This window comes from Amblyomma maculatum, chromosome 4 (assembly GCF_055883805.1).
Source record: "Amblyomma maculatum isolate TAMU_Amacu chromosome 4, ASM5588380v1, whole genome shotgun sequence".
NCBI lineage: Eukaryota > Metazoa > Arthropoda > Arachnida > Ixodida > Ixodidae > Amblyomma > Amblyomma maculatum.
Window position 1 is genome coordinate 57581254 of NC_139347.1, and position 124028 is coordinate 57705281.

The 124028-nt window shown below is 47.8% G+C and overlaps 1 protein-coding gene across 2 annotated transcripts; it reads right to left on the reverse strand.

The window, feature by feature from the left end:
• Positions 1 to 14243: 14243 nt before the first annotated feature.
• On the reverse strand, positions 14244 to 113624 carry Uch (Ubiquitin carboxyl-terminal hydrolase). 2 transcript variants are annotated; one of them, XM_084601610.1, is made up of 9 exons: positions 113344 to 113624; positions 112987 to 113115; positions 108504 to 108663; positions 101722 to 101804; positions 95984 to 96031; positions 93106 to 93181; positions 86855 to 86913; positions 24187 to 24297; positions 14244 to 14500 (listed from the first exon to the last, which is right to left on the reverse strand). In XM_084601610.1, the coding sequence occupies exons 1-8, from the start codon at positions 113467 to 113469 to the stop codon at positions 24208 to 24210; spliced, it is 771 nt and encodes a 256-aa protein (XP_084457736.1). In that variant the 5' UTR covers positions 113470 to 113624; the 3' UTR covers positions 14244 to 14500; positions 24187 to 24207. The 2 variants fall into 2 exon arrangements, with proteins under 2 accessions (XP_084457736.1, XP_084457737.1); XM_084601611.1 differs by lacking the exon at positions 113344 to 113624.
• Positions 113625 to 124028: the final 10404 nt, after the last annotated feature.

Sequence of the window (124028 nt, forward strand, 5' to 3'; positions counted from 1 at the left end):
AAAGCCTCTTCAGATAACCAGTTTGCTTTCTTGCATTTCTTTTGCTTTGGAACTACCTTAGTAGCAACTTCTTGTATTATATCACGAACATCAGTCCACATCTCTTCGGGCTCTTTGTCTTCTAGATCTAAAGGCCCGACCACATGGCAGCGCTTCTTCGGCGTCTCGTCAGCGTCTCGTCTATGAGCGTCGTCGCTCGGCGCGCGCTGGAGAGGGTGACCAAACACATGACGGCGTACGAACTGGCGTCTGCAAGCCAAGGCGTGGGAGAATCCTGGACGTTCGAACAATTGTCCCCCGTCCGTAGCTAAAATCGTCCTATTCAGCGACGGCGGGAACTTACTGGGGAGGGTGGGGGAGGCAAGGACATCAAAAGGCGCAGGCATGCACGCGGACAAAAGAGGAGCTGTTGCTTCCGCGGAAACGAGTTGAGCCTGTGGCGATTGGTGCCGCAGCTGCCCATGCGTGGCTTATCGTTGGTCCCCACCTGCGAATAATTTTCGGCGTCGACGCTGAGATCTGGCACCTCCAGATACCAGCGTCTTTCAGCGTCGCCTCGCTTCAAGGGCCAGAATTGCACCTCCGGCGACGCCGATATCCGCGACGCCGACGCGGCGCCGAAGAAACGCTGCCATGTGGTTCAGCCTTAATTCTTGAAATCGATTCCTCACTTCCACAGCATATTCTAATGGAACTTGATCCAGATTATACCTGAAAGGCCTTCTAGTTTTCTGCGTTTTCCTCAATCGAAGCTTAATCTTGGCAACAAGAAGCTGATGATCGGTGCCACAATCGGCCCCGGGCCTTGTTTTTACTGCTTGTATAGCGCTTCTCCATCTCTGTCGGCAAATAATATAATCGATCTGATTCGTGTACAGACCGTCCGGCGAAGTCCATGTGTACAGGCGCCTCTTGTGCTGTTGAAAATGAGTATTCGCTATGGTCAGGTTGTTTTCTTGACAAAACTCTACTAGCCTCTGCCCAGCTTCATTTGGCTCACCAAGACCGAACTTGCCTGTAATTCCGGATATTTCTTCACTCCCTACCTTAGCATTCCAGTCTCCTATGAGAAAAACGACGTCTGATGATGGGGTGCGGTCTAAAAGGCATTGTAGGTCCGCATAAAATCTCTCAACGTCAGCTTCTTCAGCAGTAGTGGTCGGTGCATAGACTTGGATAACTGTTATGTTGAAAGGGTGACCTTGGATCCGAAGTGAAATCATTTGGTCGTTTTTGGGGTTGTACCCTAGCACTGCTTTGCCCATTCTTCTGTTTACTATGAGAGCGACCCACCTCCACCTCCACCACTGCCAAATACATCCTTAGCGACTCTAAAGCCGCAATTCGAAATTTTGCAAAAGGGGGCCCACTCCGCAGCCATAAAAATCTTACAAAAAATCTCCCATACCCGCCTTATCACATTGATCTGGGTCCCTGCCCATTCGGACCATCCTGGGAACGAGGCAGCGCACCAATTTGCCCGAGGATTCGTAGTTAACCGGGAGGTGCGCTGCCCTGAGCTCAGGTCGGCCAGGGAGCGGATGACAACCTACAAAGAAATTACTACCCACTTCAAGAAAGAAAGACAAATCTTCCCAGAACCACATCGATCTCTAAGTAAAACACAACAAGTCACCTGGCGGCAGCTTCAAACAGACACTTTCTTTAATCCGTACGTGTACTCCATATGGTTCCCAGAGCAGTTTAGCCCTGTCTGTTCTCTCTGTGGACAACAAAAGGCAGACACATCACACATCCTATACTCATGTAATCAAGACAAGCCATCACAGAGTCTGCAGCTCTCTACCCAATCTCAGTGGGAGGCCGCGCTGCTCAGCTCCGACCCGGAGGTTCAACTCCGAGTCACGGAGCGGGCCGAAGAGGTCGCCGAACGACATCGTCGGTCGGCCACCTGGCGTCCGGCCTAGAAGAGGAGCCCACCGCAGGGACGGGAACGTCAACCCACCCCGCGCCTACGACCTCTTCTTTAAATAAAGTTTACCTCCTCCTCCTCCTTTGTCTTTTGTTGCCTTTTTGTGTGAAAACATTACAAGAGGTCAAGATGAGTCAGTGGTCAGTGATAGGCTAATAACTGGGAACTGGGAACGCTGAACATGAACTGCCGCAGAAAGCAACAGCCGAGTTTCCATTGTGGTAAGGAGACCATCTATCAGAGACCACAACGAACAAGCTGATCAAGCTACTTTTCTCTCCCGGACATTTAATCACCCAGCACAATCTTTTTTTCTTTTATTGTTAAGTGAGATCCGCATCGGAGAGTTGCCGCTTCGGAACCGCGTTGAAGCAGTCATGCGAGACGTTATGGATTGACCGGCCCGCGAAGGACGGTCATGGTGCTGGCCCTGTACACGGTATACACTCGATTTTCCTTCAACCGAACCCTCTCGTCGCCACAGCCAAACAAAACGTAGGCGCACCTCAGCATACAGCCGACATATGTTTACCTCCGTCATGCCCGATTGCACACGCGCCTTCTGGAATGCCTCCGCGCACGCGTGGAGACAAGTGGAGAGGAGGAGATCCTTGGAATGGACTGAAACACAGGATTGCCGTGCACGGACACTGTGTGCACAATAATTAGACATCACGAAGCACTGCTGTACAAAGTATTTGCGTGTTGTTCTTCAATAAAAAGGAAAAAAAAAGAGAAAGAGGAAGCCCTGTGCCTAACCACACGCTCCGTGTGCACCTTTCGCCATGACGGACTTCGATCGTGTGCGCGTGTGTACATTAGCTTTGCCGATCGCGTGCAGTGTCCCATTTCACGGTTATCACTAGACAACGTTACTCGAGCGCGATCTACGTCCTTGAAGGCGGCGGCGCGGTGTGCACGGTAGCTCACCACACCGCTGCTGCGCCTACATCGGCCACTCGTCATCCGCAAAGCGGCGGGCATGCAGACGCAGACGGCGGCTAGCTGGGGCCTCGCCTCTCCATTAATTCATTGCGCGAGCCTGATTGCAAACAAAACGGCAGCGGCCGATGCTGGAACAAAAGATGCAAAACAGAGAGGATCAGGAGCAGGGGGAAGGAGAAACCGGGCCAGATAAACAAGAAAGCCACCGCAACGCATGCAGCTCCGCACCGCGGACTGCTGCTGCTACTGCAGTCCACGACCTCTGGTGGCCATCGTGAAAGACGCAATGCCCCGCCCATGCCGTTTTCGGGGGCAACTCTTCCTTCTTGCCAGATCCATCTACCGGACATATGCGAGCGCACACACATACACGTGTACAGAGAAGAGGTACCCGCGTGCACTGACCGAGAGCGAATGAATAGCAAAGGAAGGGGGAGAGGGACAGAGAGAGAGGGGGGGGGGGGTAGAAACAAAACAGCTCGACGGCTGGCTTGCAAGTTGCTACATACTCTTTCCTCCCTTGTCCGAGTAGAGCGAGCGACCGAGTGGAACGAGCAATGTGCGGGGCTCTGTTAATCACGCCGGTGCATCGAGCAGCGCACGCCATCGAACTTCGCCGGCGGCCAAAAGAACGCGCGCACGCTCTCCTCTTCAGCGAGCGACGCTGCCACCGCAGATTAATCCGCAGACCACGTCGCCTCACCAGCGGCAGCAGAGGAAGAAGCCGGCCGCGCTTCGGTTATCCCTTCGCGCCCTGCCAAAGCCGCCCACTTCAATCAGGATCAGGCGCTGTGCCGAGGGCAGCAGCAGCAGCTATGGCTAAGCGCTGCGATCGGCTAATAACCTCGGGCCGCCGCCGTGGCGTGCTCGCACGGCCGGCAATCGCGGCGGCACACTATCATTACCAGTGCACGAGGGGGGAACCCCATGCGGAACGACTTCACGGCTCCCATTAACACGCTCCCCGATCGGTACGGCACGCAAGGGGTCCGTGGAACGCGGGCAGAGACCTCAGCCCTCGGGCGTTGCGCCGAATGACGATGGCCAGGTCGACGCACTGCGAGCACCGACATAGCCAGTGAACTTTGAAAAGCGCAACGGAACATTGGGTTGTTTTCCGGTGGAGCATGATCGAATTCGATCGCCACGCTCCCTCCGCGCGTGAGTCCGTTCTTGAGGAAGCCATCATGCCGCTCTAATGACTCGCGCTGCCTCAACGCAGGGCGGCAACAGTGCCGTTCCAAGGATTTCACTGGTTAGGCGCATACACAAACGGCCCTTTAGACGAGTTGACTGCTCCTCGTGCTTACGTGCGCAATAACCGTATACAAAGAAAAAATAAAACGCACATTAGGGCGATGAACAGAGCTCCGCTTGCACACATCGAGTGTTTTCAATATGCATAATGGTCTCGCTCTAGATTCGTTCTACCTGGTGGTCTCGCTCTAGCGACAGCGCGTAATTAAACTGGTGAAGATGGCCTGTCATCCTCCTCCCCCCATCATGGTCGTTGAAGCCATGCAGTGCTAGAGGCTATAGAGGTGAAAGACAAAGCGTCAATGCATGAAATATCGGTAGCTGAAGGTTACTGCGCGGTGCCGCTGTTGCAGACAACTACCACGCATGTTCACGCTTCGCTTGGGCATTACATTTTCACTCTAAAGGCTGACACTGCTATTGGCAATTTTCACGCATTTGACCACATGCTGCGGCGAACTGATCTAAGACGGTTTGGTTTGGTTTATCATCATCATCATCATCATCAGCCTGACTATACCCACTGCAGGGCGAAGGCCTCTCCCATATTTCTCCACTTAACCCGGTTCTGTGCTAGCTGCATCCACTTGACCTCTGCGAACTTCTTAACCTCATCCGCCCACCTAACTTTCTGCCGCCCCCTGCTACGCTTTCCTTCCCTTGGAATCCAGTTTGTTACCCTAAGCGACCATCGGTTATCCTCTCTTCGCACTACATGACCTGCCCATGCCCATTTCTTCTTCTTAATTTGCACTAGAATGTCGGTAACCTGAGTTATTTCTCTGACCCACTCTGCACGCTTCCTATCTCTTAATGTCACCCCTATACCATTTTTCGTTCCATAGCCCTCTGGGTTGTCCTCAACTTAAGTAGAACTCTCTTGGTTAGCCTCCACGTTTCAGCCCCATAGGTGAGTACAGGTAGGATGCAACTGTTGTATACTTTCCTCTTTAGCGATACCGGTAAGCTGCTAGTCATAATCTGTGAGTGCTTGCCAAATGCGCTCCATCCCATTCTTATTCTTCTTGATATTTCCTTTTCATGGTCCGGATCTGCGGTTACTACCTGTCCTAAGTAGACATATTCACCTACTACTTCCAGTACTTCGCTACCTTTCTACCTTTCCAGTCTAGGTCACCAATCATTATTTGCAGTTCATCCCCCGAGTTGCTTAGCAAGGCAATGTCATCAGCAAATCGCAGATTACTGAGGTATTCTCCATCTACCCTTATCCCTAACTGCTCCCATTCCAAGTCTCTGAATACTTCCTCTAAGCAAGCTGTGAATAGTACTGGGGAGATTGTGTCTCCTTGCCTAACACCTTTCTTTATGGGAATTTTGTTACTTTCTTTATGCAGAACTATGGTTGCTGTGCAGTCACTATATATATCTTCCAGCACTTTCACGTACGGCTCGTCTACCCCCTGATTTCGCAATGCCTGCATCACCACCGAGGTTTCAACCGAGTCAAATGCTTTTTCGTAATCAATGAATGCTATGTATAAGGGCTAGTTATATTCCGAGCATTTTTCTATTACCTGATTGATGGTATGGATATGATCGATAGTAAAGTACCGTTTCCGAAAACCTGCTTGATCCTTTGCTTGATTGCAGTCTAAGGTTGTCCTGATTCTATTAGCGATTACCTTAGTAAGTACCTTATAACAGACAGTAAGCTGATTGGTCTGTAATTTTTAAGGTCCTTAGAATCCCCTTTCTTATGAATGAGGATAATGTTTGCATTCTTCCACGGTTCCGGTACCGTCGATGACACCAGGCACTGCGTATACAGGGTGGCCAGCTTTTCTAACACGATATCACCCCCCCCCCCCCCTCCCTCCCCGTCCTTCAGCAAATCTGTAGTTATCTGATCCTCTCCAGCTGATTTCCCCCTTTTCATAGTTTCTAATGCTTTCTTGACCTCGTCCTTCGTAACTGGTGGAACGTCTTACTGCTTTTCCCTACCGTCAATCTCCTTACGGTCCTGACTACTTTGGCTACTGTAGAGATCTGCATAGAACTCCTCGGCTACTTTGACTATCTTGTCCATATTCGTGATGACGTTGCCCTCCTTGCCCCTTATCGCATACATCTGGTTTTTGCCCATGCCCAATTTCTTCTTTACCGCTTTAAGGCTTCCCCCGTTCTTTACAGTATGCTCAATTTTCTCCATGTTATACTTCCTTATATCGGCCACCTTGCGCTTATTGATTAGCTTTGATATCTCTTTGCTTTGCTTTGATTAGCTTTGATTTGGTTTGGTTTATAGGCTTATTTAAACGAAGGGGTGAAAACCAGCCCCCCCCCCCCCCCCCCCCCCCACCTCCGAAGTATCGAAGATACATGTATCTTCGATACTATCTTTAGATACACATTGTGTATCGGTATTAGGTACCGTGTGCTGAAAATGAAAGTATCGCAGTATCGGTATCGAAAATACATATTTAATGAATCGTGTATTTCGAAGATACTCGATACTAAAGAAAACTTCAAATATTGAAGCCGCTGTGAGACTTTGGGTTGGCGGCGCTCGCTCAGACGGTAGTACAGGCCCTGAGACAGCTCGGCTTGTATAGTACCGCGTGGGTCCCTTACAAATACCCTGGCCCCTCAGCGTCAATCACATTTCCAGGTTCCCTTTCTTTAAAACTGAAGAAGCAATCGTAAGTAGGTGCTCACGAGGTGCTTTACTTTTGAGCACACACAGAGAGATATGAACAAAACGGAAACGCAAGACAAACACGCAGAGGGGATCACGCACACTGCTGTACCCTCTCTTCCCACCCTTTGCCATCCGCCCCCCGTCTCTGCGGTGTTCGATTCTCGTCAAGCAGAGCCCTCAGTGTGCTGTCGGACGCAGTAACTTGCACAACCCAAAAACTCCGGGCTCCGCGTACCGGCTCTGCTTTGAGGGGAAAAAACAAGCTTCTAAGGCATCAGTCCATCACGATGAAATCGGCTAACCACGTTCTTTTAGTTACGGCGTTTGACTGAAAATAAATCCATCCTTTGTAACTGCACAGAGACAGGCTTCCACTAGATTTTTTTTAAGAAAAGATATTACGTCCAAAATTTTATGAAATGCACGACATGAAAGGTATGAATGCAATTTTCAAGCACAACTCGAATAAGAAATTATGCGTTGTCATTTTTTTTTTTCGAAAAATCATTTGAGAAAACCTTGAATAAAACTTGTTTATATATCTCTATCTTAAAAAAAATTAATTTTTGAAGCATGCGAATTGATTGACACCTTATTAGCCACTTTCTGTTAAAAAAAAAAAAAAAAAGATACTTCTATACTTTTGTCTACAAAGAGCCGTAGTTCTCCAGCGACGCTAGTGAACCTCGACTTTCCTAACTATCTCCAGGATGCGTCAGTCAACGCGGCTATGGTTCACTCTTACAAGCTGATAAAAGGCATCTTCACCTAATACAACACTGCGGTGTGCTCGTGTGAATATGTAAAGGCCTTTCTCATTTGTGTCGCTTTTAGCACGCCCACATCGCGCTTTCCGGACTAAATAACGTTCGGTCATTCTATTTTTCTTGTTTTCTTTCTAGTTATTAACAATATGCAGAGCTTCAAATGTTTGTTATCGCAATAATGGTAATATAACTGCTCGTTTCTCCAAACGCACGCAAATTGCACATTTGTATTTGTATGTATAGCCAAACGCGCAACGGTCGTTTCGCATGAAGAGCATTAGTTTAAAGAAATATTTTGCTAGGCTGGTTGTGGAAGCAATCGCTTAACTGTAACCATGGCTTTAATTCAATGTTGAGTTCTGACAAGGACAGCTGTCCAAACAATAACTCCGTGCTGGCGTAATCGTTAAGCCCTTTCAGAAAAACTACGCTATCGGAATGCTCTAAATATTCCAGAAAGCAGGATAAAATTTCCTAATGCCGCTAATCTTATTACCACCTTTATTATGTTAGGATTTCAATAATGTATCGAAGTATCGACGATACAGTACCGAGTACCTGTATCGAAACTCGATTTCGAGCCCGTGTCTTGTATCGGCATCGGAAATACAATTTTTCACGGTATCGGGTATCGGTATCCAAGGTACTTTTTCAAAGTATCTTGTCCAGCCCCGGCAAGAACACAAGAGAGAACTACGTTGAAAACGGTCTGGACTCAGTCCGTGTCAGTGCAGTTCTTCCTTCTGTTCTCGTCTCTTTTAGGCTGGTTTTGACCCATTCTGCAGATGATTCACTAACAGGCACATATCATTCAGCCTTGCATTATAGAGCTCTATGTCCCAAAGAGACTGACGCCGTAAAGTTGGCAGCATCAAAAATTTCGACCAACTGGGGCTCCTTAACGTGCACTGACATCGCACAGCACACGGTCACCGCAGCAGGAGTTTGATCCCATGACTTTGTGTTCAGCAAGCCAGCGCCCCATCCACGATACGGAGGATCAGCAGAGTGTGCGGAACCGCTTTTGCGCTCTTTAGGGAGTGCGTTGTCGGCGCATTGAGGCATTGTTTCGCGATTTTTCCTATAAAAATACTGGCAATTTTCACGCCATCGACGCCGCACTGCGGCCTCGCTGCTATCCAGACACACTCGGCTGATTCCCGCGTGCTGCTCTGTATAGTATAGCCGGCACTCATGAAGAAGAAAAAAAAAAAAAAAAAAAAAAAAAAAAAAAAAAAAAAAAAAAAACTCGGCAGCACTGCTGCGCCCCTTTTCGTACGGCAGCGAGATGGAATAGCCGAAAAGTATGATACCATTGCTTTCCAGCTGCCAGCAGCCCGAAAAGAAGGCAGTTTCGAGTGCAGAAAAGTAGGGAGACGACCTCTTTCTTCCAGATGACTCGTTTAATTTATAGCTCTGCTTCACTATAATCCAACATCCGAGGTGAAAACAGCGGCTTGTCGTTTTAATGCGAACGCTACGCAATCTTTACACTCCCGACGATTATATATCCCGTCAAAACCCAAGCTGCGGTTAGAGCACTGACTTCTCATTGTTTCCTCTCTACGATTTATATTTTCGCATTATAACGCGTTTTACGGTTCGCAAGGAAGAGAACAAATTGAAAAGACCGGAGCGACGATCAAGAAACCAGATCCTTTTAGAAAGCAGAAGCCGGTGGGCGAGAGGAAAAGTAAAGCGGTGAGGCAGGCTGAGTTAACTGGCCGGTAAGGTTTGCACGGTATATAGACCTGACCGGTACATTGCACTCAACCCGTTGGCTCTTACGGATTCGTGAGCAGGCTCGTTTGCTGTGCTGGCGCGGTGTACTGCGGAACAATTCATAGCGAAAAATGTTGTGTTAGATGCAGTGTTCTCGTATGCCTCGCGTTTATTTCTATGCGGCTTTGCGTCAGCGCAAGTACTGGCCAGGGTAAAATTCTGATTCATCTGCCCTGCGGAGTGTCGACAGCTCGAACGCTTCGAGACAAGCCTGCTGGCATGAGTATAGGCTGCGGCGTGAACTCGACAGCGCGGCGGCTTGTAGGCGCGGAATTGTGTTACTGCTTCCGTTCGCCGATAATATACCACGCGTTGCTTGTTCAACTGAGTATTTGTAAATGGTATCAGAGTATTTCAGTACTCATCGGTTCAGCTTGATGAATTGAAACCCAGGCAGACGACGGCTGAAAGCGAAAACACCGTGAACCATTTAAACTTTCAGCGTCGTGCACTGATTTCGCAAATAATTAACGTATTACTACTAACAATGCAGCGATAAGACCGAGACATGTCCGCATTTTTCTCACTTTCCCCACGTGGAGGAGCACTTATGGTTGGCAACGTTACTTACATCGCTAAAAACACCATACTAGCGGGCGACGATCATGTGTGATTTTTCTTGCACGGAATATACGTATGCATTCCCAGGATCTACTGTCTTTCATCAGTTCTTCGTTTCACATCGACTAAAATACAAAGAATTTGTGGGCGCTCACCAAGAAAGGAAACGATTCAGTTTAGTCGAGCAATCAAGGCAAATTATCACCACATTCACGCTGATTGTACGCGCAGTCCTTCTGCTCCTTCCTACGGTCGCCATCTTGGCTTGACTCCGGCGCCGCCTATAATTCGCGAAAATCGTCAAGGACGCGCCTTCTCTTTTTGAAGCGAAAGCTTCATTACACCATGTAAAGCTAAGGTGGGTCGCATGCTGCGCAAGCATGCGACCTACTTTTTTTTTTCTTCTTCCCCTCTTCTGTCCTCTGTTCTTGGTGTCTTCCGACTCTTCTTGCTTCCCGTCTTCTTCTTCGCTTCTTTTGTCTTCTTCTTCTTGTCATCTTCCGAATCTTCTTGCTTCTCGTCTCCTCCTTCTGCTTGCCTTCTTCCATCTGATCGGCCTCTTCTTCTGTGAACAAAAAGGTAACCATTGGTAATGAAGCTTTCGCTTACACACTAGGTTTAATCAAGCTAAACCATCAGCAAACTTTCAACATGCTTCAAAAATCTCTTTCTGGCGCTCATTAAAACGCATTTTAGGTCACGGCTGTTGCAAACAATAGCGCATCACGTAAAATTTGTGGAAACCGCTAGCCAAGATGTCGTGCTCCCTTTTAGCTGAGCAGGCCGTGCATCGCAGCCGATAGTGTGTGTCAATGCGAGCCACGCGACAATTTTAGGACAACAAAATAGAGGGTGGTGCGAGGCGCGCCACACCAGTGCACGCGAAGACCGCAAGCGTGTTTGCTTCGATATAGCGAAACGTGCACAGTCCCCACATGTAGCAAAATAAAGCTCCTATTCCAGAATGTTAGGCTTGTTCTGCGCAATCCAAGAGACAGCCAATTTCCCCATCTTGTACCTGTTTCGCTAACACTTGCAGAAATACGGGTACGACTACTGCAGGATGGTGTATACTATTCGCCTGTGCTGTTAGTCATTTTAAATAACCATGACACTGACGTCTCTACTCGCACCGATTTCCCCTTTCTTGCTCAGATGCATTGTTCAGCAAAGTGGGATACAAAAATAAAAACAAAAGTAAATTGTTCTTGTGGAAGAGTACAGTAAAAGAAGTGTCGCTGTACACCACAGTTTTAAATGTTTCTGAACTGTAAAGCTTTCGCCGTATACGACTATGGGCTGCGAGTACAGCCTGGGGTTAAGCTAGTACGCCCGAAGTCACTTCTATTTTCTTTTTTATCCAACTTGCGAAATACTTGTCTTCACGAACCATCATGCCAAAATTGCACAAGTTCCTAGGCAATATAGTTCTCAAGCGGTACTCAATAAGGGCTGTCCATTCGTGAACAACTCACTGCAGGCCAATTCCGCCAGGACGATAGGCCAATGTACGTATAATTTTTGATGCGATTCCTGATGTATGCGCTCCTTTTGTCTACAGAGTCACGAAACATTTTACACGTTTTATTACTCCCTTTTCTGTCGTCGTATCAGCTCATGCCCGACTCCATGAGGCAGCATCGCCCTCCGAATGTCTTTGGAACAAAATAGGACCTTTCATGAATGCACCGCAAAAAGGTTGCAAGCACAAGGCAACACCAAGGACTGACCATCTAACAGTAGAGTTGGGGCGCAAAAAAAGTTTAGCATCAGTGACCGACGATCTGCTCGACGAAAAAAATAAAATAAGGAATTATCCGCAAGCTTTAACTTTATGCTGAACATTCCTCAAGACTGAGGATTGGGGAAGGCATGCCATTCTCGTTATTGAAGTTTTCGCGTACCGAGCGCTGCGAGTTCAGATCATTTCGCTGCAGCCATCAACCACGTGCCCGTGCTCTACACACGAATTACCCTAAAAAGGAGTGAAAAGTGAGTAACAAGCTTTATATCGCACCAGGGCATGTTACTCAAGCTCTCAGTCACCAAACTTGTGAAATGAGATCCCGTGTCGAAGAAACGCATATTCTCATCTCGAATCTAATTTCTTTGATGCAATAAGCAACGGAATGAGAAATCTAAACGCGACACTAAATGTTCTGAGGTTAGCAATTATTTGAGCAGCCAGCATTAAATTCTCGACAACTGCAAGAAGTTCGCATGCCTTGAAGGGAGGACCTGCTTCACTTGCGACCATAGGTACTCCGCATATTTTTAGTGACGATTAGCCGCGGACTTGGGCAGAACACCATGTCCAAATAAGGGAGTGCACCGTTGCCTTTCTTTTTACTCCCTTATAGAATAATTTGTTTATATTGTGTCAACCCTTTCCCGTTGCAGCTGCAAGCCATTTCGAGCGGCTGTCCGAAGTCAAACTTCAGCAGCCGTGTGCTAAAGCGGAGCGCATGAATCGACCGAACAATGCAGACAAATAGACGTATTTTCATTAAGGCTAACGCCATGCACACAAGAAAAAAAAAACAGCAACAAACAAATGTGGCGGGAAGAGTTTCTTTGTATTTTTATTCATGAATTAAACTTTTTTCTTTTTAAATGAATAGTTGATCACCAAGGATATTAAAAAGCACCCGGCTCGGCTCAACTCGTAAAAAGCGATGCAAACATGAAATGCATGTCAGGAGAGCGCATTCTATAGGATGGCTCACAGATGGCGGTGGTCCACTCTAGTCTGGAACAGCCTCGGTCATCCGTCACTTTCCGCAACGAGCGGCAGAGCGCTTTCACAAGCCGCTTGCAGCATCACGAAGGGTAAGGGCGGAGTGGCCCAATCAGGCTGACGAGCGCAGGATTCTGCTCATAGCCCATTCTGACGACGTGGCAAACAGGTGCGTAGGCTAGCCTACCTAGCCGCGTCACCCTGATTCGCTCAGGCCTGCCTCCCTTAGCTTTTGTAGTGCTGCAAGCAGTTTGTGAAATGGAGTATATATAGACTGCTTTCGGCGCATATCCTCCCACCTCATTGGCATGACCAGGCGGTGGTCACGCGGGTCGCTGCGAAACAGCACTCAGCCGCTCTGTTTTCTATGCAGCGTTTCAAAGTCCCTATTTACACTTATGAGGCGAGGTTCTTGTCACAGTCTGAACTGCCGTAACGCTCGCTCGCCCTTTAGCGGTACCCGCCGCGATGGCTTAAAGCTAAAGAGCTCTCAGCTGCGGGCCCAAAATTTACCCTAGAAAGTGGCTTTATATGGCATATGGCTTTGGAAGAGACAGAGGACTCGGCGGCCACGCTTTTAAGGCGAAATGCAACCATCCATGGGCAGTCCGATGTCAGTAAAGAAACTACAGGACCACAGGTCCGAATTTTCCGCAACTACCTGCTAGCGGAATACTTATTTCACTACCTTACTCATCGCTTTCCGCACGGTACGTTTTAATCATACTACAAAAAAACGTATTTTGTGTTCTCTCTGAGCGGCCTTCGCTAACATACGCGGCGCAGTACAAACATCAAAAGCACGAAACGATGGTGACCTATTTGCGACGGTTCGAATCCCATTCGACGTTGAGCTCGTTTTTGTGATGAACACCATTCGGCCACAGTTCCGGAATATGTTGGGAATGTTCAGTTGCATGCCCAATAGTAGGTTCACGCTCCAGTTCGTCCGACTTTTGAGGGACCATCGCATTAAGCACTTATGCTTAACTTCACCGCACAGACTTGCCGCAATACCAGCGACGAATGTCGGCAGTGCTAGTACATATCTGCTTGCAGCAAACCAGCATACGAATGCTTGCAATTTACCAACTTGTGTCTACTAGCTTCTGAAAACCTTCGTTTATTTTTTAGCCACAAGGTCCCACTCCAGGTGCCGTACAAGGCGCGATCCGGCACCACAGCCGAATCAAGCATTACGCTGTACAATGCCAGTCGGCCACCCCTCCACACATTTGTCAAAATTACCGGCAGAGGAAGGATCTTTTTTTTTTTTTTTTTTTTTTTTTTTTTTTTTTTTTACGATCTTTGTGTGGGTATTTTTGATGCGCTGTTGTCCTGATTTTGCCACAATAAAGAAATCAGAGGCAGTGGGCTGGTCAAGCTGCCTGCGAGCAGCATTTTTCCCGCCGCCCTGCCATCATATTATATATATATATATATATATATAGCGGCAAATAAAACATTATGATAATGTTATTTTAAGCGTGTCACCTCGCTCTCATGGGTCACACAGCGATGGCCGTGAACACGAAATGCACAAACCGATTTCGATGTACGCAGGCAGAGTGCAGGAACTGGACGAATGAAATGGCACGATTGTTCTCCAAGAATACTTTATTCACGCTCAGTACATATGCACAAGCAGTAAGGCAAAAAGCGTCTCGCGCGCTTTTCTTTAAGTGATAGCTTAGTGGTGCTCCTGAGCTCAAGCGGCGTGGAGAAAGGCACGAACAAAACAGCTGCTGCTCTCACGCAATTCTCGGCAGAGAGCGAGAGAGAGTAGGCGAAATGAGAACACAAACAAAGGAACACGACGCTGGCTGCTGGGCGAGGCTCCCCCTGTCACAGCACACCTGCAAAATGAACAACGAGAAACAAAGTCAGCTGGCAGCAGTGACGACGCCGGACGGCTATGCGATACGCCCAGGTCCATCTAGACTGTGGGAACCTGACAGCAATGCAAAGGAACGCTCGGAAGAGCCCACAACGTTCGCTCACGTGGGCCTTTACTACGAAAAAACAAAATGCGGCGCTATATTTCCAGTCATTGCTGAACTGTTCTAAAGCTGTTGAAAAATTCAGCCTCTGCTTCAACCACACCTTTGGTCAGAGACACTGCTTTCATTGCAGGTATGATTCTCTCCGATCACCGGAATCGATCAATCGATTAGAAAAATATATCCCGTTCGCCCACCGAAAAGCAGTACACATTTAAAATGGGGACTTTCAATCTATGGAGTGGGATAGAGAGGAAGGGTCAGCACTCGTGTTTCGTTAATGAAAGATTCTGAGCGAAAGGTAATTGAAGTCACACTTTGTGTGGACACCTGAACCGAGCTGTCAGGGAACGGAAGAAGGTGGAAGTGAAAGTGGAAAGAAAGAGAAGCTGTAGTGGAGGGCTACGGAGTAATTTCGACCACTTGGGGACCTTTAACGTGTACTGACATCGGAATAAAATACAAAATACCCCGCACCTCCACCACTTTGGCGGCCATGGCTTTATTAGCACTACCAACAATGGCGTCGAAGAACGATTACCCAGCACGTTGGTAATTATTCACCAATGAGGAAGAAACTCAGTAAAATGAAGGGTGATGATGAGTAATCACAGATGTGGATGAAGTTTACGATCCACACTATTAAACTTAATTTTACATAACGCTCGACCGCAAAAATTAAAGGGGTCGTGAAACGTTTTCCGGAAATTTTGCACGGCTTGCCTAAATGGAATCCTTATCCTGCATCATATAATATACCTCGATTCGTTTCATCGCCCGCGTTGATTTAATAGCGACAAAAACAGAATTTCGGTTTCCTGGCGCGCGTCCTCCTCAACTCAACAGATACGTCATAGCGCTAAGCCAATGCGAAGCTCCCGTTGCCGGAGCCTGCTGAGCCAAAGTTGACCGAGCTCGGTGTATTTTAGAGGTTCTAATTGTGCCCTACTCTACGCTCACACAGGGTTTTTTAATATGGCCGACGTCCATGCCGACGTCCCAGGTTCCAGCGTCGCTGCTATGGCTATATAGTCGCTACTGTTAAAACATGGTTACATCGTGGGCTTTGAGCCTTACGTCGACGCAACTTTTCGGGTGCCAGGTCGGCGAGGATAGAGCCTGCGACCGGTACAGTAACACTTGTGTCGAGAGGCCGCAGTAACCGCGGCAGAACTCCGGCCTGCAGAAGCCCCGACCGCCAGCCTCCCGATCCCAGCCGTTTCAGAACTACGCATCGGTCTAGAGCACTATAGCATTGGTATGTATGTCCGAGTCTTGCAGCCTAGCCTACGTTCGACCGTTGCGAGAGTGCGCAATCGCTAACCGAAGCTTTCGAACAGGTGCAGCTGCGAGCGGTGCGTGCCGATGCCGACTGCTCTTGAGAGCATCTGGCGAGATCCCGGCGGCGACTACGTAGTTGAAGCAGCCGTCTGTGTGTTTTCTGTTTCCAGCTTTCCGTGCAGTGCCATAGTTCAGGTCATCGAGCCGAAATAAAGGAAGCGAAGCTCGACACGCTATTCTCAACGATGCAGCGCGGAGGCGAGCAATATGCCTATACGAGTACGCTCCGCAGCGCCCGCTCCTGAAACACTCCACCCACCACTCAGATTGAACACACTTGTCGATTTCTTCGACCTGAAACCGTATTTACATCGTATCTTTAATGACGACAAGAATAAAGAAAAAAAAATACAGCAGCGGCCGCACAACCAAGTTGTACCGGTGGTATGTGACTGCTCAAGACGTTGTTGTGCTCCATCATGAATGTTCACAAAAGAAAAAAAGAAAAAAAAGAAAACAACAACAAATAAGATTGGAACCGTGGTCATTTGGAGTACCCGGCGGATCGAGGTTAGTCGTCGTTACCGAAAATGAACTCGAGTGTCACCTCCCGCTCTGTTCCAGCGCGCAGCGAGAAGCAGACACCACCCGTCTTCCTCCGCCGCCGCCGACCGCGCGTCACGTGACAGCAACGAGAGACTGCCCGGGTACAGATTGTTAAAGAAATGCGTTTGCGTTAGCGAATAATTGATATACTATTTTTTTATTTGCTAACATTACCAGAAACCTATTATCTTGAGGGAAATAATGATTAATATCTGCGTTTTCAAACGGCTAAACATGACGTAGGCGAGTACTTCTAATTCCGGCCTACAGGGTCGCATGGTCGCTTCAGGAACGCAGAAATGCTGTGATTTCAGAATGGTTTTATTAAATGCAGAAGGAATATTTCGACGAGATATTTTGGAATCGGCATGCCTAATGTTTACCGAAGCAAGGAAAATTGCAACTGGGCAGCTACATTTTCGTTTCACGACCCCTTTAACTTTGAGCCGTAATTTCCGCAAAAAAAAGCCGCTGTTTTTACAGCCACATTTGTCAAAACTGGAGATTTCTTGCAAGCAAAGAAAAAAGAAAAAACGAAGGTGTACAAATGTGAAGCTGGACGATGACCTGAAGGTAGTGAACACAAGTCTTAGTGATTCCTATAATGTGCGCGGTCGTTTACAATGCAGCACAAACTTCCAGGAAAATGAATAAACGTGCTTTCATGCCCCGAAAAAATAGTTTCCCCGTGTATGAATGCAACTAAATTTGCCTGCCCACAGGGGAGCGTTACGCACGTTGAACGGGCAAAAGATAACTAAAATGAGTAACAACGAACTAGTTATATGCCACAACTGTGGAAACAACTGGAGCATCCTATCGTTCGCTGTTACTCAGCAGGCATATTGTTTCTGCGTCAGACAGCAGCGGTGAGTATAACCGCTTGCCTCGACTGACTAAGCTTCTCTCCTACAGTAAAGATCAAAAGTGGAGACGGATGCGCCGAAAAAGAAAAGAAAATACAAGTACCGGTCCTGGCTCCGCTCGCACGCGTATGCCGAACAGGGCTCTCTTCACAACCAGCCCGTTTCAGCGCCAGCGATTAGCTAACGGGCAGCCGGCGCATTCCGCCAAAAACGCCACGCGCCCGGGCGGAAAAGACAGCAACCCCCCCTCCCCTTTCACACCCCCCCCCCCCCCCCTCTTTTTCTCGGGATGATCAGGCAAAGTCACGACCCCGCCGAGGCGCGCATTCGCTCGGCACGGGCCCGCCGAAATCATGCCCGGGGGCCATCACGACTTTTTGGCGCGCGCTGCCCATCCGGAACTGGACGCGTGCCGGCCACGTGCGATGAGACGATGCCGCCACCTATTCAGACGGGTGTGTGTGTAGGTAGGGCACGGTTCGCATACCGGAAGTGACGCCCGTTTGCCCCGCGATTCATCCAGCGCCTGCCCCATCTCGCGTTATCTTTCCCTTTCGTTTGGGCCTGTTGCTGTTGCCGAAAAGAGCGGGAACCTTTCCACGGGCCGCCAAGGTGCGCACCTGACATCCGTAATAGGAAGGAATCATTCTTACAAGATACAGTCAGGCTCAGGGCGAGTCTGTTACGTGGAAAGAGAGCGAAGCCTCAACTTGTTATAGTGCAAGCTCACAACACATGCACAGTATCTAGCAGGGAGTAGTGGATTGCTATGGCACGTTACATACGCACCACTGGCAGCAGACAGCGACTATCGAGAATAAACTGTTTCAAAACGCGGGCTTCTGATTTAGAGCGAAAGCAGCGAACAGTACCGCCCACTGGACACCCATCAGGGAGCAGTTTATGTAATTGAACACACAAGAAAAGAAAAAAAGCCGTGCGTCCAGCTTCCGCGTTTCAAGCTGACGGCTGGACTCATACACGAAAGCGTGCACATCCATCTACGCCGATCGGAGAAAGCGAAACGTGCGCAAGAAACTAAAAAGAGAGAAACGGAGTCGGCGGCGGCGCGACTCGTCGCGCACAATGACACAATGACGGAGACGGAGACGAGCAGGTGACGACAACAACACAGCCGCGGCGATGACAAACAGGGCAACATGATATCGTCGTGCGCGAAGGCGGCGGCAGACGCCGCCCCCACATCGCGTTTTGCAAGGAGCCTCACCCAAGCGCGCGCAGATGGGGAAAGCCCGGTGTGTCCGGCGTCTGCTGCCGCCGAGTGACCCAGATTTGCGACCAGGCGTGCAATATGGCGCGGCAACGATGACGAGACACCGGCCAGCCGGGCACGTGTAGCTCGACAACACAGCGCGCAAACATCGCCGAAGCAACACGAAGCAAGGGCGAACCGGTGTTCGGGCCCTTTCGCAAAACTACATGGAAAGAAGGATCCTTAAGGAAAGCAAAGAAAGGTGGCGCGACCATCGAAGCCTTTACAGAAGGCAGGCGACGTTCTCGACCGGACGATACAACCAGAAGCAGCTATCTACGGCGCACATACACACGCACGCATACAAAAAAAAAAAAAGGGAAAAGCCTTGCGCTATAATAGGCTGTACAAAATGATAGACGGGAATCAGGGAAAGCAAGAAGGGAAAGTGCACAACGCTTCCCTTTCTCCCGGCCGCGCCGCCGCTATACACCGCCCATCCATTGTTAAGGCCGCTCGGAGATGGAAGAAAAAAAAAGCAGGTAGGCTTCTCCGCATGGACGAGCCGGCCTGTGCGGACACAACAAAGGGAAAAAAACCTGGGTTGGGCCGTTCGACGAATGAGTTCCGGGTTTCGGACGGCGAGCGCTGAACGAGAGAGAAAGAGAGGGGGAAAATAAAAGCGAAGTCTCGCGGCGAAATTCCAGCCACATGTCCTCCCCTCACCCCATTCCCCAGTGTCCCCTTAGCCTTATCCCTACTTACCCGGACATCTCTTCACGACTTCCTTTTCGCGACGGCAGAAGACCGGTGGACCGAGACCGCCGGACATTCGCCGCCGTGCCTTAGCACAGCCACGGCGGTTACTACATATCCCGCATAACAAAAGGGTTCAACAGAAAAGCAGGCGCCAAGTGCGTGGTGTCGTCGTTCGAACGGCCCCCGCTCCGTAGAAGGGTGCTTTTGTTTCCGCCGCCGCGGCGGCACGCGGAAGAGGAAGAATCCCGCGCGGGGGCATTCCAACGGCAGGGCGTGTCCTCGCCGCATGCAAACCGCCGCCGAGCGATCCTTGAGGAGAACAGGTGAGATTAAAAGGGTACACACACACACCGCAGGGGCGACATTTACAAAATGCCCCAGGCGACTGAGCCGTTTCTCAACAAGGGAAAGCTTTGTTTCGAGTGACCAGCAAGACACCCCACCCAAGTCCAGAGCGGCGCTAGTGTGGGAATGACAGCAGCCACTGGTATCATTTCCAGACGGAATAAAGGATGCGGAAAAAAAAAAAAAATCGAAAGCACGACGCGTTTGTCGGTCGGCCTCAGGGAACACACGCACAGAGAAGCAGTCGAGGACACTGAATTGATTACCTCGCGCGACTGCTTTGGGCGATAAAGAACGCGAGCGATCGTTCTGTCACCCTGTGGTTCGGAATTCGGTGCGAACGGAAGCTTTAACAAAGCGCACCCCGCTGGAAAGGTCTCGACAAGTTGATACCTAGCACGCATGTACAGACGCCGCATCTGGGATAGGGCAAGAACGTGCCCATTTTGTTAAAAAAAAAAAAAAAAAAAGAAAAAGTGTTCGAATCTGGTTGCAAATGAACCTTTCGAAGTAATTTTTGCACTTATACAGCGAGAGGCGCATTTAAATCTCAACGAAAGGGTCGTAACCGAAAGCGCCCCTCCACAAGCTACCGGGATACCTGGATAGGATAGCGGAGCCCAAGTACACACAATGCAGAGTAGTTACAGTACCGCAACCCTGCGTGCGGGAGGACTGGGAGGCGACCCTGCTTGGCTGTTCAAACCTACAGGCCCAAAAGGCCTTGGTCGAGCGAGCCCGGACAGCGGCTGACGCCACTGGGGTCCCGCACTAAGGACTCCACCTAGTGTTTGTTGCACGGACCAGCCTTGTAAGGTTCGGCCCAAGCATATATATATATATATATACCTCCATGTAATACTCTCTGAGTGCAATAAATGTTTTTCACCACCACCACCACCACCTTGCCCTTCATACTGTAATAAAGCCCATACGGCTTCGTTGCAGTTGGTCGACAGAAAAGATGTCGCACAAAGACCAGGGCACTTGTCAAGCCTGCGTTGGGCAACCCAAATTTGTCACCAACAATAAAGGTTGACCGGGTTCGATTCCGACCGCCGGCGGCTGCGTTTCGAGGGAGGCGAAACGAAAGTGGCGTCCGTGTGCTGTGTAATGTCAGTGCACGATAAAGATTCCCAGGGGATCGAAATTACTCCGAAGCCACTGCAGCAATCCTTTCTCTCTCTCCGCTTTCACTCTCCCCTTTCACCCTTCCCTTACGGCGCGGTTCAGGTGTCCACAGAACAAGTCACAGATACTACATATTCCCTGTCCCGTGAACCAATTGCTAATAATAATAATAATAATAATAATAATAATAATAATAATAATAATAATAATAATAATAATAATAATAATAATAATAATAATAATAATAATAACGGCTGGAATTATGACACAAAAAAGATGAAAGCTGCCGGTTCCAAAGATCAACGACTGGAGGTTAAACCTTGCCCTACACTTCTGACACCGGGAGCGAGCACGATGGTATCGGCTCAAAGCACAGGTCCTTTTAAACTGAAGCCTGCTTTTGAGGGAAAGTTGATGAGTACAGTTTGATGGCGCGAGGACTGCATGCTACTGACCGGCATCCCACCCCTTGAAAATTTGATAGCAGGAACCTATCAAAGAGGTTCAGATTTGTAATCCATGTAGCAGTCAAAAAGGAAAAAGAAAAGCACCAATAAAAAAATAACCAGAATTCTTGGTCCCCTGATGGCGATGCAGAGCAAATCTCTTAAAGTTCTAACCTTCGAGAAAGACCGCGGCTATTAAAGGCACACTCAAATCTAATTTAAAAAAAAATCAAATGTAAGCACTGACAATTACGGGCCGATTTCGAAAGTAGGGTGGAAGAAGGTTCAAGCATTTTGGAGTAGCTTAGGCAGCAGTAACAGTCATTTTGGAGAAGCTCCGGAGCAATAAAATGAAAGTTTTGGAACATGTCTCAAATGTCTTGGAGCACGTTTCTAGTCTTAAAGGCTTTTAATAGTGGGAATTTTCGCTTCCTGACTTGACTAGCAGCCAATGGAATGTTTGCATCTGCACTTCGTAACTGAAGATAATTTAACTAAAGCTTTCTTCTTTTTTCACTGTTTTGTACATTCAAAAGTGGAGTTTACCAGTTTGATGCGCTCAAGCACTTGATTGATTGATTGACTGACTGATTGATAAACTTTATTGTGGAAAATTGTGATTCGGGGTAGTGGGTTAGGAAAGAGCAGTAGTCGGCAGTCCTCTGTCCAGGAGTCCGCTGGCCTCAGCAGCGGCTCTGCTGGTGCAGCGGGTCCTGAGCAGTGGGAGGACTAGTTCGAAGTTCAATGAATGAACAGCACATTCCTGCTTTAAATCTTGTGCATATTGTTTTTGGTCCTATGACTGCGCTGATGAAAGTTTTGGGCACTGGTTCGTAACGCCTTCAGGGAGGATAGATGGCGGTGAAGTGTAGCCTTTTTCCCCCGCAGATTCATCACTTCACGGCCTTCTGCCAGTGGCTGCTCAAATATTATTGCTTGATCTACGCTGGGACTCCATTTGTTTCAACACGCTGGCCAATAGGCCCTGCATGCCTTTCCAGCACTCTTGAGAACACATTTAGTGATTGGAGTGACGTCCATAAGAATTCCAAGCATGCTTTTGCCTGGCGCAGGTATGACAGGCTTGATAGTGAAGTACCTGCTTGTTTTTACAGCAAAAATACTAGAAACAATTCCTGTATACTTTTTTTTTTTTCCAACTGGACAAGTTTTTTCAATGAATCGAAGTATTTTGCGGTATCTCCTTCACTCGCTGCTCTCGCTTCCCTCACAACTGGTGATTCAAAAGGCTGGGAGAAGGTTCTATATATATCAAGCGCACAGGACAATTTTTTTTTTTTTTTTGCAATCAATTTCCTCTAATGGCTTGAGGCACTTATTAAATTTACTTGTCAACAAACATTTATTATGCAGCAATGCTTTTCCGGTTTATGAAAATTTTATGCCTTAGGCTCAGCGTCAGATGCATTACACCTCTGCCACCGGTGCGCTGCCATCGTTTTGACTGCAGCAGCCCCCATACCACGTGTACTCAACTCACAACAGGCCGTCGCCCCGCTACGTTTCTCAGTCGCTTAACTGAACTGCATCGGATTGCTTTTCTTGCAGTCAATACCATTAACGGACCACGTGCGGCAAAACCGTGCTCCGCTAAATTTTATGGCAAATCAAGCGAGTTGGAGCAGTTTTAGAGCAATGTTGCGTTTTGGAGCAGGGAAAGCAGTTTGGAGCATACGGAGCAGCACTTGCCCCCCTGCGAAAGTAACTTTTGCAAGCAAGATGCGTGCGTCAACACTCATTTTAGGGCACGGATCATAGAGGCCAAGCCCACCCGCCATTCATTTGATTCATTGATTGATTGAAAAAACGTTTATTCAACCAAGTGCGAAACTAATGCAGCCACATCGAACCGAGTTTGACCACCAAAATTTCAGAGAAAATTTCCTGCAGCGCATTTACGGCAAAACAGCTTGCATTCCGTTGCTCTCCGCTAAACATGCCTATCATAAACTACACAAAAACTCCTTAGGCTGCGCTATTGGCAGGAAGGAAACCAGGCTGAAAAACGAATGTTTTTAGCATTTTAGCAACGCTGTTACGAGAGCAGCACGCCTGTGCAGCCGATCTAACATACTCATTTCATGGTGATTTGGCTTCACAGCATGTTACCGGCGTAGTTAGGAGAATAGGTATGTCAGAACCACCGCGAAGGGAACTGTATTGTGACCACTAGTGCCAGACGATGACGACAAACAAGCTTCAGTCGGATCATGTAAATATTTAGTTAGTTAAAAATGTTTTCCAAGGCCCCTCACAGCTGCCTCTTTTTTTTTTCTTTTTCTCAGTTTCCGAAAGAGTTAGTGCTAAAAACAAAAACACAGGCACGCGACAAAGATTTTACCCCGTCAAAATACGGTGAGAATGGCTAATATTATTTGAACGTCCGTTTTCTGACAACGTTGTTAAGGGTATACAAGGCATCAAAGCGAGACTCCAGTAAACGGAAAACCGGTAATTCACGACATCGATAAATCATGCATGGTTAACACCGTGTACGCAAACCATACTAGCGAACGCACATTCCAAAGTAGTGTGCACGAATAATAAACGCACCCGCATGCACATATGCTCCAACACCCAGCACCGCTATAGCACCCAACTGACGCAGCTTTCGATAAGTCGAGCATTTAACCCAGCAGAGCGTTTAACTAACTCCCATCTGCAAGCAGCATCTGCACGTTGCCCGTTCGATTTTTTCGAACAGAGAATGACACCAAGATTATGACGGGGAGGGTGACATTGCTAACATCGGCATACCCAAGCAGTTAGCTAGCAGATAACTTATACTAGCCTCGCTACCTTCTCTCGACGGCAACTACGGACACTTCTCGAGAGCCACATTCAAACAGGCGTCCCTCTATCGCGTATACGTACCAAGCAATAGGAAGGCAGCGTTCAGCCGTCGATCTTGGCCAGGGCCACCACGCTGAAGTTCAGGTTCTCCGGGTCGCGGGCCATGTAGTCCTTGCACACCTTGCTGGCATCCTGCGAAAACGAAGGGGAAAAAAGGAAGTGTAGGAGCGGCGAGATCAACGCACCTGCGAGCAAACCTTGCGCTGGACTTGGAATCTCAGATTTAGCCCATTTTACATGCTGCCCAAAAGACGACAACGAATCTATCCGCATTATTACACTCCCATTGGAAAATATGCAGCGCCCGGCGTCTGTCACGAAAATCAGTGACTGGTCGACGGGGTGTGACGTCATGGGAGTACGAGACATATGGCCGTGCGCAATGGCGGGATCTGCGTCAGCTGCGCTTGGTTGTGTGCAGGCGCGTCTGGACAGGTAAGTATCAGGTCGAAAGGAACCAGAGTCAACGAAGCGTGTGTCAACGCAGTAACAAAAGCGATAAAACTCAACGAAGTCCCATTAGGAGTTGCATGCTAGGCTCAGCACCAGGCAGACATCTCCTGCTATCCTTAAAATCTCTCTCTCTTAACCAGGTCCCTTTCACGATACTTATTGGTCATTTTACACCAAAAATATTGTACTCAGAAGTCACGGGATCGAAGGGACTTTTTCGAAGTTTAACCTTCACCGCAAACGGTGACAAAACTCACTGTTGTTTTTTGACGCGCGGCACATCTAATGAAACGGCTCTTAATTTTGCGATAGCGCTCAAAGCGTTGGCGTTTAAAAACGAAACTGTTCGCACTTCTACGCAGCAGCGAAACGCAAAGGCACGCGTCAAATGATAACAAAGCATCGCCCCTGCTTGGGATGCGCACAAGAGCAGTTCTAATCAGGCATCAAACGCACACAACAACAACAACAACAACAACAACAACAACAACAACAACAACAACAACAACAACAACAACAACAAAACTGCCTTCTCTTACTGCTGCCGCGCTGGTATACGTCGCTTTTATTCACTAAAGACAACATACGGAGGCAATGAGTTTGGATTCCATCAGCGTCATTGTTTTCTTTTACATTCGAATCGGTACACATAAAAAATGGTTGCAGTACAAATTTTTCATCGATCAATACCACAAATAAAAATCACGGGACTGCGATTAAGTCCGCCAAAGAGCAAAAATTGAGAAAACCACTTTACAGGACAGTTTTCCTTAACAGTTCGTCACTCTCATCGCTATCATCATCATCAAATAAAGGCACGGTTGTTGTCAGCACTGATGTCATCATTATCCCTAACTACATCGTCGCTGTCATCGCTGCTATCGTTATCACTATCGCTACTACTCTCATTATCAACTAAATGCACAACCACTCTCATCGCTACCATCGTAATTATCCCTAACTGCATCGTAATTGTCATCACTACTACCATCCAGACAAGGAGAATTGCAATCTGATTCGCATGAGCCCGGGGTGGAGTATATATACAATTGGGGATCGGAGGCATAGGTTCGATTCTTGGTAGCAAGGACGTTTTCTGACCAATTTTTGCCGACACTTTCTGTTCACGGCGCGCATGGGGCAAGGAAGGCTTACCTGACAAACTATCGTATTGCAAATTTCACGAGAGATTAAAATATGCAGAATATAGCTCAATAATAGAAATAGAATGCACATTCGAAGAAAAATTCTTTTAACAAATGCTCAGTGCGAATATCGAAAAAAATTCAGAAACAAAAAAAAAAATAGCTGAATGAATTTACAGGATAACAACCCTTGAAAAAAAAAATATCGAAACAAATTCTAAAACATACAAAATGATTTAAACATTTCTTGAAACTTTCAAACAAAATCTTAAAATTACAACGCAAATGCATTTTCAGGTAATTTTTCTTTTTTTACTCATACTACCTGAAACAGGTTTCAGCATTCAATTTGGAAATAATGTTTTTCATCAAGAAAAAATACGTATTCAAGGAACAAATTTTTACTGAAGTAAAGTTTAACGCTAGTCATTTAAACCACCCTCCGTTTAAACTGAGATCGCTTTTGTGAAAGCCGGAAAAATGATGGAAACAAAAAATATAGCCAGTTCTAACGTTTGTGACCAACTCTTGATATGAGAAGCAGGAAGAGGAGAAAGAAGAGGAGGAAAGGCAGGGAGGCTAACCGGTAAAAGAAAACGGTTTGCTACCCTGCACTGGGGGAAGGGGTGTGAATGAATATAAAGGTGATGGGTAAGAGAGGGATGGATGAAGTCAGTATAGTATGAAAATAAAATTAGAAACAAAACGCAATGAAGTAAAATAAAATACGCAGGGCTTTTCGTTTACCAAGGGCCTATTCAGAGAGCATTCAATGGCTCCACAGCCGTCGACACGACGCGGACGATCGCGCGAGCTTCGACGATGTACAGATGCGAAAGCGAGCCTGTGCGTGCCACTGCGAGTTCGCCAAGCCGCTGCGTTTTATGGATGCTTCACCTCATAGTCCTTACTAACGCTGCGGTGAAGCATCCCCAAATTGCGGCGGGGCGAATAAGGTTAAAAAAATCGAGCAATCAGTCCCAATGCATACAAAATTTCAGATGGCCATATACATTAGATCTATGAAGCCTATCGCGATGCAGCGAAAACGTCCGACTAATCGAGCGTATCCGAAAAACGAGAAGGAGAAGAAGAAGAAGATGAGCATGAAGAGGAAAAAGGAGGAGGAAAGGAAGAAGAATTGCTACGTCGGCTTTGCTTACGCAACCTACCGGGTATAAGTAAAGCTAAACCCCAGTTAATTTTTTTTTTTCGGTGACTGGAAATGCATACTTGTCGGTGTTCAGGCATGTGGAGTTTAGACCTACCACGGAGAAAAACACTTTGAAGAAGTCCGCTGCTTTGGCAAACCTTATACTGACGCACCGCAGCAACCAGAGGGCCCGCTACGGAGCGTCGCCCGGAGTTATACTAGGCCAAAACAAAACAGTTCTTTGTGATGGCGGAACGACGTCGCCCCACTCGTTGCCGAAGCATTACAGATGACAAAAATGTCCATCATGACATATTTTCACGGAGTGAACGAGCTCCAAGGAAAAAAGCAGATAGGCAGAAACCGAAACGCACGCGCGCACAGCCGCTAACGTTCTGTGCTCTTGTTCCCGATTTTTAATATTGGAATAAAATCCGAGAATGCAAAATTATCTTCTTGAATAGCATCCAACAACTCTGCTCCACAGGCCACAAATTCGCCTGGAACAGTTTCTTCGCGCGCCAGCGCTGTTCCCGAGTTTGATGCTTTGCTTGAAGCACGCCGCAACCTGAACTTCAAAGGCGTTTAAAAAATAGCCACCACCCGCAAAAAAAAAAAAAAAAAAAAAAAAAAAAAAAAAAAAAAAGCCGGAAATAAAAATATAGCGTCTGAAGTACAAAGTAAACGACGCTGGGGGGGCGCGAAGTTCGAACTTCGAGTTTTTCGATCACCGGTGATCGAATCATAGTGGCGTGGTAACGAAAGAGTTAACAAGCAAATCCCGTTGCGTCATTATTGGCGCCTTGCAATCAGCGCACGTGGTGCGATACTCGGCCTTTAACTTACTGAACAGCCAGGCTCCTTCATGGCATCTCTGTTTCATCACCGCTGTCAAGCGAAACATTTACACGCGCACAAAGAGCTTAAATCTTGAATAGTAAAAAGCTGGTGCACAAAGCTCGCTGGTTGGTTGGTTTGTGGCATTTAACGTCCCAAAGCGACTCAGGCTATGAGAGACGCCGTAGTGAAGAACTCCAGAAATTTCGACCACCTGGGGTTCTTTAACGTGCACTGACATCGCACAGCACACGGACGCCACTCCGTTTCGCCTCCATCGAAAAGCGGCCGCTGCGGCCGGGATTCTATTCCGCATACTCGGGCACAGTAGTCGAGCGCCGTGACCACTGCCCCACCACGGCGGGGTGCACAAAGGTCGGTGTGTTAATATTTTACTAGGAGTTTAATGATATGCGCGGTGACCGATTCAAACTGATTAACTTTAATGCCATTGTGTTCCCGTTTGCACGCGATGTAGAAGACGTCAACGCTCTGCCTTGATTAGTAAACTACGAACGCCAATTACACAAGGCCGAGTTAAATGAAAACATGCCCAAGAAAAAAAAGAAATGAGGGTCTATACCAGGACTGTCAAGCAAAGTCATGATTAATTATTCCCCATTTCTTTCGAACGGCAAGATAAGCAGATACGAACGAAACGAGAGAGAGAGATGAAAACGTCTGGTTCGACTTCAGAGTAGAAAAGGAGCGGTGCGCTCAAATACAGGCCACGCACACGACTACACACTGCTGCTCCCGCATCGGTAAACTTGCCTGTGTGGCGCGTATAAAAACAAAAACCGACTGAACAGCCATAACCAAGTAACGACATCTAGTGGACGGCTTTTTACGCAGCGCGAGCGATCATTCTACCTGTAGTAAGAGTGTTAACACGCTTTGGTACAGGCTCCGGGGAAACGTAAAGAAGCTGAGTTTGGAAAAAGAAAAAAAGAAAGCGAAATGAAACAACAAGAAAGGCGAGGAGGTCAACGAGCCCCGCCCCGTCAAGCAGCGGAGGCTATCAATTGCGAACTTTCATCCGAGTCCAGCCGACAAATCTTTAATTACGGCGACTGCCCAAAAAGGAAGCGAGCCGGACAGAAACCGCAATGACGGCAACGATGACGGCATCGCACCGGGCCAAGCACGCGCCGAAAACGCAGGTCGAAAGACGCGCAACGACGCGACGAGAGGAGGTCCGGCTGCTGCTGCGCGCGGTGTCATCAGTCAAGAGACGAAGCGCCGCGCGCCAAATTACCGCGCCGCGCCCGCGACAGCCAGCGGAGGAAGAAGGCGAACAGCAGAGCCGAAAAAATGCGCGCGGGCTGCGAAGAAAGAGCACTTTTCCGGTCCGCGCTCGCAATTTCGAAGCAAGCAGTGGCCCGCAAGGAACGCAGCAGCGGTGGCAAAGCCTGCCTGGCCAAGCGACGGCCGATCGAAGCGCCACGCGAGGCTTCTGTTGCGTACAGAGCAGCAGGAGCAAGGAGCTCGCTCTTTATGCGGCACACAGCAACATCGCACAAAGCAGCAGCAGCAGCATCCACAGAAGCTACTGATGCTGCTTCATACACAGCACACCAGAAAGGCACAGCAGGTGCCTTTGCATCCGGGTGCGTGCCGCGCATGCGCAATTACGAACCACCGATGAAGCTCCTCTAGACTTTACCTAATGCCCCCTCCCCATCCTTTCTCTCTCCCTGCCCTTTGTATTGGTGCATTTATTCGGGCAAGATGCTTTTTGCTGTTCGGACAGCAACAACAGCGTTCGGGCGAATACGGAGTGTGTGCATGCGCGAGCTCCGCTCACGTATTGCTCGGCCTGCCCCCCCTTTTCCATTTCAGAGGTTCGCACGCACACACTGCGACCATGCCCCTCCTCCTCCTCCTTCTCGGTATGTACTACGTGGTTGCGGAGCGTCCCTATGTATACGCGCTCGCATGGCGAGGTCCCAGAGTCAAAGCAATTATTTAAATGTCGTCAGGGATGATTGCGCCTCGTAGGAGAAGAAAATGAAGGATAGCTCTGCAGAGCACTGCGAACATTTGAATGCTGCGTTGCTTCGCGAAGACTCGAAAACGCCAGCCCGAGGGGAAGCCAAGAAAAAAATGTCCTGCGTTGACCCTCCTCGACGCGTTAGAGAAGGAAACAAAAGTACGTATGTGCGCTCCCGACTTGCCTCAAAACTCAATCGCCGAGCAAATAATGCCAGCCTGAGGCCAAACAGAGCGCGGGGAATATGCCGACGTACACGAGAACTATCGAGCGCACTGTAATTAGAGAAGATGGAGACGTATGCTTAACTGCAGCCTGGCTCCCGAGGCCCGGCCTAACCAGCAAAACGGTATACAGCGAGTCTATACCAGTCTGATGTGCACTATTTTTTTCGGCTCTAGGCACCACCTCCAAGGTGCTTAGGCGTCCAGGAAGCATACGATGGCCTATCGTTGTCCAGATATCAGGTGGTGCCCGGCCTATGAAACGATCTCTTATCGGTGACGGCGAGGCAACTTATGTGCGCAGGCAACGGCACATGGCAAATGGAAGCTGCTGCCTACCAGGAAATGCGGATGTGACGTACACCGAAAGCGTGACTTCCTCGCCCCTACCCCTCCTTCTTTTGAGTTTCGTTTGTTTCAAGAAAAGCAATGTGTCCAGCCGAACACTTTCACGTGACAAAGAAGCGGCAGGCGGCTGTGTACGGGGCAAAGGGAGCATAGGTACCGACTCCGCTTTCTCAATTTTAGGGATCATCTCCCCTAACTTCCTTTGATGCCTTCCCGCATGACATGGCTCAGATGCCCGCCTGTAGCGCGACAGTAACCGTGCCTTTCCTTTTGTTACGACGTAACCTGCCTACCAGGTTAAGCGTCAATACACCCGCGCAGTAACAACGGATGCCTGCATGCATACAGGCCTTTCATCCGCAGCAGCATGAGGAGGGGAGGACTAGAGCAGCGCAACCCTGCAGAAAGGTCTCATTACATTTCATTAGGCCGATACCAGTGGTATTCACGTAGGAGAGGGAAACGAAGAGAGGGAAAAAAATAGCGATGGCCATGGGCCCATGGCACGGCACGATCAGTGTCGGTCACTGCCGTCACGCACTGACGATGGGGAAGGCGAGCAGCTCCGCCTGGTGAAGCGAAGCAGTCGCGCTATCCCCGTCCCCCTCACCCTCAAGCAGCATCATCACCGATCGCCGCACGCACCACACATATAAGCGCACTTAACGCAGGCAGCACAAGAAGCAGGCTGGAAGCGCAAAGAACAAGATATGCAGGCACAAGAAAACAGAGCCGCGCAAGCAGTAGGAGAGATGAGCATAGAAGCAGGGAGAGAGCTTCATTCTTCGCCGGAGGAGGGAAGAACCACGAAGAGTGAGCAAGTCGTCGGTGCCCTATGCGTTGACCCTCGGCGGGAGGAGCAGCGCCGGTGGTGCCCGCGGCGATTCCTGGGCACTTTTGATACGCTCGCCGAAACTGCCGCCGGACGCTTCGTCTATCCCTGGCTTCATTATAAATACGGCGGCACTTATTGGCCGTCCCAGCACGGCAGGCAGGCAGGAGAGAGCCTCGCCCCCAGGGGGACGAGACGAGCTGCTGTTGCACCGGCTGCTACCATACACAACGAGACCTGTAGCAAGCTTGCTGTTGCTGCCAGATCCGGTTCAGATGACTACTCTCGTCGCCTCCCTCCCCCGTCTCCCTTCTTTCCGCCTTCCAGAAACAACACCGTCTCATCTCTCGGTTTCCTCCCCTTGCGTGTTTCGCTGGCGGGTGTACAACAAGGTCGCCACCAAAATGTACACCAAGTAGTCACGTGTCGGAAAAGGTCGTCGTTTTCGGATTTTGTCGACCTACTGACGACCTCCGCTAAAGGGGCACATGCTGTAGGATACACTACATTCTTTAATGATGACGTACAGTCGTGAGCAAAAGTGGTATACAACACGCAGTCGGTGGCGGAGCTCCGGAAAACTGCATTCCAAGTTCATCTAGCAACAACTATCAGAGATTGAGGCAATAGTGATGGTGCCCCATTTTATCCACATGCATGTGTCGCTATCGCTGTCCCTGACGCTGTCGCTAGATGGCATTTCAAGGCAGTTTTCATGAGCATTGTCAGCGGCTGAGTGTTGCATACCACTTTTGCTCACGACTGTACATACTTGAAGCGTGCAGCACCTTATAAGTTTCATTTCTCTTCACCGAGAAAGAACGGAAAAAGGTGTATGAAAGGCTTAACACCATCTAAAACACAACATCGTCAGCCTGGGTGCACACGCTCATGAAAAGAGAACGAAGCCTTTGACAAAGCGGGTTAATAAACTAACGGGGAAGCACTAGTAGCCCTGCATTAGACCTATTTAGCTTCATTTCGGCAGGTAGACTATCCACCCGCTATTTTTCTCCCATCTATTGTCCGAAGTCGTGGTGCGCCAATAAACAGACCGGCCATACAGTCACGATATGGCAGGGCAGTAAGCATAGCAGGTGCCGACTGAAATACATCCGCCATCGTTACGCGCGCATGGCGCCAAACACAGCTTTTGGTCTGATGTAAATACCGAAAGTGACGGACTGAAACGGCGAACCATTGCTTGCATGTGACGCTCCCGGCTCGCAGGCAGCGGAGGAACAAAAGTGACGAACAGAGATGTCCTGTGACGTTCCCGGCTCGCAGACAACGGATGAATTAAAATGTAGTTTGTGGGTCACAGACTGCACTGGTGTAGCCTGTGAGTCACAAACTACACCGATAATACAACCCACGCAGCTGTATACTAATGTGTAGACAAGAAAATTAAGTTGGAAATAAGCTAGAAGAAACTGTAAATTACTCTTCCTAATCCTCGATGGTGGCTTTTAACACTCTGCCGAACTCGGCCCAAAAATGATACGCGAATTTTTTTATTTATTTTTAGAGCTTGTTTTTTCACAAGATAGCCGTTCTTAGGAACCAGTCTTAAAACTCTAGTATCCTGTTCTCCCATAAAAGCTTGGATAGAAAAGAATGTGTTAGTTGCAAATCACTCTGAAATGCTGCTCTGCAAAGTATCCGAATTTTTCTAGAGGAAAATAAGTCTACTGTGACCAGTTCGCCACCTTTGACTTTCCTTGCTTCATGAGTATGAAGATACGCGTAAGGTTGAGTGTGCAGGATCTACACTTTACCAGTAGCAGGTTTTGTTGACTTCACCATCCCAAGTGGCCCGCCACTTTTTTTTTTAGTGTACTTTCGCCATCTTCAAGCAAGCCTTGCGTTGATTTTTTTTTTTTTTTTTGTAGTTTACCTGCCGGATAACTATACATTGGATGTCCTGTAAGCGACTGTTGCAGGATGCGGCTTGAAGCTGTTCACCGAGCCAGTTTCAAATATGAGGATCTATAGTCAATGGTGACTTTTATGTCCGACAGGAAAAAGAGTTTCTTGCCGAAAATGAGAGCAGGGAGATGTTTTTTTTACGATTTCGTGGTTAAGCAGCTTTCATTCACACTGGAAGTGTGATCTGCTTGTATTCCTCGCTTCGATATAGGTCGATGACATGATGTTCACGAGTGTTCATGTGTCCTCCTTTCTGCCTTTAGTATTTTGCTCTGGCTTCACATCATGCAACGCCAACTAGCCCGGCAGCTCGCTCTCCTGAGATCATCATAAGTTTCCAGGTTTTACGAGGTTTAACGTCCCAAAGCGACTCAATCTATGAGAGACGCCGTGATGGAGGGCTCCGGAAATTCGGACCACCTGGAGTTCTTTAACGTGCACCGACATCGCACACCACACGGGCGCCTCGCTTTTTGCCTCCATCGAAAAGTGGCCGCCGCGGCCGGGATTCGATCCCGCGTCCTTGGGAACACTAGTCGAGCGCCCTAATCACAGCGGCGGGGCTGAATCAATACAGTACAGCTACTGCCTTCTATGGTAAAAGTTTTAAGCCATTTTTGTTTTCAGCCGATAATTTATTTACTGCAATCAGTATTTGCCTTTCGTAAGCTGATGCACTCAGTCCTATAGCTACAATGCATCATACTTCCTCGTACAATGGTCAGGCCACAAATCCCAATTAGGAAATCAAACTCTTCTCAAGTCTTACCTAGCGAAAGTCAGCTAGCAACTGTGCACTTCACATATACATTATCACATATCAATGGTACGCTCACGTACCAAGAAATGTCATATATTCTCTATGGGTCACTTGAGAAATTTTAAAGTGCTGAAGCGCGCTCCATATCATAATTTCTTGAAAACATAGCGCAAATATAGACAAGGATGACACAGACGTAGAAGGGACAGGTGCCAACTTGCAACTTTATCAATAAGATGCAGGTTAGCACCTGTCCCGTCTACACCTGTGTCGTCCTTGTCTATAATTGCGCTATGCTCTCAAGAAATTGTCACCACTAGCCCAAACCAAACACCTGTCGTATCATAATTACCGCACCTGTACACGGCCTTTCGGATTATGAATAATATCGAGCAAACGTCGACTATACCTGTGGCGCTGGAAGACGAAGGACAGGAGAAAGCACTGCGGGATCAAGGGCATACCCACAATTCCCGCCATTGTTGGTAGCTTCATCTAGTATAGCTGTTATGATCAATGCGAAGAAGCAACCCCTGCTGATCATCGGCTGCTATGCAAGAAAGCCGCACGAAGATGCGGCTAAATATCTTTAGCAACATATATGGTGCGGGCGATAAAAAAAAAAAAATCGCAGACATTTGCGATAAACAGCCTAGCATGCCCAAGAATGCATTTGCAATCATCAAGAACTGAAGCCTCTCGGTATCGCTGGACTAATTGGTTACAAGGGTGTGATTATTAATTAGCATCAATAAAAGTCTACAGCCACATACAGCTACAAAGCAAGACTATAAGGCTGTTTTAAAAACTTCGTAGCGGAAAAACAATTCCTCGTGATTCAGGGCTCGAACCCAGAACCTTCGCATATCCGGGGCAGTCGCTCAACCAATTGAGCGTGAAGTTATTGGCCAAACACGCCGCAGAGTACCACGCAAAGGCTAAACTATAGGAACTCGGCCACGACAATGCGGATCGCTTCGCAGTAAAGAGAGCAGCCCATGCTCGTTCCCTTTCCCGATTTCTGCTCCTCTTCGGCGCCGCTGCATCGAGATATGGAAGCTAGCACGATATATTAAAAAGAAGAAAGGCCCTACACGTAATTTACATATACCATCTATATAGACTGAAAACATGTAGACATAGTAAAACGAGTTGATTAGGTTGGTTTGGTTTGGTTTGTGGGGTTTAACATCCCAAAGCAACTCAGGCTATGAGAGACGCCGTAGTGGAGGACTCCGGAAATTTAGACCACCTGGGGTTCTTTAACGTGCACTGACATCGCACAGCACATGGGCGCCTGGCTTTTCGCCTCCATCGAAAAGCGGCCGCCGAGGCCGGTATTCGATCCCGCGTCCTTGGGAACAGTAGGGAACGTTGTTCTCGCAACATATCACCTAGTTTCTTTTTATTGAATTTGTTATTTCACTGCTGTGTTGTATATGTTTGGTTTTGTTCCTAATTGTGCAGAAGAGCTTCAACTTGCACTGTAATTATTGTTTATTTTTGCCTGTTTTGTCAAACCGCTTAGTTTGTGTTCCCACCCTGCTAAAATCCCAACACTGGGATTGCAGTATCAATAAAATAAATAAATATATAACCACTGCGCCTCCCCGACGGGGTCGAGTTGATTAGAATTGGGTTCATTACTCTGCATCCGGTCTTCATCATTAATAGTTAGTCAAGCGCTCACGTAAAGAATTGCATCATGTGTCCCGAAAGTTTAAAAAAGTAATGAACCCAATTCTAAAAAAAAAGAAAAAAAAAGAAAAAAAAAAGTAATGAACCCGAGTTGATTAGAATTGGGTTCATTACGTTTTTAAACTTTCGGGACACATGAAACAATTCTTTAGGCGAGCGCTTGACTAACTGTTAATGTTTGAAGAGCGGATGCAGCGAGGTGGTTAGACGAATACGTGGGCGCGTCTATGCTGTGTATGAATAATATATGAGACATATTCAAGTGAAGTGTTGGGCGCCATTTTGTAGCACAGACCATAGCTTCGCCAATGTAAGCCAGAGCAGGCGACAGTGAGATACGCCAGCAGCTTCTTGCGTGCTACATGCACCACAAAATGGCGGTCGTTGTGGCAGTGAACATTTTTCTGAATAATTCCATGACACAGCCAGGCGTGGAAGCAGGCTCAAGCAGTTTGGAGCAGCTAAGGGAGAAGTAATAAAGCCATTTCGGAGCAGCTTTGGACCTATGAAACGAGAGTTTTGGAGCACTCGAATTATGTCTTGGAGCATGTTTCTAGGCTCAAACGCTTTAATTAATGGCAATTCTCGCTTCCTGACGTAAAACATCCAATCTGATTACTTGTTATTCAACGTTCAATGCTTTACTGAGTATGCACGCATCTCTGACAAGACAAGCAGCCAAAACATGCACAGATCCTTAAAATAACACAACATGAGTAGAACTTTGGAAAAGACTAGCAACAAATGAAATACTTGCTTTTACACTTCATAACTGAACATCAAGTTTAATTTAAACCAGCCAAAAGACAACACAGAGAAGAGAAGCGAACAAGACGAGGCTGGTACGACTACCAACTCGCCCAGTCGTCAACCTTGTTACTGCATCAAGTTTAACCAAAAGCTTTTCGCTATTCTGACTTGATAGATTCGCAGATGGAGTCCACTTTGATGTGCTCAAGCACCGCAGCTAGTTTGGACTTGACATCGATAAGCAGCACATTTCCACTCCCTATCTCGTTCACGTGCTTTTGATCCTATGCCTGTACTGATAAATTTCTGGGCACTGGTCAGTAGTGTCTTCAGGGAAGGTAGTCGGCACTCAAGGATAGCCTCTTTCCCCTTCAGATTCCTTACTTGACGGCCTTCTGACAGTGGCTTCTGGTACTGGCTTGACCTACGCTGGGGCTTCCTTAATTTCAACATGCTGGCAATAAGCCCTCTATGGCTTTCTAACACCTCTGAGAACACATTTAGTGATTGGCACCTAAGTGGCATCACTCCCACAGCCGTTCAAGTATGCTTTTGTCTAGCATAGGCAACAGCCTCAATGATGAAGTACCTGCTTATTTTCACCGCAGAACCATTTGAACAACTCGTGTAGTTCTTTGCAGCCAGACAACTTTCCTATAACGAGTCGCGGTAGCCGAGAGAAAGATGTTACATGCACAGAACATTTCTTTGGCAATCAATTCCCGCCAATCACTTCATTTGAAATTTACTCGTCAACAAACGTTTATTAGACTCCATGCTCTTCTAGTTTGTGAAAAATAAATAAACGCGCGCGAGGAAACAATGCAACGTTTGCGTGTTTTAACGCTTACCTTACGAATGTCGCACAGTCAGAAGTATTAAACGGTGCCGGTGAGAGCCTGAAGAAACGTTAAGAATAACTTATGCGTATAGGGCAAGAGCAACGTTTGCTTTATGTGCGTGTCACCTCTGCAAAACCGCAAATCTCCGAAGCTGACGTCCTCGCCGACGTCCAAGCGACGTCCATGATTAGAAACAATTACTACGAGACGCCGTAGACGAGCTGCAGAAAAGCGTTCCTACCCGAACGTGTTTAGTACGTCGGGCAAATTCAGAGGCGCCAAGGTGTCGGCGGCACAGTTTACCAACCGGCTACCCTCGCGCGATATCCTAAGCAGTCTCTAAACCTGCTGCTCCTCATACACGCTCACGGGGGGATCTTTTTCTTACGCGAGAAGGGGGAGGGAGGGCGAGCAATAATCTTTTGTTCAATCTCGCCGCAACCCGTCGAGAGGCAGGCGGAGGGGGACTCCACTCATTATTCTAAGATTCTTAGCTAAGCGCCGATAAGGGCGACCTCTCGTCTACAATGGAGGAGAGCGTGACACCAAGATGGGAGGGGAAAACGAAAAAAAAAAAAAATATCGCACTAACTGCGCATCTCAGAACCCATATTAAAAGCCAGAGTACGTTGCCGAAATTTCGCCCGACAGCTATCGCGGAGCTAAAGCCCAAACAACGGGAACATCACTCCCATCTCCCTTCACCTTCTCTGCTTTTTGAGAGCTGCGCCGCCTCAACTTTCACCCGTGGCGCAGGACACGACGGCAAAGCGAGCGTTTTCGTAACGCCCGCATTTTCTTAACGTTTCTCGTATGAAAATGATGCAGGAGGGCGGAATAAAATACGCGACGAGAGCGGAAAGGGAGGGGGAGTAGACGCTGGATGTTTCTGCTGCAGCCGCAACAGAACAGACGACGACGACGACGACGGCAGGAACGGGGACCCTTAGCACGTCACACGAACACAGGCCCTGGGGGGCTCGACTTCGGTCCACTGTGCCCTCCACTCTTTATTTTGTTGTTTTCTCACAGGTAAGGAAAGAAGGCATACGAGCGGGGGGGAGTGAACGTGTAATGCCCCAAAGCGCGTGCCTCGAGCAGCGGAGGCGTCCGTGGCACCTTCGCGCAAGGGTGGGCGTGGCTCGGGACTCGACCAGAGATGACCTTGCCCGCCAAATAACCACCCCGAAAACGGGGCGGCAAAGGCGAAGCAGCTACAAGGGGGACAGCGAGGTAGAGAGGGAACATACCCTTCCCCCCTCTCCTCCCCGCAAAAACAAAAGGAAGGAGAGCCCGAGGATAGACAGATAGATGGATAAGAGAGGCCGCAGAGCACCGGCCGCAGGTTGGCCGCTGGATCGGGCACCGGAAAGAAGATACAGGCACAAAGAAGAGAAAGAGAGCGGCGGAGAAGAGAGCATCGCGCCGACGGGCAGGCCGGTAGGAGGGCACCAAATTGGACGATGCGACCCCGGCGCATCCGGGTCGATACCGTTCCCGGGCACCAGAAGACGACGACGACCGGGCTCTGATTAGGAACCGACGCGGCGTCCCCTTTCTTTTGGAAGGGGGGGGGGGATACAGAGAGAGAAGAGGTGAAGAGTGCGAACGCGTATTCTGTACACGATGATGCACGCAGATCCCGCGCGGCCGCATACACAGAGGAGCACCACGAGGAACAGTGGGAGAGGACCGCGCGCGAGCGGGCGTCCTATCAGCGGCACATACGCAACGCCTGGATACACTTTTTTTTTTTTTTTGTTCTCGTCGTTGTCGATGATCCCCTTCTTGGATACCCCCCCGAGGTCTACTAGCCAGCACACACGCGTACAAAAACGGGTCGTAGCGCGCGATCTGCTCGTGAGGCCGCCCACCTGACGGCGGAGAGGTCCGTGGTAGACACACGCGAACTTGCACGTACAGACGCACCGGACACAGGGTCTGCGATGGTGAAAACCGTTCCGTAAGGTATGCGCACAACATTCCCTGGCACGTAAGTTCACGCGGAGAGGAGAGCAGTCATTTGTACCAGGCGCCTGGCCCCGTCACACGTCCTCTCTCCAGAGGCCCCGAAGTGCCGCGGTCAAAGGTCACACTGCATGCATGTGCGGTGAAGCTGCTCCGTTCGGATGCATGTCCATCATCATCACGCCTAGTGGGTCTTCGCGTACGCGGTATCACAAAATTATCATGCAGCGACGAGTTGTCAAGGTCTGCAATCGAGAATATGTGCCGAGTAGGCACGATACGGCTAGAAGTGCACAAGAGGCTGTTATACTCCACGGGGACATGGTCAGCTGTCCCTCCACACAGTGAGAAAGTAAGACCAGTGCACATCTTCCGTCGAAGGGTTTTTGCGTGTTCATAAAAAGACAGTGAGAATAACGAAGGCGGAGCTCGACACCTTAAAAACGATGCCATCCACGCGATTCTGGGGAATGAACAAACCATCACCAAAGGCAAGGCGTAAAGTTATCCCGCCTTCGTCGTGATACCTCAACGCCACTTCGAGAACATCCCCGACGGATTCATTTACAAACCTGAAGGCCAACTCGCAATACAATAAGGCTGTCGGCGCGGTGCACTCTGTAAGTCGATAAACGTATACCAAGTAGCACTTATCGCGCCCAGAAAAGAACGCGATACGTTGCGTACACGTACGCCGTCCACGAGGGCGCTAGCCGAGAACGCCCCAGAAGCCCTACTGGCAAGACGCAGTAGCGGAGGCTACTGTGAATGGCGGAATCCCGAGCGACGAGTATACGGGCGAAGGTTGATGAATGAAATCTCCTCGTATACTATCCGATCTGCCCCCCCCTCCCCACTACTCAAGATTGCCGTGAACGCGAAATGAAGCCACCGAAGAGCCGCCACACCACACGCACTCGGGCCGCGGCGAGCAGCCCTCGGAGAAATCGTGACCGTCGGCAGCGGGTCGGCCGACAACGAGGCTCCCGTGAATGGGCACTGGTCGCGTGGCGGCGGCTGCCAGGGCGTCAGGAGGGCTGGGAGGGCCCCGTCACGACGCACGTACACGCTCCACGCCGAGGGACCACCGGGCTCGCCCCAAGCAGCAGGGCGTGACGCGTCGTCGCGCTCGGAGGACACGCGCCCATTTGGCCGAGGCCTGCGCACCGCTGGGGCTTCCTCGACAAAGTAGAGGGGCAAGGCCATTGCGTAATGAGAGCCTCGCTACGACGAATGGCGACACGAGGCGACAAATCGTTGCCGCAAGTCTTTTTCATGCTTACTTGCCCACGCCAAAAGCTACCGGCACGCGGCCTTAACTCTGCGACGAGAGATGCTACCAGATTTGTCTGGAACGTCTCAAGCCACGTGAAAATGGTTCTACTTTGTTCCAGATTGTCGTAGGATATTACCGCGCATTGTCTCCAAAGTTCGTCAGCTTGAAATTGAACGCGACGGGGAATGCGCCCTTTGACGACCGCCGAGAACGTCTGTTGCTATCGCCACCGCAGAGTGAGCTGCTGCCGTCCTTTGTGGGCCCACGTCAACAGTAGAATTTCTTCTGGGAGTCGTTCTGATCTGGTGATGGCTTCTCATGGCCCTAGGCCAGGTGTGGCCTAGAAGGTAATTTTCGTTGCCCAAAGTGAGTTCAGAGGCCCATTTCCCAAACAATTCAATCCTTACAATCCGAGCACCAAGCCGTGGAAAAAGCTGGCAGCGTTTGTATAATCGGCGGGTACGTGACGCCTGATGCAGGCGCGGGTTAAACCCGAGATGCCCAGCTGTCGGCTCGTCGTGAGAAGCCTGCAGAATTTCTTTTAGAGGGCTGCTAGGAACGACGAGAAAGCACGCGTCTAGTTCGGGGCGAAATATTCACGAAAACGTCCCTTCTCACTTCTTGCTTCAGCGAAGAGACCACAAGGGCGCGTTAGGACCACCGCATCGGGATCACTGTCCTGATGCACGTTCTCTCTAAGCGCTATCGTTGCTTTCGGGAGGGGAGCATGATTTATGAAATTAACTATCCCTTCACATGGCCGTTCTAGCTCAGTGGCGACGGTGTTAGGGGTAGATAACTCCAGAAAGCTTCGGCTTCAACTACTTCGCAATGATGACTACACAACTGGTGTTCAAGAACGAACAATTCCTGCGTACACATGCGACCCTGCAGGCTGCGGCAGTAGCCGAATCGGTCGAGGCATTGGGAAATTAAGCCGCGCTGTATGGTGTGGTGGTGGTTCACATCCCATTCATTGTTTTTCTTTTTGTTTTTTTTAGAGCGCAGCTCTGTGGCGCCCGTTCCTGCGTTTCGCGTCGTCGTCGCCGTCGGCGTTGACGTCGTCCCTGTAACCTCCTCCGCAGCTGGGGCAGCGCGCGCTCCTTCCCCCACCCCCCTACCGCTCCTCCGTGGCGGCGACTGCGCGTTATCTAATCCCCCCTCCCCCTTCCTGCGTGGCGGCGGGGTGCTCTCCGGTTGCCGAAACGCCGGCTCGCTATCAGCGAATCACGGTGCGTGCATCCCAAGCCGAGACGCAGAGTCACGTTCTCTTCCCTCGCTAGCGGCGTCAGCGGCATCAGTCAGTCGCTGCTATCTGTTCGTCGCGCAACGTTCTTATGGGCTCACGCGCTGCCTCCCGCAACCTCCCGATAACTTAATTGTTCTCTTCCTTTCTCCGACCACAAAGCTTCTTTCATGACAGCCAAGAACTGTTAGTGGAGTGTTTCTTGAAAAAATACGCGTGAAAAATTAAAAAAAAAAGTCTGTAATTGTACATACGTGTCTTGCTCGAAATATTTACCTCAATTTATTGAAAAGGTGAAACAGCTGATGAACTGCGCTCAAATTTCGCATTAGGAAGTAACGTAATCGTCGGCATTTTTTTAAATTTATTTTTCTGCTCGACACCGCTGTCAAGACCTCGAAGCGAGAAGCTGGCGACAGCCTGTTGAATGGCTGAAAAATGGTACATGCATGCAGTAAGTTTCCTACCTACACAAAAATCAAATCAGCTTATTCAAGCATTCTACGGTGCTTAGGGGCACGGACAAAAAGCTTGACGGGTTCCGTGCCCCGTGCAAGGTGGAAAGCGTTCAATGTTACAATAACCCGAATACGCCAACAGAACGCAGCTGCTCATAAATAGAAAAGCGCACAGAAGGAGAAAGATGTGATGCGAATAATAACGAAGAAACATTTCTAGGTTACGGAGCATGAACATGAACAAAATATTCCCGAGACATCCCTTAACTCTACACTACAAGAAAATAAAAACGGTTCAAGTGAGGTCTACCGCCGATAGAGCTCTAAGCTTAGAGTGTCAATCAATCCGCTGGTTGGTATTAGCCACCGAAAGGTCTGGCGACCCGCCAAGACAGTCTCTGGTTGTTCGTCGCCGTCTGTGGAAAGCGAACGGCGACCTTGCTTGCTATCCCGCTCTCTTTTCTACAGCAACTGCATACACAGCGCATTCCGCAAAAAAGTGACCACCTGCGACACGCCATGGCGGGCTAAACAGACGGATTCAAATCTCCAACACCTCCTGCGCGACCGACTGCCGCCTTTGTCCGAACCGCAAGGTAAGTGCAACTTCTTCGCTCTTCGGCCAAGGCCCGGATGTGGCGGCCAAGGGATGAGTGCCGAAACGCTTTCGCAGCAGTGCAGCACTCTCGGCCGTCGCCATCAACGAGAGGCAAGCGGGCGAAGCAATAAATCCTTGCCTCGCAGGCCCCAAACGCCGCCGACAGCTTTGGTCAGCGAGGGATCCGTTTAAACCTTTCTCCCGCGCCAAGCCCCGAACTCACGGGTAGCGCTATCACCTTGCCTGTTGACAGTGAACAGCGCGATTCGATTGTTTTTAAAGCAAATTAATGCGCACATATGAAAATTCAAGCTGTTGCTTCAAATATCCCACCGTTTCGCGATTAGCCGCATGCTCACGAGATGGCGCTTCCAAGGTTCACTTTTAACCATAACAATTAACAATTAACCACATTATACTCGAACGTAAAGGATTTTATCCGGAAGCCGATGCAGGCGCAATCACTCTTCCTGAAGCTCTGTGGTTTAGAGATACCAGTGGCCGGGTGAATGAACCTGCGGTGGAAGCTAGCAAAAAACGATTGGAAGATTGGTGGCTTAAAACAAAGTGACGTATTGTTAGTAATGTTGAAAGAAAAATTCAATAAGTAGAATGATGGTATAGTTAATCAAGCTAAAATAGGGAAAAAAATGAGCATGATAGCAACTGCTACCACCCCGTTTCAAAGGGGATGCTCCTATATTCCATCCATCCATCCCATTTGTTGTCGTTCAATATTCACACTTGCGACTAGCAGCGGTCGCGCGACCGTTTTGGTCGAAAAGCCACAGTCGCAAATGGTCGCGTCGGTCGAAAAGCGACTGCCGCGGACCGTTCGGGCACTGCTCGATTTCCAGTCGCGCGACTGCTGGTCGCAAATCGTTAAACCAATCAGCGGCTCAGCTGACGTGAACCTAAGTTAGCTTTACTCTATGTGGTGAACAGTCAAGGTAGACACGATGTGGGAAGCAACCTGCAAGTCGCATTCGCAAGTGTGAACATCGGTTGCTCTCTGGCATACATGGCAAAATTACCCTTGAAAAGGAATTAAATTACATTACTCATTACTGCTCCGAAAAAGTAATGAAATTACATTTCAATTATAAATTACTTTCTAGTTTCCGTCCATGTAAAAACTAAGTAGTGAACAAAACAGCAACTTGTTCTCCAGACGAGAAGCACACATATTCTTTCGTTATCCCGACAAATTCCATCCAAGAAAGCTATTCCTTTCCTCTTTCCTACAGCACTTGCCATTACAAAAACAACACAAAAGCAAAAAAAAAAAAAAAGCAGAAGCATGGTCGAACGATCGTGAAATGACCGGCGAACCCACGTCTTGCTTGACCGGAGCTGTCTCCGCCATTTGAAGGGCTGATGAAGCTAGGTATTGCTTCCGTAGTCCCAAGAATCGACGTCGGCACCTTGTGCTCACTGTTCAGTAATGCTCAAGCCATGGTGGCTCACGCCATGGACCCTTCCGCCTATCTCGCCCTACCCCCATCCTCCCTTGCCCAGTGATGACGAGTGTAACCAAGCACCACTGTGCCCTAGCCGACGCAACAGAGGGACTGCCACTGGGCCGCGCTCCCAACTAGTTTTCAACTCCGGCCTCCTTGCACCATCTGTCCCTTCGGAATTCTCTAGTAGGCCGTGACTACAATACAATGGCCTAATGCAGGGGCTAGCAACACTGATCTGCTCGTTGGCCTAATGCAGGGGCTAGCAACACTGATCTGCTCGTGTCACTACGGGCTCAAATCCTGCTCCCGGCCCCGCAGAATGCAATTTAGAACGCGTTTAATGTGTTTCGTGCTCGTCACGTGGAGCGCGGTGACTGCGGCGGACGACGTGTTTCCACTCAAAAGAGCCTTCATGCTGTGCTCGCGCCTCTCGCCTTCTCACGTGCTATCCTTCTCATTCTGAACTGCCCTCGGAATCTCACGTTCACCCCAAGAGACCCTCTCCAAGCGGTACAGGCAAGGGCTAACGCAGAGAGAGAGAGAGAGAAAAAGAAAGAAAAAAAAAATTTACCCGCTCTATTTTGATCGGCCCATTTCGTTACCTACGCAGTTTCTTCCATCGTCATTCGTGACGGCGCATTCGATTAAGATTTAGCACCGGCGAAATATTCTTCGTTTGCGTTCCCGTCGACCGGCAAATGCTGTTTACCGTCATACACTCGAACAGTGGCCGCACTTCATCAAAGGGACGTGGATGGTTAAGTAAAACCTGTTATAAGTTACGAACCAGAATTGACCACCGGCAGCGCCACTGTACAGAAGGTGGGTCGTTCTCTATATTGCGCTTCCTTTACCAAGCGCCGGCTTAGAAGTCGGTCAATGAAATGAGTTTGGCGGCGCTCGCTGTGATCGAAGGTGCTGATGTTGCGGCATGCTGAGAAACACGATAATAATAATAATTGGTTCACAGGAAGGGAAAGGCGCAGTATCTGTCACACTTGTTTCTGTGGACACCTGAACCGCGCCGTAAGGGAAGGGAGGAGGGTGGGAGTGAAAGTGGAAATAGAGGAGTCGTAGTGGAGGGCTACGGAGTAATTTCGACCACCTGGCGATCTTTAACGTGCGCTGACATCGCACAGCCCACGGACGCCACTTCGTTCCGCCGCGGTCGGGATCGAACCCGGGTACTCCGACCCAGTAGTCGGGCGTCACGAACGAAATGCCCTGAAAGGCATTTCCGTGGTCCACTCGACATGCTGATACGCCGGCAAGACATCTCGATGGACGAAAAAATATTTTCGCATAACTATTCAGTGTCAAAGCTATCTCAGAAAACTATCCATCAAGCCACGTGCCTCGTATGCCTCATTTCGGTATGTGTGCGATCTAGTTATGGCGGCGGTGTTCAACCGTCACAAACTAGAAGAATAAGTTTGGTTTGGTTTGTGGGGTTCAACGTCCCAAAGCGACTCAGGCTATGAGAGACGCCGTAGTGGAGGACTCCGGAAATTTAGACCACCTGGGGTTCTTTAACGTGCACTGACATCGCACAGCACACGGGCGTCTTGCTTTTCGCCTCCACCGAAAAGCGGCCGCCGAGGCCGGGATTCGATCCCGCGTTCTTGGGCACAGTAGTCGAGCGCCGTAACCACTGCACCACGCCGGCGGGGCCTAGAAGAATAAGTGGAGACGTATTGAACTTTGCACGTCATTATACAATGGCTACCCGCAGCCGTCACATAATTTCTTACACTCCATGCAATTTACTGCTGTGCATTAGTGCTACTGAACAACCTATAGTCAGCATTACGATAAACATCAAACGACAGCGTTTGGTTGCGGCTGTAATGAAATGAAACGTTTGCGCTACATAGCACTCTGGAAACAAAGAACTATCCGCACATACGGTAACGCTATGCCATACAAGCCTTTACCTTTATGGAATATATAGATTCCATTCAATTGCGCCGAAAGCCTCTTCTAAACACTACATAAACCAACAAAGCGGAAAATGCAGAGAGCGCGGCACGGTTTTTTTCTACAGTCGTGGTCAGCTACATATCCACGTCAGCAGGCACGTATCCACGATATTTTTCAATACCGAAAGCTCTATTTCCTAAACAAAGCTGACGAAAACAGGCGATTTTTGAGGCCTGTTCACGAGTTAACGTTGTAAGCGTAGAACAGCAACAGCGTGTCTTAAAGTTAAGAAATGTAACATTTCCACCCAAGAAGCGACCACTATCCACCGTATATAGTGGACACGACCTCTGACGGCTGGCCCGGCTGACGGCTGGACCGTCTCTGGCGGTTACAGTAGCATGCGATCTCTTGCATCCCCACACCATATGTTGCAGGGTCGGTGAAATTTGACCAAAATTGATTGACCATATGGTTGCCTCCATATTCGGGCCGGGCTACCTTTAAAAACTTTTGGCTGAGTCAAGCGAAAACTGACCAACATAAATGCACTGAGCGCACTATGCTTTCGCTCGAGTTTATTGGTGTTATAAAGAAAACGATTGGGCGGGGGGTAGAGATCGATTTCAGGGGAGGTAGCATGTCTCTGCTATTCGCTACAATTCTAAAAGTAGAGGCGCCTATTTACGTATACATATAATGAACAACAAAGGAGCCCGGAAGAGCACTTCACAGACGGTTCCAAGCGGCCAGGTACACGGTTGAGCCAGTACCGCGCCTGCACATTAGGAAGGGTGGTTTCTGCCGTAACCTATAATGGTTAGCTTAACGCGAGCTCACAAGCGCCATACAACTGGCGTCTTCATTTGGCTACAACCAGCGCACCCGCTCTAAACAACCGTTCTCGGAGCTACGCATAAAGCGCATAGGGCTTTCCAGAGCCCATTTACATCTTGAAGCGTTCAACCTTTGAGTCGCGCTGCTCAGGGCAGTGCGAAGGGGGGCGGCCAGCTGCTAAGAAGGATATGACACGCGGTAAACCCGTCTCCTCACATCGATCGAGGCTTACATCACTCCTCCGGGTTAACAGCTCTCTCCAATAACGCAGCTGGTCACTGCACCGCGGACACCGGTAACGAGAATAGCTCGACGGGTGTTGCCGCAAAGCAGTGGCGACCTGCGCGCCACCACCGAAGATTAGATATGCGCCCGAGATAGCGAGTAAATATAGAGGAGGAGCACGCAGCGCGCAGTTTTCGTGCACCATGCGGGGAATGGGGCACCGCGCACCGTTCGATACGCGCGCAACGCCAGAGAGAGAGGAGATATATAACTCAAAAGAGCGGGAAGAGCACAAAGGAAACGCGTTTTATCTTCTCTCTGGCGCGAGCCTGACCCACTTCGAGCTGGTACACACGACGATAGACGAAACCCGCTTTCGAATGAAAGATCTTTAACGCGCCAATACGCGCCGGTACGGCCCGCTACACTTTGTTATTATTCGAAAACACACGCACGAGGCAGCGCGCCACCTGGCGAGCCACGCATATGTATACGCGTATACACGCGAGGAGAGAAAATAACCGCAATTTCGATAAGGGCGCGAACGAGCGAGAAAAGCCTAAACGCAATCAAGCGCGTTTTTCCTCGCGACAGAGAATGGAAACGAGTTGTTAAAAAAAAAAAAAAAAAAAAAAGTAAGGACGGATGTATACAGCGGCGATGCGGAACTAATGGGGAACTCTGCGCGATATAATTTGCGCTTCGGCGCACACTGCAGACAGTGCGCGGAGCTGCGCTGTTACAGGTCAGGGTATGTATATAAGCGCGCTAATTCGGATAACTGCCTCTCGGCGATGAAACGAGGTGGCAATTTTAAAGCGTGCTCTCCTCGATAGGCAGTCGGCGGCGATAAGAGGTCTGAGCTCAAGGTGTTGCGCTATGGCGATCCTTCTTGAAAAGAATTTAAAATGAGGTGTCCCGCGGGCCGCGCCACTTAAGTGTAACGGATTACAATCTACGCTCTAAAAAAAAAATAATAATAATAACCAATCTACAGACTGCGTACGCTATACAGCTCAAAGAACGTACAGCTGGCGCGCCGAAATCGCCACATCGGTACACTGCACATCGGTACACTGCACATCGGTACACTGCACATCGGTACACAGCACATCGGTACACAGCACATCTGTACACAGCACATCTGTACACAGCACATCTGTACACTGCACATCGGTACACTGCACATCGGCAGACTGAGGCCACTGTCATGCACAGGGAACGCCGAGTGGCGAATGTTGGAGAAATATTGACTTCGATGCCCGTTATGAAAACTAAGGTTGTGATTCGATGAAATGCGTCGACATGAGCGGCGAACGCGTAGATAACTAACGAAACTTTAGACTTCCTTTCGTATTTCGTCTGACGGAAATTTCCACCTTTTCCTCAGCGAATGCGTTTTAGGGGATATCCGCGGGGACAGAGCTGTGCCTGTTAGCGGGCGACTGCCGCTTCGTTATCGATATCTAGCCGGTTGGATAGTCAGTTCAGTTCAGTTCAGTCGTGTCCGACTCTTCGTGACCCTATGGACCATGTCACGCCACGCTTTGCGGTCTCTATCTTCCTAACATCACATAACTTCATCTGCAGTGCCTCGAGGATGCCATCTAACCATCGCGTTCGCTGCCCACCCCTTCTCCGGCGACCCTCAACCTTTCCCAACATCAAATCTTTCTCTAGCGACTCCTCTTTTCTCATCATATGATCAAAGTAGCTGAGCTTTAACTTTAGAATTTGACCCTCCAATGAGCAGTCAGGGTTTATGGTCGACAATATCGGCTGATTTGATCTTCTGGCAGTCCAAGGAACTCTCAAGAGTCTCCGCCAGCACCACAATTCAAACGCGTCAATTCTTCGGCGGTCAGCCTTCTTCACAGTCCAACTCTCGCATCCATACATCACAACTGGAAAGACCATAGCACGAGTTATACGGATTTTGGATAGTAAAAGCCGGCAAAGCTGCAAATTAAAGCAGCTGTACTTTACCGCCACTCAACATATGCACTGGAGGAGCCAACCCAAGGTCGCACGTAATACACGCGTAATACGCGTCAAGCACGGGCGGAAGGGACGATGCAAAAGGAAAAAAAAACTCCATATAAAAGCATAACAAAACCAAGACCCTCCACGAGGCAACGTCTTCTCGGTCATCGGCGTCGTATAGCTTGTGGCGTCTTCCCCGCACGTCAAGGGGGAGAAGACAGCGTGTCGCCCGATCAGGGCGTGTCGCTCGATCCGCGATGCAACACACGCCAGCCGTGCGGAGGCAGTGTCCGCACCGACCACGCGCGTACGCGCACACCATCAGACACGACGAAAGACGCGCAACGCAGTTGACGTCGGCGAGCGGTTGCTGCATCACACTGCAGCCTGCGTGCATGTGCGCGCGGGGCCCCATATAAAGCGCGTACGTCTGCGGGGAAGACCACAGCGGTGGGGGCGCACCGCGGCGCGACCGCCATTATAATTCCACGTTCTCTTTCGCGTGTTACGCTGCTGTTGCTGCTCGCCATTGGCAGCTTCCTGCGGGCGATGTTAACGCACCGGGGAGAGTGTAGATGTTCAAAGCAGAGGGAGGGATGAAAGTTTTGCTGCTGTCTCGGCAGCAGCAGCAGCGGCGAAGAAGAAGGGCCGCGGACTCATGCGGCGCGGCCAAATGGTTTCACCGCGGGAAGCCGCCTCCAAGGGCGGCCGCCGCTCCTGATGACTGCCAACCGCCACCGCGCTGTCCGGAGACAGAAATCCGCCACTTGGCAAGTACGAGAACACGCCGTCGACGCGACCGACGTATATACGCTCCGAGGGCTCATCAAAGCCGCCCCCATCACAGACATGATCGGGCAGCGTAGGTGCAGCGAATATACAAAGCGTTACTGCCCGACGCGCTACACAGACACTGCACTTGCTGACCACAGTAATGTACATACAGGCGCAGGATCAAGCCGAGCAACCACGCTTCAATTTTGCCCAACGCATTAAGTGGAACGACGGAGGGCTGCGCGCAAGCTCGAGCTTTCACGCACTTTCGCCTTTCCAAGGCAGCGCAACCTCCTGCGGGAAGCAATGTACGAGACAAAGGGGCGGCCCTCCTTAAGCACGAGTTGATCAACGCCGGTTAAGTCCAGCTTCTTGGGACACCTTTGGTTATGGGGTAACAATGAACATGTCGACGGGAATGGTCTAGCCGTGTAAAAATATACATTAAAAAGTTTTTTTTTCTTCTAAAATAGCGCCGCATAGTAAAAAGATAACCAAAGAGCTGCGTTAAAAAAGTAGCAAAAGGCTAGAAGCCTGCCGATGGAGTATTTGCGGTTATATGACTTGAAAATTATGTACAAAAATTTCCGGAATTCGCAAAAACTTTTGGGTATGCATGCGCCACTCACGTTCGTCACACGGGAACGTGCTGTGCTGTCAGCCGTAACTAACATACAGTGCAGGGCGAAGGGAACACCCAGTCATCGAATAGCGGTGGGGGTATATGCCACATAGCGCTGTCGTGGAGAGAGCGACGATCTGCAATATACTGCGGACTGGTCCTCGCCGGCGTGCTTACGCTTCTCGCAATTACTCCAAGCGCACTTATCAACAGGCATGCAGATCGTCGACAATCCCCCGCATAAGGGACCTTAATCCCTCTATCAACACAGTGCAGTCACTCTGACATGTGCCGAAAATGACCTGCGCACGCGACGGGCAGCCTTCGCCAGGAGATCAGCCTCGCCACACTGCATGCAATTAAGGCACACCGTGTGCCTCGTCCCATGCTGCAAGCTTCAAAGTTCCCGCCGCGAGGATGCGAGGGCTGGATAGCACAGCTCATACGACGGAACGGCAGCCAGTTACCAACGGCTGCAGAGACGTAGAGGGAACCCAAGCTCAAGTTTCGCCGCGCGATGGCAGCGCCGCATTCCTGGCATGGTGGCGAAATGTGAAACGATGGGACGTCGCCGGAGCAGACGCTCCGCGAGCACTATAGCTCCGCTAGCTTCCTGTGCACATGCGGCGATCGAGTAATCGAGTTGCGCCTGGCGGTTATTTGGCGATACAAAAACGCTTCCGCTGATGCGAAACGGAGGTACTAAGTAGCATTGTGTCATGGGTAGCCACAATAGTAGGCGAAGCGCCAAAAGACGAGGCTCACGTGTGGAACTTTGCAGATTTCATTGGAAGCGTTTCCACAAGACCTGTTTTCCAACCCCATGACAGCATTCTGAGAAGTCTCGCGTTCTTTGTGGAAACGAAAAGGGCCAATTTTCCCCTTCTCCATAAACTCAGAAATGTTCGACAGTTGACAAAGACGTCTTAGAGAGGCATCAAAAGAGTACAATGGTTTAACACCATCTATACGAAGTGAAGGGGGTAGAGGATTATCCTGCTCTTCGCTCCGCGCGTGTCTTGCTTTGCCGATTTTCTGTGCTCTCTCCCTGCTTTGCGAGTGCTCTGAAAGGAACCAAATCAACAGATATCCAGCGTGCGACGTCCGCGATCGATAATGATGTGTGAATGTGCCCTACGACCAAGAAAATATCTAGGAACGAGGCCTTTTTTTTTTTTTTTTTTGGGGGGGGGGGGGGGGGGGGACATGCTTGGCTGAGCCGCTTTTACAGATTTCCGCAAATTGGCCAATAAATGAACCAACATTATTATTATTCATAACCAAAATATGTTGGAAGTGCAATACAAAAGCGATCCTAGTTATGGCTCGATTGACACTACTCGCACGGAGCACCCTATTCGCGTCAGAGGTTTCGTAAATGCAAACCAAATATAAATGAAGCACAACCATTTAGTAAGAACCGAAATAAAGCACGATTGTAGTACAAGCTTGGATTTCACCTTCCTTCCGAGCCAGCGAGCCGGTTATGTCGCGTGCAGCGCGCGGAGCACGCATGTGCTTTTGAGACTGCTAGCGTTCGTGCCTTTGAAGAAACATCTCCTTCGGACTATACCTTATTCTTCTACTGCAAGATTTACTTTAGTAACATCGTAATAATAAAAACAAAACCGTATATAGATCTCATGCTACAGGCCAAAACAATAATCAACAAGCGAGCAACTTTATCTCAGAGTACTGATAATACTTCTGTAGTTTTTAAACATATTATATACGACAATATAGTTGCATAGCTGACTTACCTCGAGATAAACTTCCTACGTTTTCGCTAATGTGGGAACGCATTCACAATCAATATTTGCTCATCGCCGTCGTCTGCTCTACAGTGCTGACGTGAATAAAAACTTTCTCGCCTATAATTACGTTTTCTCCATGGAAATACGCGGCAGGTTGTCCAATAATCAAGACGGAATGCAGGCGGCATGTTGCAATGCGCCTGCGGGGGCGCGTCAGGGCGCGTGCTCGTTCGAGAGAAAGCGCGCTGCGCACGTCGCGAAGGCAGCGAGCCGAGCCGGCGGCGTCCCAGTGTGTGTTTTTCTGCCACAGATGGCGTTGCCCATCAGGAGCCGCAGCGCCGCCCAGCGATGCTTTAGAAGCCTAGAGAGTAGGGACGCGCCTCGCCTCCTTCTTGGCTCGCGTTCTCGTGACTGCACGGGTACGAAGTTGATCTGGCTAACGCTTCGTTGTCCAACATCGCAACTTCGAGGTCTGGGTCCGATTAATAGGCAAACTTTGAGGGGAAGCCGGCTCTATTTGCGCTATATCTTTCTAGAATTTTAGTAAAGAATAAAGTTGGCAGGTTCTTTTTTTTTTTTTTTTTTTTTTTTTTTTCACTTCAAGAAAAGTACCTCGATGAGCCTCCCACCAGTACGCCCTATACTGGGACGAGGATGGCGAAAGTACCGCGGGCACTAAGCGGGAGCCGAAAAAGCGCCCGCCGGGCGAGTGACAGAGCGCGCCGCCAAGTGCGCCCATACTACACGATCACGCCTAATGAACTGAAGCAAACGGAAACATCGTTCGCCGCGGCGCGGGCACGCTCGGACGACTTTTCAGCAACTGCAGGTGAATGGAAAAGAAGCGCTGGTCCCGTGAGCGAGCGAGCAAGCCAGGGACCGCCTCCTCCTATTTGGCTGGCGTTCACCACCGAGGAGGGGGTACCTTCTTTCAATTACGCGGTGGAAGAGCAGAGACAGTTGCGAGGCAAGTCGCCGTCGGCGCGAGACGAAATGGCCTGTCCGAGACGCGGGAAAACGAAGGAAACGAGAAGTGCGGGGAGAGTGGGAGACAAGCAGAGTCCCACCGCACTGCATGACACTGGCGCGCGGCCAGCGTAAAGCATGGCCTGTCGACAGCACGGAACTCATTTTTCACCCCGTTAAGGAGATGCGGCTTTCGAGGTGAAAATTGGCGAGGCCCCGCAGAGGGGCACCAGGAACAGCGGGGAAACAAACAACGACCGGACGCGCACGCGGCGGCTACTAAGGGGCCATTAGGTGACCGAATATGCTCGTTTCTTTTGCAAACGGAAGACGCTGTTGTAAATTCACACGAAAAAGAAAAAAAGAACGATATCAGACATTTATCTCTTCGGAGGTCAGGGCAACAAGAGGAATTCCCGCACCTTCTTCGGAGAACGCTCGAACCAGCCGCACAGGGCACACTTTCGGAAGTTCCATTTACTGGCCCGACACAACTCTGAGCATTTTTACACCTTTTAGGGTGCAAAAAGGGTGCCCGAGTGTCCCCGGGGGCTAAAACCCTACGCGAAAAACGGCAAGGTAGGGGTAGGGCGCACCGGTTAATAATCAGGGGTTTCCGGTTGCCTACCCTGTGTTGTGTAAAATGGGTGAAGGGCTATAAGAAAAAAAGGAAGAGTGAAAGACGGTCTCAAAGCCAAAAATCCCTGCAGCAATATCGTGAGCACTGTGAGGGCTGCCGCAGGCTACGGCCTCAACAGAACACAGCCTTCGATTTTCGACGCCAAATAAATGACATTTGTACTACGAAGGATGTTCCACAGTGAAGCAGTGCTGCTCTGCTCATGGAGTGTTACCCCGGGGATAGCGTTACACCTTAAAAAAAAAAAAAAAGTGCGAAAAGGTTTAGACTGTACTACAGTGTCCCGGTGCAGGCCAACAAATGAATGTGACAGCTTTCGTTATAAGACAAACGACGTGACGCCATTTAAGCTGTACAGAAAGGCCTGTAAGCACAGATGCCGCCGCAAAAATTGAAGTCCCGCATCCACTTTCCGTATGCATGATGCATGATGCATGACACAGTTGATGAGTATATTGCAACACAGATTGAAATTCTCGATAAACCAACGAGCGAGAAAAATGCAGCCAGGCGCCACCGGACGCGAAGTACGTGGTACAAGAGTGCATCGCTTTTCTCCACGGGAGATGGGCTTCAGCATATTTAAAAACGCACGAGTATTTCAAACGTTTACTTTCCGTGGCCAATTAATTACAATATTGTCGAAGACAGGGGTTTATGGGTACCGGCAACAGGGGCAGATACACACAGTCAAGAGAGAGGTTCCCGAGAAACGGTAGCACGAAGACACAAGCTCAAGAGTCCACAGGGGTTAACTAGCCGAAGCGCGCGAGAGTCTCCAACTTCTTTGTCGTTCAAGCGCTACCTCGAACCGTCAGGTGGCAATTATCCCCCCCCCCCCTCGAAAAAAAAAAACCGCAAGCTCACAGAAAAAAAAACTGCTCCGGATGGCAAATATGACTTTCAGCGGGTAAAATACGGCTTCATGCGAAGCACATGCACCAGGTCAGGCGAGCACTGACGATATAGACCAAGTAGGCCTACAACGATAGTAGCAGCGGCTATCAAAAGAGGATAACGAATAGCATGCAGGCCTGTCAACCAACTTTAAGACGGACCGCTCTTACTTCTTCCTGTACATGAATATGTTGGGAGGAGACGGAATGGGAGGGCGGGGGATACAGTGGGAGAAAGTTAACGCTGTTGCTTTATGGACCACCGCGACAACCATTCCACAACGAAAGGTTCAGGACAGTAAGACACTTTCGCCTCGCCTCCGCGCGCAATTTCCCGCCAACGTTATAGGGTAAACCAACTGCCCGCGCGCTCTGACCACATGCAGGGCTTGCATGTGGATGGGCACCCACACGTCACGTGCGCATGCGCACGTGGCAGGAGCGTAAGCGAGCGACGTTCTATAAGTGGACGCCCGCGGCCACTTCAGTAAACAAAACGTCGAGGCGTGCTGCCACACGCGATGACGAGACAAGCAAATGCGCGGCAAAAAGGCACGAGGACAGACAACGCGCGAAATGGTCCGATAGACAAGACATCTAACTGCCGCGCTTTTCAAACGCCCACTGGCCACCGTTAACCCTTCTCTTTTCCTTCCGCGGGACCTCTCTTCGCCTCCACATCACAGCAGCGGCGGCTGCTGCTGCTGCGTCGCTCGGACAAGCGTATATACAGTGTGGGCACGCACGGGAGCATTCGGTTGCATTCGGGCGCGTGGGCGATGAAATCAAACCCACGTCCGCCGCCGCTTTGCACGTGGCGGCGTACGGCACCGTACCGCACCGTAAGGCGAACCGAATACCTTCCCCGTCCATCCGACGAAGGGCGGCGACGACCACCGAGGCTACGGGGCCGCCGAATGGTGCGAGCGGGTTCCCTTCACGGGTGTCCGAAATCCCATTAGCCGGACGCCTTTTCCAATTACCCGGCGCCGAAGACGAGGCACTCAACGACGACGTCAACGAGGGAAGCAAAACACAAAGATGCGACACCGTTGTATCGAAGAACGCCCGACCAGAGGAATCCGGAACACGACCGTCTCTCGCGGTGCTATATTACACAGCGGGCTCCGGAACGTGGGCACAGATCACCCCCCCCCCCTACACACACACACACACACACACACACACACACACACACACACACACACACACACACACACACACACACACACACACACACACACACACACACACACACACACACACACACACACACACACACACACACACACACACACACACACACACACACACACACACACACACACACACACAGAGGAGAGAAAAGGAAAGACGGAAGACTATAAAAAATAAAAAAATCACTGGTTGGGGAAGGACAGTGTCACGCTTCTCAAGGAAAGGTCGGTAAAAGAGCATTAGGCCAGGGTACGTAAAGGCGAGTTAGCGAAACGAGGTTCTCGTCACAAGTGACAGAACAGCCTACCCCCCCCCCCCCCCCCCCCCCAACACACACCTTTAATTCATCGAAATAGTTCAAGCTCGTCTATATACACGGACGGCTCGTTAGAAACTATATATCTATAACTATATAAGTTATAATTCACTATTCGTGTCCAGTACCTCCCTAAGTAGTGGAACTTTTATTTCGTCGTGTGAATGAAGCAAGGACTGTCGCTCCTTAGTGATATAGCACCAAAGCCTCCCACGATCCATTCAGAAAAGAACCGACTTATTCTTTCTCACACTAACTCTTATGCGTACACATCCGCAGGCGCGCACGAACAAGCATACAAGCGTGCGGACACAAAAAGCGTGGCTCTCTCGTGAGCCTGTAAGTGACGGGCAACGAGCAAGGCACCATCCCGCGGACTCAAGTAGTGGAAGAAACCTTCCGCGGTCGTCTATAACGTGGCAAGTTCTCAAGGCAGAAGCGCATATATATAGTAGAAAGAGGAAGGCGATCCGATATGGCCGTGTACGTGCGCACTACCCGCGGCGCTTGCTTCCACATGGCTGGCCGACAATTAGCGTCAAGCGACCGGCCGCTCGCGGGGATCAGATAACGGGCGATCGGGCATTTAAGCGCTTGACAAAGCACCCCCCCCCCCCCCTCTCCTTTCGTTCGCGACGCTTTGCCACACAAAGCCACACAAACACACACACAAGCTACTTCATTTGGCGTTTAATCAACGCCACACGCGGGAGGAAATACACCAACGACCTGGTGGTGCTCATGATGGATGGCCTCCGCAACCATACACACGGCGCCGAGTGTGAGCAGGCTGAATTCAGTAGCGCGATATACGTCCACACAACATTCAAGCGAAAGAAAAAAAGAAAAAAATCTTGCACCTATACAGGCAACGGACGGTCTTCACGCTCTGTGCAGAGTAAAAAAAAAAAAAAAAAAAAAGAAAACATGAAAGTCCGCAAGCCAGAAAGAAAAAGGAAGGCTGCAAAGGACAACAGGCACGCGGTATAAACAGCGGGCGTTCGATCCAAGATCGAAGTTCTCGATCAAACACGAGTGTCCGAGAGTGCCGCAGAAGCAGTGATGAAAGTAAACAAATACGAAACTATAGCTTCAGAATTACAGCCACGCAGGCGGCTGCGTTAGCGCAAAGATATAAGCGCCAACTGCATGCTCAGGCACACAATACGGCCGAATAAGCGCACACCAACACACACACACTCGCTAGCAGGCACGCAGAAAATACGAGCGCGAGAAATGGGTGGCCCCTTCACCGGTGCTTCTCCTGTCGGGCGGTCAGAGCGACGTTATCAGCATGCGCGCACATGCAGCTCTCGGCGGCCGCGGGGCGGTTAGGCCGAGAGAACGAGATGGACGATGACGACGACCACCGCGCACACCGGAAAGCCAGCCACGGGTCCCTGCAATTAGCGCGGCGGCGCTTCATTTCGCCCTCGCCCACCACTCGGCCGGCGAGGAATCAAGTACACACACGGGCTGCGCCGATACTATACGAGTATACGTGCCATGCCGCGCGATCGCAGAAGCGCGGAGGAGAACTCCGTAGGATGTGCGCGCGCACCGCGCACGGCTGCTTCTCCTTCCCGCTTTGGGCTGCTTATCGCGACTCGGTCATCGCGAGAATTATGGCTGCCGCTTGACTAGCTCCCTAACCCCCGCATTCTCAGAGCTCCCCCCAGAACGCGCCGAAAGAACCATGCTGCTGCTGCTGCTGCTGCTGCTGTGGAGCTCCCGTACAACACGAATGCATACTCGGCGCACAAGCTACAACTATGAAGAAACTGCTCTACACTGCATGCCCGGACAGCCGCTCTCTCTCTCTATCGATACTAGTACTCATCGTCTCGGCGGCAGCACAACCAGGAAACGAGCGGAAAAGAAAACAAAACGGAAGAAGAAAAAAAAAAGACGAAAAGGGAAGAAGGCTTTCTTCCGCACTGGCTCAATCCGACCGGCCATCAGCAGCGACCGCGGGCTCAGCGCGTTCCGTTTTCCCGGTCCCCCTTTTTTGAGGTAGTCTTCGCGTAAAACCCGTACTACCATTTAACCCGTTGCCCGAAGCGCGTTTTCGAGAGCGCGCAGCAAGCGAGGGCTACCGGCATTATATAGACGAACAGCCTATGCTCCGGCATATGCTTCGTTCCTTATCGAAAACGCGCATCACGCAGCGGCCGCGCAAATCGTTAGGTAGGAATATATGGCCGTTATATATCGTCGCGACCAATATGTACACACCTCACCCGTAGTATAAGGACCGCCTGTGACGAATAGCTTCGGTGGCGGCCGCGTATTGCCGGTCTTTTATGTATACGAACAGAGAGAGATACAGGTGGGCGTGAACGAATCCGCGCGTGGTGCCGAGTAGCGAATTGGAAAACGCATATACGACGGTTAATTACCGGGTGTTTTTGCCGAAGAGGACTGCATGCCGCGAACGACAAGAAACTCAGCTCTATAGACTGTGGGCAGAATGCGCTGCGGTAGATAAGCGACATGCACTTCACTATGCGCCGGTAGACAAGGAGGCCTCCGGCAACGTTCCGGAGGAGAGCAAAGAAAGGCAAAGGACGGGCACGCATGTTTGGTTTGGTGAGCTGGGTTTAATGTCCCAAAGCGATAAGGCTATGAGAGACGCCGCAGTGTAGGGCTCCGGAAATTTCAATATGTGGTAGCTTGTGAACAAGATACACATGTTTGGTTTGGTGTGTTGGGTTTAATGTCCCAAAGCGATAAGGCTCTTAGAGACGCCGCAGTGGAGGGCTCCGGAAATTTAAATATGTGGTAATACACATGTTTGGTTTGGTGTGTTGGGTTTAAGGTCCCAAAGCGATAAGGCTATGAGAGACGCCGCAGTGGAGGGCTCCGGAAATTTAAATACGTGGTAGCTTGTGAACAAGATACACATGTTTGGTTTGGTGCGCTCGGTTTAATGTCCCAAAGCGATAAGGCTATGAGAGACGCCGCAGTGTAGGGCTCCGAAAATTTCAATATGTGGTAGCTTGTGAACAAGATACACATGTTTGGTTTGGTGCGCTGGGTTTAATGTCCCAAAGCGATAAGGCTATGAGAGACGCCGCAGTGTAGGGCTCCGGAAATTTTAATATGTGGTAGCTTGTGAACAAGATACACATGTTTGGTTTGGTGTGTTGGGTTTAATGTCCCAAAGCGATAAGGCTCTTAGAGACGCCGCAGTGGAGGGCTCCGGAAATTTAAATATGTGGTAATACACATGTTTGGTTTGGTGTGTTGGGTTTAAGGTCCCAAAGCGATAAGGCTATGAGAGACGCCGCAGTGGAGGGCTCCGGAAATTTAAATACGTGGTAGCTTGTGAACAAGATACACATGTTTGGTTTGGTGCGCTCGGTTTAATGTCCCAAAGCGATAAGGCTATGAGAGACGCCGCAGTGTAGGGCTCCGAAAATTTCAATATGTGGTAGCTTGTGAACAAGATACACATGTTTGGTTTGGTGTGTTGGGTTTAATGTCCCAAAGCGATAAGGCTATGAGAGACGCCGCAGTGGAGGGCTCCGGAAATTTAAATATGTGGTAATACACATGTTTGGTTTGGTGTGTTGGGTTTAAGGTCCCAAAGCGATAAGGCTGTGAGAGACGCCGCAGTGTAGGGCTCCGGAAATTTCAATATGTGGTAGCTTGTGAACAAGATACAGATGTTTGGTTTGGTGTGTTGGGTTTAATGTCCCAAAGCGATAAGGCTCTTAGAGACGCCGCAGTGGAGGGCTCCGGAAATTTAAATATGTGGTAATACACATGTTTGGTTTGGTGTGTTGGGTTTAAGGTCCCAAAGCGATAAGGTTATGAGAGACGCCGCAGTGGAGGGCTCCGGAAATTTAAATATGTGGTAGCTTGGGAACAAGATACACATGTTTGGTTTGGTGCGCTGGGTTTAATGTCCCAAAGCGATAAGGCTATGAGAGACGCCGCAGTGTAGGGCTCCGGAAATTTCAATATGTGGTAGCTTGTGAACAAGATACACATGTTTGGTTTGGTGCGCTGGGTTTAATGTCCCAAAGCGATAAGGCTATGAGAGACGCCGCAGTGGAGGGCTCCGGAAATTTAAATATGTGGTAATACACATGTTTGGTTTGGTGTGTTGGGTTTAAGGTCCCAAAGCGATAAGGCTATGAGAGACGCCGCAGTGGAGGGCTCCGGAAATTTAAATATGCGGTAGCTTGTGAACAAGATACACATGTTTGGTTTGGTGCGCTGGGTTTAATGTCCCAAAGCGATAAGGCTATGAGAGACGCCGCAGTGTAGGGCTCCGGAAATTTCAATATGTGGTAGCTTGTGAACAAGATACACATGTTTGGTTTGGTGCGCTGGGTTTAATGTCCCAAAGCGATAAGGCTATGAGAGACGCCGCAGTGGAGGGCTCCGGAAATTTAAATATGTGGTAATACACATGTTTGGTTTGGTGTGTTGGGATTAAGGTCCCAAAGCGATAAGGCTATGAGAGACGCCGCAGTGGAGGGCTCCGGAAATTTAAATATGTGGTAGCTTGTGAACAAGATACACATGTTTGGTTTGGTGCGCTGGGTTTAATGTCCCAAAGCGATAAGGCTATGAGAAACGCCGCAGTGTAGGGCTCCGGAAATTTAAATATGTGGTAGCTTGTGAACAAGATACACATGTTTGGTTTGGTGTGTTGGGTTTAATGTCCCAAAGCGATAAGGCTATGAGAGACGCCGCAGTGGAGGGCTCCGGAAATTTAAATATGTGGTAATACACATGTTTGGTTTGGTGTGTTGGGTTTAAGGTCTCAAAGCGATAAGGCTATGAGAGACGCCGCAGTGGAGGGCTCCGGAAATTTAAATATGTGGTAATACACATGTTTGGTTTGGTGTGTTGGGTTTAAGGTCCCAAAGCGATAAGGCTATGAGAGACGCCGCAGTGTAGGGCTCCGGAAATTTCAATATGTGGTAGCTTGTGAACAGGATACACATGTTTGGTTTGGTGCGCTGGGTTTAATGTCCCAAAGCGATAAGGCTATGAGAGACGCCGCAGTGCAGGGCTCCGGAAATTTAAATATGTGGTAGCTTGTGAACAAGATACACATGTTTGGTTTGGTGCGCTGGGTTTAATGTCCCAAAGCGATAAGGCTATGAGAGACGCCGCAGTGTAGGGCTCCGGAAATTTCAATATGTGGTAGCTTGTGAACAAGATACACATGTTTGGTTTGGTGTGTTGGGTTTAAGGTCCCAAAGCGATAAGGCTATGAGAGACGCCGCAGTGGAGGGCTCCGGAAATTTAAATATGTGGTAGCTTGTGAACAAGATACACATGTCTGGTTTGGTGTTTTGGGTTTAATGTTCCAAAGCGATAAGGCTACGAGAGACGCCGCAGTGGAGGGCTCCGGAAATTTAAATACGTGGTAGCTTGTGAACAAGATACACATGTTTGGTTTGGTGCGCTCGGTTTAATGTCCCAAAGCGATAAGGCTATGAGAGACGCCGCAGTGTAGGGCTCCGAAAATTTCAATATGTGGTAGCTTGTGAACAAGATACACATGTTTGGTTTGGTGTGTTGGGTTTAATGTCCCAAAGCGATAAGGCTATGAGAGACGCCGCAGTGGAGGGCTCCGGAAATTTAAATATGTGGTAATACACATGTTTGGTTTGGTGTGTTGGGTTTAAGGTCCCAAAGCGATAAGGCTGTGAGAGACGCCGCAGTGTAGGGCTCCGGAAATTTCAATATGTGGTAGCTTGTGAACAAGATACAGATGTTTGGTTTGGTGTGTTGGGTTTAATGTCCCAAAGCGATAAGGCTCTTAGAGACGCCGCAGTGGAGGGCTCCGGAAATTTAAATATGTGGTAATACACATGTTTGGTTTGGTGTGTTGGGTTTAAGGTCCCAAAGCGATAAGGTTATGAGAGACGCCGCAGTGGAGGGCTCCGGAAATTTAAATATGTGGTAGCTTGGGAACAAGATACACATGTTTGGTTTGGTGCGCTGGGTTTAATGTCCCAAAGCGATAAGGCTATGAGAGACGCCGCAGTGTAGGGCTCCGGAAATTTCAATATGTGGTAGCTTGTGAACAAGATACACATGTTTGGTTTGGTGCGCTGGGTTTAATGTCCCAAAGCGATAAGGCTATGAGAGACGCCGCAGTGGAGGGCTCCGGAAATTTAAATATGTGGTAATACACATGTTTGGTTTGGTGTGTTGGGTTTAAGGTCCCAAAGCGATAAGGCTATGAGAGACGCCGCAGTGGAGGGCTCCGGAAATTTAAATATGCGGTAGCTTGTGAACAAGATACACATGTTTGGTTTGGTGCGCTGGGTTTAATGTCCCAAAGCGATAAGGCTATGAGAGACGCCGCAGTGTAGGGCTCCGGAAATTTCAATATGTGGTAGCTTGTGAACAAGATACACATGTTTGGTTTGGTGCGCTGGGTTTAATGTCCCAAAGCGATAAGGCTATGAGAGACGCCGCAGTGGAGGGCTCCGGAAATTTAAATATGTGGTAATACACATGTTTGGTTTGGTGTGTTGGGATTAAGGTCCCAAAGCGATAAGGCTATGAGAGACGCCGCAGTGGAGGGCTCCGGAAATTTAAATATGTGGTAGCTTGTGAACAAGATACACATGTTTGGTTTGGTGCGCTGGGTTTAATGTCCCAAAGCGATAAGGCTATGAGAAACGCCGCAGTGTAGGGCTCCGGAAATTTAAATATGTGGTAGCTTGTGAACAAGATACACATGTTTGGTTTGGTGTGTTGGGTTTAATGTCCCAAAGCGATAAGGCTATGAGAGACGCCGCAGTGGAGGGCTCCGGAAATTTAAATATGTGGTAATACACATGTTTGGTTTGGTGTGTTGGGTTTAAGGTCTCAAAGCGATAAGGCTATGAGAGACGCCGCAGTGGAGGGCTCCGGAAATTTAAATATGTGGTAATACACATGTTTGGTTTGGTGTGTTGGGTTTAAGGTCCCAAAGCGATAAGGCTATGAGAGACGCCGCAGTGTAGGGCTCCGGAAATTTCAATATGTGGTAGCTTGTGAACAAGATACACATGTTTGGTTTGGTGCGCTGGGTTTAATGTCCCAAAGCGATAAGGCTATGAGAGACGCCGCAGTGCAGGGCTCCGGAAATTTAAATATGTGGTAGCTTGTGAACAAGATACACATGTTTGGTTTGGTGCGCTGGGTTTAATGTCCCAAAGCGATAAGGCTATGAGAGACGCCGCAGTGTAGGGCTCCGGAAATTTCAATATGTGGTAGCTTGTGAACAAGATACACATGTTTGGTTTGGTGTGTTGGGTTTAAGGTCCCAAAGCGATAAGGCTATGAGAGACGCCGCAGTGGAGGGCTCCGGAAATTTAAATATGTGGTAGCTTGTGAACAAGATACACATGTCTGGTTTGGTGTTTTGGGTTTAATGTTCCAAAGCGATAAGGCTACGAGAGACGCCGCAGTGGAGGGCTCCAGAAATTTAAATATCTGGTAGCTTGTGAACAAGATGGCTTGGGGATAATGAACAAGCAATCGCTACCATCCGCTAGCCGGCCGTATACCGTCCAAAGCGAACGCCTCGCCATTTTAATCTTTGTCCACAAATTCGAAATTCCCATGGATTCCATTCTCTGCAGAGGAAGGACAAGAGCGGGGGCAAAAATTGCGATTACAGAAAACAGGGGCTAGGCTGTGCAGGTAAGCGCAAATTTCAAGCGTAGCATTAATTGCGTGCACAGAAATATGAGATGAAGCTGGTGCCATCACGTAAAAGAGCTTTACATCGAGCTTTGTGTAGCGACGCAAGCAGAATACGAAAAAAAGACCGTGACCGGGGAATAGTGAAAACAGCGCTGACTTCCAACTGTTTATTTAGCTCAAGACGCCACGATTAAGTACAAAACGACGCGCTGGTAGGAAAGGGGAAAAAATTGGAAGGTAAAAATTAATACAAATGGCACAGGACGCATGATAGAAACCGGGTCCTAATCACCAACCATGTAAGGATCTACATGGTGTCCAAGATAGATTTTAGCGAAGGGTTAAAAATAAAACAATTGAGGTAGGCCAGGGAAACAACTTGCGTTCTTTTCACTGTGTATTTGTTGTCCTTTCCGTATACGCTTTTCGCGCCGCTACACAAGCTACCATAACCCAACCAGCCACCAAGCAACTATTCCCATTGCGATTACCGGAATTTCGATTTTTAAACATATTCCTGCATCGCCACACTAACAACGAAGCGCTACACCCTGTTGGCGTGACGCAGTTTTAAGCTCAGTTGTGAGAATGGTAAAATGAAAAAAAAAAAAATAAAGTTGTGACACGTGGTCTCCAAACAGCACCGAATTAATAAAAAAAAATTCAATGTCACGCTCGAGAATACAATCGTATAACGAAAGGGGTAATTAATATAAGTACCTATATACAAAAATGGAGGAAATAGGAAGAAACCAAGAATTAACGATTGGAAAAGAAGGAGTCGAGGAAAATGGAAGGGGGGGGGGCAACAAGGTGCGGGAAAGAATAGAGACGCCACCGAGGACCAACGATAGGCCGAGAAAGGCAGAAGGTGAGCACAATGGTGGAGTATAGCACAAATGAAGTGCGGATGAGCGACTTGTTTCGCTTCGAACAGGAGCCGCTATATTATGCGCGCCACAGAGGGCGCGCCCATGCGCGCACACACAGCGCGGCGGCGGAGCAATGGTGCTGTGCACACACGCGAGCTGGTTCCAACTCGTCTGCAGACGCTAATACGAGACCGCACTTTGAACACACACGCGATCCATATCACTTTGGCTCTGCGGCCCTTGTGCGCGGGTTGTATACGGCGGTTGCGGAACCGACCAACGCTGTCGTGCGCTTGCACACAGCACGGCGACATCGAAAATGAGGCCACGAATTGATCGATGACCAAGGCACGCACCGACCGTGTATCTCCTCCCCCTTGTATCGGACGGAAGGAGGCTATTTTTACAGGCAATGACCGATCGACCAGAGTCGGAAGAAACGGCGAAAGGAAAGGATGAGGAAAAAACATTATAAAGACTGCTTATGTGCTCGAGTGTCAAATCATTACCCGGTTCTGAAATGCTTTAGCGTGAGGTTTTAGACATGCATTAAAGTCCTTTCTTACTGGTATTCGGTGCGCATGCTTATTCGACACAGATTGCCCATTGATTGCCCATTCGCTGGAGCGCCCGTTTGAAAGGATGCGATTGGAGGTATACGTAAATGGGGTTGGTTCGAATCCATGTTCCGAGCTATCCTCCAAATTGGCCACTATATGAAATCACAACACCATCCCGAACGCTGTACGACATATATGGTTGCAGCACAATTTTGTGACTAAATTTGGGAAAGCAGCCGCTATACATGGAGGTCGGCCAGTGAATTAAGATGTCCTATGTCGCGGCGGCGTCTGTATGCGCACAGGTGACGTGCGCCGTGTAGTGTGATAGGACCCTTTGATGACATCTGTTTTTCTTGCTGTAGAGCTGCTGATGACTTGTTTTCCTAGAAATCTCGAGGACACGAACGTCGCCACTGTTCTTTAAAGAAAAAACCTTAACTGCGGCGCGGAACCGAATTTCCGAGACAGAAAATATGGGCACCAAAACTACACGGCTAAAACCCGGATATAGCGAACGCCGGAAATAACGAACTGCCGTAATATGTCACTAAAAGCCAGATACTATCCGTCCTGCCTCGCTACTCACTCGACATCCGTCGTACTTCACTCGCATCACATTTGCTATCATTTGCCCGCAAGACATCACGAACGGACCTCCACGTGGAGCTAAATTTCGCTTCATCAGTATCAAAACTGTGAAGTGACCGTTCTTCGCGCAGCGTTTCGGATTCTCTAGCCCACACCAATATGGACGTGTTATACACCCAACCAGAACGAAGTATCTCCTTTATCTGCACGCCACACAAATGGGGGTTTCTGACAATCGAAGGGAGTTAAATACTCACTCCCTATTTTTTTTTCTTTCTTAAATGAAGCATAAACGTGGCGCCACGTTTATGCAACATTCACGTCAGAGACGCAAAGGAAAGGTGCATGACTGCACTGCGGCGTGTTGACGTATGCGCTTCGGGTTTTCAACGTGAAAAGCGGCGACGCAAAGGCGGTTAGAGTCGACTGCCTGTGCTTTGAGAGCTTGTTTAGTTACATGTGATAGCAGTGAGGCCAGATGAGGAGTAAAAATCAAACTGTTTATTAATACTTAGAGATTCGGTTGATCTGCAGAGGGTCTCCTGGCTGGATGTGGTGCGCCTTCGTGCGCGTCTGTGCTTCGTCTCGTCTCGGCTCCGAATGTTTTCTTCCTGAGGCGTCGAGTCCTCGCGTTTCTTCTCCGAAGTTCGAGGGGAAACATAACTCAGGCGGGGTTCGCGGACCGCGAAGTCTCTGCTCGGTCGTAACGGAGGTGTGAATAGATAACAGACCGACCGAGCGAACGTGCTCTTCGCGGTATCATCGCGGTCGTAACGGAGGTGTGGATAGATGAACAGACCAACCGAGCGAATGTGCTCTTCGCTGGGTTCCGCGTGGCGTAAGCACGCCCTCTCGGGTCGCCGCGGTTACGGGAGAGTAGGGTCGTCTCGAGCGTGGTCTCAAGTGATGAACTGCGTGCTGACACACGGTAGATTAAATGATGTAATGACTCACAGGATCTACCAAAATTACAGACGCCCTGCTCCACTCCAACTCGGCAACAGCCAGCCTCAACAAACTGCTGATTTTGGAGAACGTTAAATCAACGCTGAAGCATTAGAAGCAACGTTGCTAGTACAAGTTTCCGTCATTACAGCCCAATGCGTGCTCGCGTTTAATTTTTATAACCTTCGTTTTCTTTCAGCAACTTAGCAGGGTGTGCATCCAAACGAGCGAATCTGGGTTGCTTTCCTACTATACGGTAGACATAGGCGACATTGATCCTATAGTCCCGTTTCAACTTGACACGCGAAGCTGTCTATACACACGTCTGCACACAACCAAGCGCCTCTGCCAACTGGCAGAACACTTGCGAACTCGGGTATGCCACGCGGTGTCCGACGACACGCGGCCTGGCGACAATCAGTGCTCACCCATACCACCTGCCAGGAAGAATACTTGCCAACTCGATCATGTCACGTGGTCTCGTGACCCCCTCCCCGCACTGACAAACCAGCGCATTTCACGTGAACCGTGACGTCATCAAAACCGCGACCAATCAGGTAATTGAAAGACACCACCGGGTTTTCGTGCTTGTGAAGACATTAATGCTATCGCATATTACTTCCGAGCAGTGACATTCTGGCAGTGGCGCGTCAAGAAAGCAGGGGGAGTAGAGCAAGTGGTAAAAGACGGGATGAAAAGCCTTGAACTCGGCGGACAGGCGCAGCTCGTACAGTTCTAGATCGTCCAACCTCGCATGAAGCACCGATCGAGGTTCTTTGCGAAGAGTCCCTTCAGGCCTTGAGTCACGCGATGCTAGGCCATCACTGTACAAGCCCATAGCTTGACCAACCAGCTCGCTCTCAATTTTGCAGGTAGCCGCGAAATGTGATCAGGGCCGACATGCCACTTTACGCCTTTTTTTCCCCTCTTTTTTCTATTTTTTTTTCTTTTTGCCGCAGACTCGAAAACGATAAAAACGAGATTCGTGCGCGCTTGGTTGTTGCCTCCGTGAGAAAAGTTGAAGCGAGTCAAAACACTGCAGCGTGTTCACCAGGCCAGGCTGAGCGCACATCTCCATGCCCTGGCAGCGAGAGAAGACGCGAGCAGATGCTAATGTTCCTTCCCCGACCCACGCGTAATGTTGCCAAACTCCACCGCGCTGCCGAAGGGCACATTTGTGCGGCTACACACACCGCTGCTCGCGGTGGTCGAGAAAAAGAAGTGTTACGCGTTAGCGGTCATAACGACGAGCAACTGCATTTGTTCGCATTCCTATTACAGGGAGAGAGAGAGAGACAGCTCTTACATAAACCGTAGCAGTCCCCGTATCGTTATAGACAACAACGGTCCGCGCAGTTTCACGTCGATTATAATTGCGGGATAATGAACCGAGCGTAGCAAGAGTTACGAGACGGTCGCGGCGGCTCGCGGGTATTTCGGGTTGCCATTACATTCAAGGGGCTGCAGCAGCACACGCGCACACTACATAGCGTACGCCCTCGCCATAAGGACCTCCTCGTCCCCCGCACAAACGCCAAGCAAAATGCGCACCCGGCACACGTAATGAACGGCCGCAACATCCATAAGTCGGCGGCAGGCACGAAGCGCAACGAGGCATCCCCCTACGCTTATCCCGGCGAGAAGTGCTCGAAAAGAGGATTCGTGACCCCGGCACACTCGCGAGCACCGCCGCGCACAAGCACATCCGAGCGCTGCCGGAGCGGCGTCCATTTTGACCCAGCCACGTTAATTTTCCTTTTCCTCCGCTACAACAATCCATCGACCCTACCGTCCCCCTCTCCTGGAACAAGCTGGCCGGCACTGCGCCCCCCTCTTCTTCAGAGGCGATTACGCCGATGCTGCCGTTTACGCCGCTGGCGTCAGCAACCTAGGACCCCGTGCAACAGAGGCGGAGGAGGAGGAGGGAGAGAGATGAGGGAGTTCGCGCTGGCGTGGGAGTTTCATCCGCACATACGTATCCGCGTGGTGCAGCGAGCTCAAAATCGAGCACGCTCTGTAAGTACACTGTAAGTACAGCAGCGGCCGCACAAGAGAGCGGTGGTGGGAGGGGAGAAAGCGGTATGCACGCCGACCATTGGTGGAAGCGGAGAACGCCTTCGATGCCAGCTCGACCAATGGGCAGCACTGCTTGCGAGGAAGCAAAAACAAAATGACAGAAGACCAGGCCTCGATCGATCGGGCCGCAAGATTTGATCTCCGACTCCTCCGGGGGCTCCCGCAGAGCAAGCCGGCTATAAAAACGCGCCAGCGAAAAGTAGCAACAACCGTTCTGTTCGCCCTCGCGCGCACACCCTCCCCTTTTCTACCGTCGGCGTGCACGATCCATGGTTTTTCTCGCTTTCTCTCTCCCCCGGATCGAATCGGTTCGGGGGAGGCGCACACACGCATCGCTCGGAACGCGCATCCCTCGCGCACGCAGAGAGAGAGCGGCGGACACCAATTTCCACCGCGGCCCGTTTCGTCTCCTTTCCATAAAATCGGACGCGGAATCAGCGCCGTCGACCCCCCTCCCTCTCCCCCCCATCCTCCAGACGCCTCCTTTCCTGTCTACCCACCTGCAGTGACCGCGGTGGTTTGCCGCACAGGGTACAGCCGCCAGCGTGGCTACGCGACGAACCGCTCGCCCAAACACGGTGGCAGACCGCTGGCCTACATGACCGCGTCTTTATATTGTAAAGCTTCGGCATATGCTGGCAACTCGAATAAGGGTTCAAAGGCGTTTGTCAAAGAGATACGGCAAAGAGTGTTCAACATAGAGGACAGGCTCATCGCTACAGGATCTAATTTCTTCGTTGCGGATAATATATTACAGCTGACAACAAATTGCAGCGGAAAAGCAAAAGCTCCACCAAATGATACAGCACCAAGATGCGTGTCATGGTATGCCGACTATAGTTGCAGTGCACGCCCTACCCAAGGGTACGGAAGGGCTCCGAAATAATTTGAGGAAGCGAAAAACAAAAACAAAATTTCTCGTATCTAAGTCTCGCTAAGGACGCTTTTTCAAAAACTATTATCTTGAAGGAGCGACGCCCACTACATCCTCCTATATAAAGGCAATCAGAAACTACTACATCGGGTAAATGAACATGCAACGAAACGGCTTTTACTATGTTACCTGCCCACTAGACAAAGCTGAGAAAGACAGTCGTAACCAGCCCAGGCGAAATCACTTAACGGCTGGGCGCTAAAGAGGACCTCTCTGTGAGACCACTTCGCCGCGTAACCGAGGAGAGCTGCGGGAAAGCAGCCTCAGCTACAGAATCAGTACGCTCGCTCAAAAACTGCGCCCACGTGACATCAACGTCATAACAGCGGCCATTATTGACCTGAATATGCTGCTGCAGAGAGCTCCCCTCATCCGGCTCACACCTTCCACTAGGCAATCGGGAGCGCGGCCGTTCTTCTCTGCCTCCGCGACGAGTCCCTACTCAGGTCATCACAAGAAAGGCTATTGCCACCATATCCCCGCAGACTGGAAGACGATATCTCGCTCAGCTGTTTGGCGACCACATCTGCAGCAATGTTTTGCTTAAAGGCACATAATATACCTATTTTTGCTATTTTATATGCAGTCGATCCCGGATATATCGAAGGAGATCTCGAAATAGTTCGATATATCAATAATTCGATATATGGAACATTCCAACATATGAGGTCTTCAGTAACCCAGAGGCATGATGATTGCGGTGACGCCATGTTAGCGGCACGCTTCTGCAGCGATGGGCTCTCCGCGACAGGAGTAAAAAAAAGTACCAGACTGCGGCGAAAGCCATTTTACAGGACTGTTCATTAACTGCGTCGTCACTGTCATCGCTATACTCTCATGATTATTATTACCAACCCTATCGCTGCCATCATTATAAACCAAATGCGCCGTCAATGTCATCGCTACTATCATTACTATTACTGCATCGTTATTGCCGGTCAAAAGAGGTGCAATTCTGTTGATGGGGCACAATAACCACAATAATAACTCGCGTTAAAATAGGGCGCAGCTGATTTCTTCATCTTTAAAAGCGAAGCACCCACACGAGGGCCGCCGCAATCTTCGGTCAGCACGGCTGGCTGCAACGCATTGTAAATTGCGCAGCCACAACACCAGCTTCCTCGCAGGACAGCAGTGTCACGTTAAAACAAGCGTGCAAGACCGAAGACCACTTTCAAGTGGACTCGACATTGATCGCCAAGCGGTGTTACAGCGTTAATGCTGCCGGCAGGTGCCCAAGACCAACTCGGCTCAGCACACGCAAAATGACCTTGGGGGCGTCTTACACCTTACAGGGGCACGGCGCGCAGTTCGACACATCGAATGATCCACGAACGCGAATACCAATCCTATGGCATTTTCAAAGGAATATCCTGGGAGTTCGGTGTAGGCAATAAAACGATATACCCGCGTTCGATATACGCAGGATCGACTGCACTATATGCAGCAAATGACACCTCTCCACCTGACTTCTGGTCCGGCGGAAAGATTAGACCAGTGAAGTTTTCTGGGATAACATAAGGCATCACAGTTGACAAGGTGCTGTTCAGAAATATTAAACCGATTTCGCAGCAATGCTTTCCCGCCGAAAAGTGGTGAACCGGGACACTTTTGAGACAATGAAATTCTGCCGTCTCGGATGTGTTTTACGACGTTCTATAGCGAGTTTACCACCTTAAAAGTAAACCACGCCAGGCCGCATGCGGGCTGCGGCGCAAGTATGCACCCAGCCAGCACAAACCATTGGGCAAATATTGCAGTTTGTTGGCAACCTACTGGCCCTACAGAAAAAAAAGGCCAGTGAATTGCCAACAAACGCCAATATTGGGCCAATGATTTGTGCTGCCTGGGCATGGTTCGGCACGTGCTGACAGGTGTTTCTTAGATTTGATCACGAGAGTGCAGGACGCACAGGTTCCACACCGACGGCAAGTATATACATTCTGCACTTCGTCCGCACTCGACTATATAATCTTGCGAAATGGTAAAGCCAAGTTCAGCTTCATGAGAGGCATTCGGTGGACGTGGTTCGGGTCGATGACAACTGCGCGCGAATTAAATGACTGAGCAATGAAGAACTTGTACCAAAAAGAGTTTACGACTGGCACTTTTTTTTTTTTTTTTTTTTTTTTACTTGAGCGCAGGGACTCGAACGCATGTGTTTTCGCCTCGAAGCTTCCTCACTGGCAACGACGTAATACCAGCGTACTGCCGATGTAATAGAAAAGGCTGCACGTAGCGCCGCGCAATATACCAGCACTTTTGTGGTTCTCCTTTATCAAAATTCCAGCGCCACTGTGGCGAGGTTCGATTCCGCGACCTTGCGCTCAGCAGTCAACTGAAAACCAATGCTATAGCTCCCTAGGGAACCTTATCAAAAAACAAACACAAGACACAAGGAATGAACAAACTGACGAGGAGGGTAAGTACGCACTCATAGAAACTCAGCAAAGCAACCCCCCCCCCCCCCCGACACATCCACACACCATTGCGAACCCATTTACACCACGACCGACTTCCCAACTGAAAAGCCAAGAAGCGCGAAAGCCCAGAAGCGGCCTCTTGTATACTGTGCCCCGGCAGTCAAAACAGGCAGGCATATGGGAAGTCCAATCAGACCTGCCGAAGAGCATGCGAAAGTAAAGGAACGCAGTAAATACAACAAACCCGAGCGAAAAACACGCGCGCTGTCATTTTGCGCTGCAGGCGAGCTGCAGCCCGGCGGAAAGCCGGAGGCGCCACGCGACCACGGCCGCGCCGTCTCGAACACGCGCGTCATAACTCAGCATCGCCAAATACGGGTGGCGCTGACAGCCCAAACGGTAGCGCACGCGGCAGCCAAAACGATCGGTTAGGCAGCCAGATAACAGATCAGCCGCGGTGACGGCGGCAGCAGCGCGAAAAGGCAAGGTCACGACACGTCGATAGGGGAGCCTGGCGGGAGACGTGACACGCCGTGGCAAATGTGGGGTCAGGACCCCCCGACCCCCGGGGGTCAGCGGAGGGCGCGAGCGAAGAAACGCGCTGCGCGAAAGACGGCGGCAGTCACGACTTGGCCGCCGCCGCCACGCGAGCTCGGCACTAACAGGTCGCGAGTCGTGATCGCGCGATCAACGACTACATCACCGCTGTGTAGCTCTACACTGATCAACCCCCCCCCCCCCCCCCCTCCGTGAATCTTTTCTTACGCGTAGCAATGTACCCCAACCAGTCTATATTTGGGTTGTTTAAACAAAGCACTGTCCCGCGAGTGAAAAAAAAAAAAAAAAGTATGAAGTACTGTCCGGCGCAGATTTCAACCGGCTAGGATAAAAGGTGAATTGAATTACCTCGGAGAAACAACCAGTAATCACACGTATCGTTTTAGGAGAGATGACAGCCCATTCTGGGCCTGCCCACCCGCAGCCCGCTTCCCCTATCCCCTTAACCGGCTGGGTACCCCTATTCTAAAGGTCCCTGTTAACTTTCAAAAACTGCATGTGCATGCCAACGCAGTTTAGACTCTTTATATGCCACCTCGCTATAGCAAATGCTTTCGCATCATGCCCTTAACGGGGGAGCTTAAGCGTACCCCAATTTTTAAGCGTTTCCGGGATGGACCATGACTTCCAAATTTCAATGAAAATCCCGAGTTCTGAGTCGTCCCCCAGATTTCATTTGTCCCCTTTGTGAATCCAAGTTCGTAAGGCTTCACTAAGTTTTCACACACACACACACACACACACACACACACACACACACACACACACACACACACACACACACACACACACACACACACACACACACACACACACACGCACACACGCACACACGCACACACACGCACGCACAGTGTTGCGTTACCTGACTAGAAAAAACAAAAAAGAAAGGTGAGGCGTTTTGTTTCTCCAACACTCTCCAGCCCGTCACACAAGACCGAAAGGTGTCTATTTCCGTTCTCATCTTTACTGCAGCGCCAGAAATCCATGTGCGATCATAATGCCGTCACTTAGATCCCCTGAGCACCGTTCGTTGCCCGAAAGCGGCAGGCTGTCGCAAACACGCTATACTCGGGGACACTTTTTCTTGGCAATGGGCGCAAAGGTAGGGAGGCGGGGCATGCTTAAACGTGTCACTCCGCCATGTAGTTCGACCGCGAGGCTTTCGGTCTGCATGAACGTTGCAGATCATTTCCTTCGTTTGCTTCGACAGCCAACGTCTCTTGAACTTGACTAATCTTGTCTGGTGAAAACGCTTCAAGTCGTAGCGGAGTACACGACCAGAACCACCGGAGTGACCTGAACAGGCGGCTGTCGCCATCTTGTTTGTAAAGTCGGGGAGTCTCGAAAACCCGGTGGGACCAAGAAAAGTGTTTTGGGCATAACAGCTTTATTTCAGAAAATTGGTTCCGTGATAAAAAATATACCGTAAATAACTAGCACTATGATTGCAATTTGTTTTTGCAGAAATTGCTCACGTAACTATAGGGACTATATTCAGCTGCGCAGGAAGATGTGTTTCGGCTCCGTAGCTATGGCTCCATTGGCAAGAAAATGTGTCCCCGAGTATAGTGTCGTTCCCGTGGTCCGAGTTGTAGAAGAAGAGGAGGCGGCTACGAGGAAACGAAAGGCGCGGTAGCTGTTTTACATTTAGTGCGCCCCGCGGACATCTACAGGACGTACACGCTGCGACGCTTTACTGTCGTTAAAAAGCTTACACGCTGATTACCGTTAGCCTTTGTGTAATTGCAAAATATGCACGACTCGGAATTCGTCAAGCATGGAAACGCTGCTGCTACTGCTGTTACGTTGCTATAACCTTTGCAAATGCCGAGTGTGGTCTCTGCAGCGACCCAGGCGCAAGTTAATTCTCTGGAATTCTCGAAATATGACGTCCCCGGATGGTTTCACAACATTGCTGTCTGTAACAAGAAATCGTACAGCGACCTTTCGGCAGAATGAAAACAGTAAGTATACTTAACACGTTGCTTGAACCTATAATAACCTCGCGGATTTTCGATACCCACGTGATGACAACACTTCAAAAAATCAAGGTGGAGGGCTGTGGTCTTTAAGACGCTGTGAGGGACGCCATATATATGGAAAGCTCCGGAAATATCGACCACTTGGTGTTCTATAACGTGCACTGATATCACACGGCCGGGCGCCTTGGTCTCCGCCTCCATCGACAAGTGAACTGGATGCCGCTGCCGGCATTGAACCTGCGTACTTGGGCTCAGCAGTCGGGCATCATACCACTGAGCCACAACGGCGGAGTCCACAGCAACATAGGCGAAGAGCAGTTGCAGTCCGTAGCAAAGGCATTACGCGAAAACTACGGACATCGAGCATCTACCCTCGACCCCCGTTGTCGAGCACATGTTTCTCAGTCTACCCGTGCATCCTGGTGTACGCTACTAGCCTACTGATGCTCCAGCACCGACCAGCGGCGGCCGCGCCAGGGAGGGAGGGAGGAGCGCGCGGTGTGAATGACACACGCCCCGCTCTCTAATTAAACGGCCGCCCCTACCCCGCCCATCATGCAGCTCTGTCCCACGGCGTCTCTATTTACACGGAGGCACGCGGTGGCGAGAGAAGCGTGCAGCGAGCCCGGAGAAACGGCAGCAGCAGCAACAAAAACAATAATAAAAGCCGTTCACACATGCGCACATTCACATACGCGGATCTACTAAAGAATGATATGTGCTAGAATGTGCAGAGCGCGTGAAAGCAAATAGAACATCCGAGATGTAAGTAATAAGTCCGAAAGCTCGTCGTAATTTAGAGAAGTACCACTCGCCTCGAGGTACGCGAGATAAGACGCTTACACCCCATTCTAAAGTTATTCGGGCCGCCTTGTTTGCGTACTCCATCAGAGCCGCTCGTGAATGAGTCGTTTCCTTTTCAAAGCTGATAGCGTCCGGGACACTCCAGGACTGCGCGTGTGGTTTTATTAAAATAATAACAAAAGGAAGATAAAAGTTGTGTGAGAGTGAAATTTGTGGGATGTGCCGCTTGTTGGGGCTAGCGAAGACGAAATAATTACATGGGCATAGCAAAAAAATGAGAGCGACGGCAGTTATAATATATGCAACCGTGAAACAAGGATTGCATTCGTAGAAACACGAAACCGGTGGCCGAGGCAACCATGGCGAAGGAACTTTTGAACAGACGGGTAACACTATCCTCAATCCCAAGCAGACCAAGACATAGACTCGGGCAATCCTGTAAGACAATCCGGTAAGGTACTTGCGGAGACAGCCGAAAACCACTAAAGACGCAAAGAAATGCAATAGCAAGACTGGTAAACGAGGGTAAATGCTCTGCAGGTTATTCGTACGGCGGTGGCGCCATCTATCATGAAGCAATGGACACATGGCTGCAAACTGTCGCGTTTCCTCCAGGCGCGGCTGGCTGCGAATATCAGACCCTCAGCGGGCTAGGACGAATATATAAAACTTCCAAGTTTCTGACAGCGAGGTCCCACCCGAAGTTAAAATGGCACACCTCGGGGAGCATATATAAAGTATAGGGACCCCGACTTCTTCCTTCGGCCATACGAGGTTCTTGAAGTCTGAACGTTAATTCTCGACACAGCAGTGTTTTCTAAATTGCGCACCCAACCCCCTCGCCACTTTGAAAATGCAGCGGCCATCACTGTCACGTATCACAACCGCTGACACGGTATCCGGCGTTCGTGTCCAGCTGGCAGAACGCCACAGCTCGGCACCCTACTCGGAGAATCACAGTTTTTGATACTCGACATACGCAAAGAAAAAGGAGGCTGTAAACATCGCACACCCGTCGTCGTGCGTGTTTCGGTAGACTGGGCTTGAAAGCGCACAAGCGACCAATGCGTCTAACGTTGGGTTACAAACATCTGACTGCTGTGGTAAGGTGCACAATGCCAATTTGTAACACTTATTTCGCTAACCGAACTCGCTACAAGTCTACAACTGTGCATTTTCCCCTCGCAATAACGTTCGTCGAAGAGCCCTCTGGTCGCAAGTGTCGACGCAGGACAGGTTTCTTGTCTCAACGAAGCGGCATGCAGGACCGAAGTCCTGAGGCCGCAGCGCACCTCCGTTCCGAAGCTGATGAAGCGGGGAGAGGAGGTGGTCAGGAGGAGGGGGGTCGGCATAAGGATCTGATTCTCCCGCGCACACAGCCAGCCCGCGAGCCAATTTCGTCCGGCTGGGGGAGCGAGGGGGGTCGCCCGGGGGCAACGCAAGCCATCCATCTCGGGGGCACCTGCGCGCGCTCCACTCTGCCCTCCACACGTAGGATACATGCGCATGCGGCACAGCGCGGGGCCGACGCGAAGAAGCTTGCGCAAATCGGTCCGGCCGCCTCGCACTCCCCCCTGCCGGCACTTTATTAATGGACGCCGGAGATGACCCCGCGGGTCTCCTCGCTGCAACCCCCCCTCCCCGGTCACTAGCTATAAAGAATCAAGCTGCGCAGCCAATGGGCCATGAGCAGGAGGACTCGCTGGCCGCGAACAAATTGGGGGCCCTCGGCGGCAGCGCATACGGGGTCGTCTCTGTCAGTTCGGCGGAATATTCAAAAACTGACGGCCCGCGAGAGGAAAAAAGAAAGAAGACGCACAGGGGGAGAGAGCATGGCTAGACATGCTCAAGACGGTCGAATCGAACGAGTCATAAGAGTGAATATGTGTCGAATCGAACGCCCTGGTATTAGGAGGGTTAAATCTGCACCTGGTTCCGGAACCTACGAGCCTCAAACCGCAGGCATGCATGACTAGCTACAGCCTTGCCTTCCAGGATGCCACCGTGATTACTGCCACATGAGCGAATGTGTCGGTGACGCAATGCAAGAAGAGAGCTTAAATCTACACCCGGATCCGAAACCTGTGCAACACGCACGGGCTTCAGTCTGGGGGCATGCGTGGCGCGCCATCTTGCAGCCTTGTCTTCCGGGATGTCAACGGGCGCTTCGAAACTCGAAAAGAATTAGCGTTAATTCAAAACGACGTTCAAAGTGAAATGATATCCAGTAAACGAGCTTTAACCTTTGGCCGGTACGACTGCCGAACTTAAATAAAAGGAAAGCTTGGCCTCAAACACAATACGAACGGATAAGTTAATCGAAGCGAAATGAACTTCGCGGCCGAAAGCAAACCTGCGTGCGATCGTCATAGCAGCCAAGTACATACAAATAATCCAGGTCTGCAACGGCAAGGCGAATCTCGATGTTATGCTTCTGCGCCTACTTCGTAAGCACGAAAAAAAAAATTACAAGGGTTCAACGCTGCTGAACCAAATATTAAGCAAAAGAATTAGCTGCGGGTGACCGAGCGTTCTTCTCTTTTGCTTCTTCCTCAGCCCACATATAAAGCCCCGCTTTAACCAACCCATATGAACGTGCCTTAGTGGCCTATAGGGGTAACGTGAATGCCAGGGTCCCAGCAGGCTGATTCTGACATAACCGTCCCGTGTGAAACGAGAGACCAAAGTTGGCAGCTCCTGCCAGCCCACATCACCTAATGCACAACGTCACGTGGGTAAGACGTGGCTACCAGCCGCGCTACGCTGAAGGCTCGAAACCTGGAGTAGTATTGTTTTCGCAATAATAAAAACAAGGCCTAACGTTATTGAATCAACGGCGGATTTATTAGGGGCAAACCCCCTTTTCCTGTGCAAGAAAAACTAAACCTGACAGGAAAACTACTCCCATATTTCCGAAGGAAAAAAAGAAGAAAAAGGAGATATACATATGGTTTAAAGGATAAACCCCCCCTTTCTTTCTCGCTAAGGGCGGCCCATAAATCCATCCTTGCTAAGAAGGTAAAAGCTACGTGTGCGGAAAAATACTCTTGATTGAACTGCTGCACACATGGTTTCAGGAACGCCATCCATGCTCTTTTCAAGCTGCCACTCAGAAATCGCTTGCGCGGTCGGCAGCCTTCAGTGTCTAATCGTAAGTAATGTACGATCAAAGTACATACAGCACCATCCTGGTGAGCTATAGATAGCATCGCACGATCCGCTACCGTAATCGGCTACCGCGCGCTGTCCAGAAAATAGCATAAAACAAAGCAAGAAAAAAAATGAATTTGGTACGACGCCGATTCGACGGCTCCCCTTGCGGCACCGTGCCACTCGCTTAATCACTAATCTCTTAATTTGTGCATCCCACACGAGATCATTAGCATACGGTCGTAGGCTACCGCATTATGTATCGGCAAGACCACCTGACGTAGACACAGAACCCACTTTGGGGTCCGATGGTCTAGGGTTCGACTCCCATTCCACCCGCCCACCTCTAGGGAACTACGCGAGTTAGCAGCTCCCGCCAATTCGGCCATGCCACGTGGTCTCGTGACGTCACACAACCCGCCAGCCAATCAGTGCCCGGCCATGTCACCTGCCAATCACCACCACCTGCCAGAATAATGCTCGCAATTTTTTGTCACTCATCGACGACGCCTGATTTTGTGGAGAACAGAGTCTTTTAAAGTTGCCGCGTTAAATAAATACGATCTCCCGACAGAGCAGAAAACGAAGCCCGGAGGTGTCTCTCGTACAGCGACCGTCGGGCAGCTGTCGGCGGACGCAGAGAACGTTGGGGTGCTTGCTTCCTTCCCTGCCCGCGCGAAAGTGAGCGTCGAACAAGGCGACGAAGCAGTAGCAACAGCACCAGCAGAGTGGCGGCACAAGACAAGCAAGCCAGCACACCACGGGGCGGCGGAGACAGAGAACCGCAGCAGGGCGCTGAAACAAATGGCGTTCGGCGCGGCAGGCGACTACCGGTCTGGTAGCGCCGAAAAGCGCGCGCGCACCCAGACGCCGCCATAGCAGCGCCACGCCTTCGTCCAAGAAAGGCGCAGCTCTGGGCGCTGCTCAGCTCTACGCAAGGTGGTGGCAGAGAAAGCGGCGGGCGCGTGGGCACTACGCTACAACGTGGGGAAACGCCGACGACGAGCGGCAAACAGATGACGTGACGGATGCCGTCGAACAGTGCCCCTTTCAACCGTGCAGCGTAGTCTCCGGGCCACCCTCAGGTGTCTCGACAGGAACCGGGGCAAAAAATAATGGGGAGGGGGGCTGAAGAGGGAGAGAAGCGCTAGCACAGTCGGCGTTCGCTGGTCAGCTCTGAGGGTCCCGTGACGGAACTAGACTAATGCGCGCATGGACCACATGAATGATGCGCAGCTTAGCATCATTCGCACCTCTGCCACCCTCCGCCATAATTGCCAATCTCCGCATATATAGGTCGTCCTCGGCAGCCTGACTTGCTTGTAATAAAAGAGAGCTGGCTTGAACTACTGACTGTTTCAGCAGAATTCCTCTCTAGTAGCAATAAATAAATAAATAAATAAATAAATAAATAAATAAATAAATAAATAAATAAATAAATAAATAAATAAATAAATAAATAGTCGAACGGAAAGAAAACAACCGCTTGGATGCTTCCAGAGTTCTGGTTTTTTTTTTTTTTTTTTCAGCAATGAGCCAGAACGTACCGCTACTCAACCTGCCGGCGTCACTGCCCTAAAATGTCACCGACTGTACTACAGCTTTGAACGTCACCAAAGCCGGCGCCGAGTGACTATAGGTGCAGCTGGCAGGACCGGGTCGCATTAGAGGAAGCAGTCGAGCAAGGAACTTTACAATGTCGTAATTATCTTAAGCTATTAAAATTATAATTAAAGGCGATGAGGGTAAGTTCGAGTGCGTTTTCAGCTACAGCTATTGCGTAAAGGTCGCTCACTGTTAAAAAAAAAAAAACATCCGCGTATAACCGTTCAAGAAGAGAACGGCAAGGTTGGCTGGTTTATGGATGTTTAAAGACTCAAAACGACTCAGCCTATGAGAGACGCCGTAGTAGAGGGCTCCGGAAACTTCCGACCACCTGGGGTTCTTTAACGTGCACCGACAACGCACAGCTTACGGGCGCCTTGCTTTTCGACTCCGTCCAAAAGCTGCCGCCGCGGCCGGGATTCGAACCCGCATCCTTGGGCACAGCAGTCGAGCGCTCTAACCACTGCTGGGGACGTTCGACCATGTTCGACTCGCCGCAGTGGTCCGCGGCGGATGAACGACAAAGAGAATGCGGACCGTTGAACCTTACACGGCATTTTATTTACGCTTGTTTATGTGCAAGCTTAAAGTCTTCAGCTTCAATCGATCGATGCATTCGATGTTTTTACCAGCCCGGGAAAACCGCGACAAAGAAAACGAAGATGAAAGGACACCAACTGCCTGTTGTCGCTCTTGCAGAAGCATCTATAGGTTCCTCGTGATAGCACGCTTAAAATCTGTGCCGCGCAGATCAGAGGCAATAAGTGCAGCTACTGGCGTGGCTGGTTCGACGGCTGACTCACAGCTTGAACCTAACTTGTTTTGCCAACAAGTTCAAGTGGGCGCCGTGAACCAGAGTGAAGCACGAGTGTGGGGTGGCGGCGGGTAGGCGAACGCTCAACGATAAAACGTTAATTACAGCTCTTACGAGATTGCATGTACCTGCTTTACCGAACCCATGCGCTACCTCCAAACCCCGAGGCCCACTAGAATAAATAAAATTTTACATAAAAGAAATTTACTATAGAAAAACCGAGTTAAGTCGGCCCTCATTAATTCGCAAAATTCGTATAATTCTATCAACAGTGTTGCCCCCGCCGACGCCCATGTAAGCCTATGACGGCAGATGCTCGTTAATTCGGACATATGGGCCGGCTCGGACCGGTTGATTCGGACGGGGGACAGCGTCGAGGCACGACCCGCGCAGCCCGCGATCACCAAAATAGACCCCGAAATTGAACTGCGTGAAACAGCGCGCATTTCGAGCGCAGTACGTCAGACACGATCGCGACGATGAGAAGTTCGCTATTCCTGCAATAGCGCAAAGTCGCATAGTTTCGGTTTGGCCTTCCCAAACTTTCTGCCATCCCGCGGCGGCGATCGGGCACGAGCAATGGTCAGTCGCGTAGTTTTAGATGTTGCTTGACGCGTCCTTTGTTTTATTTTTATTCTGGGATGGAGTGACGCCGTTTTAACGCCTGTGCATGTGTCCCTCGCATGCATCCACATGCTGCTTCCAGTACGCATAATTAAACTGTGTTATTCACACACATCGTGCCTTCAGCTCATGCCACCACTGCCTCGTGCTGCACAGTGCTGCAAATGCTTGGCCGTTTCTTCCCTTCCCTATTTCTCGCTACACCTTTATTCTCCAACTTCTGAACGGACCGCGCCGCCTTCTTTCCATGCTTGTAGAGAGCTTTATATTTTTTTTTTTTTCCTGCGCGCAGCATACTTTCCCTCACGGCTTCAAGGCATACGTAAAGTTGGCTTCTCCTGCAGCTGCTAAGCCCAGTGGTAAAGCCACATAAAGAAACGGTTTGTGCCGTTTTCTTCCTAAAAATAAAAAAAGAAATTGCCTCGCGATCCTATGTAGCACACATGCGGCAATGTAATTTCGTGAAAAGTCATTGCCGCAGCCAGACGCACTTTACTATAGCTGATTTTTACCAAAAATGTCTTTATAGTACTATAAAAGGGGAAAAATGTAGAGTAGTCTATGGAAGATGAATTGGGACTTCATTTTCACTTGAGCAGGGTTCTACTGTACATGGACCCGTAGAAAGCCTCATATTAAGAGTAAGGAGAGATGAGGAAAACAAGACACAGCAGCTGAAAGTCTATTTTCACACGTCTCCAGAGTTATTCAGGGATCATTCAGCAAGAATTATGCCGTGGCACTAAGCGCTAAATTTGATCGATCCAAGCAGCAAGGCTCCGTGAAAGCCCCCATGGCTTTTCTGTAGCTTAGTCACGTGGCCTATCTCAGGAATGATGACTTCCTTGCGCAAATGTATGACAGCCGTAATTGTCCAGACGGTGAGCAGAAGGTTTGAGTAGAATGTATTGTTCGTGGCATTTTACTACATGGACCCACAGGCAGTCTCATATTTAGAGTCAAGCATTCTGACAATGGTAGAAAATGGAGCATATAGGGCAAATGTTCTTTCATGCGACTTCTGCGTCCTACTTCCCTTTTGTGCCATGTTCAAAATATGCTTTCACATATATATTCTGCATCACAGGTAGGTTGCAGTGCAAAAGCTAAGGCTGGCATCCAATTAGGGTTACAGGAACACAACAAATTTACAGTGTCTCAAATATCTGAACTGCGCAAAATTGTATTACAGCAATAGCTGTTAAGTGACCTTTTCCTGTGCGTTGCGTTCGTGTAGTGGTAACAGCAGCAGTGATATCTGATGAAACTTGAGGGTGGCTGCCACAAGAACGATCCGGACAGTTACCATTATAAACAGGAAGAGGAGGGCTACCATGGAATGAGGAAGGCATGGCGAATGCAGAGGAACGCACAGTCAAAGGGTAGTAGAAGTCTATACCATTTTATGGTGCCACCTCTAGATGCCTGCTCCCTGGGCTCCATTGCAGAATAAGTAGTAGTGAAGTTTAGTGCTCTTTGTCGTTTCACACTCAAAGTAATTGGCAAGCGACTATCACTTTGTGGCACCACAAAAGACAACCAGAGTAAGCTCTAATGGTCTCAGCCGTGTGAAAGTGCTTCCACATTGTTCCAGATTGTGATAGTAGTTCTTTATGGCATACACTTCCTTCCAAGCTTTAAATCGTGCACAGGAGAGAGTGGCAGGCATTATTTTGACTGCCAAGCATGCTTGTTGTAGCACTTTGAAAAGAACAGTGTGCTGGGGTTGCCGACGTCCACACTTTTACCATCCATGGTGAACCAGAAGGTTGAGCATGTAGTCTTTGTAAAAAAATTAGAGCTTAGGGGGTCTGCTTCTAAGCTATGTAGTGGCACTGTTTTAGCATTCATGGAAGTCCTTCCTGTTGGCAAGGGCAGGACGAAAAATTGCATCAACTTCAGGAAATTTGGAACACTGGAAATGCATTACAAGGCATATGGTACACATCAGGAGTAAACCCCCTGGGCTCTAAACTTTTGGCAAAGACTGTACTTCATTTAGTGCATGCATAAATGCACACAGAAAATTGTAAATGAACCTCACACGATCACGTGCAAAATTCAGCTCTCGTGTGGCGCCCCTTTTGGGATACCAACGTTTTCTTAATATCCAGCCTATCCTTTCTCTAATAAATTCTATTTTTTGTTATGTTAGTTGAGCACCAGAAACTTTTTAGACCAAAAGTAAGTTCTGATGTCCACATTTGTATCATTCATGCTAACCAGCAGATTGAGCATGCCCAGACTATACAGTCAAACCTCGATATAATGAACACGCATATAACGAATTATTGAACTCTTCCGAAATATTTTTGTCAAACACATGTATTTTTAACTTCCCATAGCGAACGCGGTTCGGCATAAAACAGATATTACGAACTCAAGAGGAGGCTGACTGACACCCTTCTCATGAAGCTTTTTATGAAGCAAGACTTGAAGATCGACTTGCTGGGAGCATTAAAGCGGCAGGGACAGCGTGATAGGTGAAACGATTGCCAACTGCTTTTGGCACGCAGATTTTGTTCCAGCAGAGGCCCGTGCATCAAGTGACGATGGGGACGATCCCGACGAAGCACAAGCAGACCTCCGCAAGCTCGATGAGCCTGGAACGATTTTTCGCGTTTTGTTGGTGACATGCCCGCCAACAATGACTGTAGAGGACTTTGTAAGCGGCGACGACATTGCGGCGAAATCGCTGTGGAAGTTTGACGAAGCTCCGGTTGACCGTGAAGACGATGAGAACATTCAGACTTCACAAGAAGCGCTTGCTGCATTGGATTTATTGCGCCGCCGCTGCAGTGCTATTGAGAGCAGTCGGTTTGCCTTGTTGAGTGTTTGCAAACTGTGGAACAGGGCGTGATACGGAACGCAATCAACACAAAAAAAAAGCACGCCGAGATAACGCAGTCCTTTGCGCGTAAATAAATGGACGTGACCCAAGTAGGCACCCTCCGAGTTGCTGTGCCTTCTCTGATTGAATTTTGCTGCTCTTGCATGCATTTTCTACGAAATTTTATATATGAATTATGGATAAAGCGAACTATTTTCAGATTTTTTCACTGTTTGTTACAACGAGGTTTCACTGTATCACAGTCAGACGGAAACTAGAAGAACATGGCCGCAGCACTTTGCGAAGTGCTCCCGCCGAAAGCCAACGAGATTGGGTTAAAATGGACGAGCATTCAGAAACAGCTGCCAGTTGCGCTTAGACTGCATGTGTCTCTACTCCCGAAAAATAACTTATTGCAACTGTTCACGATTAAAAGGCAGCACTAGAGAGGCATAGTCCAGTTGATACTGTTTTTCTTGATTTCGAGAAGGTGTTCGACCGTGTGTCCCACCCCAAATTATTGCAGAAGTTAAAACCTATACTAAAGCATGAGTGCCTACTCTTATAAATCGAAGCCTATCTTTCACACAGACATCAAAGTGTGGTTGTTGATGGTGTCCTTTCCAATGCTGTCCCAGCAGAATCTGGTATTCCACAGGGCTGTCTTGGGTCCCCTTTTCTTTATGGTATTTATCAATGACATAGTTCAAAACATACCGAACTATTCACAGACGAATGTATAATTTACCATGAAATTTCTAGCCCTGAAGATCAACTCATCTTACACGATTCTCTATCTACAATAGAAAAATTGTGCTCGACGTGGCAAATGACTGAATTCCAATAAGACCATAGCAATGACTGTAACACGTAAAAAGAATCCTTCAAGTTTCACATATCACACAGCCAACAAACCTCTCTTGGTTGTCAATGCTTTTAAATATCTAGGAATTCATATAACCTCTGACCTTCGATGGAACGAGCACATAGCATACATAGAAAAGAAAGCCCTAAGACAATTGCACTATTTCAGAAGAATGCTGCCACAATCCACACAAAAATAAAGCTTTTGGGTTGCAAAACATTTGTTCGGCCAATATTGGAATATGCTGCGGTAGTGTGAAATCCCTGGACCGAAACTAAAAACTTAACGTGGAAAATGTTCAACGCAAAGCAGCCAGATTTATCTTATTATAGTTGAAATGCTTCCCCAACTTCTCTACCGCAAACTGCAAGACTTGAACAGCTGGCCATTTGTCGTCTTTGCGAAAGGTTAAAGCTATTACATTCATTTTATCACAACAAAATTAAAATTTCAGTTCAGTCCATATCTCGTCGCCTTACACGCTTCTACCATTCTAAAAAAGTTGCCGCGTTTTCATGCAAACTAATGTCTTTAAATACTCGTTCTTTCCCCATACTATTGCCGAGTCAAATGGTCTACCCGCACATGTTGTCAAGCGAGAATCAGTGAATTCATTTTTGCAAGCTCTTCGTGAAGCATAGGGCTCACACGCATCTCTGTTTTGGGCCAAGTTCAATGCCTTTGTTCGACCTTGTTGTCAATTCTCTGCCTTTGTACTCGATATTGTGTTGAGTTTTGTGTTCTGGTTTTGACTCTGCCACTTGCTAGTGCTGCAATGTACTTGTCGTTTTGTCATTATGTCTGTACCTCCCTCTTGCCTAAGTGACACAGGCCGGCAGTATTTGCTAAATAAGTAAACATTGTCCCTGGTTGTCAGCAGCAACGCTGGTTCACATACTCCCAGTTTTCCTTCAAATGTGAAACAGCATGTACTTCATTTTGATGGGGCATACATGCACGCCAAACATTGTGGATGAAACTCGCACAATGATTGTGCGAAGTTAGGCTCTTGTGTGGCACCCCTTTAGAACCACCAATGTTCTTTTCATATACAGTCCACCTTTTCTCTAATGAACTGTATTCGCAGTTACGTTAGTTCAGCACCACAAGCTTTTCAGATTTGAAAAAAAAAAAAAAAAAATCTGTGCAACCTATTCCTTAGGTAAATAAAACTGAAGGGTTGTAGGCCACTCCCCCCCTACCTTTTTATTGTGTTTTAGCAATGCACTGGCATTGCAACAGTCATATTTTTCACGACACACAGCAGCAAAGTAGCACTCACCTTCAAGAAAGAATCCCCGGTAGTAGCCCCACAATTGAAAGGGAATGGCTTGCGCCCATCTAGTCATAAAAGAAGACATGAAGAAAAAGCAAGAAACATATAAGTGCAATTCAAAAAAACACTGAAATTTGTCTCTCAAAGAAAAAAGAGCAAACAAGCAAGAACACAAACAGAATGGAACTGGCTTTAAAAATCTAATAATATTCAAGTAACATCATTTTCATGGCAAAAAGCCCTAAAGTTTTCACCAAAAGAGTCAGTGTTTGAAGAATTTACTACTGCGATTGGTAAAGCATTTCAAGTTTCAGTTACCTTCAGGGGAAAAAAAAAAAAATAATGCATCAGAATGTGCCCAGTATGGCCTACTGCATTTGTTGGGATTACCTCGGGTGCACTGACGGTGGGTGGGGTGTTTAGAAATAAACCTAGCTCATATATTTATAATCTCGTACAATATAAGCTGAATATCAATTGCATTGTACATGCTTTTCAACGACAAAACAAGGTAGGATTCTGTGCCTTCAGGTGCACGGCTGTTACAATATTTTGTTCAGAGTACTTTGAATAAATAAACTACAATGTTCTGGAATGAATATTCCTTATTTTTTCGATCAAATGCGACTGAAGTGAGATAAAAACAATGCTGAAAGTGAATAATCTATTCCACTAACTAATGATTAATTTTCTCTTCATGCATAAAGACTTGTGAATGATCTGCTATAATGGCGTCAATAATCGCGGAGTCGAAACTGCATGAATAAAATAAGTTCTATTCCACGAACTCACTGGCACGAAGAATAAAGCGGAACGCATTCTTAAGTGAGAAGAAATAATAGGGACAGTGTGAAGAAATGTTGAAATCACTTGAATACCAAAACCAGGGGAATACCAGGGGAATATCAAAAGCATGTACAGGTGTGAAAGCAAGTAAAACGAAGCATGCTTTTCCATTCAAATTAAAATCACACCCTCTGCACTGGAGATAAGAAAACAATACTTGCCCAAGTGAAAGGGTACAGGCAACTACTACCGGTTCGCACATACCTCAACTGCCAGTTTCAATTATGCAAAGCATAAAAAGTTTTAGGAGATTGCGTGCTCCGTTTACTTTTGTCCATTTCATCCAGGACGAGGAATGCAAAAGTCTAAAAGGAGGCTTTGGACTACATCAATATGTTATAAGAAATTTAAAGTACATGGAGGGCCAGTTTCCAAGCCAACAGATGCTGCCACACAAAAGAATGTGGAAAAAAGGTTAAGCCTAAACAACCTTGACTTGAAGAGAGTGCTGGAACAGACTACTAAGAATCTTTTCCAAGTGGACCTCATGAGATTCCAATAGGGTTCATTACAAAGCTGGTGTCACAAAGTAAAGAGGCACTGTTTAAAGCTATAAATCAATTCTTTCAGAGCAAGAAGGCACCAGATAGATTGGATGCACAGCAGGCTTTGTTAAATTTAAAGGGTAACAGAGCAAAAAGCAGAACTAGCCCATAAAGACCAATCAAGATAAAGGCTATCAAAATTTGTTGCAAACATGGCTAGAGAGAAATTAATAATGGGAGAAATAAAAATAATTTTTTGTCGGGACAGATGTTTGGAGTATAATCGTTTGTGGTAAAACAATATACTGAAATAGCTCCGGCGCAAGGGAGTGTAATGGTTGGCCTTTTCTAAATATAAAGGTATATGACAATGTCAGCCAGGGAATACTCTGGGCCTTTCTAAGAGAAGCATCTTATGAGGATGGTACACAAGGATAACACAGGGCAAATAAACTGGCAAGGACTGTATGGAGAAGGTGAACATAGAAAAAGGTTTACAATGGGGAGTGCTCCTTGCAGCCACCGTGGTTCATGATTTACATAGCAAGGGTGGAATACATGCAAAAGATAAACAACTAACCACTGTAATTTGCTAAGCAAGGTGACAGTCACCAATGCCTCACTACAAAGGGCATGGATTGCAAAACAGTTTAGCCTGGATATACCAAATTCAAAGGAGACCACAGTTCAATATATCGAATTACTGATGTATAAAACGTGCCAGTAGATGAGCTCCTTTGTAATCCAGAAGCATGAATGTGATGTACCCATGCTAGGGAATCGCCTTCTGCAGTGACATGTTGCCGATCAACATACTGGCAACAATGCACTCACTACGAGTGCACTGACCCGGAAGGTGCACCCACGCACAGAAAGGGGAGTGCTCAGGGTGCACCCTCACGTGTGTCGTTCTGTGTGTAAGATCAGAACGTCGCAGCTCGTGCTGCTTGCATGACACGCTGCGCGGCAGAAGTGTGGTTCAAGTTGGGGCTCAGATCAGAGCTGCAGCGGTGCTTTGGGAAAAGCCATAGACGGTTATAAAAGGTAGTTTAACAAAACTTGAAGTTGGGCTAGATGGTGCATTGTAACTTGACTGAAGATAAAGCGCACGGGAAGACACACACAAGAGAAGAAGACACAGAGAAGAAGATACAGTAGAAGATAGCGCGTGTCCTGTGTCTTCTTCTCTTGTGTGTGTCTTCCCGTGCGCTTTATCTTCAGTCAAGTTACGGTTATAAAAGGTGTAGTTTTGTTACTGGTACAATGTAAACAAAATAACTATACTAAAATTGGTTCCAGCACAGTAGTTGGCCATCTTGGTAGAGTTGATTCCATTGACGTCTTCCGAAGTGAAGCAAGCCTTCTGCCAGCGAGGCTGGCTTCACCGCACGACGACTGGAGCAGTGAGCGCTGGCTTCCCCGCACGACGTCATATTCAATACAAGCACTCCAGGCCGAAAACCGCTTTCAAGCAGACTGGGTGTTTACCCTATCACGAGGTTTTACAGTGCGAGTGCTGCCAGCAGGTACCCAAGGACGCTCAGCCAACTTGGCTACGTGCGCGCAGTTATCGCAGGAACCCCGATACGATAGCCCCCCCTTGGTGGGGGGTACGGCGCGCAGTTTGATATACTGAGTGTCCGTACACAGGAGTTAGATAAGTTTGAAGAAAATGGCTATACGCCCTGTGCACCGTCCATAGGGGCACCACTGAAAGCTGCCTAGCGGTCGTTTCCAGAAGTCCTTCCGGGATACGAGTCGCGGCTGCTTATGTATCGCTGTGAGAATTGCAAACGTGCGTGGCAACAATTTGTTTTTTCAGCTCCTGCCAATTTTTCTGCATTATCCCGAAGCATAAAACTGAGGTACCCCTTAATGTAGAAGCGAACACGCTGATGATGCTGCAGCCATCTGGGAGAAACTAACGTGTTCCCAAGCCCAGTGCCTATTACAAACAAGCGCCAAATGAGCAGCTGCAATGTTGAGTCCTGCATTACTATGGGTATGCTGCATCAACTGATAAATAACTTCCACAGAATATTCGCTGTTTTCTGCTTTTTTTCTCTATCCTGCCTTTGCTTTGCAATCTATTTTCCTATTTGCCTATGGTGAAGCACCTCCACCCAATATAAGAGACATTCTGCGCCACGCGCCATTACATCGTGCCAGCACTGCTCTCTCATAGGTAGTACATCGCTTCATCAGCTGAATTTACAAAACTAATGTGATGTCGCTAAGGGTCCCATGTCGTAGAAAATCCGGTGTCATCGTCATTGGCCATGAACGAAAAATCCCAACAGAAAATTAAGTAGTGTTTTGAAATGTTCAGATTAACGCTAAATTTCTCTGGGAAGCTCTGCAACGAAAGGATGAGAATTGAGCGGAAATGAAAACTGAGTCAACTTGGAGTGGGGGTGGAAGCTGAGTCCAGGACTTCAGTGTTGCGAGGCAGACATGCTTACAGGTCACGAACGCTCCGCTGGTTCAAGCTATATAAGGGTGGACCTACTGAATTCGTGAAGCGAATGGGGTCCGACAAAGCAATTGTATTGTGGTCTTAATAGGTGATGCTTAATTAAGTACTGGATCTTGATCGCGGGCGATGAGAATCGGAAATGGGTGAAACGCGATAAAGTGAGCACTTGCAACCTTCGACAAATTTGACGCTTCGTAAAGCTCATGCACGTAAAGGGACAAAATATTTAGACGTGTGGCTCCTAACAAGCAGCACTTACAAGGAATTAAATGCATGTACCATGCGCTTCAAGCACCATAGTTTATTCATTGAATCTTGCACCCGACGCTCATCATATCCGTCTTTACTTTGCACCCAGGTCCAATGAAATGCAGTGGAAAATGAAGTGCCACAAAAATATACAGCACTGCACTAAATAAATGATCTATTACAAGTTTACACAGTAACAAACATATTTTGTTTCCTGTACCTTAAACAAACAGTAGCAATTGTCAGAAAATTCATGATGACACTCCAATATTCTTTCAAGCGCTTTCATATCGAATTATAAGATAGGAATCACAAGCTTAACACGAAGTGAATTCAAACAGTACGCTCTCGGTTATATTACTTGCCGAGCTTGGACGCGTAAATACGCTCTTTAGTGTGTTTATAGCTTTCGAACATTTGCCCAAGCAAAAACTATTGCTGGAGATTCCCTGTAGTTTGTGTCACAGTGCATTGGCAGCGGATGCTGTTTATGACGCAATGCAAATGCCAAGGCAAAACAAATTGATGATGCGACGACTGCATAGAAACACACGGCTAGCAGATGACATGGCTGGCTCCGCTTCCAGATTTACTTATCTCCACCACCAGCGACGTGGCTGTCGTTTTGCACAAGGTGTATACTTTTGCAAGGGATTTCTAAGCGGATATCCGAACCTTTCATTCCGCGTAATTATCTGACACTTAATTAACATATGATGACTGCATTACTATCAGTACACATCAACATACACTGCTACACCACACACATCTCATCGCGTTCACAAGGTCCCTCAGTATCAAGCTGGAACCAACGAGCCTTCGTGGTCGTGGCCTACGCATAGCGTGCCCACCTGCATGCAGAGGGCCTGGGTCCGACATCTCCCAATACCGGTATAATAAAACCAACTTATTTTAAAGAAATATTCCTATATCGCGAGTTAATCTACTTACAACAACCTCTTTAGCAATTATGGGTTAGTCTGGACCCTAATTTGTTGTCACTATTTTCAGATTCCTCCGATTATTTTTCACTGCCAGACAACAGACGCGGGACGTCTATGCCAGCCTCCTGAGCTCCGCTATCATGTTAAACTGCAATGGCCTTCCTTCCAAATATATTTCTTTGAAGCGTACACCTTTAATTCTACTTGCACAAAATATAAACCACCTAATGATTTGCTCACCCCAGCTTTTTCTTTTTCATTACCCCTCTCTCTACAGAAAGCTGCATCAGTCAAAGGATACATGTTCCAAATACAGTAGAACCCTTCTTTAGTGAAGTCACTGGGACCAGCAAAAATCTTTACTATATCAGTTGTTGGTGATGACATGGTCCTGAAGATGCTGTCTAGTAGTTAAATGGGCACTTACCTAACATGTCTTGTTGCTTAATGAAAGAAAACTCTGAAATACCATCCATCTCTTTCTTATCTCTTCGTGCAATCTTTTTCAGTTACAAAAATTTTACATCTTGTGGAAGTACCTCTTAAGAATGGGGACACTGTGGCTATGAATACAACCAAGTTAAATTTCATGTGAAAACCAAAGCCTTGCATGAATACGGTGTTACCTTTTGCCGTTTCATTCTTTTAAAAGCGAATAAATAAATGCACCTGGCAGTCAAGTGCTGCAAGACCGCACATGCTGCACCTCCACTTCTTGCCTCCGCTGCCTCGTGCTGCACAGTGCTGTGAATGTCCTCCCGTTTCTTCCCCTTTCCTATTTCTTGCTGCACTTTTACTCTCCTTTACTTTCTGAAAGGACCGCGCTGTCTCCTTTCCATGTTTGTAGTTTGTTTTTTGTTTTCCTACGCGCTGCTTGCTTTCCCTCACGGGTCCAAGGCCTCCGTAAAGTAGGCTTCTCCTGAAAGCTGCTAAGCCTGGTGGTAAAGCCACTTAAAAGGAAGTTCGATGTTATTTTTGTGTTTTCAAATAAAAAAAATATTTTCCTGGCTATTCTAGGTAGTGTGCGGGCGGCGTTGTCGCTGCAGCCAGGCGCACTTTACTATAACCGATTTTTACCGAAAATGTCTTTACTATAAAAGGGGAGAAATGTACAGTTGTCTATGGAAGATGAACTGGGACTTCAGTTTCACTTTGCTATATGCGAGTTTACTATAGCGAGGTTCTACTGTGTTTAAAAAAACTTCAGTACCACATGAAGTGAAAAATGCACGAGTAACAAAAAATATTGCTGCTCACCCAAGTCATAGATGTGGCCATCAACATTTGCCAAGCAAATGAAGTGCAGGTCCACATTTTCATTTGCGCTCGGTGCCTGAAGGAAGTAAAACAAGCGTGGCAACCACAGTGCATTATCATCATGGTATGTGCTTAACAAAGACGAAAACTATACATAACAATGTGCACTGTGTAACAATGTCCTTTCATGTCTCAACTCTTTGTTTCCACGTTTCCAATAGCACTTTACCATGCTAGAGACATAATGAAACAAAGGTCTGCAGTGCATTTTAAACAAGGCTCAATGTAAGGGCTTTGAAAGCAGTTCATATTGCTAAGCATCATACTTCCTTAACAGCTGCATGGATCCCTGCCCTCAACCAGTTTCCATATTTCTGTCAAAATTTCTCTAGGCTTCCGCTTAAGTCTGCTGACCTCTAACCCCTGATTTAATAACTTAGTGACCATTTTGTACTGTTAACATGCCAATGTGCCATACAGCAGTGAAACAATGGATTAAAGCAATGACAGAGATGTGGGCCTTAGCTTCTTGAAGCAGCATTGCTGCTGAAAATTTCGTGCTTTGCAGCACATAACCTCGGCTTTCAAGTATGGTGCTGTGTAAATTTCAGATCGACATTTATCTTTTAACACATGCAAGGAGAAAAAATAAGCTAGGGCCTTTATATACTGACACTCAGTTCACTTCTTTCTGACAACTGCTATACACCTAAAGTGTTAAAAGAATCAATAGCTCACGATTTGGAAATGGTAAGTAGCATTGAGACACTTTCACCCAGTCATGGCCTCGGAGGATGAAGTGAACAAAAGTAAACCACATCAAGAGGCTCATGAATGCAGAATGATGTTTTGGCTAATTTCTAGTACAGCCTGCACACTCTAGCAGTCACAATTTATCAAAAAGCTCAATTTCCTTAAGACGCTGGCAAGCAGCCTCTAATCAGTAGTTGTAAAGTATGCAAATGAATTCACGAATTTTATGTCCCAGAAGTGTGTTAAGAAATAAATACTTCAGTCTGCTGCAATGCCCACATTCAGGACCACCACGCACCATTCCTCCACGACTCCTTTCTAAAAGGACCTGTTTTGCAAAAGCCCTTCTTGTTGCCTAAGCATAAAGCTAATCGCAAGACAAAATTTTGAGCCCCTGACTTGACAGTGAAGCATGAAGATGTCGATTTCATTCACTGTTGTGATTTCTTTGCAGATCAATAAAATGCAGTGAGTAGCTGCCAACTGCCACATTTTCAGATTTTATCAAACTATAACAAATGCAACCTGCAGGTTGCCATCCTGTAAGGATTATTGCAATTGACGTTGGCAGTAGTGAGAAGACAGATGCGAAAAAAGCATGCCTCTTCGGAGCCACCTGCGGCTTGTTCAGTGGCATTGTGGCTTGAATCAAAGGGGTCTGTGACTTACTTTTTAACTAAGACTGTCAAACAACCACCAGAACCAACCAGGTGAGCATGCCTTAGATGTGCACGTTGGGACAAAAACTGGTGATTGACTGTCATGAACTAAAGAGCTTGTTAGTTGGGTATTTGCATCAAATGTGCCCCGGCTCAGGAGTTAGTTATTCAAGAGCACCCCGTGAACCATTGGCTTTTTCTGAATCAGTGCAAATGGTTTTCCGAAGAAAAAGGTTTCGCCACGTGAGCTCAACTGCAAGGTCGTTATGCATACCTGGAAAAAACTTAGATGTGTGCATGGAACATCTATGCAGCCAAGCCAAGTCGGCATAGTACTGCTGCCCTTAATCTAGCTCCAGACCAACACTAAGAGCTAGAGAAACTCCATTTTCTCGGTGGATTCGAAGTCACTTAATGAATACAGCTGGGAAACCTGCTCTCTTTCCTTGTCGTATGCCGCCAGTGCCATTCAGCTTTCCTCTCCTTTTTCAAAGTTAAGCCTATAGTGAAAGCTCTTAAAACCCTTTTGCCCTTTCCCAATAGATCATAGCTATATATACTCAACAGTGAGAAGGCTGCCAAAAGTAAAAAAGTAGTGCCCCCACTGCTGAACTGCTTAATAACAAAATTCTTCAGCAAACACTAGTGTTCAAGCAATACAATCCATTAATCAATGGTCACATTACCTTGACTGGCTTTTTCGAAGATACCCATAGCATGTCGCCACACCGACTGTTAGAATATCATCTTCAGGCTGTCTTTTGAGTCAGGGCTGTCAACGCACTTAAATCACGGCACTTGAATGCTTCACATATTATTTTAAAATCAACCACTAGGTGGAGTTGTATAGCCATTTCACCCAGCTTAAGCCAACCAAATACAAGGCCTTGACACCAACGTTCTGGGCTTATTCTCAGGTGTTTTGTTGCTGTCCAAACTATAATAGAAGGAAGAAGCTGCATAGTCAGAGTCATTGCCACCCAGGTTGTTGACAAAATCAACCATCGGCACAGCTGAATCACAAAGTTTGCCATGTTTAAGAGTGCGTGCCACGCTGGCAAGAGCAAGCACTGTCAACTTCAAAGCTGAGCAATTTGAGAACCACCACCAAGAAAAAAAAAAAAAAAATGAAGAAAAATTAAACTTCAGCTATTAAACTTCAAGGCAGATGCTGAAACATGTTCAATAGTGGCACAAAAGCATTTGAAACTGGTGTTTGCATCCCCCGTTAGCAGGCCAATGCTGATCTGTCACTAATAAGTATAATGTCAAGCCAATATGCACTTCCTTCTTTCCTAACATGCACTACGTACTTGTTTTTTTTTAATCTTGACATACTGCTTGAAGCACAGATAGCACAGATAGCCCCTATGAACTGTACAAACCTGCACAGCTCCAGTAAAGTTTTGTACTCATTTGATGCAACATGAAAAATATGGTCTAACAAGACTGCGTTAGTCACTTACCTGTGTTTGTCCCTGTCTGGCATACTCCTCATGGACTTGGGCAATTTCCTGAAGAACAATAACATGAAAAATTACTTGCAAGTTATAAATATAAATCTAACAAATCTTCAAATGAAAAAAGAATGAAGTAATTATGAAGCTCAATATAGTGGAGAGTTCTGGAGAAATTCTGGGCCAAGTGAGATTCCTTAACATGCACTATTAGAAGGTGGCTATTTTTGCAATCCGCCTGCACTGAATTCAACTTCGGTCCCATCACACTTCTGTCTAGCTCAGTAAAACTGCAAGCCATCAGAACAAGTAGACAAACGCTAGTATAAGCACCCCCCCAAATTCCTGTAACTACTGTTAAAATGAATGGCACAGGTTATGATAAATATAGAAGCAGTTATTCTAAACGCATTGCTTAAAGGACTGATAAACTAAACCTGCTTCACCATTCCAGGCGGTAGCGTGACTTCAGTTCAGGACGAGTTTGGCTAATGCCTGTTAGAAACAAGCCTGGACAACTCTCCTTATGGCTTACAGACATTTTTGTATTAGGCCCACCCCAAGTTAGGTTATATGCAGACACAAACGCTTTCTTTCAGATGGCAGCCCCAACACTGACAGACTGCCTTCTCATTATGAGTACATGCAAACTCCCAGATGGAATGGTATGATCACAAAAATTTGACAGATGTAGATCGTAATGTGTGTGAAGAGGCAAAGGAAAGGAATTAGGAAAAAATATATAAAACAAGTGTACTGTTATTACAACCTATACAGCTGATCTCTGATATTCGAACTCAAAGGGCGCCACGAAAAAAAAGGTTTCATAGCTCGGTATATAAAACAAGATGGCAGATGAGCTTATTAGCAACCCGGAAGTGCCCCACACTAGTGGCACACTTTCTGCAGTGACATGCTGCCTGCAGAAACAATGATGAGAACACACCACACTGGGCACCGTTAGTCCTAGCTCATCTTACATGAAAGCCGCAGCAGACTGTGCTTTATGAGAGGCCCCCGCTGGTCATAAAAGGTCTATTTCTGTTACTGGTACACAAAGAAATGCGATACACAGTAACACCTCCAATAAAAATTTGGGCAAAGTTAATTTACGACTCCTTCTGCAGCGAAGCCCGCTAGGCAAGAGTTTCTGCAGGCCTTCAGTAAGCTAGCAAGTCTGTACCACCTGTTGGAATCAGGCTAGTGATTTTTTCGCTCCCGACATCAATGCCAGATTTTCTGAAGAACAGGGCCTCTAACGTTATGTTTGTAATTCAATGCAATCTGTAATGGATACAAGGACTGACTGTATAACAAAGCTCACCTATGAGGATTAACTCAATTTTATAACTTACAAAAATAAAAGTTTTTTTTTTTTTTTTTTTTTTTTTTTCAGCTAATAAAAAATAACTCAGAAAAGACCTCAACTGAGCACACAAAATTCCATTTCTTAGCTTTTCTAAACTATGCTTAGCATAAAAATATCATAGTCGCTTAGTCACTGCAGCAGTTCAGAGCAGAGAGAAATGTCTCCAAGATAACAAAATGGCGGCTTTAGCAAGGAAGGCAGGTAGGTATCCATTAACCCTTTGCGGTCCGAAACTTTTACCCACTTTCCGGCTGTCCTGGTCCGAAACTATTTTGGCAGTTTGTGACGCCGCGAAGAAAAACACGAACTGCGGACGAAAAACTCATAGGATGTTTATTTTTTCTCTTGCATTCTGCACGCAACTCCTTTACCGATATTTGGGCAGCGTGTGATAGCGCTCAAAACATTCTCCAGGGTGCAGGCCAGGGTTATTACTGCAGGTCTTGCAGAAAAACACAGTTTCCCTCCTGCCTCCTTTTGTTTTTCTATCACTACAAACAGCACAGTCCTTGCTGCTTCGGCCTGAAAGCTTGTAGATAAAATGGCACTTCCCGTCTAGCCTTTCCTCGCACTCCTTCCGTGCAGACGGGCCGCGCTTTCTGGCTCTAGCCCTCACGTCCCCCACCAGCTGTTGGATGAGGTTGCGGCGGTACTGCAGGTGCCGCTGTTCCTTCTCACCATCAATCTGCAGCTGTGTGCGCTTCAAAATAAAGCTATTGACGATGGCAACCTCTAAAAGCCAGAAAAAAAGCTTTCGCCACCATTTCATAGTCTTCCTACAAAATGCGTAGCTCGCACAGTAATGGTCTGCACGGTCAACAGCCCCCATGTGCTCTGTGTAGTCACATATGACCACTGGTTTCTTCATCGTCACCTTCTTTCCTCCTGCTTGCGTCCTTGTCACTTCTTTCACAGATATATTGTGGGCAGAGCTCAGCATTGTGACTTGACGCTTGTCTCGCCAAGCAAGCACCATGTAGCAGTCTCCTTTTCTGTACGCCGCTACTTCGCCCTTCTTCAGCTTTTTCTTTACCTGTTGTGGCATTTGCTTGCGACTTGGCATCACGGTACCAGTCAGTTGCACTCTTTGTAGAAGTAATTCTTCGGCAAGCATCGGCGAAGTGTAATATCTATCTGTGTAGAGGTGGTATCCACTTCCCGGTGTAGCTTGCTGCACTTTCTGGAGAAGGTGGAGAACTATCCGGCAGGTGAAGGGGAGCTCGGGGCGAATGAGGCTGTCAGTTGTTGTGCTGCCGTAGTAGGGCTCAATTGCCGTAATATATCCCGTTTGACAATCGGCAAGTGCATAGACACGCATGCCCCATTTGGTAGGCTTTTGCGGATTGTAGCATTTGAATGAGACACGGCCCTTGAAACCAACGGTGCTCTCATCGATGCAAATTTTGGGGCCGGCTCTGAAATGCTCTCTGCATTTCGTGTCGATGTAGTTGACAACGTCCCTGATTTTGCTTCCACGGGTTGCCGGCCGACCTGAAGAGGCATCATGGCACGGGGCAACGTGTAACATCCAAAAGATTTGCAAAAATCTTTTGCGGCAGAAAACATGCGGGAAAAAAGGCATGTTATTTACAATTTCTTGACTAAAATATTCTTTTAGTTCTGGTTTTGGATTCAAGGCCATGTTTACAATTACGCCGAGGAAAGCTTTGAATTCTGTCAAATTCACGTCTTGCCAGTCCTTCCAGATTGAGTCCTTTGGCAGCTCACCGGCACTCGAAATCTTTTCGCGCGCATACCTGTTCGTTTCGCTCACAATATTGTTCATCAGCTCGTCTGTAAAAAACAGCTGAAAATAATCCAGCTCACAGTTCAGATTCTGAGCGCTTACTTGTGATCCTGCATTTCTGACAGTGAAGGGAAACTTGGAGAAATCAGGCACGTTATCCGCATACTCCTTCCAGACCGCAGCCCGTGGTCGCGCACTGTTCCCTCGTGTGTCAACAGACGGACTGTCTCCACTGCCGCCGTCGTCTTCATCACTCTCTTCTGTCGAATCGCTGTCATCACTATCTGATGGAGGCACATAGTTCTCTTCTTCGCTGAAATCATCGTCACTGTCACTAAATGCACCACCGTAAAACGCACGCGGTGAAAACGTGGCCATGCTTCTCAGCGAACCGACCGAACATGCGGTGTCGCGCGGAGGAAAGCTCTGGTATCCAGGAGCAGTGCTGAACATTGTGCTGCACCCTGGTGCAAACAAAAGTAAACTTCAAAAAACGTAGTTTTGTTGACACTCAAGAGATGGCGCATCATGTAGAAAAAAATTCAGATGGATCGCAGTAAGAAAAGCCGCGAAATTTAAACCACGAACACCCTTGTCGGACGGTGCCCGACAGCGGACCGCTACGGCCGTATTCCGATGTCGGGCCCTGCCCGACAACGGACCGCAAAGGGTTAAAAACTCACTGCTATCATTTCAAAATGAAATGACAGCAGTGAGGTTTGCGGAAACATGCAGATGTTCCACAGTGAAGAGCAAGTGACCAGGAAATGAAACTAGAGCAGAAGCAGCTAGCTTTCAGTAGCAACCCGGGAAGAAAAGAAGGAAAAGTCTTCTATGGCAGTTTCATAAGCACAGAGAGATTTGGTTTCTGGGGTTTAATGTCTCAAAGAGACTCAGGCTATGAGAGATGCCACAGTGGAGGGCTGTGGAAATTGCAACCACCTGGGGTTCTTTAACGTGCACTGACATCGCACAGCAAATGGGCGCCTAGCTTTTCACCTCAATCGAAAAGGGGCCGCTGCGGCCGGGATTCGATGCCGCATCCTTGGGAACAAAGAAAAGTCAAAAGCTATAAATTGTAAAGGTTCCAGCAAAGGCAGAACAAAATAGTTACACAAATGATCCCTATCCTGCATTTACTACAGAAAATAGAAAAGAACAGAAAGGTGGGTATTTAACACTGCAGAATCTTTTTGTGTACAATCAGCACGGATATGAAATATGAAGCTGTAAGTCTCCTTTCAAAAGAAAGACTAGGCTGGAGTAATGAAACTGCAGATAGCAAGGACACTGTCAACAAATGGGCACAGCAAGCACGAGATTCCTCTGGAAAAATCACTCAGGATTTGTGTTAACATTTCGGACCAAGGCAACCAAGATGTAAACAAGTCAGATGGTCCTGCAAATGAATGTAGACTGCATACACCAAGACAGGCCTAGAATCAACTGTAGCGGTACACACGCTGCCACATAGAGTTTTCGCGTGCAGCTTCTCGTCAAGGGATGTGGCCACAATTTAAACATGGAGGAACTGCAGTAACCTGACTGCCTGCCTAGTAACCACACCGAGCCAAATCAGAAGAAAACATGGCACAGCAACCCATCCATTAACTACATCTGTGCATGAACGCACCAGCAGGTATGGGCCGCAGGTCAGAATATGAAGACAGCGGGAAAAAGAGTGACAGAAACCCTGCTGCTTAAGCAGCCCCAACATAAGAGCAGCCTTAAGAAATATGTTAAAACCAAGAGCAGATAAAATTCAAGAGTTGCATGAAATGACAATTAGCTAAACAATTTTAGACTGAGATGCAGTCTGAAGTGGAGAAATATGGGAGAGGCCTTTGCCCTGCAGTGGGTATAGTCAGGCTGATGATGATGATGATGATGCAGTCATTTAATGGTAACTACGAGCAAATTAAGACATTTAAGCTCCGCCTTTAAGGGTATGATGCGATAGTGTTAATGACTCCTGCTCACAGCACCCCTTGTGGTTCATTTCAGTAACTCGTTTAATTAGTGATTCCTTACTATGAGCCTTTATCATCTTGCACATTCTCAATAGCATAAAGCCCTAAGCTTACGCCACATTATTCTGATAACAGCCGTAAGGGCTCATACCGAACACAGATATTAATGCTTTAATTAGGATGTACGAATGTGCTTGCGTGGCCTAAAAGTAGTGTGCCTGACTTTGCACCCAAGAGCCCTGGAAGGTTAATTGCTACCCCACCTCCCCAAACTAAACGAGCAAACCGAGTTGACAGTTCCTCTTAACTTTTGTGATATAATGTGGACTCATTACGTTACGCAACCCATTAATGAATTAGTGCTCGGTCATGTCACCTGCCAACTGTAATGGAGCCTTTAACGGTGTCGCATTATTAAAAAGGAAGTGAAATTAGCAGTGAAACATGAATTCCGTCAATCCCAGAGCTTGTAGGAGCTGTACCAGAAAAGTGCCCCCTACTGTTAATACTCCCCTAACAAAATGCGGAGTGGTCGCACGGTCAGACCATACAAAACAGAATGAATGCATGTTATTGACAGTCCCACGGGCGGCACTGTCGGGCCGTTCCCTGCAAAATCACTGGAAGATATAAGGCACTGCTAAATGCCGAGGACACTCACCTTGCACTGCTCCAAGTAGGTTCCTCTCTCATCAGGGTTCATAGCTTTAGTAGCAGCCAGGAACTTGTTGAGCAGACCATCATCTACAAATACAAGAAAAGTGTACATACAACATACACCTGTGGCAGTGATATGGCTAATCTCATTGACACTTTTCACAACAATTTAAGTACAGTAGAACCCTGCATATTAAAGTCACCCGCACCAGCGAAAATCTTTTAATACATCAGTAGGTGATGACATGGCCCTGAAGATGCCTGTCTGGTAATTATATGGCCAGTTAAGTAACATGCCTCATAGCTTTATGAAAACAACACTAAGATACCTTCAATCCCTCTGCTCGTCTCTGTGCAATTTTCTTTTTCAGTTAGAAGATTTTTTTGTTTACATCTTATGGAAGTACCACTTTAGCATGAATGCATCATGGCTACGAATACAACTGAGTTTGATGCTAAAAACAAATGGAGTCATCTTCCACTATTTGTCATTTAAGAGGCAGTAGATAAGAAAAATGTGCGCGACAGTCAAGCGCAGTAAAGCAGCCTCCCCTTCTTGCCACCGCTGCCCTGTGCTTCGCGCTGCCCTGTGCTATGAATGTTCAGCTGTGTTTTTCCTTCCATATATCTCGCTGTACTTTCATTCTCTTTTGCTTTCTGAATGAACTGCACCGCCTTTTTTCCATGCTCATAGCCAGGTTTACTGTTCTCTCTCGGTTTTATTTTTTTATTTTTTAAAAAAGAAAAATCCACCTTGCAGTCTTAGGTATCATACATGCTGCGATGTCATTTCATGAGAAGTACATCAACGCGGCCGGACGCACTTTACTTCAACTAATTATTATCAATACTGTTTAATATAAAGGGGACACAAGGTATAGTTGTCTATGGAAGAGGAACAGGGATGCGTTTAACTTTACTGTAACCAAGTTTTTACTTTATCAGTGGCTCAGTAAATGAAGTGACTGGTAGTTAAATGCGAGCATGATTTCCAATCACAGCAATCACACTTCGGGGAGAAAATGCACCACCAACTGTGCATTATGCGATGCTAGGTAGTCAAAATTAACCATAGGCCCTCCATCATGGTATTTTTCATAGCCCACATGAATGGTTAAGCTCATATGCTGCACTATGACCGCTTTTACCTTGTTACAATAATTACGCATGTTTATACGTTATAACTATGCACAGCTAATAAGAAGTTAGGCTACCTCAAGGGAAAACTAAAATTTGTTTCAAGTGAAACAAAACTAACTACATATAAAATGTTGGCGCGCCCATTGCTGGAGTACGCATGTGAGGTGTGGGGCCCGAAAAGCAAAGTGTTAGCACAGGAGACGGAGCATGTTCAGAAACGCGTATTGCATTACATTTTATCTTTTCCCACTTCAGGAAGAAAAATTCCGTACCTCCATTAGACAGTAGAGTCAATTTATCATTAATTTCTAGAAGCATAAATCATGAAACTGCTGGGATTGATGAGCAATGTTACAGCAAGGAATGCACATCTCGCATAACTCATAATAAACCCATTCTACATGTCAAAGAATTCAGCGCTGCGCTGCTTTATATATTCCTCCTTTCCGCTGACCACCAACAACTGGAATCGGCTACCTGCTGACGTGGTGTCTGCAGTGTCTCACGATGAATTTTCATCTCTGCTTTATGAACATTTGTGGAGCATCTAGCAATATTGTTTGCATGTTAGATTATAATGCACTTTGCGAAGCTATTGCTTCCCTTTGAATGTTTTCATGCTTGTAACTATGTGAATATTCCCCTTCCACATTCCAAAAACGAAACGAAATAAAAAGGATTTTATCGACAAAAAATTTGTAATTAATGACTGCTTTTGTACATAACGGTGGGCACTGGACTCAAAATCTGACAGAACACCGGCAATTTTGAGTGCATTATCCTTGTCATTGTTCTCCTCGAAAAATTGTAGTGCAGTTTGAAGCAACTCGCGCACCATGACACGCATGATGGTGGGCTTTCTGTTGGTCGAACGTTCGAGCACAAACTCCTCACTGGCCGATGAATCAGTGTCCGATTCTCTAATCACTGTGGCGTCGTCACTGAGCTAAGTAGCTGTTAAGTAGCTGCTTGAGATTCTCCGGAGACGAGGAAACAGCCGAGTGGTCGATACTATGCCCTTCCCATGAATCCGTCGACTCGAGGTGCCATGTTTGTTCTTAAACCTTGTCAGCCACCCTCTTGAGTAGTCACGCCTAGACAGAGCGTATAAAAATTTTTCTGAGTAAACATCACCCTGAACTACTGAACAAAGCATACCGTAAGTCATCACAGCTAAAACCTGTCAAGACAGAGGAGAAGGAACGGTACATATCTATAATTGTTGCCCAGGCAGCGAGCCTTCTCTTGAAGCATTTCGTTGCTCCCGACAGCACCATTTGCGCGCACATTTCCAAACCACATTAACAAGGCTGACTCCATTTCTTCGAACTGTGCTGGGCGCTGTGGGACTGTGGCTGATGCTGCGGCGCCAACGTTGAGCCATTTATCAGAGTCCTGTAATTCCGATGCTACCGTCGACCTGTCGAGACTGAGGCCTAGTTTAACTTGGGCCAAGTCCCTCACGGCTTGAATTGACTGAGATGGCTTTTGTTGCTTGTAATCACAGATTTCTTGCTACGCGTATAAGTTCAGCATCGTTCTTTTGCATTTAACTCTCGCCATGCCAAAAGCCAGACTCAAGTTGAGGGTCACAGGCTCCTGATGCTTTGCACATTTTTGCCTAATTAACCTTTCTGCCATTCCGTTCTTCTAATTCTCTCTTTTTGCCTTGTACTTGAACTTTTTCCGTAGGGAAGTGAGGGAGTCATGTTGGCAAGCTGCTATGCAGAGAGCTATCGAGCATCCCATCTTCCTGGCACCGTTTGTATGTGTTCCTATGAAACAAACACTTCAAGCTGAAGTACAGTTTATAACGACGGCTAGCCGACTAAGAAGAGCTCAGACCTTGTCAAGGCCGCATCGTTGACTCAAAGCGAAGCCGACATGCGAACCGCCTGGGTGCAAAATGTGGCAGTTCACAGCGCAACAGGGACGAAAACCAGGAGCATGAGAGAGAAGCGCATCCAGGACAAGATGCCCGGTCCCAGTTGCGTGTTCGTCGCCTTTCTTTTGTCGCTCTACTTCATGTGTTTTAACTGACCGAAAAGCGTTAATGGCTTCGCGGAACACACATTGTGATTTGGGAAAGAAAAACTTCAGTTCCCGCTGCCACTCTAGGCACTTGTCTTTCTTCCTGTCATTTCTTTCTTGCGCGTTTACTGGTCTCTGTTCACGTTCAGCAGAATTTATTGCAACCACATGTTGCTGTTTTTCCGACTGCGGCCTCTCGTTGCGGCACTTCCGCTGCGCCCAGAAATCTCCCGGTTCCCCCCTTTCGGGGTCTTTCTTACTAAGATGACCTTTGGTTCGCTGTGTACGTTCCTCTCCGCACTTGCGCTTCCCCCCCTCCTCCCTTAAAACAGTGACATTCCTGCTTTGGTTCATTCCAACCCCACAGCACTCGTTCAGGCATCCGGCCGTACCGGCTGTCGCATAGGTTCGCGGGCAGCGTGCCCTTCTTTAACTTGCGTTCGGACTCCCTGTTTTTTTCAACTACTATCCATATTAACGAGACAAAAATACAGGGGCCCAAGTGGGCCGTGTGCATTCTTCCCCTGTTCATTGTCCAGACAGTGAATTTCCATATTAACGAGGCATAAATACATTGAAAAAGTTTCGTCCCCAGAAAAACTGTCCATAATTCGGGTTGTCCATATTAACGGGGGTGATATTAACGGGGCACGACTGTACTTCTATTTTTTTTTCTCTGTCACAGTTGTGTATTTTATGCTTTTATGCACCTCCATTTCCCTCTATAATGCCCTCGGGCCCTGAGGGTAAAGTAAATAAACAATAATTTGGTTATGGGTTTGTTTGCCTCTGCTTCGCTTGGTATTTTGTCACTATGCATGGATTGACTCCACTCCTAAGTCTTATAAATCGCAATCCTTTATTCCTCCCTTTCCTTCACAATCTTTTACAATGAATTGACTGCATTGCATCTAGAAGGAAATTTCAATTCAAATACATGTTTTCTCACATGTCAAAAAGAGAGCTAGGAATATCTACCACATATGAAGTCACGCTCTTAAGGCTAATGGGTGTTCTCCTGGGAAAAACATTGCTGTACTGAGGCAATGAAGCTAGCATGGCATCTGCTATTGCGCCTTACAGAGTTATGAGCATGCGCAGCAGTATAGTGAATGCACAGAATGAAAGATAGCGCACTGGAATTTCTGGTATGAACCCATGAGGCAGCAAAACCGTTATGGCATCATTACAGCGCGACATCACGCACGGCATGAAGACCACATAATAACTATAAGACATGACAGATAAAAGCATGTGGCCGTGAACATGGTTCGAATCCATGGTGAAGCTCGCAGCTCAGCTTCCCTGGCTGCTTCGTTAAGCAACTAGGTCAATGCTAGAGCCTGACATGATCCATTTTAAACAGCCCCAATCTCATGCTTCGCGTCCTCTTCCCCATCAACTTCGATTCAAGCGCAAGGCAGTCTCAAAGCAAGACCAGACAGGCACTTGCACATTCAAGCCAAAGTTAGAATGTGTGGCTGCATGAAAAAAAAAAAAAGAAAAAAAAAAAAAAAAAAAAAAAAAAAAAAAAAGTGCTTTTGGAAGCACTCTCTTGTCAAATGTTTTATTAGGGGAATCTCCAATGTGGAGTAGATTTGTTATAAAGTAGAACTCACTCATCGCCATTTACAGCAACTGCAGCTACACGACTATGAAGGAAAGCTGTATGACGGTGCTCGAACGGTTTTTAATGCCTAGTTACTGCCTCATTTCAACTGCCTTGTAGATAAGAGGGGATAGTGCAGCTGGTAGCCCTGGTGGCTTCTATTTGTCGAGCCCTTAATTCGATCAGCTTGGGCAGCTGTGACATGCTACAGGCGCTAACAAGTTTTCCAAATGCTCTAATACACTGCGGTGGGAAGAGCAGGTATAGAGCACTGCTGTATTCCCAGCGTATGCTGGGAGTGCAGCAGTGCTCAATACCTGCTCTTCCGTACACTGGGAGCCTTCTACCATGCCACACCTCTCAGTGGCAAATGCCAATGAGCTTACCCTGATTGATGTGCTAAGCCACTAACCTTAGCTCTACCACATTTTACAAAAAGTCAGTGCAAATGTGTCCTTTTCTTTAAAAAACAAAACAAAAAAACAAGTGGTCGAAACAGCTTAAAGTGATGCGTGATGCCACTCTATTGCTAGTCATGTTAGTGCAATTTCACCATTCTCATGCAAGACAAGTTCCTCCCTAAAATAAAAATATAAAAATATGTGTGAAGGTGAGAGGTAAGATCCTTTGCTATACATCTTTGGATCTGTGACTGCACACTAAACCTCGCTACTAGTAATGCTGCTATCAAAAATATAAGAACCATGCCATGTGCAGAATCGCATACAATATAAGAGATTTAATTTTTTTTTTATTTATTTACAAATATTGCAGGCCTTTCTCAGGCCCATGCATGAGTGGATACAAAGGAGACAATACAGGGGAACAAGTTTGGGTACATATACGATACGCAATAACTCTTCATCACCATAGCGGCATCGTGGTGGTAATGATACCAATTCAAAGAAATATGCAGTTTCAGCACGGAAACAAATATAGTTACAAAAAATACAAAATGGAAGTCAGCATCATAGTTTTATCGCGGTGGCATTACTGATGATTCAATGCGATTTGACATGCTCTACAAGTGATTCAACTGAGTTGCAGTTTACAGCAGCCGAGGGTAGCTTATTCCAGCAAAAAATAGCTGATGCAAACAAAGAATATACAGTATGCAACATTTAATGCCGCACGTGTATTGGGTATGAGGGATGCCGCAGTAAAGAGCTCTGGAATAATTTTGTTCACCTGCAGTTCCTTAACACGAACAGACATTGCACAGTACTACACAGAGGTCTTGCATTTCACCTCCTTCAAATTGCTGGGATCAAACGCTTGTTCTCGAGCTGATCAGTAGAGCATCCTAACCCATCAGCCACTGTGGCAGGGCATACGAGACTGTGGAACCAAAGAACTGCCAAGTTCTTGCCCGCCATTTCGTCCCTGTATTCCTTGTGAAATCTGGCATGTACCTCTGCCCCGTACTAATTATGAGCTACAGATGCTGCAGTCTAGGCTTCTGCGTGCACTTAATAAGGTTAACCTTACATGAGAACACCTATTATCGAAGAATGTTTCCCATGCAATGTTTAGTTGAGGAAAATGTCTGTTCCCCTTTCTTTGTTTCTAGCTTTCATAATGATAATATGTCCTGAACGTACATGCAACCTTTTATGTTCTTGAGCTGTTTTTTGCTGTCCTGCTTGCCAACTTTAAGGGGAGGCAGGGCCAGTCAAGCTGCATCGCACACAGCTTTTTTCCCACTTTCCTCGCCACATGTAGCTTTTAAATCTTCTGTACATGCGTGGTGAAAATAAAGTCAAACTGAAACTAAAGTGACACAACTGAAACTAAAGTGACACAACTGAAACTTCATTCTTAGAATGGTGCTAACATACTTTTTCCAGAGCAAATGCAGCTTGCTGCGCTCCCCCCCCCCCCCCCCCCCCCCCCCCCGGGGTAGCTAAAATGATCAGCTGCACTCACCCCGCTTGCTAGGTGAAAGTGTAATGGCAGTACTCAGTGATAATCAGAGTACCCAGTGAAATGTTTTTGCAAAGGCTTACCTCCAAACTTAACCTGATCCATGCTGTTAGCCAGTGCGTGGAGCAGTGCCATTGCACCACAGGCATTCTTGATGGTCTGCTTCATGAAGTAGACCTTGTCGCTAACCGCTTGGCCATCACTTTCAATCTCATGGCTTCTCTGCTTAACAAAGTTTTCATACTGTAAGGAAACAAAAAAAAAAAAAAAAAAGTGCACTTTAATTGTCCTGCAACAATACTCACACTGTAGCTTTTCTTTTGTTGCCGCAATGTGAGCTGCATCTCAAAATGACAATTTCTAACAGTGCACGAACAGGCACTGAGGCAGAATGTTTTCGTTAAATAGTAGTATTTAAATACAGAATGAGATTTTTCTTCCAGTGCGTAGAAAACCAACACATATCTACACTTGTGAATTATTCTTGCAAAGCTGATTGCTATAGAGAAAAAAGCATCATTGCCATTTTATAACCAGCACGAATAAAATAGATGTTAAGGCTATATTCGAAGTATTCATGACCTAGATCTTGCATGCTAGTCATGAATAAGTTGTCTGTTAATGACAAATGCACCTCCGTTTATCAGTTTCTAATTTTCAATGGCACCTCGGTCTAACTAAAAGTATCGAACAAATATCTTGCGCATCTCAGGCATCGCATTCCAGCAACACTGTCACAATCCTACACTGTCACAATGCCAGTGTAGAATTTTGAACATCAAGGAAGAAAAAAATAGGCCTGGAAGTTAAACCACAAATAAGTGCACTTGGATATCAAAGCATGCAAGGTAATTGCAGAACCAATGTTACAGAAGCCCATACTACCGGCTGGTGTTTCAGGCATTTAGAAAGGCAATTGAATTCAACTCTATTACAAAGACGTCAGATTGCAGTAATCACTTTCTTTATGCTATGAAAGCTACTGCAATGTTTTCTTGCTCAATTAGTTCAGGCACATTGATGTGTCGAATAAAGTTTTTTTTTTTCAAGTGAGCACAAGAAACATGAAATTAACTCAAAAATGAAAAGAGTTTAGACTGTGGCAACTCAAAAATCGCACAAGTGAGACTGCAAAAGGAAAGCTGCATGTGCTGCGCAAGTGCTCAAATGCAAGAGATAGATTTACATGGGTGCCATCAGTTTGCTTTGTAAATACAGCATTTTGTGCTTCTCTGATCATTCGAGGTGAGATGCCAACGGCAAAATTATGCATGATTACAGATTGTTTTCATTATACTGGGCTTCCAGCTTCCTTTTAAGTATTTCTTCCTTTTTTTGGCACCAAAGGATGCCCCTCTACTTCTGTTTTTAATGCAACCATTATACACATGGCACAATTTATAGAGCACAAGCGTGATCTGCTGTCCGCTGCCGTGATCTGGATCTGCGCGGCGTCACTGCACATGCTTACTGCTCGTGCTTAGTGGACTCACTTGGTGCTTAGTGCACCAGTTAATGCCACATTCTGCACCGACGACAGCAGCGGGCATGCCGCACATGTTGGCCGTGTCGGGACCAGTCAGCACGCATGCACCGCGGTGTGCGATACCCTGAAGCATCTCTTAAGATCTCTAACGCAGCTGTTGGCTTGAATTGAGGAACTGGCTGGAGAAAGCAACTGAATCAATCAGGCAAGGCTCTTGGAAACCATTTCTGGTTAACTGTAGACAAACTCTGCAACTGCTAATTTGCTCGAATCAGATGTGAAGAGCACTATGACAAATTTCTGCGCAAATCATGAAATACTACATTGTTTATGCACATACACATTAAAACTAGACTTCCGCAAAAAAATTCCTCTACAGTAAGCACCAAAGATAAAAAGGCAAGAAAAGTCGCTTATTGTGCTTATTTACCTGTATTATATGTATATACTTTTTGTTGGTGCATGACTATATCTTTTGCCAGTACTGCACATAACACTTTCTCAGTTTGCATTCATACATGTTTTACATCACACTGTATAATAAGTAATTGTATTCACATCTGCTTTTGCAATACCACGACTGCTACATTTTCTTGCCTTGCATACATTTCTGAAGGTGTTAATATATTGAAGCATGCATGTTTGTCACATATTTACAAACGTTTATATGAATATTTGAATAAAAGAACTACTGAGTCCCTTAAGCCTCCTTACGTGCTGTGAATGCGCAGCCATTAATTAACTGCTCCTGTCACGCTCCTGTTGTATGTTTTTGGCCACTAGCTTGGTTAGCACTCAATTTACACAGTTTCTGAGTGTTTTAGCATTTGATTTTGGATTCTACTCATCAAGACCTTTTCAGCTATATAAATGACTTGGCGTTGTATCCTGAAGCTCAATTGGTAATCACAATTAACAATTTAGCAATTATCTAGGACCTGAAATTAATGTAGTGCATCCTACTTGACTCTACACAATCTATCCAAAGATATTTGACCTGATGTAGCATAATGTCTGCATTTAATCACAATTAACCTGTTATGAGAATCGATAAAGAGATGAAATTAGTTCAGCGCAATTATATTTGTCATAAGCTATCCAACAATATATGACTTGATGCTGCAGCATGATGTTCAATATAATCACAATTAATTAATTAATGACAACGAAATAAGGCCTGCAGTAGTTCAGTGCAAGTATACTTTACATAAGCTATCCAACAATATATGATTTCATGATGTAGTGCAAAGTTCAATATAATCACAATTAACTAATTAAAGTCCAGTGCAATCATACTTGATATAAGCTACACAGCCACTGCGGATACATTCTGTACACACAATGGGTAAGAAACAATGTACAATAGGTAAGAAGAAATGTACAGTGGGTAAGAAACAGGTAATGCTATGCATTGAAACTGCCTCTCGATCGATATACATGCATGCTGATTTCATTTCAGATTACTTAAAGATAGCCAAAAACTGAGAGTAGCTACTATTAATTCTGCCAAAGTCCATGACTGGCAGTTCCTCATGCCGGTTTTATATACTTCAATATTACTATTGCCAACTGTAGCAATTGCAAAGCCTGCTCTCGAAGGTTTTGAACACATAAACAATTTGTTGAATTAAAACGTGTGCACACCACCGGTTTCTCAACAGCAGCCGTCTAGCATTTGACTGCTCGCACAAATCGCGCAAAATATACCCAAAAAGTATCATTTTTAATTCCTAACCGCTTTGCAACTACCAAGGTCACAGCTACTGAAAAATAAAACTCAACGCTCGCATTATAGCTTCAGACCAACTAATGCCTAAGAAATGCTGCCTTTCACCCATCCTGCCACTCCATGGCGTCAGTCAGGAGCCTGTTTCGACCGTCGTGCTACCTACCTCGGAAAGCAGCCTGGTGCCACCCACAATGTACAACGGAGGCAGACAGTTTTCAAACTGAAGCTGTTTCTAGTAATGTTGGCTTTTAGCTCCCAACTTTACACTAGTGATCAAGCATTACACTAGAGCACTGACATTTGGCATTGGCATTTATATTGCATAGTCTTTCATCAAATCAGATGTCTAGCATCTTTCATACGTTACTATTTGCTTGAGCAAGCAAACCTGCAAATCAATCAGAGTGTGAGTGCATTGCTATGCAGTGTGGTTAAAATCCAAGGATGACATTTTGGCATTGCCATGTGAAAGGAATCCCTACTCCAGGAAAGTAATTCTCCAAGAAGATGTGTCAGCATCTAAACAAAATCATTGGATTTGACATAAAAGACATAACATAGTATGTTCAGGCTAAAAGTCTGCAACACTTATTTGTCAAGCAACACATGAGTGTCCAATATGAGGACTGGAAAGGAAGCATTGCAATAAGTATGAATTGCAATAGAGTCACACAAACTTAGCAGGAACATGCAAAGCACCTTTTGTGACGCATATTCGAATACACAATGACACCAGGTGGCAATAATTTGCTCGCTAGTTGTTACACTTTGGTATTAATTGACAATACAATACGTCAATACAAGCAGTGGATATTTCCAGTAATGACACGTTAACAGGCAAATGCACCCTCAAGCCATACAAAAAAGGAGAGGCTAGTGTACAAGCACACTGCCATTCAGCCCCAAATTTGTGCTCTGGTTTACTAGATGGAAAAGAGCTAAAACCTTGTGCGCTCAAAGCAGACATCAGAGACAACTTGTAAAGCCCGAACGGCGGTTGAGCCCCTTTGCTTTCCAGATCAGAGCTGGTTGCTCAAAACGTGGGCTACACAGCTGCCCGCTAGAGTGGCTTCAAAAAACGAGTAATAATTTAAAACTATTTAAGCGAATTCGTAACGGATCTTAGTCATGCTAAAAAACGCGGCGTATGGCTCTCTACGAGCGCAAAAGCTTGGGGCACCTATGCGATGCACGTAGCGTCGCAAAAACGCTGTTTGTTCTGCTCGAAATTATATATTTCTCCCACTCGCTAGGCTACATCTTGCGGCACTGCTGCCGGCAATGGACAGCCGCCCGTGAGTGTAGAAAGTCAGTTCGCGTTGCAGTACATGGTAAGAGTGGTGACCCTTACGTTGCCGCTGATAGGGAAAAGGAGCAACACGGCAGCCACCGGCGACGGCACCATGCCCAGCAACTCCGGGTCAAGCCCCACAACGTCCACGAAAGACCAGTTGGCCGGCAGCCCCAGCTTGTGAGCGAACTGCATACGAGCGAGACAGCATGCCAACAAGTTACTGCAAATCAATAGCCAGTGCAGTGACCAAGGTGGTTACCGCCCAAACTTCAACGAATCGATTAGAGTTAGCGAGGCCTTTGCAACTTCGGTGTAAAAAGAAAGGGGAAAAAATTACAAGTAGCTGAAATTTCTAAACCTCCTGGATCCCAATAATCGACCCTCGATACCAAAGCCGTGCTTCATTCTTCGTACCTTCGTTATCACCTGAAATGAAAGAAATGGGACGCTCAAGAACCACTTCGACAAGAAGCATGAAATACACTTTAGAAAGGAAAGTATGCGTTTCATACTTCGGGATTGCTTTCCAAAGGAACCCATTTGTTCTCTCCAGCCATGGTACAGTGTGAATTAGACCGTTGGTGTCTTTAACCACCCAGTAACTGCGAACAAGAGATTCGGCAGACGACCGTTCTAACTCGATTGAAAGCTGACACAATAGAGACGCCGGGAAAAGCCGGTGAACAAAAGTTGGATTGGATTGGATTGGATTGGATCGACCGAGAGCGAGCCTGCTCGGCTTTGTGGCGCTGTCATGGTAGTAGCAGTAGTAGAGGGAAACAACGGCGTGCGGGAAACAAAACAAAAAGCTTCAGGGAAATTTACATTAGTGAAAGTGCAGGGAACTAGAGAGAGGCCGTTACGTCACATTTTTAAAACCGGAAGTGTCCCCCCATCGACCACTCTGTGGCGTTTCAGCCTTTCAGCATGTTTGCGCATACGCCATCGCATATGCGCCGCTAGCAGCGCGAACATGAGGTAGCGCAAAGATGAGCGCGAGCAAACGATGTCGCGCTGCGCCAGGGTGCGTTGAGACGGGCTACAGTGCTCTAGAATATATATTCCAGAACCGGGCCGCCGCCAGCTGTCACGGTCTTCCAAAACACCTTACGGCGGCATGTTGATTGGACTAAACGAGCAAGAATGAATACTAACACTTACTGTAGGTTTCCAGCTTCTATACTGTAGGCCTCCAAAATCTTGCGCCATCCGTGAAACACAAAGATTGCATAATAATGCGAATTACCCATTCTACCCGACCGGTTCTGTCAACAACACAGCCTATATGGGGTAACACGGGGGATGCCGAGAAATCCCAGTAGCCCTCGCGAAACCCAGCAAACCTATCAAAAAAAAAAAAAAAAAAAAAAAAAAAAAAAAAAAAAAAAAAAAGAAAAGAAAAGAAAAGAAAAAAAGAAAAAAAAAAACAGAACAAAAACTATCAAAGTGGTACAATATCTGGTCCCAAAAAATTCAAGACAACTCATGCATCGCATGCAGAGAAGTCTCTGAACTCCTCCAAATGATATGAAATTGAAACGAACAATTAGAGAAAAATATAGCTCGAGCACTCAGCCAAACGGAGTAGGAGACGGAGATGGCTCGCACGGGTCTGATGACATTACCACTTATAATGACGGGGCATTCAGTTGATAACGGTAATGAGAGCAAACGTGATGCACCTTGTGCACCAGCAACGTCTCAGGCTTTCGCATTTCTGCACTGTTGATTCCCCAGTGCTTTCGGAATTTTTAATATTTGGGAAGGGGGACTCCGCGAATTTTGAGTTCGATGGCCGGCGATGGCTGCTCAAGAAAATTGATTTTGCGGAACACGATGAATTCAGACTTAGCCATTATTAATTATGTAGCCCCTGGGAGGCATTTCTACCCGAGAGAAACTCCCGGATATAGTTTTAGGTGCGGTTCCGACCCCCAGTTCGTGAAGGTTTTCTAAGATCGCATCATATGTCTGACGTTATCAAAATCCTTCTCTGTGTGGAGTCCGAAAATGATTCTGATGTCTCGCGTTTTCGCCTCAATAATTTTATGTTGGAGCTGAAGCATTACGTTCCGTGTAGAAAGTTTTCGCCGGAATCTAATAACCGGGGGAGGGGGGGGGGGGGGGGGGGGCGAGTACAGCTTCTGCTCTTCCATAAATCTGTTGAGGTGGGTCTGAACTACATGTTCCATCAGCTTACCTGCCAAAGGGGTGGGCAAAATTGGCCTAAGGTTCCCAAGGCTGATGGGTTTGCCTAGTTTTAGATCTCGGCCTTTTTCATGTTTGTGAGATTGAGCCATATCCGACCAGAATTTCTGTGTATACTGTGTAGAGACTCTTCATCTAGGTTATGATAGATCTTGTTAGTAACCGCATCTGGGCCAGAGGCGGATTTGCAGTTTAGCCTGGCAATTCCTGCCCTAACCACAGCCACAGTAATGGGGGAGTTTACCTGCGTGTTTTCTGGACCGGCATAATCTGAGAAGGCCTGGCTAGGAGCATTGCCAATATATGTTCACGAAAAAGGTCCTCTGATGTGCCTGCGTCTGCATGTAGGCTTTTTGTAGGCCTTGCCTCTGAGGAGTCCTGCTACCTGCAGGGTCAAGTAGATGACGGAGAAAATTCCAGGTTTTATAGACTCCAACATCGTAATCCATGTGGCTGCATATGTCGTTTCAGTTTTTCTGCGCAAGTTTAGCTGTATGATCATCAATCTCCTTGTTTAATCCAGCTATTCTTCTGCGCAGATTGCAGTTCCAGCGTTGTCGCTTGAGTCGTTTCTTGAGCCCTTTCTTTGCCTCCCATAGATGAATGCGGCTGTCCGCAACGGTCAGCAGATGGTCAGCCTGCTCTAACGTGCGAGTGGCGTCTTGACGTCCTGGCATAGATCCTGTGTCCAGACATCTATGCCTAGAATTTCGGGGATGTCTGTTTCTTTTGCGGCTCTTTCAGTGCGGAATGTGTCCCATTCTACTAGGGTGGGGCACGTGATCTACGGTGTTCGGGGCTGGTGGAGGCCACTATCTTCAATATGTAATGGCCGCTGCCGAAATTTTTTGAGCTTTAATCCATGCTGGATTTTAGTGCCCAACGCGCGGCTTGGCATTAGCATTGGCATGAGGGCATTAACGGTGTTAAACTGTGGCTCAATACACAGAATTGTGGGTTGACCCTTCTTACAGATCCAGTAGTGCACCCACTCGCTGCGGTAACGGTGTATACAGGACACATCTCCCGATCTGTCATTTGCCAAAAATGCGGGAACTCTAATATGGACTTGGCTAGGACTTTTTATTGTCCACCCGCTGGGAAAGCTTCACAATCTGACCAATCCGTCCAGAGATTACGCATCTTCAGAAGGTTAAAGACCTCTAAAAAAAGAGCCTTTCTTTGCGCTTTGGTCGCTTTCGTCGTGGCCCCTAAACGGCATGTAAACAATTTGACGGCGAAACAAATGCACCGCATAACCTCCTTATTTCGTTTGCATTTTCCTCTTCGAGAGTAGCATGGTCTGTGGTACTCATAAAGAACGCGAGCAACCGGCTTGGATGTTCTGCGTGCGTTTTAAGATTCAGTACTGTTTCCATAGCTTTGAGACTTTTCTTGCTTCTTGAACTTCTCTGTTGCCTTGTTTTACATTCCGCAGATTGTGAATACTAAAAATAAATCGGATTGTCCTTTCCATATGGTACTTCGTGCCGGTAAAGCTCTACGGGTAAAGCAAAATTAAGCATCTTTGATGCTGTATTCCGATAGAAAGGAAACCCCTGATACCAGCCTGAGGAAATTTCGCATGCTATTTCCGACTGAGACGGTGGGTTGACATCGAGGCAAAGTTTGAATGACCTTCGCATAGCTTTAGCATGTCTTTCATATTTCGATATCTAATTCTGCTAAACCAACTTTTTTAGAGAACACCATTCACACATTTTGAAGCTCTGCAATTGTAGTTCATCTACAGTTTTTAGAATACGTGCTTTGAGTCGGTTCGTGACTGCCGCATCATCATCATCATCATCATCATCAGCCGGACTATACCCACTGCAGGGCGAAGGCTTCTCCCATTTTCCTCCAATTAACCAGGTTCTGTGCTGCCACCTGCTACGCTTACCTTCCCTTGGAATCCAATTGGTTACCCATCGGTTGTCCTCTCTTTGCTCTAGATGTCCTGCCCGTGTCCATTCCTTCTTCCTAATTCAACCAGAATTGCTCTGAGCCACTCTGCATGTTACACCTACCATTTTTTGTTCCATAGCCCTCTGCTTGTCCTCAACTTAAGTAGAATACTTTTCGTTAACCTCCATGTTTCAGTCCCATAGGCTAGTTAGTACTGGTAGGATGCTACTGTTATACACTTTCATCTTGAGTGATACCGGTAAATTGCTAGTAATAATGCTTGAGTACCTTCCAAATGCGCTCTATCCCAATCTTATCCTCGTAGTTATTTTCATTTCGTGGTCCGTATCTGCGGTCACTACCTGTCCTAATTAGATATATTCGCCTGCCACTTCCAGCGCTTCGCTACCTATTTTAAACTGCTGTTCCTTTCCCAGGCTGTACAACATTACCTTAGTCTTCTGCACATTAATTTTTAGGCCTACCTTTCTGCTTCTCCTGTCTAGATAATTAATCATTAGTTCAGTTTAGTTGCAGTTGGCCCCCTGAGTTACTTAACAAGGCAATGTCATCAGCGAATCGCAGATCACTGAGATAATCTCCATCGACCTTGATGCCTAACTGCTCCCACTCAATGCATTTTAATACATATGCCTCAAAGCAAGCTGTAATTAGCACCGGGGAGATCGTGTCTCTTTACCCAGCATCTTTCTTTATGGGAATTTTATCACTTTCTTTATGCAGAATTATGCTTGATGTGCAGCCGCTATAAATATTGTCACGGTGTTGGCGACAGGGGGTAGATTAACAGAGCCGGTACAGGTAGAATCACACGGTCCAAGGTTTAGATACGTCCTGCGAGTCCGGAGCCGATTCACTTCAACGTCGTCTTTCACTCTGAGCGCCCCCTGGCATTCCTCCCTCCTTAAGCGTAACGCACACAGTTACACGTGCACACAAGGTACAAAAGCAACCTCCCCCCCTCAAAAAAAAAGTTTGTAGATGTAGTTTGTCAGTCACCGTGCAAAGTACGGCTTCAGTCGCAAGACATGAACTGTCTCTGGACGAGATAGCCGACGGCCTGTGTGCTCTGATCCATCCGGGAGCACCTCGTAATTGACGTTACTGATGCGTCGCACGATTTTATACGGTCCGAAGTAGCGGCAAATTAGCTTGTCTGAAAGGCCGCGGCGTCGAACAGGAGTCCACACCCAGACCTGGTCCCCGGTGTTGTAGGAAGCTTGTCTATGGCGGAGGTTGTACCGGCGTGAATCCCTGTCCTGTTGCTGGGTGATGTGGACGCGTGCTAGTTGGCGTGCTTGCTCAGCATCTTGGGCAAACTGCTCGGCGTCAGAACAAAGTTCGGTATCTGTTTGGTAAGGGAGCATTGCGTCCAGCATCGTCCGAACCTCCCTGCCGTAAACGAGGCGAAACGGCGTGAAACGTGTGGTCTCTTGGACTGCCGTATTGTATGCGAACGTCACATATGGTACGATCGCATCCCAAGTCTTGTGCTGGGCGTCGACGTACATCGCCAGCATATCCGCGATGGTCTTATTAAGCCTTTCCGTCAGCCCATTGGTCTGCGGATGGTAAGCAGTAGCTTTTCGATGCGCCGTACCACTGAGATGAAAGACTTCGGCCATCATTTTTGAAGTAAAGGCAGTCCCTCTATCAGTAATAATACAGGTAGGAGCACCGTGCCGTAGTATGATCTGGTGTACAAAGAAATGGGCAACTTCAGACGCTGTACCACTAGGTAACGCTTTGGTCTCGGCATAGCGAGTCAGATAGCCGCACCTCCACCAGATTTGTCACGGTGTTGGCGACAGGGGGTAGATTAACAGAGCCACAGGTAGAATCACACGGTCCAAGGTTTAGATACGTCCTGCGAGTCCGGAGCCGATTCACTTCAACGTCGTCTTTCAATCTGAGCGCCCCCTGGCAATATCTTCCAGCCCTTTCACATATGGCTCACCTACATCCTGATTTCACAATTCCTGCATGACTGCTGAGGTTTCGACCGAATCAAATGCTTTCTCGTAGTCGATGAATGCTATGCACAGGAACTGGTTATATTCCGAGCACTCTTCTATTACCTGGTTGATAGTGTGGATTGATCGATGGTAGAGTATCCTTTCCGAAATCCTGCTTGATCCTTTGGTTGACTAAAGTCTAAGGTTGTCCTGACCCTATTAGCGATTACCTTAGTAAACACCTTGCACGTAACGAATAGTAAGCTGATTGGTCTGCAATTTTTCAAGTCCTTAGCGTCCCCTTATGAATTAAGATAATTTTAGCCAGGGCTTGAAATCAGGGGGGTCTCGGATGGTCTGAGACCCCCAAGTAATATTGAAGAGGGGTCCGACCCCCCGAGCTTGACAGTATAAGGACTGTGTGAACACAAAGCAGGCAACAATTTTTTGTTCTTGTCAGTGGTGTAATCAGAAGATTTCTTCTCTATCGTTTTGACAGTTTCGCAGTGAGTATTAATAAGAACCAGTAACGCGTTTTCGAAAACCAGAGATGGAGAAAAATAATGATTTCTCCCCTTTGCATACAACGATTAGCAAAACAGGCAACCAGCCCCTTTCTTCCCCTTTATTTCCCTTTCCACCTGTACTCGAATCACTACAGATCCCCCTCCGACGGAGCCAGACTTTAAGCACTGATTTCAGTTTTATTCCATGATTCCGGTACTTTCGATGTCATCAGGCATGCGAATACAGGGGGGCCAGTTTTTCTAGCACAATATCCTCTCCATCCAACATACGCGCCGAAGGATTTCAGATCGCGTTCAAGTCACTCAAGCCCATAGTGAAGGTTATAAGTTACGTACGCTGGCGATTGACAATCACGAATACACAAAAAAGCAAAATTCTGGCTCAAAACCAGTTAATATTATATAAGAGTTTGAAGGTGCAGATAAAGGTTCTGCACCGTGCGGAAAAAGGTGAGAAAGAGATTCATTCTGACCGCGGCGTAGAACACCTATCCAACATTCACGGATTACACAAGCATAATTCAAACTTTATCGAAGAAGGTAAGGAGATCTGGACAACTTCATTGCGTGATTCACCGCTTGAAGTCACCTTCAATGAACCTGGCTCACTAGCGCACACAATTTGCTCTCAGGGTCACTGCAGTAAAGCAACAGCTAATTTCCCGAAACCGGCTAAAATACTGTTACTCATCCTAGAAATTCAGCTGCAGCAAGGATCTGCGCAAACCAGCTGCCCATGCTCGCGACGGATATAAACTTGTGCGCACCGGTCGCTCGCTTTGTGTTCGTCAGTGAGACTAAAATTTCTTCACGTGGCCTATAGGTCTAGTATGAGACTTCTCAGCATAAAACAAGCATTTGCTTCGATGCCTGCCACTTAGATGCCTGCCATGCGCGGCCACGTCGGACATGCGCTTGAGCTCTGCGCGGAGCGCGGCCACAATAAATGCGCCATGTTCACCCCAAGCGTGTACGTCACGACTGCCGTTGAGTTTCGTGAAGCTCTGCCACAATTCCTTCAAGTTTGATTGCAACTGAAAGTGCGGCAGGCCCTGGGCTTTACAGTCGCATGTGCGAAAGTGCATACATTTTCGCGCTTGTAAATCTGGGCCTGAATTGTATCAGCAGGAAAGGAAAAATATTGCCGTCCTTCGAAACAAGTCGGAAAGGCTCGCGAAGTTCGCAGGATTGATCTTGTTCGCAGTGGACATTACAGCTGCTAACAATTGGCACTCAAGAGTCGCCATATATTTCGGGAGGACGTTCTAAAGGTCCAGGGGTCCTTTGGCCTCTGCCTCACGCCTCGCCAGTCTGAGTAGCATTTGCTGGTTCATAAGGACAGCTGCAAGCAGAGTGTCCTCAGGAAGAACGAGATGGGTCCGAGATGGGCCTGACGGTACGCTGTTACAGGCTGCTCCAGAGGCAGCTAGTGGTAGTGGACGGGACGGCGCCCAGGATGCAAAAGCTATTTGTTTGTTCATTTTTATAAATAAAGTTTATTCCTCCACCTCCGACGATTATAGGACATTCTTGAAGTGTAAAACAAGAGAAAGTAGGAACGTGGTTTCACGCATGCGTTTTTTAATGCGGGAATGTATTTAGTGGCTTTATTTTAACCTTCCATTGTCCGTCACAGTTTCGTCTACCAAGGCTACAGGACACTCATAGGTGCCCCAGTGAGGCTCAGTGGAGTTTCAAAATTTTCGTGTGTTACTACTTCAAAAATATCGGTAAGGGAAGGAGTACAACTTCGAACGGCTTTTTAATTACTGCGACCTTGAGAAGGCAGACGATTGTGTGTGCCCCGGAGCCATAAATGTAAATTTGTGTATATGAAAGGAAAGGCGCACTATCTGTCATACATCTCCGTGGACAATTAAACCGCGCAGTAACGCAAGGGAGGAAGTTGAGATTGAAAGAAAAGGAAACGAAGTAGCGCTCCTGAAAAATGCAGGCCGCCTGGGGATCTTTAGTGTGCACTGACATCGCACAGCACACGGACGCATTTGCGTTCCTCCTCCACCGAAACACAATCGTTCAAGCAAGAAACGAAGGAGTGTCCGGGAGGTGGCCAACGCATTGCGCGGGCACCGGATACTCCCTTCGTCGTCTGCGGAGACTTTAACGCCGATGTTAATCGCAGTAGTTTCAGTATTCCTGCGCGAACTACTCGGTGGCCGCAATTGTTAATAATGTACTTCAAGCCACTCCCAGAAGTGCACCTTGCATTGATTACAGCTTTGCACGACCCGTTGATGTAAGCAGCATCAATATGTGTCTTTCTTCAGTTACCACGGGCCGTTACTCGCCGTTCTGCGCGATGGTGCACAGCACACGTGTGATTAAATGTAAGTTTCCTCAGAAACAGACAACAGAACAAGGTGCGGACTCATGCATTCCTGCAGTTGAATAATCTAGGGATGACACGGATTAGACCGCCATTTTTTTTCTTAGATGTCACTGGAGACGCTACGAAACTTGCACTCTGTATAGGTCGTTGCTGCTGAATGAGGCGTGTGAGAATGCAGTCACAATTCATAGTCTTCGTGTCATTCAGTGTCTTAAGTTCACTGACAGAAAGCGCAAAGGATGCACACTGAACCAACCGTCGAATACCCGAGTGACACCACTGTATATCGCCTGTCTGTAGCGTTTGGCAGATTCTAGTTCACGAACGCGAACTTCATGATCTTAATGCACCCTGTCCCATCTCGGCATCGCGATCTTGGGCGCACATCAGTATCCTCTCGCCGTTGATGTCATCGCTGCACCACGGACTTGGAACAAAGCGCAAAGGATCCACACTGAACCAACCATCGAATACCCCAGTGACACCACTGTATGTCGCCTGTCTGTAGCGTATGGCAGATTCTAGTTCACGAACGCGAACTTCATGATCTTAGTGCACCCTGTCCCATCTCGGCATCGCGATCTTGGGCGCACATCAGTATCCTCTCGCCGTTGATGTCATCGCTGCATCACGGACTTGGAACAAAGCGCAAAGGATCCACACTGAACCAACCATCGAATACCCCAGTGACACCACTGTATGTCGCCTGTCTGTAGCGTATGGCAGATTCTAGTTCACGAACGCGAACTTCATGATCTTAATGCACCCTGTCCCATCTCGGCATCGCGATCTTGGGCGCACATCAGTATCCTCTCGCCGTTGATGTCATCGCTGCACCACGGACTTGGAACAAAGCGCAAAGGATCCACACTGAACCAACCATCGAATACCCCTGTGACACCACTGTATGTCGCCTGTCTGTAGCGTATGGCAGATTCTAGTTCACGAACGCGAACTTCATGATCTTAGTGCACCCTGTCCCATCTCGGCATCGCGATCTTGGGCGCACATCAGTATCCTCTCGCCGTTGATGTCATCGCTGCACCACGGACTTGGAACAAAGCGCAAAGGATCCACACTGAACCAACCATCGAATACCCCAGTGACACCACTGTATGTCGCCTGTCTGTAGCGTATGGCAGATTCTAGTTCACGAACGCGAACTTCATGATCTTAATGCACCCTGTCCCATCTCGGCATCGCGATCTTGGGCGCACATCAGTATCCTCTCGCCGTTGATGTCATCGCTGCACCACGGACTTGGAACAAAGCGCAAAGGATCCACACTGAACCAACCATCGAATACCCCAGTGACACCACTGTATGTCGCCTGTCTGTAGCGTATGGCAGATTCTAGTTCACGAACGCGAACTTCATGATCTTAGTGCACCCTGTCCCATCTCGGCATCGCGATCTTGGGCGCACATCAGTATCCTCTCGCCGTTGATGTCATCGCTGCACCACGGACTTGGAACAAAGCGCAAAGGATCCACACTGAACCAACCATCGAATACCCCAGTGACACCACTGTATGTCGCCTGTCTGTAGCGTATGGCAGATTCTAGTTCACGAACGCGAACTTCATGATCTTAGTGCACCCTGTCCCATCTCGGCATCGCGATCTTGGGCGCACATCAGTATCCTCTGACGTTGACGTCACGGGCTTGGAACTCCGAATGTGCACTTACATTCGCCACGATGTTCAAGCAGCTTTTTTGAACATTGAGTTGGACGACGGTATAGTTTCTGTGCCGCAGTAGTGAAGACGAACTCTGACTCTGCTGTGATGACATGACGGCATGACACGAACGACATGAACTCTGCCGTCACTCTGAATATGCTGAGTCAGATTCTCTGGCGCTGTACAAAAAAGTGGAGGTCCCAGACGGTTCTGATCCATTCCAGAGTGAATACTTGGAAACATTAGTTCTAGCCACACATCCGACTGACCGGCCCAGTTGGACCACATGTGTACCAGTGAGAAGCACTTGATATCGCCCTCTTTATTTTAATGAAAAAGAGCTGAATCTGGAGTTTCCAGCTATGACTGACGACTGACTGACTAAAAAACTTTGTTGAGCAGAGATAAGGGCGGGGGATGTGTAGGTGGGGGCCCCTAGTCCGGGACTC

What these genes read in the sequence shown, in the direction of transcription:
- Uch (XM_084601610.1), bottom strand. Translation starts at nt 113,469, where the DNA reads ATGGGTTCCTTTGGAAAGCAATCCCGAAGTATGAAACGCATACTTTCC. An exon ending in CCAGACAGGGACAAACACAG is followed by an intron (nt 93,182 to 95,983) that starts GTAAGTGACTAA and finishes TACTTCCTTCAG; the next exon opens with GCACCGAGCGCAAATGAAAA. An exon ending in CCGGGGATTCTTTCTTGAAG is followed by an intron (nt 24,298 to 86,854) that starts GTGAGTGCTACT and finishes TCGTTTTCGCAG; the next exon opens with GATGCCAGCAAGGTGTGCAA.